We start from the raw sequence: 144,179 nt of genomic DNA on the forward strand, positions 1-144,179 counted from the left end.
CGGAATCTCCAGGTAACGCCTCTGATCATCGGGGGTCAAATATTATTTAGAGACCTTTTTCTAAAGATGTAATTTGTTTCTTGAATGTTAGTACGTATTTTATATCTAACGTAGTGACACCAAGATGCCTTGAAAGACGAGCATATTGGATAAAATTTCTGTGAGCCAATAGCATGTGATGGATATATTTGACATTGACGAATTGCAAAATCTGTTTTGCGTTTTAACATCAACAAGTAATTACAAGGGGAGGGGTAAGAAGAAGTTATACAAAAGGGGGAAAATAAGCTCATTCAAACAGTTACTTATCCGAACGACATCGTGAAGAATCACTTAAACATGCAAAGTAGAAAATAAATCCATTGCGCGAAATGGTAAATTTGCTGAAGATTTTTATTTTTAATGTATGATTTAAAAAAAAAAAGATTTTTTTTGCTGCTATATTTTTTTAAAAAAAAACTTTATAGTTGAAGATAATTGGAAGAATCGATGCACTTTGTTCATCTGTCGCTAATGGGTTGAAGTGGAAAAAGAAACCCTTAAAATTGCACTTAATGGGAAGTACTTAACATCCAAACGACTCGCAGTCTTGCATGTGTGTGTGTGTGTGTGTGTGTAGTAGGAAACGATTGGAAAATCGAACTCGCTTCTCTCTCTCTTCTCATTTAGCAACAGATTTGATCAAACATTTGTACAATGCACAGAGATATGTGCAAGTTAAACAAGGAAAAATAGAAAAAAAGGAGGGTTGGTAATGCCCTCCAGGATTGCAGTACTTTACTGTCATCGGAAAGCTGTTTCATTCGGGTCGTCAAGTATTGCATATTTAATGTAGTGGCCCGAATTTTGTGTGTGTGTGTGTGTGTGTGTGTGTGTGTGTGTGTGTGTGTGTGTGTGTGTGTGTGTGTGTCCTTCGATACTGACCCAACTAATAGATTAATGCCTTGGCATTATTGTAACCAGAAGTTCATTTCTTAAACTGGATTCTTAATAATTACATTTCATAACCTCCGGCAAATGTCAAGGAAATAAAAAAAAAGAAATACGATATGGATGAAGAAATAGTGTCACTTGGCTGCATCAAACATACAGATATATCTGACGTCAAAAATGGAGCGTGCAGACATTTGATTAAGAAAGACAGAGAAAGAAAGAAAGATAAAGTAAGAGAAGCGACAGACGTACATATATAAAACACACAAATGGAGAGACATTTTGTATCAGAAGTTGTTCAGTGCACAACTCTCTAATATGTCACCTCTTTAGTTACTGATGGCATCACATTTATTGACTCTGTAGTGATGTTAACAGCGAAAGTATCTACAACTAACTATTCAGCCACGTGGTATAGCAACGACGCCTATTGCTATCATAGAAACATAGAAATTTATTGTTACGCCTACTTAGTCAAATAGTCAAACTATTTTACATTAAAAACGAATTTATTGAAAGCGTATTTGTTTGTTGGGATTTATTCGGATTATGAAACAGCTCTACATCCTCTTTCTAATGCACCTTCATTACTGGAAGTAGCACCACATCTGATTGATAGATCTTAAATGTTGCACCCATTATATGAACAATCGCCTCTTCTTCTGACACAAGGATACTGGTGTGCATTCAGTAAAGTTATCATTCCACAATCATTCTTTATTTTATTTGTAGCATAACGATAGAATTCCTTTTTGGGTTGTATTTAACCTGCACAGCCAATTTCTTTTCCTACTCTGCTGTCCATACAATACTCGTAACTGTATACTTTTCATAGCTTCTCTGAAGCCGTATATTCAATATCCCTTCCTCCTTAATCATCGTCTTCTTTCTCCTGATCTCTTTCTTAATGAAATTGCACTTCCATTTCGTTCCCACTGTGTTCGTTCTTCGTGCATATCTACACCCTCTGTCCTAAAAGAAACCGAACCTTTCGAAAATAGAAGACACTGTTGTCGCCACCTGTTGTATCTTTTTTGTTGTCGAAAGCGACAACCTCCATTATTTGTCATACACAGTCAACTGCGTATGACATTTGTTTCATTAGAAGTCGAGTTATAGTGCCAAGAGTGACAGTGTGTGTGTGTGTGTTGACGAACGGTCGGAAAATGAGTTTCAAACAGAGAGCTGCGACTGACTTTTGCGTTAAACTTGGTAAAAGTTTTACCGAAACGCATCAAATGCTTCAAAAAACGTACGGTGATGAATGCTTACCCCGTACTCAAATTTACGAGTGGTTTAAGCGATTTCAAAGTGGTCGTGAGATGCTTGAGGACGACGAAAATCGCGGCTGTCCAAAAACTGGAGTGAGCGAAGTGAACATCCAAAAAGTACGGGATTTTGGGCCTTCTTAAATTGAATTCGCGATTTGTTCCCCACAAGTTGACCGATGACCAAAAAATGTATCGAATTGAACACCGCAAGGACCTCATTAAAATCTCTTGTAAGGACTCAAACTTCCTTGAAACGATCGTTACTGGTGACGAAACGTGATGTTTTGAGTATGAGCACGAAACAAAGCGCAAGGTGCTGAGTGGAGACCACCAGAAGAGGGGACATCCTAAAAATGCGCTTGGAGAAGTCAAATGTAAAGACAGTGCTGATTTGTTTCTACGATTCCAAGGGCATTATCCACAAAGAATTCGTTCCTCCTGGCCAAACGGTCAATGGTGAGTTTTATCTCAAAGTTTTAAAGTGATTGATAGGGAGAATTCGTCCCATACGGCATGAATATCGCTACGACTGACCGTTCGTTAAAACACATTGTCACTATTGGCGCTATAACTCGGCTTTTAATGAAACAAATGTCATAAACAGTTGACACAACACTACTGAAGGTTATCGCTTTCGACAACAAAAAGATACAACAGGTGGCGCCACTAGTTGTTTCTATTTTCGAAAATTTCGGTTTCTCTTTGGACAGCGAGTGCATTATCTGTTCATTGTATAACTATTTTTCTTAATATTTTCTTATAAAATGAGACCTGTGGAGTATTCATAACTATAGAATAAGAAGTATACCACAGTAAAACGTATCCTACGATTGACGTTAGGTCTATGAAGTAGGGCTTCAACACTTTGTTTAAACTTCCATGTTTATATAAGGATCTATGTAGCAGCTTAGCGGTTTAACATTGGATCCTGTGGTTAGTGTTTTCAATTCCATCTTGTGCCAGGCCAGATTTGTGAGGTTCGATAAACAGGATGTGGTCTTGGTGCTCAGAGATACGTTCATTTACAGATTTTCCTGTTTTTTTTTAGTAAGACAAGGTGCAGTACTTGATGTACGAACATGGTACTTGGTAAGACGAACTACTTATATTTTTTACTCTGTTATGCGTATTATTCCATAGTTATTCTTCTTACCACTTCTTTCTGAAGTTTCTGTATTCAAATTAATAGATTTATATTAGTAGCCTTTTTACAGAGATTCACAATATACGTTGCAATTTGATTAGAAGCAAGATGCCTTTCCTACTTGTGAATCATAATAATGTAATAAATTAGCAAACCCTCAGTATAATATGGAAAATGTAATCATAACAACAGGGATTATTTATTAGAAATAAAACATACACAATGTTAGATAAAATTAATCATGTTCGGATGGAAAGTGCTAGATTCTTTCCACGAATTGTTTTCTTACTTTTCTGTACGTTTCTAATTAAGAAAGACGAACTGCTTAAGTAGCTCAACAGATAATTGCAAGAACGGAGATGTACACAAATAGATTAATGACAGAGAGAGAGAGAGAAAGAGAGAGATCTAATTTTGATTATTGTGAGGTAATCTCAAGGTCTTCTTGGCCCGCAGAAAGTATCATACATCTGTGTCAACCTCGCAAGGATAATTTACGGCACCTGAGGAGGAACTGCCCGAGTGAGCTCGGCAAAGTCACCCCCAGCCAGTAGTCGATGTACGTTGTCAATACTATTAAAATCCCCGTTTGTTGGCGATTCTCTGCTCACACTTGCCGAGGCTCTAGGGGTCTTAGAAGCGACAGTAGTGTCACCAGATCTTCGAACGCTGTGCGTCTAGGTACGACATAAATCCATTAGCGATGGCCGCGTGCGGAAGAGAAAGGTAAATGTTGAAGGCACCACAGGGAATGCCGAAATCCTCAGAATAAACGCGCGGAAGCCACACCAGGTGTAAATAAGGAGCATAGAAGGTTTCTAAAGGGGGGGGGGGAAGACATTCTAGTCACTCTTATGTGGAGATTTTTATGTAGAGTTTGTTTAAAAATATCTGCTTTGTCATACACGAACACCCAGAAATACCTACATGACTAAACAATAGTCTCTTGTCGTATCAATTATTTAATATTATACTTAGATATATATAATATGAATACCCGTTTCTGAAGTTTGTACCCTTTTCGAATGTGTCATTTGATATTAAGGCCTTTTGGCTATCTTACGGTACCAAAATGAACATGATATCACCGGTTGCATCAAACATGAATAGAAACGTATATTATTGACTTTAACATCTATTTGAAAATAAAATGTTTCTGCCTGATTCGCCAAGAAAAGCATATCCACTCTTCAATCGGAATTGAAGTTCGAATCCCACTATGAATGGATGTTTATAAATATTCTTAGGTCGAGAGGTGATTTTTATATCCGGGTGCGGTAACACCAAAGGACTTGAAGGGTTGGTTTAGCCTGCTTTCTGGATTATCTGATGTTCTATCTACCTGCATACCCACAGTAATAAAAGGGTATAAGGTTTATTTTGCGTGCGATTGATATAAATAGATTTCTCTACCGTTCAGGAACCACGAAAGTATCCGTAAGAGTGTATGCATATAAAATTAAGTTTGTCTCAGCATAACGCATAACGCTACTGTTATGATGGGTGGAGCAGAAGTGCTTTTCATATTCCCCTTTGTCTGTAAAGGAAGTTATTTGGGAAAGGGAGTTTTGTGAGCTTTAAACTCGCCCTCTGGGGGCAGTTGTATTAGTAATGATCAGCTGGGAATAGAACAGCCTTCGGTCTTTTGTATTTGTTGTACTCTGTTTCGTTGTAATTGACAGCTTGTACGATCAGCGGGTTTGAATGCGAACTTGACTTGACGAAGAATTTATATATATATATATATTATACATTATACATTATATATATTATCGTACATATTTACTCAGTAGATAATGTTATAAAAAATTAGTTTGAATGACTGTACCGAGAATGAAAAAAAAAAAAAAAAGGTTTAATGTTAAAATACTACCAGTTTCGTTGAATAAATCAACTTCTTCAGGCATCACAGGCAAAGAATTATATAAAATGACAGAGACATGATAAAATGACATTTACAGATCTAGTATAAAACAGAATAGTACATTTTAAAACAGGAATGCGTGCTGGAGTTCCAATTGAAGTTGACTACGTGCGTGAGCTGTCACGAGTGCGCCAATACTGGACAGTGTCAATGTGTGCGTCAGAAAGATTGTAATTGTAATAGTTGTTAATATGGGATGAATCGAGCCATATTTCTCTAGATTCGATAATCTTTCTTTAGAGTTCATCATAACACACATGGATATTAGAAGTTTGTGGCCAGTCTACGAGGTGCTGGCGTCCTTCATATGATGAACTTAACATTAAAGTATCTTAACATTGATATATATATATATATATATAATTATTTTTTATTTTATTTTATTTTTTAACTTGGGGATACTGTATATTAGGGTTACCAAGTAATTTTATAAGCTTGGTTATTTAACTCCTAATCCCAAGTATGCAAACAATTAAGTTTGCGCCTGATATATAACAAAAGTGTATATTATCTATTTCTTTTTATAAAAACAAAACTGTTTATTTTCTTTTATAAAAAATAAAATTTTCAAATACATATTGCATTTATTGACTTTGAAAAAGCATTTGACAAAGTTAAAAGAAACATATTATTTAACATATTAAAAGAAAGACAAATACCAAATAATATCCTAAAGCTGTCACAAGTATATATATGAAAATAATCAAATACAAATAAGATTAAATCACGAGCTATCATATACAAGAGAGATAAACCAAGGGGTCCGACAGGGATGTCCCCTCTCAGCAACTCTTTTTAATATCTACTTAAATAAAATAATAATAAAATGGAGTAAAAATTTACATCAAGGAATTAAACTTTCACCTACAGTTAACTTAAACACTCTCCTCTTTGCAGACGACCAAATAATAATTACAAATTCTGAAGATAACTTACAGAAAGCTATTTTAAATCTAAATGAGATATCCAAAGATTATGATATGATAATATCAACGGAAAAATCAAAAACTATGGCCTTTGAAGGACAAGATCCAGCAAGAACTAAAATAGTATTAGATAACAAGATCTTAGAACAGGTGAATTCATTTAACTACCTAGGATGTATGATCACTTATGAAAATGAAAAAGATATAAACATAAAAATTGCAAAATATTTAAAAATAACAGGAGTAATTAACTCTATATTTAAACCAAACCTAGTTCAAAAACAAACCAGGCTAAAAGTATACAATACATTAGCCCTACCGGTCTTAATGTATGGAAGCGAAATCTGGACAATAAAACAAAAAGACAAACAAAGATTAACAACAGCAGAAATGAAGTTTATGAGAAAAACTGCAAAGTATACCCTATTTGATCACAAAAGAAACGAAGATATTATGAAAGAATTAAACCAAGAACCAGTAATTGAAAAAATTAAAAAATATAAACATAGATGGATTGAACACGTTCAAAGAATGAAAACAGAAAGATTACCAAAACAAGCCTTAAAGTACAAGCCATTAGGAAAAAGAAAACCAGGACGTCCTCTTAAACGATTCAACGATGACTTCTAAGGCCGGAACAGGCCATACTAGGCCTAAATCTTTGATATGTATGATGATGATGATGATGATGATGAATACATATAAATGTTTATTTATTTATATATAAATATAATTTTATATTAATGAATAACACGATGATAGTAGGAAGGTATTACTAACGATTCTGAACAGCACAGTAAGTAAAGCACATTGAAAATATCAACGAGATATTGATTGAGTCGGCATATAGTAAAAATACCCAAGACTTGAAAAATTGAAAAATCAAAAGTTTTGTCGCATTAAAGAAGTAAAAGAAGCAGTATAATAATTTTCAGATATTTTTTTCTTTTCTGTTTATTTGTTTTTCTTACAATATCGAAAGCAGTAATAAAAGAAGGAAAATGGCATCGATTCTTGCATCACTTTTTCTTAAATACTATCGATAATTGAACTGACCAGAAAAAGCAAATTGGGCTATTTATGTTAATGATTATGAACGTAAACTTTAAAGTACTTTAAACATATCAAAGGTTTTCTCTTGTATACAATTTCGGTACAAAGTATTACACGGCGTGAAAAACAAATAAACAGAAAAGAAAAAATATCTGAAAATTATTATACTTATAACTTAAAGAATATGCTTTTAACAATATTGTGTTGATTCAATGGTTTATAGTTTGTGCTTTGTGGCATCGTTGAAATGTTGTTTGAATAATAAAACATTTTAACGTATATAAGTTCAAATTTTTAAATAATTTTTAAAAGTAATATACTTTCTTTAAGATATTAAAATAGATATTAATATTTTTATAATATTTTTGTCTATTTCTTTAATTATAAATAAATATTAACCATAAATTCAGTACAGTAATAAATGTTTTGTATAAGTCAAATATAATCAATTTCACATGAAAGTAGAATAGAATATGAGGTGGAGAATCAATCGACCGTGAGATGCGGTGATTTATTCATTCAATCCAATACCCTTGGAGGTAATGGATGGCAATGCTGTAGCCAATGAGGTTCAACTGAGGCACGGCTATTGCTCTTACCCTCCTGCCATGATCAGAGCTTCAATTGCTCATTAACACTTTACCATACACTGTCCTCTACAGATAGCGGGGAAGATGAAAAGCATTCTTGCTTCGCCCCTTTAAGCCAGTCCTTATAAGGATAAGGACTAGAATAGAATATTTTAGAAGGGATGGCAATTCTGTAGCCAATGAAGTTCTAACTGAGGCTCGGCTATTGCTGTTACCCTCCTGCCATGATCAGAGCCTTAATTGCTCAATAACACCTTATCCCTACACTGTTCTCTACAGATAACGGGGAGGATGAAAAGCATTCTTGCTTCGCCCCTTTAAGCCAGTCCTTATAAGGACTAAGAATGTTTTAGGGAGAGATTATAATCAGATTATAATCTTCCAAGGTAACGAATGGCAATGCAGTTTTAACTGAGGCTCGGCTATTGCCGTTACCCAGCCATGACTAGAGCTTTTTAGCTCAGTAACACTCCATCCACACAGATTCTTTTCATTCAGATGACAGGATAAAGAGTCAAGGACTCAGTCCATCGCCCTGTTGCTTTAAGAACTTAAGAATATTTTAGGGTGAATTTAATCCACCGTGAGATGCGGTGATTAATAATATCCTTGGAGGGTAATGCTGTAGCCAATGAAGTTCCAACTGAGGCTCGGCTATTGCTTTTAGCCTCCTGCCATGATCAGAGCTTTAATAGCTCAATAACACCTTATCCCTACACTGTCCTCTACAGATAACGGGGAAGATGATAAGCATTCTTGCTTCGCCCCTTTAAGCCAGATTAAAGGATAGAATACTTTAATCCCCGTGTGGTGGCCGGGATAAGAAGAGCTCCACCGCAAATCCGTGCGTGTCGTAAGAGGCGACTAAATGGAGGCAGAGTTTCGAGAGTTTTGCTCTCTCAGGTTTCTTCCGGAATTTCGCTCCCGGTGAGGGGGACCTAAATTTCGGGAGATTTGCCTGGGAGTGCATATTTTGAGTTTCTGGGAGGGTGTCCTCCGGCACGGCCCGGTGAGGGGTTTTGTCGGTGATTGCTTTACCCCGGAATATGAGCGGTTGTGCTTAGTGGTGGGGGAACCCATCACTGAGTGGAGCCAACGCAAAGTTTGACGATCTTTCGGTCACTATGGAGTGGTCTAGGGATCGTCCTAATTTTTAGTGGGTGGCTTTACTTAATAATCTCCACCTCAAACCCAAGCTTGTCGTAAGAAGCCGACTAAATGGACGCAGAGTTTCGAGAGTTTTGCTCTCTCAGGTTTCTTCTGGAATTTTGCTTCCGGTGAGGGGGGGGGGGTTTAGATTTCGGGAGGTTTGCCTGGGAGTGCATATTTTGAGTCTCCGGTGAGGGTCTCCTCCGGCACTCTCTGGTGAGGGGCTTTATCGGTGGATGCTTTTTCCTGGAATATGAGCGGTTCTTCTCGGTGGTGGGGATGTCCCATCACTGAGTGGATCCAACGCTGAGTTGGACGGTCTCTCGGCCACTATGGAGTGGTCTAAAGATCGTCCTAATTTTTAGAGTTGGCTGGCTTTACTTAAAAAAAGCATCAATGTAGCTTATACATATCGTACGAGGCGACTAAAATGGCTACACAGGGAGGGTAATGAATAGCAATGCTGTAATGAAGTTCTAACTGAGGCTCGGCTATTGCTGTTACCTTTTTGCCATGATCAGAGCTTTATAGTTCAATAACACCTTATCCTTACACTGTCCTCTACAGACAATGGGGAATATGAAAAGCATTCTTGCTTCGTCCCTCTAAGCCACTCCTTATAAGGACTATTAAATAGATATACTTCAATATTGACTTCCAGGGTAGCGGATGGCAATGCTGTAGCCAATGAAGTTTTAACTGAGGCTCGGCTAATGCCTTTACTCAGCCATGACTAGAGCTTTTACTCAATAACACCATCCACAGATTTTCTTCATTCAGATGAAGGGATAAAGAGTCAAGGACTCAATCCATCTCCCAGTCCTTTTTAGGACTTTTAGATATACAGTATTTCAATACTTATTCTTGGTCATAAATTTTCGCGCTTCCCTAATTTGTAGTAGCATAATAATAATAATACTAAAACTCTTTTTTATTTTAAAATCATTTGTTTTACTTATTGATTATAATGACAAAAAATCAGAAAACTGAAATCAACTTTACTTAAATGTACTTTAATATAACCTCTGTTGTTGAACACTCTACGGATTTGTTTAATCTTGCTTCAATTGTGTTACTCAATGCTATTCGCATGCAGGAGTCGATTTCGTTGTTTAATATTTAACATTGTGGAAAATCCCTTTTCGCACAAATATGTAGAAAGAAAAAGGAACAAATTTTATTTTGAATGGCAATGGTAAACAGGTTTGGATATTCCCTCCGGGTATGTATCAAAAATTGGACCAAACGTTTCTTCTTTACGAAGCTTTTACTAATGATTTATTTCTAACAGTTATTGCAATTCATGATGGACTTATGATTTTTCAGTAAATCCTTTTTCTTATAAAAACACTTCTGGCTTATCTTTATTTTGCTGATGCTTCGTTTCTAAATGCCTTCTTTATTTATTTGGTTTCACACATTCATTTGAGAGGACTACACCGCAAACAGCACATTGTGGTTTTTGAATTTCATCCATTTCTACACTAATCAATCCGAATTTTATACAACTTGTATCATATTTCGTTTGTTTACTTTTACCTATTTTTTTTTTTTTTACATTTAAAAAAAAAAAAAAATTGGCATTATTTTCTATTTCACACGCTTTTACATCATCCGTGGAATTATCAGTCACTATTTTCACGTGTTCTTTTTTGAACTACCAGGTGTATTTATATTTAGGAAATCAAATAATGTTTTTTGTTTGCTCATTTTATAAGGGGGGGGTAAATTTTAAGAAATAACAAATCAGTATTACAGCACTGAAAGTTTCGAAAAGTAATTGCACTCAAGTAGCACTTAAGAACGTTAAGTTCTAGGCATTCGTACTAGTATTGTTTAAACCTTCAGAGAATCACTTCTATCACCAGCAGTGGAGGCTCGTGGCTTGAAATCGTTGGGGGGGGGGGCTGCAACTTTCGAAATATACATACACACTGTAAGTACAGCGTATACGTGTTTGGATAAAATCAAAATTATGCTAAAAATTAAAAAAAAAATTAAACATGAAAAAATATTGTTTATTATAGATAAAATTATACAGTTTGGTATAATTCAAAATTACTTAAAAATAAAGTCCAATTTCATAATCCCAATAATGTTTTTAAATAAAAATTATAACAAATGTTATGTCTTTAATTGTAATGTCTAAATACTGTATTTAAAGAGACGGAGGAAAGACGATTAGCCCTATGAACACTCTACTACTGGCGCAAACTGCATATAAACAACAGTGGAACTGCGCGACGGACAGTGTCGCATTACGCTAATAGCTCGCATCTCACTATGCTTGCGCGCGTAGCAATATGACAACACTGTGGTAAACACAGTGCTGCTAGCGTTCTTCGCCCTCCTAAGTGCTACAAGATGGATTTTTATTATTATTTTTTACAAAATAAGAGAATTGTACAGGATTGTTGATGATAAAATTAATTGATGATTGTTGATGATAAAACGACTCGTGTATAGGCACTGCAGTTCCGCAGTGCCTACGTACGAGCCGCCTCTGATCACCAGTAGGCAGATGTCATGACTGGCAGTGTTGCCAGCAGCGAAAAGTCGACTTGTGGCGCCACCACACAAGAAATCACTGCATTAAACTGCATAATTCAGATCAGTAATACAAAACGATACAAGTTTGAAACAAAATAAAATAAAGAGAAAAAAATAATTATTTTAAGAGATTTCAAAATTTTAAAAACAAGAAACTTTCTATAAATGCTTCGCGGGCTCCTAGGGAGCCGCGATCCCCCTGTTAAGAATCACTGTTTTAGGGTATATAGAAATAGCGCATAATTGTAAATGCTAGCAGTCCGCGATTTACGTAATTTCCGAATTAAACAGATTATCGTTGAGAATCATAAAAATTTCACTTAATTCGCTTACGTTATTCGCACCCCATCTAACGACAGTCATTTGCAAAGTAAATAACCTACTTGGCGCATGCGTGCACTTTCCTTATTCTCGTTTGCAACTTAGACGTGCTATACGTTTAGTGTTTTGCTGCTGTATATTTTTAGTGTTGCATACGTTTCAAGGATTTAGGCTTAGAGTGGTCAGTTCCGAGCTTAAAAGTCATCGTTCAATCTCTTTAGAGGACGTCCTGGTTTTCTTTTTTCCTAATGGTTTGTAATTTAAAACTTATGATCTAAGTAAATGATTAGTTATACGATTTTAAAACATATGGGCAATATACAACATACGCATTAAAACTTGCTATTCTTATGTGTACAGTTTAGGTCAATCAAGATGATAACAATGTAATCTAGGAAATTTTTGATAAAAAAATTTCCAATGTGCCTAGTTTTTATCTTAGATACATATCTTCATCTTTTGACTTTCTTCAGATTTTCTACGCGCTTCTAGAGTGAACACATCTTCTTTAAGTTCAAATGAAATTCTCTGCAGATTCCTTCGGATTCACTTTGGTATTGAGAATGTGATTTATCTAATCAGTATGCTGTCTTCGTCGACTGAAATACTTTTACCGTAGGATAGATTTCTCCCGGTAGATAAACAGCATACTCAGCTAATTGCTGAGTATCTATTGCTCTAATGCAAGTGACTGAAAGGATCGAATGTTTCAACCAGCATATTCCCAAGAGGAAACTTGTTACTATAGGAACCTAAGGCTCATTGCGTAGTCTCTTAGTTCTCAGTAGCAATTTTCTTTACACTGAAGTGATTTTAGATGTTTCTGCTTTCAAGGATGAAGATGAAACATTCTAATAGCCGTATTTCAATCCAAAGGACTGTAAATGCAATGAGGATTGTGATCGGTTTTGGAGTGGTTCTATGCGGATCGAATGAGATTTGAGAAATTATTTTAGTTTTGGATGGCTTAACTCTCTTTAAGCGTTTAAGAAAAATTACAGTTCACACAGTTCGTGTGGTTGGTGAGATATAAAACGGCTTCATGTTGTCATATAAACGGCAAAAAAGACTAAACATTCAACCTTTGCTCCATCTGTAAATCATGGCGATGCAGGTGTGATAATACAGGAAGTGAGTGCGGAATTGATTCCCTGTTTTTTTTATCGATATTTCCACGAACTCAGAAGTGCATTTGTTCGTTCTGGATAACGCTGCACTTATAGAATTCTGGAGGGCCACATCTGTTCCAGCTAGACAACCTCCGTCTGCCTCACAACGCACTTTGCTGTAACTTCGTTTGAGGATAACAAATGCCTCTGACATCTGAAAAATAAATTTATTTGGTTATTCATGCTTTTTTAAAAATATCCGGGGTATGATTAGGAATAATGATTTCGTTGTTCTATTTTTATTTTTATTATTGATTTTTGTTACATGAATACCGTAATGTTTTCTTCAAAAAAAAAAAAAAAAGAAAGAAAGAAACCCAGAAGGGTTTATTTCACATGTTATGCTGCCCTAGGAGTAAGTCACTAACTTATTTCATAAAGATGTCATTTAATCATAATGTTCGCGTATTTTGAATCATCAGATATTTACAGTACTGTTAAAATACTTATAATTTTGATAGCTCTTCCGGTTCGACTGATTTAATAAAAATAATGTTTTGAATTTTAAAACAATACTAGCGCTCAATATTTACCGTATTATTTCCATATCCGTTTAAAATAATGATTTCTTGTGTCGGGTTTCAATAACACACACGCGCCCAGTATTAACCTTAAGTCTTCCAATGATCTGAATCACACAGACTTATTTCAAATATATTCCACGATAATCGTCACTTGTTATAACAATTGTTGGAAGAATTGCATTGTAATTCTATCAGGATTTGTTATTGAGTGATAGTTTTGAAAACATCAAATTATGGAAGCGATATCAGATAAACAATAAAAAAAGGAGTTATTCAAAATTGAGAATATGTGAGTGAAGCTATGGGAGCTGATGCATCACACACACACACACACACACACACACACACACACACACACACACACACACACACACACACACACACACACACACACACACACACACACACACACACACACACACACACACACACACACACACACACACACACACACACACACACACACACACACACACACACACACACACACACACACACACACACACACACACACACACACACACACACACACACAATTCTGTTAGCAAAAGAGATTTAAGATTTGAAGAGGGTGAAAAATAATATGTGTAGTGAGAGAGAGAAAGAAGCCATTATTTTCTTAGTTCTCAACACGCTTATCGATATGTTATGCAAACAAAGGTCTAGAAGCTATTGTTTTGATAAGAAAAATTGACTTATTTCGGACTATCGAATAGAAAATCAACAAGATCAGAGGTTGTAATTTTAAAGAAAAAACCCAACAGGGTTTATGTTCTGTATTTATTCTATATCTATTCCATGTATTCTATTCTATATTTATTCCATTTATTCTATTCTATATCTATTCCATTTTTTATTCTATATTTGTTCTATTCTATAACTATTCCATGTGCTTTATTCTATATTTGTTCTATTTCTTCTATTCTATATCTATTCCATGTTCTTTATTCTATATTTGTTCTATTTCTTCTATTCTATATCTATTCCATGTGCTTTATTCTATATTTGTTCTATTTCTTCTATTCTATATCTATTCCATTTTTCTATTCTATATTTGTTCTATTTGTTATATTCTATATCTATTCCATGTATTCTATTCTATATTTATTCCATTTGTTCTATTCTCTATCTATTCAATTTTTCTATTCTATATTTGTTCTATTTCTTCGATTCTATATCTATTCAATTTTTCTATTCTATATTTATTCCATGTATTCTATTCTATATTTATTCTATTTGTTCTATTCTATATCTATTTTATTTGCTTTATTCTATATTTATTCCATTTGTTCTATTCTCTATCTATTCAATTTTTCTATTCTATATTTGTTCTATTTCTTCGATTCTATATCTATTCAATTTTTCTATTCTATATTTATTCCATGTATTCTATTCTATATTTATTCTATTTGTTCTATTCTATATCTATTTTATTTGCTTTCTATATTTATTCTGTTTGTTCTATTCTATATCTATTCCATTTTCTATTCTATATTTGTTCTATTTATTCCATTTTCTATTCTATATTTGTTCTATTTATTCCATTTTCTATCTATTCCAGTTTTATATTCTATATTTGTTCTATTTCTTCTATTCTATATCTATTCCATTTTTCTATTCTATATTTATTTTATTTGTTCTATTCTATATCTATTCCATGTATTCTATTCTATATCTATTCCTATTCTAATCAATATTTATTCTATTTATTATATTCTGTATTTATTCCATATTCTGTGTTTTGAATTCTATATTGTAAAAATCGTATTTTGTACTTGAAACTCCATCTATTGTTATATACAGCATTATAACAATAGATGTATATAACAATAGATGGAGTTTATTGTTATATACAGCATTATAAGATATCATGCAAGCCGGGGCGTTATCAGTTATCAAGGACATTGTTGTTTTCATTATTGAACTACAAAAAAAAAAACAATGGTCAGCTACTGAAACAAACTTAATCTTAGTAGAATTTATGAAGCAAAGAAAATAAAATGCTACAATGGAAAAAAAGTGAAGCAATGAAGGAGCTTGAATTAAGATTTATGCAAACCTACTTGAGGCGATAAGAAACGTTATGGAAAAGAAACAACAGCAAAAACAAGCTAGGTTATGACCAAACAGGAATTGTATTGAATATATTTGTAACTAACGACAAACCGTTGAGAAATCATAGAAATATAAAAAGGATCTCTGTTTAAGTTTTCATGACCTCGGCATATGATGAGGCGGCAGGAGAAATCTTTTCAAAACACTAAATCTTTAAGGTATCAATGGGACTTTAAACAGCGAGATACGTAGCTTCTCGCAAAACAGCAGTTAGAATTGAAGGATAGATCGAAAGGCTGTTTGATGTTAAATTAGCTTTTAGATCCGAGAGCTTGTTTAGAAATAAAGCAGTTAACCACAGATATGAGACTTCAACTTCCCCAGATATTGAAAACATTTCTGGAGAAGTTGGGAAGTGGGGAAGTGGGATCATCAATGTCAGAACTTCAGTAAAAATAAAGACATCAGGAAAAACAAATATTATTATTTAGGGATGTATGATATTATTAATAATCGAAGACAATATGGGCAGTTCAAATAATGGTTGAGTAAAAGTCCGCAAAATAAGTGTTTTAGAGAAAAATGGCAGAACCTCAGAAGAATAAGATGTAGGTGGGTCAGTGCAGTTCAAAGTGCTTTAGAAAATCGAAATATAAGACGTGATCAAATTAGATACCAAACTAATCCCTTCCCACGTGTGTTAGGTTCGATGACCTGTTACGGCAGAGTAACTTGGCTTCTTGGTAATATAATTAATGTTCCAATAGGGCGGTTAATCCTATTTGCATAAAGTATTATGGATGTCAGTTGCGTGTGACCTTCTGGGCGTTTTTTATCCAAATTAGTTTGGTAAGAAACTAATTTGGAAGAAAATTTTTGTTTGAAACACTCGCTAAATCTAGTGCATCCCTGAGGATGCATATCAGAAAACGAAGATGAGGATGGTGATGATGAATTTGTACTGAGTTTAAGATAAACACAGTGCAAATTCTTCATACGTAACAATGATTTCCTCTCCATTTTTGTGCACCACGTTTATCGAATAAACAAACTAGAAAATTCACCTTGGAATGAATTTTCCGTTCGACTACACTTTGACGCTGTCTTATTTGTAATACAATATTTAAAAGCTTTTTTACCAAAAGGGAAAAACGATCGCTTCCTCCAGCAGAATGAACAATGCTTGATGGTACAGAAGGCATATTACATTAGTCATCCAGGTCAGCACCATATTATGAGAAATTTTAAAGTTTTGGTGTGAGTCCCAAGAATTGATTTCCTTGTTTTTAACACGACGTAACAGGTGATGTTGATATGGTGCTAAAAGGAGTAACTATTGAAGCAATTCTTAATCAAGTGTCTGTTTTTCTTCTTTCTTTATGATCTTCTGCCATCCTTTATGACAGTGTTTCTCAAACTTCAGATATCCGCGGACCCCCTCCTTAAATTTTCATTATTACCAACTATCCCCCTAATAAATCAATTAAAATTAATTAATAAATTAAAACGAATAAATTAATTAATCAAACCGAATAAAATAATTACCTAAAACAAATTAATTAATTAATTAAAACGAATAAATTAATTAAAACGAATAAATTAATTAAAACGAATAAATTAATTAAAACGAATAAATTTATTAAAACGAATAAATTAATTAAAACGAATAAATTAATTTAAAATATTAAAAAATTAAATATCTATTTTATTTGAATTTATATGTTCATGTAAACAAAAAATATGATTTATTTTCAATAGAACAAACTTTATAAAGAAAATATAAAGTTTTACTTACTTGAAATAATTTATCATCAATGAGAGGAGTGCAATTGCTTATGGTGAGATAAAAGTTCAGCAAAATTTGGCTCTATAGTTGTTCATTTCAATCTCAGATGCGATTCCCCTTCTTCGTCTTAATATCTACAAGGGCCGAAAATCCAACTTCGCACAGATATGAACTTGGAAATAGAAAAATGAACCTTAGAGCTTTATCTGTTAATTCAGGAAATTCATTCGGTATTTGTAGCCAAAATGATGATAACGTATTCTCGCTGTATTTATTTTTTAGGAAACCATCAGAAGCTAGTTTTAAAAGTTGTTCTTCTTCTATTGACGATAGACCCTTTGGCATAAATTTGTTTTTATTGAAAGGGTATCTTATCCACTCAATATTAATGCCCAATTCAGGGAAATGCTTTTCTAGATTCATTTGTAAGCTTTTTAAATGCCGCATGATAGTAATTTTCACATCATCATCATCAATTTGTTCATTTGAACTTGCGAGCAATTCATGAAACGATGGAAACGCGTCAAATTCTCCATTACCAACCCGTGTTTGCCATAACTTTATTTTTGCCAACGTGGCGTTCACTTTATCTTGGACATGAAATATAGAAATTTCCTTGCCTTGTAAATATAAATTAATACTGTTTAATACAGTAAATATATCTGCCAGGTATGCTAATTGACTGAGCCATTTCCAATTATGTAAATGCTTTTTCAAATCAAACTTTTCATCAAGAAAAACTTGTAGTTCATTCCGAAGTTCAAATAAACGAGTAAGGACTTTTCCACGAGAAAGCCAACGAACATCAGTATGGAAAAGAAGTTGTGTATAGTTGATTCCCATTTCTTTGCAAAGTTGAGAGAAAAGTCTGGCGTTTAGAGGACGGCCTTTAATATAATTTACAGCTTCATCAAGAACTTTTCTTAGGTCTGTAGACATCATATGTGTAGCCAAAGCCCCCATGTATATGCAGCAGTGTGTCGACTTTGCATTTGGTGCAACAGCTTGAATCCTTGAAACAGCCCTTTTTTAGATCCGACCATGGAAAAATTCGACAGGTTTGTCCTTGCATTCATTATGTTTTGATTCAAAATGGCGATTTAAATTATATGGTTTCATGCTTTCATTTTTTAAAGTTTCACCGCAAATTACACATAACGGATTAGATTCCTCTTCATTTCCTGTTCATGAAAATCCACATTTCAAGTAATTGTTATCGTACAGAGATGTCAGACGACACACACTTATCAATTTCACTTGATCCAGATACAATATCAACAATTTATTGTTGCTGACAGCTACTTGTCTATTATTTTCCTCTCTTTTGCGCATTTTAAAAATCCAGTCTTTAACCAGTGATTCATACTTAAGAATTTGAAACCTAAAAAAAATTACCGTATTTAACTAACAATCTTTCAACAAATGGCTAGTGAAAGCAGAACTCGAAACAGACAGCAATGGTAGGCCAGTAGAGATAAAGCAGCTATGAAGACGTTCATATGATTGGTGCGGTATTAACAAAAGATCGCGCTACCAATTGACAAAGACAAGCCGACAGTTCAGTTGAAATGCTAATTCTCTTCAACCGAATTCCTTATATAATATCTGAAACACATTCACTATATATTTTTTAGTTTTAACACGTACACTCAAACAAAACCATACGTTACCGGTGCCCCATATGGTTTTGATTGTCTGCTATACAGCATTTTATGTGGGACGGCACTAACTAATGATTCATTAGTTAGTGCCGATTTTACCCAGTTGTCTCTAATTGTACTGTTTGTTGAGAAATATTACACAGCCTGCAGATGCCTCTGTACCTTATTCAGTGATACAATAGGAATGTTTTATGATCTGAAACTTAAATGTTATTCCATGCGTTAATGATGCATAGCCGAAAATTGCCACGGACTCCCTGAAGACCATTCGCGGACCCCCGGAGGTCCGCGTACCACACTTTGAGAAACACTGCTTTATTGAAACAGAGTTATTTCCTTTGAAGAAAGAGGAAGCAATGACCTTTATGGACATACCATCATCCACGGTCACAAAAACTTCCATTTCATTTCTTATAAATTGCCCTTTAAACTTCTGTGGTGATCTGATAGTGCACGCTTTACTGGATAAAAAAAAATTCCCATTAATCAAGCAAATTCAACATTCTGTGGATGACGAAAATTCAATGAAGTGTGGAAATATTCTCCCAATCTGCTACTAGAATTGGAAAGCCTCTTTTTGGATTTTGTCAAATTTATGAATGATCGAGTTGTGTAATTTCATAACTTTCTCAATAATTAAAGGCAAATTCATTTCAGGAGTTGTTAACAATTATTCGTTATCGAAGTGTACTGCTGAACCGAAATGAGTTTATTGGCTAAACACGTTATTCTTGAATTCATAATCCAAAAAAAAAAAAGAAAAAAAGAAAGAAACATTTATACATAATAAAAGTGCTACAGTGATCTCTCTCTCTCTCTCTCACATTTCCTGTACACTTTAGTACCGTTGGTTCTTTATAAGACTTATCCCCACGAATAACCCTTTAATAATAACTTTCGTATGTAACACGATGTTAAGGATTTATTTATGTAGATTAAGATTTAACAATGGATCCACATGATGCCTACTGTTATTAATGAAATTCAGAAAATTTTCAAAAATTACTTTCATTATAAACCAGATTGATATCTAAAAATAAAATCGATTTAAATCTACTCTTCAGTTCTAATGCAACCATCATCAGTGTTCTAACCATTGTTGCGAATAAAAGAATAAATAATAAATGGCCTCTATTTATTTGGTAAAAGTTGCAAGATCGTAAATGAACTCTCAAAAAATTAACAAACAATACGAATGTCTTCTATTGTGATTCTCTGTTTTTCTATCTATCCGTCTAGTATTAGATATAAACAATACTACACATTTTAATGAAATTTTTAATAAGAAAGGCTTATTAAAATTCACCACGAAAACAAGGTTTAAGCTACACAAATGAATTAATTATTCCTATCAACTTTAATTGCAAATAACACCGTAGCAAGTTCTCTATACTTTTAACACGTAATCTTAATAATTAATTCTCGTACGACCCCTACACAACATGGATCTTTTAGGTTACCTATTAGGCATCTTTTTAGTTCTTTCTACCCGTTTCATCAGGAGTTTTACTAATAAGTAAAAAAAACAACTTGCGTAGTATATTAATTATTAACAGCAAGACTCCTCAAGTACTTTTCTCACATGTTTGGAATGCAAACAGAGGAGAATATAATTAGAGAAAACTGGTAATCCTCAGTACATAAACATTGCACAGTAAAAAGTTATCAGGGAAGCAAGTTTCATGAGAACTGAAAATGAAAAGAAACATTACGAAGACTTCATATCCTGAGTTTAATATTTAAAGAATCCAAAAACTGAGACCATAAATTAAATTAAGTTCTCAAGATAAACATTAGAGATCCCCGATGAAGACAGGCTTTTACTCATAGAGCGATAATTAAGTATTATATCCTATAGTATTATGTGTCGCAACTTTCTTCTTATTGAAGCTAATTCTGGTAAACTTTGATCTATTTGCACATTTGCACTAGAAGTGTATAAACAGAATTTTTACGTACTATCAGTTTTCTTGCACGAATTCCCCGATCCTCTGTTATAACATCAGTTTTGTTTGATTAATACCTGGTTTAATCTTACTTCAATTAACCTGAATCCATTTAACATCGTACAGGGAAAAAAAAGCAATCACCGGCATTTATACGTTTTAATTTTACCCTGATTTGTGTCAGTGTAGTATATATAAAATTTCCAGTTCCCATGATACCAAGGCATTCTTTCTTTTGCATCAACATGTTACGTGAGATACTCATTATAATGAAACTGAGAATATAAACTCATTAAAAGTTTCTTTCTACCATTGTATAAAGAGATAGAAGGCGAATCATTGATGCATTATACTAAGAAGATAAGAGGACTAGAGTAAGAACGGAGACTCCACTTAAAAGGAAACACATGTAAAAAGATAGAATGCCAACGAATGTTAATGTTGATAAAAATCATTTCCCAGAGAGAACTTAATAATCCGAGCACGTCAAATGATAAAATGTTACAGTTCAAATGCGTACCAACATCTTACTTGAAAGCAGTCTTTTTCTTCTTTTTCATCAGAATTATGACATTAAGAAAACTATTCTGTTAAAGGAAAAAGTTTTTTCCTTTAATGGCTGGCAGTCTGTTTGACACACACACACACACACACACACACACACACACACACACACACACACACACACACACACACACACACACACACACACACACACACACACACACACACACACACACACACACACACACACACACACACACACACACACACACACACACACACACACACACACACACACACATTTGCAACTTTTCGCAGGTTTCACTTTCTTCCTTTAGTATATTATATTTCAATGAAAACTTGCTTTTGCTTTTTTATGTTAAAAATATATTTAAAGGGACATTTGTGATTTTTCTGACTTAATAAAAAAGACCAACATCATAATGGACTGTAAGGTTTTCGGCTATGTAATGACATTGGTTCATTAAAAGCATTGGTTTTCCACTCACGCTTAAAACCAAGTGTAGATGTGCTTTGTTTTTATTAAACGAAAATCTCCAGCTTATCGTTACCAATTCATTTCATTGATTAACGCAAAAGAGGTATAAATATATATTTTCTATTAACCCAATGCAACTTTTAATTGTCATTTTAAGGTAATCATTTTAATTAGTCGCTGTCGTCCATAACAAAATAAAATTTCGACATGAAGAAATCGCCAGTATTAAACTAAATGTTGCGTTGTGTGTTCTTTGGCATGAAATTGATTATTTACACGTCTTAAGAGTTATTCTATCCGGAGTACATTCTTTGTATTTTCCTAGTGTGCAGCTTAAGGCTCGACATACAACCATACACGTAAGAGAAAAGCTTTTAAATTCTATTACCAAATCTCTCTCTCTCTCTCTCGGTGTTGTCTATGACAGTGGGCAACGTGATCTCCATGAAAAGAGTCTTGAATCTCTCCCAGGATTCTCTCTGCGAATTTTGCTAACTTTTATGTTTCTGGAACCCGAAGCCAACTTCACTTTTAAAATCACTTTTTAGTGATTTAATTTAAACTTAGAACTCTCTTTGTCCTCCATCTGATAGACCTGGACAAGCGTCTAGTGAAGCTGCAGTTACTGTGTTTAGAAATGTCCTGTAAGAATACTCTTTATGGAATGAATAAAAGTCAAGAAGATCGTCAGGGAAAAGAATTTGGTGTGGGGGTTGCTTCTCTGTAATGCTCTAGAGATATACGGGTAAGTGATTTTCAAAGGTGACAGCTGCAATAGCACCACCATCTCCATTTACTAAGTGCTTGCATAGCGTGTATTAAATTCTAGATTTAAATGAATATCAAAGCAGAAATAGGTAACGCTTTCGAAATTAATGAGATAACTGATAATGCTTCTTCGTTGAAGGCAGATAGTGATGCTGTCTACTGCATAAGACTACTACGATTTAAATTCTAAACGAAGGAAAGGAAAATGCCTATCTTTAGCGTGTGCCTTTCACAAAGAAAGTAAGTGAAATTAAGAGGAAACTCGATTCCTAAGGGACGCGATGGATGCGTAAAATATGTTGCTCGATTCAGCTTTGATCATTTTATGTACCGCGCCAAGTGGAATAAGCGATGAGAGACTGCATTGCATACAAAATAATAACCCGTTTTCTTTACTTTTCATTTTATTATAAATATCTTTAAATTATTTGCATTAGCAGGTAATCCATGCTCATTTCAATGGTTTTTTAAAAAAATATTTAAAAAAAATTAAAAATTAAAAAGCAACTCGTAAACTTTTAGATGCTTTTAATCGTGATAAAAATAAAAGAATGAATAAATGAATGAATGCATGAATAAACCTCTCTCTACATGACATAATAGCACCTTAACTTTCTTATTCAGATATTCAGAAAATTATTGTTTCTTGCTAATACCAACACACTTTGTCGCATGTCATATCATCATCCATCTATCCCAAGATTCGAAAAGCACTGTGATGCACGTTTCTGTTTTGGTAAAGATCTGAACATGATTCTAATCAATAATATGAGAAACATTTCTTTGAAAAAAAAAAGAGATTTTTAAACAAATAATAAATAGTATACACTTATGCACAAGAAGTACATTAAATAAATAAAAAATATTTCGATACGAAACAGATCATACCGAATAAAATGGTAACTCAAAAAAAGATAGAATACCAACTATTGTCAAAAGAAATACGAGCTGCGTGATTGAGTGCACTACAGTAAATAAAGAGGTGGAGCCATATACGCAACATAAGAAAAGTACGCTATTGTTTAAAAATTAATAAGGATCAGGCTTTCCAAATTTTGGAAACGAAAGAATCCCTGCGGTTGAAGTTAGGGCGACGTAGTGTGGCTTCTGCACTCCAGCTGAATACGCGCTCAAATTTAGAACAGCGTCGAAGCGAAAGATGGATTATTCGACCAGAAGATGGTGTGGTACACATCGCCTACACGCTGGCTATACAAGAGTGTGACTAACACTCTTGTATACTGAAATGGATTGAGTTAGTAAATTTGGAAGTATTTCCTCTTGAAACTCATGTTTTTCTCGTATAACACATATACCACACTGCAAATAAATAACCTAGCTAAATATATGGGCTCGTAAGCTATCACTCTTAAGCAATGTCACTATTTAGCATTAAAATACTCAGCTTGAGAATACGTTGCTCTTTCTTATGATTCATGTTTTGAATATCGTTAACGGTCTGTCTCTCTCTGATGATGCCCATGTTACGTTGGATGAAATATATCGGAGCTTTTGAATAATCTATATATTTAACATGTGTAAGCTGTGAAAGGTTGTATAAAATGTTGTAGATCTTCTTGATTGGCTGAGATACGGCAAACCAAAATTACAATGGATCCGATAGTTATCAAGAACCTGTATCTGAGAGATAGCTCACCTCCCCCCCCCAGAAAAAAAAACAATGTTCAGGAAGAAAAATTCTTGCTACTTCCTCATAAGACTATCAGTAAGTCACGTTCTCTTAAATATAGGTTTCGTATAAAGATTTCTTGCCTCCTACTCTGGATATGAGCTCAGGTCATTTCAAATGAAGAGCTAATAGCACAACGTCCTTGTGACTACACTACAATACAAAACTACACACAACTTGGAAAGTAAAAGAGAAAAGTTTAATCAATTAATAAAATAAGATTGGATCGATATATAGATTTCTGTGTGTTTCAATAAAATTCTTGTTGATTTACACCTTTTCCACTCTGTATCCTTTAGATACCGTCTGTGCAATGATTGGTTAAAATCTTATATTGTATGCTCTATAATTTATTCCAGCATGCTCGTTTCAATTACTGACTTCTAATTAAGTCCACAAACTTCTGATATTGGCAACAAAATGTTTCAATCTGCATTCATAATTGCGCGATATTTTTAAATCAGGATGAAAACTTCAAATATTTAGAGGTTATTCTCAATTTCGCTGCTGTCGTTGACTATTTACTACCTTCAGAGATACGGATAAGCATTAACGATGTCATTTGCAATAGAATAACAGATTATTATTCATAGCGTCATTTCGAAGTGCGGTAACCGTTGCGAGCTAGATTATCTTCGTTGTTCTAAACAGTTACCCATTCACGTAAGAGGATGTTGGTAGTTTACTTGGGCAATTGTTTATGCAGATAACGGAAAGAGTATTGTCATTGAGATGGTGCTTAAGGGAATTTATCCCAACTGATTCGCATCAAAATGATGAGAAATTTTTACGATTGTTTCTGTGTAAATATCATTGTTTGTAGAATTACAAATTGTCATGAATTTTGTAACTGATATTTGTGAAATTTATTTTAAGAAACCAGGGAATTTGCTCATTTCAACACAGTGTTTACAATTCCAACAAAACATTTTCCATAAATATCGTTCTCTTTTCCCGTTCTTAACTGACATGAGTTAATGCAAGCGATACAATAGTTCCTTTACAGCTTCTCCTAATAAATTGGATCTAGCGTACGCCTTGACAACAGCGTTTTAATCCACGCATGCGTACACATTTTTATTTGTTCACCCGGTGTCATAATGCCAGCAGTAAGGTGCTATTTTATTTTTCTCTGATGTGAAACCAAGCTTAGAGTTTTTAATGGCCTGTAAGAGTCTTTTTCCCCTAGAGTTATAAACAAAATGAAACTTGGGACGAGATTTATCTTTCTTCTGAAGCAGATAGCATGATGAATTTCGTGTATATTGCGATAAAACCAGCCAGGAACAAAGAACTTAATCGAGAATGCATCACTGTTGTCGCTTTGTTTCTACAATGGAATTCAGTAAATACTGGTGTTTCTTTGCACACAATAGACGCAATGGTATTTCTTTAGTGAAATGCCGTCATTTTATTGGGAACTAAAGTGTGCGTAGAAAGCTCGAGGCATTTTGATCTCTGATGTTGAAAAAGAAGATAGAAAGTCATTGTTGCCTTTTGTGTTGAAAGGTAAGATTTAGTAATGTTGTCGATAAGATTAGTCCGAATTGATAAATTCAGAGAAAAAGTGGGAAATCCAACTATTCATTTATTATTGACCTTTAACCTCCTTTTGAATTATTTAGGACAATCAATGTAATTAACTAGATTAATGAGCATAAATCGAAAAATAAGAAAAAAGGTCGCGGATTCCGCAATCATATAAATCAAGTGGATTTCGTCCGTATAATTCGAGTATAAGGTGGTTAACCCTATCCTATAAGTATTTCTTTGTGTATAAATTGCGTGTATTCTACTAGACAATTTGCCTGGTTGCGGGACGTAAAACTCTGCCATCGTGTGAGGTCGACTAACTCATCTCCAGCTGAAAATTCCCGTTGAAAGTTCTTCGCCTCCTAAACCGGATTTGAACTCAGTTCTTTCCGACGACAAAGGGCTTTGTCTATACCAAATAAGCTATGAAGACTCATAATGATGACGACTTACATCTTGTAGTTACTGAATATGTGGCTAACCCACTGAGCAAGCCATAAAATGGAAATGAAGTGATGTAATTTTTGATGATGAGAAATTTGCAATGTGTGTGTGTGTGTGTGTGTGTGTGGACCTGTTTAGTGGTAGATCAATTTCTATTGACTACGCAGAATTCTCCATGCTAGAATGCATAAGACTATCAAACATTCGCCTTGGAAAACACCATTAAAAATAAAATATTAATGAAAAACATTTTATTCTATTGATTATGTTAAATAATCGACTAGGGACGTTTGCAGTCATTTTTCTCGCAATGGTTTCCATTATTGTTAGAATAATTGAACTGGGAAGTATCACAAGAATTAATACTACAGAATTATAGAAAAATAGTAGTATAGAATTAATCTCTGATTCTTTAAAACTATATGATAAAAATTCTTCTGATTACTATAATAGTAGTTATGTTCCATTTCATGGTGTGGTTTATTTTATGAGCTACATCGCTGTGATGTTCGTCTTACAGCATCTCGTGATTTCTCCCCCATGTAAGTTATTCATCAGCAACAGTAACTTTTACAGATACCTGCATATTTTTGAAAAGGATTGCTATCTGTATGAGGCCTCGGGAGACCAACTAAAACACTGACATCTTTAATTAATTTGGTGATACGAAGAGAAATTCCATCGAAATATAGAAGGAAAGTGCAGTTTCTGTGTCGAAATATCTGTATGTGAACGCAGCAGCTTCCCAGTATTCAGCAGGTTATAAACTTCTTTCTTTAAATAACCTTTGAGGATGATGTTCATCACATAAGATCTCTATTCTTCTTTATTCTTCTCATCTCATAAATTATTAAAATAGAATTTGGGTTTAACTATTCATCGCACGACTGCCAACCACACTATTGATCAAAACACATCTGATATTCGAAAGAAAATATAATATCTGATCATCTTTTGAAAGAATCAGTTGAAAGGTATTAACTAATATAAATATTTTAGTAAGAATTTGAGACTGATTTTGTATGATATGTTGAAACTGCTTATCAGATGTTGTACTTCGGACTTAAATTATTATAACAATCACTGGAAAGCAATGCGAAACAGACGGTAGCAAATATACATGTCATTTGCGAGGCGAATCTTCAATTTACCATATTTTATATATGGTATCATTGTATTTTGATATTATTTGCATTATTTGTATGCATATTTTTACTGTAACTAACCCTGAAGAATCTATCAGAAGTTGGATTCTTGTAATGGAATTTCGATGTAGTTTTAATACTTTCTCCATTCAATATATTGAATTTACATTACTTTTTATACTTTCTGTAACCCCAACTAATCTGTCATATGTTTAGCAAAGCTTGTTGGCTGTATTATTGTTTTCATTCATTACGTCAATAAATCCAGTTAATTTGTAAAAATATTTCGTCGTCAAGAATTCTCAACTATTTTAATAATTTTGTTTATATTTCTCAGCAATTTCAGCAAGCTCGCTCTGATCACTATTCTGGAATCTCAGAACAAAACACGATTTCCGCAAGGTTACCTGAATGTTCACTTTTTCTCATTAGACATATTTAAAAATAAAAGGTGTTTTAGAGAATGTTAATTTTTGGAAAAAATTCGAAAACTTTTACAAAAGAAATATATTATATTTATAATAAATTTTATTTATATTTTTATACAATATATAAAGATTAAAATAGATCTGATAACTTTGTGATAATGAGACTTCCCCGTCCTTGTCTAGATTAATTACATGTATACATTGATAACACTAAGTTCTGTTTATAACGTAGATTTTAAATAATAAATAACTTTTCACTCAACATAATATTTTAAATAAAACAAAATTTTCTTTTTTATAAAGTTATTTGCCCATCGGAAATGAAATTTCAACAACATCGAAATGTTAAATGATTATTAAAATAACAAACTATTAAAATAATTTAATAGTAAATCTTATTATTACTTAATATCTAAGATATTACTTTATCATTGGAAACTAGATATCTTTCAGGTACTGTACTCAATAATCATTATCGATTTTCTACAATGGTAACATAATTGTGTCGAATAACATCACAAGCAAACTGCTCACATCATAATGCTTCAACGAATCTTTCTTTTATTCTGACACTCAGTCCTAAAAGAACCAATCAATTTTTTCTTTTTCTATCTCTCTATTGTGTCTACCTTGTCAATCACGTTGACAAGGTGTGTTGGTAACTTCGGCTGCAATCTCCTTCAAGTGTGCTGACTAAGGTGGTTTTTCGTTGTGGGTTTTATCCAATATGCCACACATAAGGGAAGTGACTTGTTGTAAGAAATGTTCGGAAAACTTAGTAAAGAGGTTGTTACTGGCAGTAAGGAAATATGATTTTCAGAGTTAGAATATATATATATATATATATATATATATATATATATATATATATATATATATATATATATATATATATATATATATATATATATATATATATATATATATATATATATATATATGGTATAAATACGTAGATATTGTAACAAATGGAGAAAGATAAAATCACTGGATTAATATATTCTCCATTGAGTCCGTTGCATGGGGAGCCATGTATTTTAATATGCATCGTACCCAATGAAATCGGGGAGATTCATTTTAAAATATTCCCAAGTACAGTTTTATCTGTAATATTTAAAATGCATATGTTACCTATAAATTTAAAATATCTTAATGTAATCTGGCAGCACAAATATAGGTCACAGATAATACTAAGCCGATACAGTAATCACTGCGCGTTGTGAGAATTTACAAGTTAGATAGGAAAACCTCATTAACTTACTAATATTTTATTATCCTAGGGAGTGCGCTGCATTGAAATAATTTATTTGAGGTTTACATATACTGTAATTATTCTTTCGCAAACTTGTGCAAGCAGATTAGAAAATCACGCAGACTGACATAGTAGTTGAGAATACAGTGTAGCGCCTTTTATAGGGAGTGTCGAGAAATGTCCCATTTTTGTTCTATAATAATTAATATATTCAAATCTACTTCAATTTAAGGTCTAGTTAGACCTTACATGGTTTCCAATATTTGCTGTTTCATTGTAGCGAGCCAGCAACAGAACTGAAATTGATACTGAGATGTATAAATGATGGCGAACTCCTCTTCCTCTCGGCAACATCTGTTTACTTAGGCTTTGCTTAGATCCACATCTATCATAACTTGTTCCCAGTGGTATAGCGTATTCAAAGATCCTTTATATTCACACAAACGTGTTGTAAACTCGATGCGGGTATGACAATTTGTATGGAACTACCATTGATCAGAGTAGAGCAAATTGGTTGAAACGGAACACTACATAGCTTCGAATCAAGCAATTGATTTTCTACCAGCATAGTAATAGTCTAAATTCTAAATAAAACATCCTCTGTGCGAACTCCAAATGAACATCATTTCACAAACTAATGAATGCCGAGAAAGTTTGGAGAAAATTTATTGCTCCGGAATATTCAGAAGATGAATTCCGTCGATGTTAAATGATAATATATTTCCTTTCCCGTCTAATGGAGCAGCTGTTAAAATGCACAATCTTTTTGTAGAAACTTCAATTAACCATTTTTCATCCTGCTTTTTTTCTGCTTCATTTCTTAGATATTTCTCTCAAACATTTTAAGTAAAAGTTTTCCCATTATCCTTGAAATCAATAGATCAACCGCACTATACAGTAGGTTTGAAAAGTATTTAAATATAGAATTTTCAGTTTGTTTTATCTTTCAACTAACTTTACCAGAACGATTAAAGTTAAGTGATGGAAGTAAGGAGATGCATTCTGAAACTACTCAATGAATATCATCAATGAAAAACTTCCAGGGTCTCATTTTCTGTCATTTTCAAAGTGACTTCGGGAACGAATTCAGCATAAGTAAAAACTACAACCATTCCAAGTGCGTAATACAAAGAGTGATTCTTCTCCTTCGTAGAATCAATCATAGTAAGAGGTCTTTTTTTTATAAAGAGAAAAAAATAATATTTATGCTTCAATGGTTAGATAGGTGATGCACCATTTCATCAAAAGAACTAGTGAAGCTTTCAAAAATGATAAATTTAACACTCCTGAACTTCAGTTTTTCTTTGTTTCTATCTAGAGCCTTTTTTAAATAATACTCACGAAATTAAACTGATGTAAAATCAATAAATATTTTCTCTATCTATTCTTGTTTTTCAGTTTATTTCCATGGTTATCTTATTTATTCAAACAAATGACTATTAAATTATTCAAAAAATTTACAACGTATACTGGAATATTAATTAAAAGAAACTTTAATAAATACCTCCTGTAAGCCTATCTATAAGAATTATTGAAAGGTCGTACAACCAGATTAGAAAATCACGCAGATTAGCATAGCATCAGAGCTATACAGAGTAGCGGCCATTACAGGGGAGTATCGAGAAATATTCCAATTTTTTAAAAGATGGAAAACGTTTTTTGAAAACAGCAATAAATTATGTAAATATAAAAATTAGTTGAAGTGTGAGGAATATTTAATAAGACTGCTTCACAAAACGAGAAGATTTTAGGACAATAATTCGTATTTAGGTTGATGAATCAGTATTCCTATTTTACAGCTTTCTTTATAACAATCATTGTGAGAAATTTGCGATTTTTATTTAAAATGTGAGAATTGAAATATTAAATTTAAAATAAAATTAATAATAATACTTAATAAACAATTTTTTTATTTCATCGAAAAACATGTTTGCTGTTTTTTATAGCAGTGCTTCGAACACTAAATATCATTGTGTGTATTTCCAACAAGAAATCGTTGGAAAACTTAGCTTGAATTAATAAGTTACCCGGAAACGAGGAAGAAAAAAGAATTCGTCTAACTTGCGAAGCACGATTTTGACATCTGGTACACAGCTGGGGCTTCTGATATATATGGCTTCGCCAGTAACAAGTCTCATTAGGTAGTTCAACATGCTCTGGAGAGAAGGGATTTTTACTTTCTTTAGCAAGCATCTTTTATTAAGATCGATGGTTGTCGTGTTATTCAAATAGCCTGAGATAATCTCTCTTAAACATACCCCACGCTACTTTCTGGTTCGCAAGCATACATTCAAAATAAACGCAAATCCATTCGATAAGTTAGACTTGTTATTTGTGCTTTTTCTCCTTTGTTTGCTTTCCCGTTATGTTTATTTCCTTTAGTAACGTATTGTTGTACAATTTGACGTTGTTGCACAAACAAACTTTCGATTTAATGATGGTACGACGATCAATTTAATAAACTGTCCCTGACACACACAGGCATTTGCGTCTGGCGAGATAAGAAGGAGCAGTCTCATTATTTACTCCTGACGTCATTTCCTCAGAATTTGCTTGGCATGTTAAAGCGAACTATGAAATGGAAAATGAATTTGATGACCGCTGCCTTATCGCTCATCCTTCCCAAATAAAAAAAAAAAGTTTTACATGGAATTCATTATCTCCCTAATAAATATTAGATATTCTCTATGATGAGCAAGAATTTTATTTAATTAATTTAAAAATACCTTAAAGTCCTTAAAAGGACTGACTTACAAGGGCGAAGCAAGAATGTTTTTCATATTCCCCGTTATCTGTAGAGGACAGTGTAGGGATAAGGTGTTATTGAGCTATAAAGCTCTGATCATGGCAAGCGGGTAACAGCAATAGCCGAGCCTCAGTTAGATCTTCATTGGCTATGGCATTGCCATCCATTACCCTCCCTGGGTACCCATTTTAGTCGCCTCGTACAACATGCATGAGCTACACTGGGGCTTTCTTTAAAGTAAAGCCAAACTCTAAAAATTAGGAAGATCCCTAGACCACTCTATAGTGGCCGAAAGACCGGCCAACTCAGCGCTGGTTCCACTCAGTGACGGGTCCCCAACCACCGAGCAGAACAATGCCGGAGAATACCCTCCCCTGAGACTCAAAATGCTCTCCCAGCGCAAACCCCACGGAATCTAAGCCCCCCCCCCTCACCGGTAACAAAATTCCGGACGAAACCTGACATAACAAAACTGTCGAAACTCAGCATCCATTTAGTCGCCTCTTACGACATGCTTGGATTTGCATTGGTGCTATTCTTATTCCGGTCACCACACGGGGAAGCCATTTTAGTCCTTATAAGGACTGGCTTAAAGAGGTGAACCAAGAATGCTTTTCATATTCCCTGTTATATGTAGAGGACGGTTTAGGGATAAAGTGTTATTGGCTATTAAGGCTGATCATGGCAGGAGGATAACAGCAATATCCGACAGTTAGAACTTCATTGGCTACAGCATTGCCATCCATTACCCTCTATATATCTCCATTTTAGTCCTTATAAGGCCTGGCTTAAAGGGGCGAAGCAAGAATGCTTTTCATCTTCCCCCTATAGAGGACAGTATAGGAATAAGGTGTTATTGAGCTATTAAAGCTCTGATTATGAGGGTAACAACAATAGCTAAGCCTCATTTAGAACTTCATTGGCTACAGCATTGCCATCCATTACCCTCCAAGGGTATTAATCACCGCATCTCACGATCGATCACCTGCTCTGCCATCAATTAACCTTATATAGTCCTTATAAGGACTGGCTTAAAGGGGTGAAGCAAGAATGTTTTTCATCTTCCCCGTTATCTGTAGAGGACAGTGTAGGGATAAGGTGTTATTGAGCTATTAAAGCTCTGATCAGGAGGGTAACAGCAATAGCCGAGCCTCAGTTAAAACTTCATTGGCTACAGCTTTGCCATCCATTACCCTGCATCAATTAACCTTATTATAGTCCTTATAAGGACTGGCTTAAAGGGGCGAAGCAAGAATGATTCTCATCTTTCTTGTTATCTGTAGAGGACAGTGTAGGGATAAGGTGTTATTGAGCTATTAAAGCTCTGATCATGACAGGAGGGTAACAGCAATAGCCGAGTCTCAGTTAGAACGTCATTGGCTACAGCATTGCCATCTATTACCCTCCATGGGTTCCCATTTTAGTCTCCTCGTACGACCTGCATGAGCTACAATGGTGCTATTCTTATCCCGGCAACCACACGTGGAATCAATTAACCTTGAACTTAATTGGTTGATGGACTGAGTCCTTGACTCTTTATCCCTTCATCTGGATTTTAGATTGTGGGTGATGAGATTATTGTGGGTAATTTACCCGGTCATTGTGAACATTGAGGCTGTATAAGCTTTCTCTTGCGATGGAGGATTTCGGTTTTTTTATGTTTGAAACGATCTGAGGGATCAATTAACCTATTTTGCCATCAATTATTTCAACCAATGTTATATAAAATTCTTTATGGTATATATATATATATATATATATATATATATATATATCTATATATTTTTTAAAAAAGCCAGTTTTCTTTTATTAAACGGCTATTTACTATTCAGTTATCTGTGTTTTAACGTAATACTTTTATGGTCTGTTTATCCTTATAAATATTCAAGAATTTATATACTTTTAAATAAAATTACTTTATTGTAACTGTATTTTTTATATTTTTCACACAGTTCCAAGTATTTTAGTGTTTCTGTTTGTTTATAATCATCTAACTGTTATGGATTCAAAAGATAGAAGGCTTTTTATTTCACTATATATGAGACAAACTGCCATGGTGAGAGACATGTATGGTACAGCAGAACCAGGTATCATTGGACGAGCAGTAACAAAAGGCTGTTCTCTGTCTCCAATTTAGTTGAACATGTACTCCGAAGCAATGTTAAAAGAAGCGCTGGAGAATGCAGAAGAAGGAATAAAGATTGGAGGTAGACAGATATTTGCAATACGATATGCAGATGACAAGGCATTATTATCAAATACTGAAACAGGACTTCAACATCTGTTGAACAGATTACTTGAATCATGTATCAACTATGAAATAGGAATAACATAAGCAAAACAAAGGTGATGAAAATAGCAAGGAAAGAGGCAAATATGGATATCAGAATAAATGGGGAAATTTTGAATCAATAAAGACATTTAAACATCTATGAAGTGTTATTAGCAGTGATGGAAGATGTAAAAGTGACATAAAAGCAAGAATAGCGATGGGAAGAGATGCCTTTAATAGAAAATGAGATTTTATCCAGAAGTAAAATGGATAGAAACCTAAAGAAAAGCCTAATAAAATGTTATGTGTGGAGTGTTGCCCTCTATGCAGCTGAAAATTGGACATTGAAGAAAGAAGAAATTAAGATTTTGGAAAGCTTTGAGAAGTGGATTTGGAAAAGGATTGAAAAAATCAAAGGTACATATAAAATAACTAATAAAGAGATCTTAAAAAGTGTAGAAGAAGAAAGAAGTCTGTTAAAGAGAATAAAAAGAAGAAAGAGAAATTGGATCAGACATGTTCTGAGAGGAAATGGAATCATCAGAGATGCCATCGAAGAAAAAAGAGACGGGAAATGACCAAGAGGAAGAGTAAGGAAAACAATGCTATATGACATGCTCAATGGAGACAGGTTCACAACCTTGAAAGAGAAGGCTCAGAACAGAAGAGAGTGGAAGGAAAGTTTTTGCTACTACGAGATGAACCTGCTCAATTGCAGAATACTCAGGAAGAAGAAGAATCATCTATCTTCAGCGATAAACATATGATATTCCATATTTATTATTCCATAGTTATAATATAGTGCTATAGTGCTTCAAGAAAGAGAAATTAAAATATTACTACATTACTTGCTGTCAACCATACTCCAAATAGATCAGAAACGTAAAACCTAAAATCATGCAATAATGAAAGGTCACGTGCCATTTAAATAACTGAGATGATCTGGAAGAGAGTATATCCTATCGGATAAAACTGCTTACGTTCTATTGCCGATTTTTATGTTTTTCGGAAGTTAAAAAATTATTGCATAAATATGAGAACCACTGATTCACCTTCAGATGAAAAGTCCCTAAATGCACTTTCTCTCTATTATATGTGTAAATTGGTTATTCATAACTAAATCTTCACACATATACCACAGTAATTAAATTGTAATAATATGTAGATATTTCGTCTAAGTATCTTAAGACATCATCAGTACACTTATTACAAACAATACTAGGAAATACATTCAAAGAAACAGTTAGTGCGCATGCTTACGTGTGAATTTTTAGTTATGCGCTTTTTCGTCTTAGATTAATATAAACCCAGATCTTTTCCGATCAAGGAAAGCTTGTTTAGCTGGAAAATGCGGATATAGCCTTCGCTCTCCAATTAACAGACTGTAGGTTCGAACCCACTGAAAGCATGAAATGAATGTCTTTAGGTGACAGATGAATTTCAGGTGTGAGACCATCACTCTGCAAACTGAATGCCCAAAGTAGCTTGAAAATGCACTGTAGTTTGTGATCGTGAAAGTTTATAGTTTATTCGTTAGTTTATATCCTTTCATGATATTTGCATACAAATCATTCTTAATGAGTTAACATCTAAATGGAAAAGAAACAACCTAAGACTTCCGACAATTTCTTTAGAGAATTTTTATCCACATGAAATAAAAATGCTTTAACAAAGATCGCAGAATACGACAGAGAACAAAGAAAAATATATACCCGATTTAAACTTGTTTCTTTGTTGGATGGGTTTACTTTTAAATTTAAGAGAAAACGACATCATTATGTAGGGTAGGGAAAATGGAACAAACTAAAAGCGAGAAATCCTCAAGGCCCTTTTGTGCTGTAAGGGATACCCCTGAGTCTTAATATCTATTTCCACTTTAGAAAAAAGTTTCGTTTCAATAAATAAATCAGTCTTTGATTGCAGTTAATGTTATATAAAAAATGTATCCTTATCTTTGTGTGATTAAAATGATCAAAATTATACAAAACTATTCAAGATTTCTAGAGTACTGCACCATACCTCTAAGAAAACCGAGTCTCTTTTGCTTGGGGAAGTGATAATTACTACTGTGTTAGTTTCGCTATTATTTAGTTGCATGATTTAGCACTAGGTTTTTTTTTTTTGATTCACTTAACCCATTTGCTAAATTGTTTAGTTTGTTTAACAGGAATTAAAATTTGAAAAGGGAATGTGTTTTTTACTACCACCTCCTAAAGTAAATGTGAAAGAAGAGCATACTTCCATTATCTTCATTCAACAAAAGTTAATTGTTTAAAATAAAGGAGTAATTTGCTCTTGAGACAGCTGATAGGAGAATAAACAGAGCAGAATAAGGATGCTGTGTGTGTGTGTGTGTGTGTGTGTGTGTGTGTGTGTGTGTGTGTGTGTGTGTGTGTGTGTGTGTGTGTGTGTGTGTGTGTGTGTGTGTGTGTGTGTGTGTGTGTGTGTGTGTGTGTGTGTGTGTGTGTGTGTGTGTGTGTGTGTGTGTGTAATTGTATTGGATACAATGAGAGAGAGAATTTAATTCACCAGATTCAAGAATGAGATGTGTTACTTTCTAAAGCTGGACAAACGATGTTTACTAAAGTGCATCCAAGAGAAAAAAAAAAGAAATCCGGTATAGAAGATTGTTCGGGGGGGGGGGATGTTTGCGCATCTGAAACTACCTAGTCAGCATTAAACATTCTTCTTTACAATAAACGTTTCGAATCTTGGTGCAGCTGCATTTTGCGACGTGGTAGGTAAAGGCGACAGATGTTTCTTGCGCCTCCAACCACGAATGCGAGATAACAAAATCTTCCCTAGATAATAACATTGCACTACTTGACTATCGAAACACCAACAAATTCAGTTTTCTTTCCATTACACTAAGTCCTAAGAAAAACATAAAGTCTCTTAGTTGCATTTTTTTAAAATTCTGGTGACACTTCGAATAAAAGAATTGTTGCTTTTTTTTAAAGACTTTGTTGACAGAGGCGAAGAACTTCTTTCATTAGAAGTAACTTTAATCCTTAAAGGATGCGGTTTTAAATTTCAAAAAAAAAAAAAAAAGATGGAAAGACAAAACAATTTCTACCCTTTTATTAGTTTTATCACTTACCAATTTTCTTCTTTTGTTTCGTTTTAACTTTTTTATTCTCCATTATTAATTCATCCTCTCATTAATCCCATAGATGTGCATGTTAAACATCTTGCGTGTATCGTTGGTAATCACTGTAAAAATTTCTTAGCATTTCCCAAAGCTCTTATGTTGTTTTCTTAGTAATTTGAATTTGATATTCACCGTCATCATTTAGCGTTACTGCACATTTTTCATCCCATCTCCATGGTAACGAATATTCCTATCAGATTTAGAAGAGTTTGTCTTCTATTGAGTTTGATGCATACGCTTGTCTCTTCTTCGTTTTCTCTCCTTTTCTAATATGAAGAACTAAATTATACGCTTTCATCTGTTACCGAATATTGTTCATAACAAGAAAACATGATGAAATAGCAAAAATGGAGAAAGACTTATTTCATACGCTACTATCTTTGCTGGCAGGAAACATTTTTCATTTCTTGAGACGATGATGTATTGCATGATCCTAGATAGATACAGCCAACGTTTTGGAATTATATCCCTGTGTGGACATGAAAAAATTGATAACCGTTTTATTTATCTTGTCTCTTCTATGTATATCGTTCATCGTTTTGTACAAATCGATGTTCATGATTTGATTATGTGCCTTCATATGTCAATAAAATGCTTGTAGAATACTGAACTATGGTAACTTAAAACTGAAATATTTTTATGTATTTCATCTAAGCGTACATAATAAAAATGTAGTAATCTATGGTGATATTTCAATAGCTTATTTATTTATTTTTCTATCTTTACATTATTTATTTATTTATTATATTACTCCATTTGTATAATTTTTAATTTCTTTATGTCTTTTATTTTTCTTAATTTTATTTATTTTTTATATTAATCAATTTTATACTGTATTTTTTATTTTTAATTTTATAGCGTTGCATCTCCCCTCCTAGTTTTTTTTTTTCATCACGAATACAGGACGACCCAACTAGAAAACTCACAAAATTTGCAGACAAAAATACTATTAATCATAGATGGCGTTGTGTACAGATGAAGATGTATATAAGGGGTGTACAACCCGCGACTCTTGACTAAAGTGAGATGCGGTGATTGATTCATTCAATCCAATACCCTTGGAGGGTAATGGATGGCAATGCTGTAGCCAGTGAAGTTCTAACTGAGGCTCGGCTAATGCTGTTATCCTCCTGCCATGATCAGAGCTTTAATAGCTCAATAACACCTTATCCCTACACTGTCCTCTACAGATAACGGGGAAGATGAAAAGCATTTTGCTTCGCCCCTTTAAGCCAGTCCTTATAAGGACTATAAGGACTCTTGACTGTTAGTAATGCTGCCTCATAAGTTCTTAAACTTTTAAACTTATTATGTGATGCGAAAAATATGCTGTCTTTCTTTCCGTTTTTTTTGATGCAAGAATTTGAGAATAGGTTTCAAGATTTCTGAAAAATGTATCAATTTTTTTATATATTTGCGACTCCATTTTCAGTCGATATAAATATATTACCTTCGAATTTTCAAATGAATGTATAGAGTAGCAATCAGATATTCAACTCAAAGAAAAATTTGATCACATCTCTTTGCTAGATTTTAAGAAGACCTATCTTCCCAGAGAAAAATACCCTTCGCTTCACAATTACGCTTTATTCGTGTCTTCTCTTTTTGGTAGTACATACATTTCTGAACAACTATTTTCAAGAATGAAGTATACGAAGAGTAAAGTTAGATCAAAAATTTCTGACGAAAATCCTGAGTGCTCACTACAAATTGCAACCACTTCCATCGAACAACCAGGTATTGATGCATTGATTTCACGTAAACAAGGCCAAATATCTCGCTAGTTTTGTGTTTATGCTGTCCTCTCTTTTTCAATGTTATAATAAAAAAATAAATGAAGTTTTCTTGATTATATACATTAACTATATTATGCATTTTATATGCGGCCCAAGACAATTCCTCTTCACTCAGTGTGGTCCAGGCAGGACAAAAGGTTGGATGCCAATGGTTTAAATAGTGATGAGTCCATTGGACTCGTTGGAGATGTCACCTGATAATAATAGAAATATATACTTTTTATTCCATTTTATCGGCGCTTCTTAGTACTAATGTATCGTATATTTTAAAGAAATTTATGCGTGCGATTCATATAAATTATACCAACTTTTTTAAAAAAATAATAATGTAACTTTACTCTTTTTTGAAATTTAAGAATTTAATTTTCAAATACTTAATTTTTTTCTTATTTTCATAAAATATACCTATAATTATCCTCAATCATAATATTACAATTGATTTTAATAAGGCAGTTATAGAAGTCACCAAATCGAGCAACTATAGAATGATCTGGAACTTTGTGTATAGAATGTAGAATCATCTGGAACTTTGTATTTCTTAGGTTCCTTAAAAGTGGTAACCTACGCGAAACTTTTATCTGTTACTCTTCTCAAAACATGCAAAACTTTTTCCTTCTTTAAATAATTACAGCAAAAAAACGAACAAAAGATATTGTAATCTTAACGATATGCACACATGCACACAATGGATGATTAAGTGAGTTTGAGATTTTGCAAGAAGTGAGCACTTTTGTTCAATCGATAGGTGATTTATCATTCTGTAATGGCGATCAGATGAACGAGGTTAAAATTACCCATGAAAACACGCGAAGCTTTTCCAAATAACTCTAAAGAATAAACCAAAAATATTAGTTAACATCTAATCCTACGTCAGTTTAATTGGCCTCTTATAAGCCAAAGAAAGAGGGGGGGGGGGGTATATTAACAAGTTAAATTTGGATTCATTTTCTTTTTCTTCTTTTCAACTTATATATTTATATATTTTAATCTTAAATAAATGAGATCATTTATGAAGAAAAAAAAAGTATGTTACCCAATTATTTCAATAGGTTTCTGAGAAACCTATTGGAATAATTGAAACCTTGACTATATTTCAAAATATCATAGCAAAAAGAAGTGCAAGATAGAGAGAGAGAGAGAGAAAGAGAGAGAGAGAGAGATTGGGAGATAGTAATAGATATAAATAGGGATAAAGACCAAGTGTGTGTGTGTATGTGAGAGAGAGAGAGAGAGAGAGAGAGAAAGAGAGAGAGAGAGAGAGAGAGAGAGAGAGAGAGAGAGAGAGAATCGCTTCGCGGTCTCCTTCAGGAAGCTGTGTTTAAAGACTTTACTTCCGACTTGCCGCTTCATGAAGACCAATTAAAAGTAATCTGTCTCTTCTGGGAGGAAACCTCGTTTTCCGGCACGAGCATCATCATCCCATTCACTCTCCTTGACCCAACATCACGCAAAGAAAAACAGAGCCGTATTATTGATTACTTCTGCTCTGACATTAGCGTTATCGATAAACGTGTGCTGTAATGGCACAACAAAGGTGTGACACAGTTAAAGGCAGCGCGATGCAAGGGCGAAATAGATTGAACCAGTCTTTTAGAGAATATTTATTAAGGAAGTCAGAAACTAATATGATCGATACAATATCGATGGACACTTTTCAAAATAAAATTCATTATGAATGTGACATATTTCTGTCCAACATCAAATTTCATTGCCACACAAAAATGAATTCAAAAACAACTCATAAACTTGAATGAGCTAATGAAAGACTTTTTCTTTACATTTTTAGTTCTTAAAGTTCTTAAAAGAACTGGGCGATGGACTGAGTCCTTGACTTTTTATCCCGTCATCTGAATGAAGAAAATCTGTGTGGACGGGGTGTTATTGAGCTAAAAGCTCTAGTCATGGCTGGGTGACGGCAATAGCCGAGCCTCAGTTAAAACTTCATTGGCTACAGCATTGCCATTTGTTACCCTGGAAGTCCTAAAAAGGACCTCTTTACATTTTTCACTAACTTTCTTAGTCCTTATATCCTTATAAGGACTGGCTTAAAGGGGCGAAGCAAGAATACTTTTCATCTTCCCCGTTATCTGTAGAGGACAGTGTAGGGATAAGGTGTTATTGAGCTGTTAAAGCTCTGATCATGGCAGGAGGGTAACAGCAATAGCCGAGCCTCAGTTAGAACTTCATTAGCTACAGCATTGCCATCCATTACCTTCCAAGGGTCGAATCTCCATCCACTAAATTTCACTAACTTATGAATATTTTAAATTTAAATGTAATTTAACAAGATTTGGTGTATTATTTAATTTAGTTTATTAATTCAAAAATTGTTTTACTTTATCAATTTATTTTTTTTTACTTAATTTAACTTATTTGTTTATATTTTATTTTATATGTAATTTAATTTATTATTTTAATTTAATTGAAATTTATTTTATATGTACCTGCTGATGGCTAGTTTCCTGCCTCATCAATATAATAATAATACCTCTTCACATTGTATTGAAGATTTTTTTCTTTTCATTATGGCATTTGGGTGATTTCCATATATTTTCCAATATTCTAAAATTAGTATTTCATTTTGTAAATATTCGTGTCATATCTTTCTCTTTTCAAACATTAAGTATTAATATTAGCTGCCAGGAATATCAAGTGGTCAGAAAGACCTGGGTTCGATTCCCGTCAATGACGTGAGGAACCGTTATCTGGTATCTTTTGATGAAAGATGAGTTAGACTGTCTCATACGGAGGAAGAGGATTTTTCACCCGGAAACTCGGGTTTTTCGTCCCCCAGAAAGGCAAATCTGCCCCATGAGCACACGCATCTACGAACACAGGCCAAACACCTTATCCTCGAGTACGGTTTCAAGAATACATACCTCGACAACGTAATAGGTAGAAGAGAGGAGGATTAAACAGAAGAAGAACTACTTCTATTATATGTTCGTCAATCTTATTATTATTATTTTATGTTGATCCTGCACATTAAAGGATCCAAGACCTATTAACAATACAGTGCCATGTGTAGGAAAGGGATTAAAAGTAACATATAGCCTGTTAATATGTCTCCTATAGAGTGGGAGGTTGTACTGGGTGGAAAAACAAGTAATACAAGTGGATGGAATGAAGGAAGCTGATGAGAAATTAGTTCGTTGTGTTCGAAGCTGGACAGTGTATGGGTGTTAGTCAGTGGCTGCACTAGTTCTTACACGGTTAGAAGAATATGGGGGAATGGTAGCAGCGAATTCGGAGGAACAACGGTGATCACTAATAATAATAATATTCGTATGGGGTTTCCCGCTTTTCTCCCCCTCCTGATGAGGGATTAAGTATATATGTTTTTATGAATATAGATCGTGTGTGTTCACGGGGCCGGTTTGTCTGTTCTGAGGAACGAAAAACCCTGGTTTCCGGGTAGGAAAAAAACCCTCTACCACCTTATAAAACCGGCTAACTCAAATTTCGTCGAAAGAAACCAGATAAAGGTTCCTCAAGTCATAGACGGGAATCGAATCGAATCCAGGTCTTTCCGACCAAAGAGCTTCGTCTATACCGACTAAGCTACAGAGGCTCTGTGATCATTAATTAACTGATAAATCTCCAAATTATGAAGAAGCTACATGAATAATCTTCTCCATCATTTTTGAAAGCGTTGAGGTGAGAGCAATGGGATGATAGTTAGACGGCTGATTTTGTCTCGCGTTTTGTGTACAGGCTGGATGTGGACTTGCTTCGATGCTGTTGGGTAGGTGCCAGTAGAATATGAAAGTTTATGTAGTCGATACAGGATGGGTGTCAATTCTGGAGCAAAACGGAAGGAATACAATCTGTACCAGAAGTCGTATTAGTATCAAAATTAATGAGGTTTTTTTATGTCCTTTTTTGTCTAGCTCAATGGTAGCATTATTATAGAACGTGAGGCAGTTTCTAAATCATGACCTTCCCTTAGGACCCATGCTGTTCATTCCAGAAAGTAGAGATACTCTGTAAACCCAAATCTGAATTCGAGACCTGGCCAACTTTTTCAAAATCTTCACCACCACTCCTGAGATACTAATTGGTTAATAATTGGATATATCGGTCTTTGCACCACCCTTGTGCAATGGAATTACCATATATTCTTTCGACTCCTGTGGAATCGTTCCTGTTCTGAGACTAACATTATATAGCCTGGACTATATAATGTTAGTCTCTAAAAGGAACAGCTCTTTTAGCCTCCGTGATGATATCCCATTAGTACTTTTAGCTGAATTCTTATTCAGTTTGTTCAGTTGCTCTAATACCTCCTCCTCCTGAGTTTCTTCATCCAGTGTGGAGGTCGCAGTGCAGTAAGCTCAATGTTGCATACACCAAGTTGATAGCTTTTAGCAAAATAGTCACTCGTTAATTTGAACAACCTCTTCTCCATCTCTCACCCTAACACCATCTGCATTCTCGACAGAGTTATTCTTTAATATTCATTCTTTCTTTTACTTGCAGCAAATCCATAGAATTCTTAGGGGATGTGTTTAACTTGCAGAGCCAGTTTCTTTTCATACTCAGACTTTCCTTACAATAATTGTGACTCTTCTGGCCTGCTGCTTATAATTTCAATAACTGACATCATCCTTATGCACACGGTATTCTTTCCACATCATCCTTTTCTTACGAATCTCTTACCTTGAATAGATTGCACATCCATTTCACTCCCGCTCTATTTATTTTTCGAACACGAGGGACACATTCTGACATCGCATCCTTTAAATTATTTCTTCAACATTTCTCACGCACTGTTGATATCCTTTCCATTCAACAACTGATACGATGGTGCAGAAACCAGCATAATTCCCTCAGGTGGTCATAATTTTCCGCTTTGTAGTTCAGCATGAAACATTTCTGAATAGAACATTCATAAGCTTCGCCACTTCGCAAGTGAGTACCGCATGATCACTGTCAGCAACCGGAGGCAGAATAGTACGTCTTTAACTGAAACGCCCTCTGACACTATAATCAAATCTAACACTCTTTGATCTCGAGTTCTTTCTGTCACATGTTGCTTGAGGAAGTTGTCCGGCAACAGCTCAATAAATTCAGTTTGATTATTTTCATGAGATTTTACTGCTACTCAATCAATGTATAGATAATTAAATTCCCCATTATGATTACTTTTTTGGCACCAATTATTTTTAGTTGTCTTGAGCCTGTGTAGTATTATATTAACTTGCTACATTTTTTCTAGCGAGGATTAATTATTATTTTGTTATTTCGAAAAGTCCTTATAAGGTCTGGGCGATGCAAAAAATGCTTTTCCCAGTTATTATATTATCTGTAGAGGATAGTGTAGCGATAAGATTATTGAGCTATTAAAGCGCTGATCATGGCAGGAGGGTAACAGCAATAGCCGAGCCTCAGTTAGAACGTCATTGGCTACAGCATTGCCATCCATTACCCTCCAAGGGTATTAATCACCGTATATAAATAATCACCGTATATAAATATATATCTCACGGTCGACATTAATCACCGTAGGTCGACATTAATCACCCTCCAAGGGTATTATATATTATATTATATATTATATAATATAATTATAATATATATTATATATATATATATTATTTTTATTTTTATTTTATACATTGAAAATAACCACATGATTCTAAATATATAAAGGTGTGTGTAATATATTTCGATTTTTATAAAAAATAATTAGTTTTTTAAAATATCTTTAAGACTTAAGGTGTATTATTATTAGATAGCTTATTATTATATACATAGAAATAGAAATATTTCTAAGACAATTTTATTTTATTTAAATAAACTATCGGAAAATAACATGACTGATATTATATGAAACAAATAATTTTTTAGATATATAGAGAGATAAACAAACACGTAGTTACTGATGTTTAAAATAAACTAAATTAGAAATGAAATATATACAAGGAAAGGATTCTACATTCGCGATGACTTAATTTCGGTTCTTTTAATTGTTTTAAAAAACCTGTCTCAGTATGATTTTAATACGTATTTATGTTTATACTAAGAAGCACAAAATTTAAATATAACTATGATTACAGCAGACGTTCAAAACTTGAAAAAACAATTCTGATAAAGATCTGATTTAGAACGAAATTCTCCATTTTGTTCTAGTCTATCTGCATCAACCCAAAAACGCATGCAAATATCCATGCGTTGCACCAAATGAAAACTTATAACCAATCTGGTGGCGCATGCATCTAGTTTCAGAAACGAGTCGCTGGAAATTGGAGAACGTAGAGTGGATGACAACTTTTCTTTCAAAGAAATAAGGGGCGATTTCCAAATGTAAGGGATTGTCCAATTTAGCGATGCATACGTTCAGATATAGAAATACTTTCGCATATGTCCATAAGTAAGCATCTCGTCTACTCCAACTATATCTTGTTTCAACCAAGAAACTCTGCGTTGATAAATACATTTTTTTTTGCTACCATACTTCTCTGTAATCCTTTCTCCAGTCAATTAGGCAGGCTGATTGTTCTATTGTTTGTTTTTTATAGAGGAAAAGTGTGTATCTCCATGTGAAACCGGCTAATTCGCTATGCTGAAAATCACCTACAGTGTAAAAATTCCTCGTTAGCTACCTAGAAGGGATACGAACCCAGATCTTGTCAAGTAAAGTCCTAGTCGTAAATGCCGAATATGCATTTAAAATATTCAATATAGCATATTAAAGTACTTAATATTTTATTATGCTGTATTGAATATTTTTGAAATATTCAATACAATATTTGAAATATATTGAATATATTTATGTAATGTATGGTCTTCGTATGCTTTTTGTATTAACTTAACAGCTTTATATGTAATTTTATTAACTAAATGATTAAGTTAATAACAAGTTACTGACCTAATATAATATCATGTTATTAAAACGAATATATAGCGGGAGGTACATCTAGGCGCCCCCTAGCACATCTCGTTTGAATATGAGAAATAGATAATATACTGGGGAATATTGTGCTAACAGTAGCTGTTAAAATATTATACGAAAGATAAAAAAAGAATAAATTAGTGAAAGGTGTGAAGCTAAGAAAGGGTCATAAAAGTCAGTCGGAGTCCAGGAATAATTAGTTTACAGATGAACCCAGTAGAAAAACAGAAAACCATATATATACGCTATCTACCAATAATTGTTCGGATACCCTTGTTATTTGAAGTTATGGAACTTTCCAGGTTTTTTAATAGCATAAAAACCGGTGTACAGATAGTAGGACGCAGTATTTCATCGAAGTAGTTGAATATAGGTAGTATGGCAATACGACGTGAACTCAGTGACTTCGAGAGAGGTGTCATCGTGGGCTGTGACATTGGTGGCATGTCCATACGTATCATTGCCACTCAACTGGGGCATCGAAAATCAACAGTCAACGATGTAATCAACAAATAGAGACGTTCTGGCATTACGTTCAAGAAATCACCCAAGGCGGCCGCCAAAAATGACTGACAGTGACAGGAGAGAGTGTTAAAACGGGTGGCACGCGAAAACTGTCTACAATCGGCACAGACCATTTGTGATGAGTTCCAGAGCTCCAGGAACACCATGGTGAACACTAATAATAAGAAAAGAACTCTTTTATTAGGTTTACACGGAGGAGCAGCGGCATATAAGCCAACCATCGCAACAACGAACAATGTGGTTCGTCTGGCTTGGTACAAAGAGCGTGTGAATTGGACAATTGACCAGTCGAAAATGGTACTCTGCGATGAATCAAGGTTCACCTGTTTCCAGTCTGATGGCACGGTGTGGGAATGGAGGCATCCTGGTCAACGCTTGTTACCACAGAGTGTTATACATACACACAGTAAAGTTTGGTGGTCGAGGAGTAATGATATAGGGTGCATTCAGTTGGTTTGGAATGGGACCACTGGTTCTTGTCCGTGGTTCCATGAAGACATGAAACCATGGACAAGAACTCTGTACTTTGATAATCTGGATAATCAGGTACTGCCCACACTGTGGAGTTTTTTATGGAACGGACCTATGTTACTTTCAAGGCAACACTGCCTCATGGCACAAAGCTGCAGCTGTTATGGAATGGTATGAAGAGATCAGTGTTAAACGACTGCCCTGGCCTGTGCAGAGTCCTAACCTCAACCTCTGCGGGACGAATTGGAGAAGCGATTGAAGTCCAGAGAAGCACGTCCTCGATCTGTCGCTAAACTCAGTACTGCTTTGATGGAGGAATGGAGACAAATTTCATCTTATATCTGCCGGACATTACTGGAAAGCCTCTCTCAAACGGTGCAGGAGGTGATCAAACCCAAAGGTGGACATACTCGATAGAGTTCGCCTGCTGGTATCAATTGTAAATTTCTCAAGCGTCCGGATAATTATTGGTAGATAGTCTGTAAATATTTATGTAATGAAATTATTAAAAATATAATAACCTCTTGCTCGTCTGAAAATGTAAAATGTAATCGTATTTTTCTTCAAAAAATTTCATCATGAAATTTAACATTATTGCACCGTAATGTAAAAATAATATAAAAATATACTGGAAACAAATGGTTCTTAAAAGAACTGGGAGATGGACTGAGTCCTTGACTACCCCGCCATCTGAATGAAGAAAATCTGTGTGGATGGGGTATTATTGAGCTAAAAGCACTAGTCATGGCTGGGTAACAGCAATAGCCGAGGCTCAATTAAAACTTCATTGGCTACAGCATTGCCATTCGTTACCCTGGAAGTCCTAAAAAGGACTATCACTTCAATGCCCTATGTAACTCTAAAGAAATAAATGATCCTTAAAAGGACTTAAAAGAAAAAATGTTATATAATTGACGTTATGTTAAAGTATATTTTGTATTGTAGCGTATATATTATATTAGAATATAAGAGCACATCATAGTTTAGAATAGCCTTGCTGAAATTCGATTGGCTGCTGCACGATATTTTTGATATCTGATGCTTCCCAGAAAATTCCATGTCTTCTTTCAGCGAGAAATATACAACGGTATTTTTTTTTAAGATTAATCCTTGAACCATAGAAAATATATTGCTTGTAATCCAAGATTCGAAGCAAATTCGGTTTCCTCTCTAACAAGTCTGATCTATATCACTTTACAATATTGACAATTTAATCCTATGAAAACGGATTTGGACTTATACAGACCGTCTTATATTTTATGTGAGTTTCATGTTATTTTTGCTTTGAAAATGTCGAATAATGGTTTTATATTTCTTGTTTAAATGTATGTTGTCTAGGAAACTCAGCGATGAATGATTTTACCACAATTTTCGATATATTTTATCAAACAATTTCTGAAGAAATCGTTCAGCCAATAGGCTGTCAGCTTATTAAATATAAACTTACAGTCGATTGGACGAACGATTTCTTCTGTAAATAGTATATTTCAGAAATAACAGATTAATTTTTTTGTTCATCTTTTTCTGTAAAGAAAAAATGTGAAACATCCAAACGGAGTAAAAGAAAAAAATACTTATGATAATTCATACAATCTCTTTGCAGAGGAGATTATTAAAAAAATCGCGTTTAAATATAATTCTTCGTCGACAAGTATTAAGAATGTTTGCTTGAGTAAATAAGAAAGTTTTTGCTTTAATTAAATCGTGGATTTATGGTTTGCCATTTTTTAAAAGGAACAAAGAAAAAACTAGAGATTTATATGGAAGATTAAGAGAATTAAATTGGTTCAAATTAAACACTGCTTTAAGATGGATGTGAATGATTTAATAAACCAGGAAGAAAAACTGTGATGATGTTTATTTATGAGAACTTGGAATGAAAAAAAAAAGTGTTTGGAATGTTGGGAATTTCTTCCAGTAACTTACTAAAATAGCGTTTAGCCTTACTGTCTTTGACGACATTTTAAAATAGAATCAATTATTTGTTATGAAGTTGAAACACACACACACACGCGCGCGTGCGCTCACACACAATCACATTATTTTCTTGTAGAGCTAAATTTTACATTATATGTATGTAATTTATTTGAAAAATAATAAACAGCTACACCTATTACAATATTTAAGATAACTGGGATAATTATGAGGCTGGATTCACTTCAAACAAAATTTATCGAACATCCGGGGACTGAAGACAAGGATGGGTACGTAGTGGATTTTTCTCAGTCCAATTTAAAAACGCTTGATTCTCAAAATTTCATTAAAGTAGACTACTTCTGTTGCTAATACGTTTGTCTCTATAACCCGCCTATAACAGTTTAAAATTAGAAACATTATTCTGCCTCTCAATGAAGATCGGTTCGTTTGTCTAATACGGTGGATGATTCAAGGTCCTTCCCTTCCAAAAATTCGATCCGGACAATAAATACATACATTGACAGACGTAAGCAAACTATGGCAGATGGGATTAACTGTCCTGTCATAGCGATCATTTGGTTTATATGAAACCGAGTTACTAGCCGTGGCAGGTCATTGAGCCATACACGCAAGAGGAAGATGAGAAGATCAAAGCTCCGAAACTTAAGTTTCAGCATGATGTTCTTAAAGGTATATGCACAGTGATACGTCTCATATTGTTAGAAGCTTTAGATCAGTTCACCATTTTTTTAAGGATTAGATTATGTTAATACAGAATTTGAAGATTTTGGAGTCCACTGAGACTATTTTTTTTTTTTGTAATTCAAGTTTGTAATTCAAGGCTGTAATAATCAGTTGATATTTAGAAATACTAAATGAAATTCATTATTTTAGCGTTTTATATTTTAAATAAGTATTACTTTTTATCAATATATATATATATATATATATATAGGGTGTTTCAAATGGTGGGTATCCTGACCAGATCAGGAGGAAGAGATTCAGGCAATAACAACAAATAGTTTAAAAATGGCTGATACGGGAAATATGGCTCTGTGAGTTGGAGCAAATTAAAATAATGTGAATAGGATGGTATGTGATTGTGAAAGAATGCAGAGTCAATGACAAACGGAGTTATTCGATTATGTTCACAACATAACAACACTTCCCCACATAGAAAACGATGTTTGCCATTCTTTATTTTTTTTTAATCCATTAATATTTTTTTAATGACTGCGTTTGCTAATTGTAAGAAATATCTCTGTTTTAGGCATCAATACAGCTCTTTTTTGGCTAGATGGGTGAAGCAAGAATGCTTTTCATATTCCCCGTTATCTGTAGAAGAAAATGTATGAATAGGGTAACATAGAGCTAAAGAGCTAAAGGCAGGAGGGTAACAGCAATAGCCGATCCTCAGTAAAATCTTCATTGGCTACAACATTGCCATCAATTACCCTCCCTGGATACCCATTTTAATTGGCTCGTGCGACATGCATGGGCTACATTGGGGCTGGCATGTAAGTAAAGCCCTTTCTAAAAATTAGGCGATCCCCCGGACCACTCCGCACGAGTGACCGAAAGACCGTCCAACTCAGCATTGGTTCCGCTCAGTGACAGGCTCACCCTACCACAGAGCAGAACCTCTCATATTCCAGGGAAAAGCGTCGACCGACAAGCTCCCACACGGGCCATGCTAGAAAACACTCTCCTCGGAGACTCAAATTGCTCCCCCAAGGCAAAAATCTTAGTAGAGCGAAACTCTTCGTCCCATTTCAGTCGCCTCTTACGACATGCATGAGTTACAGTGTCGATTTTCAAGTAAAGCCCTTTCTAAAAATTAGGACGATCCACGGACCACTCTCTACGAGTGGCCGAAAGATCGTCCAACTCAGCGTTGGTTCCACTCAGTGTCGGGCCGTCCCACCACTGAGCAGAACTGTTCATATTCCAGGGAACAGCGTCCACCGACGAGGCCCCTCACGGGCCACGCCGGAGAACGCCCTCCCCAGAGACTCAAAATGCTCTCTCAGGGCAACTCCTCCGAAATAAGCCCTCCCCCTCACTGGGAGCAAAATTTCGGAAGAAACCTGAGAGAGCGAACTCTCGAAACTCAGCGTCCATTTTAGTCGCCTTTTATAACATCCTAGATTAAAGTTAGGGCTATTATTATCCAGGCCACCACAGATCAATACAGTTTAGTCCTTATAAGGACTGGCTTAAAGGGGTTAAGCAAGAATGCTTTTCATATTCCCCGTTGTCTGTAGAGGACAGTGTAAGGATAAGATGTTATTGAGCTGCAATGCTCTGATCATGGCAAGAGGGTAAGAGCAATAGCCGAGCCTCAGTTAGAACTTCATTGGCTATTGGCTACAGCATTGCCATCCATTACCCTCCCTGGGTACCAATTTTAGTCTCCTCGTACGACATGCATTAGCTACATTGGGAATACGTAAGTAAAGCCAATCTCTAAAAATTAAGACGATCCCTAGGCCACTCAATCGTGGGCGAAAGACCGTCCATCTCAGCGTTGGCTCCACTCAGTGATGGCCTTCCACCCACCTCCACCACCGAGCAGAACTGCTCATATTCCGAAGAAAAGCATTCACCTTCACCGACAAAGCCCATCAGCGGGCCGTGCCGGAGAACACTTTCCCCGGAGACTCAAATTGCTGCCTTAAGGCAAAAACCTTAAGAGAGCGAACTCAAACTCTCGAATCTCAGTGTCCAATTAGTCGCCTCTTACGACATGCTTGGATTTGCATAGGTGATACTTAAGTAAAGCCAATCTCTAAAAATTAAGACGATCCCTAGATCACTCAATAATGACCGAAAGACCGTCCATCTCAGCGTTGGCTCCACTCAGTGATGGCCTTCCACTCACCACCACCACCACCGAGCAGAACCGCTCATAATCCGAAGTAAAGCATCACTGACAAAGCCCCTCACCGGGCCGTGCCGGAAAACACTTTTCCCGGAGACTCAAATTGCTCCCTTAAGGCAAAAACCTTAAGAGAGGGAAATCAAAACTCTCAAATCTCAGCGTCCAATTAGTCACCTCTTACGATATGCATGGATTTGCATTGGTGCTATTCTTATCCCGGCTACCACACTGGGACAATACAGTTTGTTTGATATTTTCAATTGTTATTTAAATATTATTTAAATTAAAATTTGGTTTATATCAAAGTAATTGTTTTTTCCCCTAAAAAGTAAACTAAAATATAATTAATATTCACTCTACCATTAACTTGCTTTTATATTTTATTTTAGATTATTTGTTTAGTAAACTAGTGAAAAAATTGAAAACAGATTCATTTTCCCAGAAAATATTTATCCATGTTTTTGATTTGTATAAACATCGAATATTTGAAATGCCTCCACAATTTTCCTTTTGGTATTTATGTCGTTTCCATATATCGATCAAGTCTGCATTTCCATTCTAGATGAACCTAAACATTCTTTTCTCCGGAAATAACCGTCTTGCTCTAGTGATTTTGAATGGAGCCCTTCATTCATAATTATTTTATTGTCATTGTTTTCAGTTCTTTCAAATCTGTACTGGTTATCCCATCATAAAAATGTAACCTTGTACCGGTGCCAGCACTTATTCTTTGCTAGTCAGAAAAATTTAAAATTAAAAGGATATATATATATATATATATATATATATATATATATATATATATATATATATATATATATATATATATATATATATATATATATATATATATATATATATATATATATATATATATTTCATATATATATATATATATTTCATATATATATATATATTTCATATATATATATATATGAAATAAAAAATATAAAATGTGTCGCTACCATAAAAGTTCTATTTCTATCTTATTTTAACGTACTTTAGTTTATTTATTCTCAGCAAGAAAAAAAAACGACTAAACTGATAGATGGAGATCAATCCTTAGCATAAGGCTCGCCCTTTGTGGGAAACGAGGCTAGTGATTAGGTCCAGTTCAGGAGGATTGCTTTAGGACGTTTGTGTTTCGCAAGATCCTGTTCAGATTATAGTCAAAAGAATCGTATTAAGTGATTTGGATGGATAGCTGCTTGAGAAAAGTATTTTAGAGCTGTATGGTAAAGAAAAGTGGGAATATCTGGAATGTTAGTTTCTCTATGAAGCTCCTTGTTTCCTAACGAAACAAGGAGCATCTAATCCCATAAGTAGGCATTTATTTTGGATAGGTTGAAGTCTCTTGATGTTGGAAGGTGATGTATGGCGCCAGGCAGGCGATCCATGTGTCATTATTGATCTGATGATTGATTTGTAAATCAGTAATTTATTATCTGTACTTAAACAGCTACTTCAAGTTCAGATTTGGCTTCTGTTTTCCATGGGATGGTGGTGTCAAATATGCTTATTAAGTTATGAAGTGATGTTTTCCTTCTTGTAAATAAAATCGCCGAACTTTTTTTGAAGCATTTACGTCAATTCTCTGTTTCCAAAAACCATTGTTCAAGATCATTGGCTACATTTTGTAGGCGCTTAGTTATTAGTTTCGGGTTGAGTGATCTGGTAAGTGGATATGGCTGAATTCGTAAGAGGAATATTCATGTAAATGGAGAATAAAAAAGAGGATAGCGAGGACCATTCTGGAACATCCGCTCTATTTTACGTTCAGAGGACTGAATTTTATTTTAACTATGTATTTTAACCTTGTTTTTTTAAGCCTTGTATTTTAACTATGAATTTTCTGTCCTTTAGATAAGATATTATGTGTAATATTACATGAATTGGAAATTTTGTTGTTATTAGCTTATAAAGGAGACCATTATGCCATATTTTATCAAATGCTTTGGCAATGTCATAGAAAAACGGCACCAGTTTGTTGCTTCCGGTTGAATGACCTTCCTTCTTTTTTTTTCCTATTTAGTACTTGGAATTCTTCAAATTTCTCTTAAGAATGATTGCTATCAGAATCCGAATGGGGATCTTGTAAAGAGAACTCTGGCTGAGTGAAATCAATGTTTGAAGGATTGTGAGCTGAGTAGGCATTAAATGGCGACTTAATGAGTTTAATTCTGCCTGGGCATCTTATTGAGAGTTCCAATCCTATCTTTCTGATCAATGTGGGCATTTGATTATAATCAAGATTTGTGAATGATAGATCTTACATTGTTTCCGACATTTGAAATCAGACAAAATAATTCAACAGAAGATGAATGGGACGAAATGAATACTTCCAACAATCAACTTTCCTTCGATTCATCAAAACCATTTCGTCAGAACATAGATTCAATCGCGATTCAACAAGTATCACGAACAAAAGTTAAATAAATAATCATTATTTTTCCGATTAAAATTTACACCTTAATTCGATCCAAAACCCGACTCCCAGACATGATAATGATTGCCATCTACCCAGTCCTTAAAGTGACTGGCTAGATGGCGAAGCAAGAACGCTTTTCGTCTTCCCCGTTATCTGTAGAGGACAGTGTAAGGATAAGGTGTTATTGAGCTATAAAGCTCTGATCATGGCAGGAGGTTAACTGCAATAGCCAAGCCTCAGTTAGATTTCATTGGCTACAGCATTGCCATCCATTACCTCGTACTACATGCATGAGCTTTTTTTTTTAAGTAACGCTGACTCTAAAAATTAGGACGATCTGTAGACACTCCATAGTGGTTGAAAGACCTTCCAACTCAGTGTTGGCTCCACTCGGTGATGGGACACCTCAACCACCGAGCAGAACCGCTCATATTCTATGGAAAAGCATCCACTGACAAAGCCCTTCACCGGGCCGTTCCGGAGGACACCCTCCCCGGAGACTCAAAATATATGTATGTATGCACTCCCAGGCAAACCTCCCGAAATTTAAGCCCCCCTCACCGGGAGCGAAATTCCGGAAGAAACCTGAGAGAGCAAAACTCCAGAAACTCTGCGTTACTTTCGACGTGCTTGGAAATACTTAAGTAAAGCCAGCTGTCAAAATTAAGATGATCCCCCGGACCACTTCCTACGAGTGGCCGAAAGACCGTCCAACTCAGCGTTGGCTCCACTCAGTGACGGGCTCCCCCACCACCGAGCTAAACCCGCTCATGTTCCTGGGAAAAGCATCCACCGATACAGCCCCTCACCAGGCCATGCCGGAGAACAACTCTCCCGGAGACTCAAATTGCTCTCTTAAGGCAAAAACCTTAAGAGTGCGAAACTCAAAATCTCGAAACTCAGCGTCCATTTTAGTCGCCTTTTACGATACGCATGGATTTATGTTGAGGTTATTCTTATCCCTGAAACCACACGGGAACCCGACTCTATTGACAATTGACATTTATGACTTAAGGGGTGAAGCGGAAAGCTTTTCATATTCCCCGTTGTCTGTTACGGTCACAGTGAGGAAAAATATGAGCAGTTTGCTCGCCCAGAATGGGCATGGAGATTATACATCACTGAAGGAAGTTAAAATGGCTGTTGGTCTTTTGTGTTTGAATCTATCCGTAGACTCATAGGCTACAGCTTGCTGAACTAGATCATTGGGATGAGTGGATGTCTTTAGGAAGAACTTTGCAGCTAAAGTTTGTAGGAAGGAGAAGATATAAGGAATATTTGTATCTCGGTGAAGTTGATGATTTCTGACGAACCATGTGGCGTTTAGGACCATTCTCAAGCATTTGTTCTGAACCCATTGCAATTTAATAATATTTGTAGTGGAGGTGTGGCTCCAAGCTGGAGAAGCATAAGTAACTATAGGACGAATCGTCAGCTGGTATAAAAGCAGTTTGATTCTGATCTTTAACTTGCTGCTTCTGTTTATTAGGGGGTAGATCTGAGCGATGGCTTTAGATGCCTTTGTACATGTAGCCTTGATGTGTTGGTTAAAAGTTAATTTTTTGTCGAGGACGACACCTAAGTAATTTGTTTCCGTCTGCCAGGGAATTTTGGTGTTCAATACTACGATGACTCCTATAGGAGATATCGACCTTTTTGTGAAGAGAATAGCTGAACCTTTTAGGGGATTTACTTGCAGTCTCCATTTGGAGAACCAGCTTTCTAATTTTAGAAGGTTTTCTTGAAGTTTTCTAGTAACGAAATGTGGTCGGAGAGATCTGAATAATAATGCTGTGTTATCTGCATACAGGGCCTTGATAGATGACATTGGGTTGTGCGGGATATCAGACATGTATACTGAGAACAACAATGGAGCCAGTAGTGATCCCTGTGGCACTGCGGACAAGATGGGTCGCCGAGATGAGGTGGTGCCGTTAATCTTGACTTGCATGATCCTGTTTTGCAGATATGAACTAACTAAATGTGTCAATTTCATTGAGACACCAACTGGGATAATTTTATGTAGCAATCCAAAGTGCCATATTTTGTCAAATGCTTTGGATAGGTCAAGGAAAACAGCTCCCGTATATTGATGCCAGTTGCAGCTGGTAGTTATGTATTCCACAATTCTGTGGATTTGGTGAGTAGTACTTTGGTACTGCCGAAAGCCGAACTGCTCTTTACTAAGGATGCCTAGTTCATTTATTGAGGCTTCAAGACGTGTGAGGATGACCTTCTCCGCAATCTTGCCTAGGTTAGAGATGAGACTGATTGGACAATAATTTTGAGGCAGGTGAGGATCCTTGCCTGGCTTATGTATAGGAATTACATCGGCCAGTTTCCAGGTGGAAGGAAAATAGTGAAATCTTAGAATTGCACTTATTATACTGGTCAGGTGCACTACTGTTTTTCGGGGCAGAAGTTTGATCACCCGGTTAGTAATGCCGTCTGGCCCAGTAGCTTTTTTGTTCTTTAATTTTTTAATAATGTCATATATCTCAGCAGGTGATGTTGGTACAATATGGTCTGTGCTGGTGTCAGGAAGTTTGAGTGAATATCTGACCTTGCTGTGCATCTTATATATGTGGTCAAAGTCAAGGTTTTCATACGAAGGTTTGCATTGCTCCTCCAAATTGTTGGCAATAACTTCTGCTTTGTCTATATCTGTGTGAGCAAGGCCGTGGTCAGAGAATATTGGGGGAAGGTATCTGTTTTTGTTTCTGATATTTTTAGTAGTCCCCAGATGGAGTGATCAGTAGGTGAAATGGAGGCTAACTTTTCTTCCCATATTTGGTCTCTATGAGCTTTGAGTACATCTCTTACTGCCCAAATTTAATCTGTTTAAAGCTGTTTTATCTTGTGGTGCACACGTGTTACTGAATCTTTTCCTTGCTCTGTTTTATCTCTGATCAAGTTAATGATGTCTTCAGGCAAACGATCTGGCTTGCGGGCAGATTTGTAGGAGGTAGCTACCATTATAGCAGAAATAATTTGTTGTGTGAGATTTGTAACTGCAGTTTCTACTTCTTCTTTTGTGCGTATTTGAGGAACAGGTTCAATATAATTGTTGAGTGCTGTTAACAGTCTTTCCCATGCTATGTAGGAGTGAGAAGGAGGAGACAGGTATTCTTGTTTTCCCAGCTGTAGTAGAATTGGGTTGTGATCGGATGATAGTTCATCCATAGATATAATGCTGTATTGAAGTTTGATATCCTGCAGGATAACTATATCCAGGATGTCAGCAGAGCCAAACGTACTGAGATGAGGTGGTTCAGTGGGGCCTGACACAACAGCATTGCTTGATCCTAAGTAATTGGAAAGGATGCAACCATTCTTGTTGGTAGTTGTGCAGTTCCTCACCGGGAGCTTGGAGTTCAGATCCCATTCTATAATGGTTGGCTCTCTGACGCATAAGATGGTATTTAGATCAGAGTTAAGTAGAGATTTTTGGGGAGGGTTGTAAGCTAAGTAGATGTTCAGTTTGACAGTGGAGCTGGTGACTACTTCCACTCCTGTGATCACAAGGTTAGTGGTTGAAGGATTGCTCACAGAGTGGTGCTTAATATAATTTTTAATGAAGATGGCAGTGCCGCCGCCTCTGTAGAGTAATCTATCATTTCTGTATAGGCGATAACCCCTTATTTTAGGGTTGTCTGTGGGTCTCAAATGAGTTTCACTGATTAATATAACATCTGGTTGATACCTATATGTGAAATCTCGGAGTTCCAGAATTTTGTTTTTGAAGCTATTTGCATTCCAAGCAACGATCTGAAGAGATGCTGGAATGAGTTTGTTGCTATTCATTTATGAGAGCTGTGAGGATGACCTGCGTTTCACGAAGAAATCTTTTAGTGGAGGTTGCAGTAGGGTTTGACACGCTGAAATCTTGTAGCATGTTTTCTAGTGAGGCCGTAATAACAGCTGTTAGATTTTTAGGTGCTATTAGTTGATTTTGCTCTGGTATTGGTCTATTTGTACGGGTCAAATCGGCATAACTTCTTGTTTGCTTTTGGGTGTCTCTATTATTGGAAGTCTCCGACTGTGACCGCTGAGTCTTCGGTTTTGATGCCTTGGCCTCTGGTATTCTTATACTGTAGGAGGAGGGCTGATTGAATCCCTCCATCCATCTGTTCTTTGGGTGCTGAGTACATCCTTTGTAGTTCGCAGGATGAGGGCCACCGCAGTCGGCACATTTGGCCGAGGTGGTCCTCGGCTTTGTGCAGGTATTGGTTGGGTGGCTGTCCCCACATTTCAAACATCTATATTCCTCTCTACATAGATTCTGGGCATGGCCAAACTTCTGGCTCCTGTGGCACTGCCCAGAAGATGATCTTTTCCGGAGCGGTTCTGGTGTGACGATGAGACCACAGACTGTTTTTAAGTTGTAGATATTTTTGTAAATTTTATGAATCTGTACTAGGACTAATGGCATGGGAGTCTTGTCTGCTTTGTACATTCTGCTCACTTTGACTGGGGGCAGATCCTGAGAATTTGGGTCAGCAGCTATTTCTGCTGTGCCAATGTCTTCACAGACACCACGAAGGACCACTTTTAGGTTTTTTTCCGAGCTAAGCGCAAAGGTATGATACTGGATGCCTCTATCGTCCAGTTCTTTGGTCAACTTTCTATAGTCTGTAACTGTTGCTGGCTTGAACTTTATGCCCTGATTCATGATTTGGCTTTAATGAAGCCAATGTGTAGATTGGACATTGTGGAACTTAAAGCTGCCAATTTCTGCTTTTCTCTAAGGATGATCGGAGGCACCGTTTTTTTGGGAGAAATAGCGGCCTCCCAACCCTGAGCATCCTGTTCCATTTCGTTGTCTTTGAGGGGTTCTTCTATTGTTCCTCGCTTTTTGCGTGCGTGCACTTCTACAAAGTCTGAAGGAGTAGAAGGCACCGATTCTAACTGATCTTCTGCGACAACGTCTGTGACACTTTCCGGGGGAAACGTGTCGTAAAGTTTCACTTTTCACGGCCAATTGTTATTAAGTAGTTCACCTAGTCTTATAGATTTTCTCTCTCTCTATATATACCTCCTCGAATATTGTCTCATTTAGCTGTTTTTCCATGACTATCAATGTGAAGTATCTAAAGTTGGAAAAAAAAACGCTTTAACGTGCAGTTGAAGCCTTACCGACACTTGTGCAGGACTATGAATTTTTTTGGGTAGGAGCAATGATATATAATGGCGTGGTGCTCAGGACACATTTACAACAAATATCACTTGCCAGTCACTCCACACCGAAAACAACCCAATTCTAAATTTTATGAATTTATGAATGAAATATGAATTTTATTCATATTTAAAGCAAGTTGTATAATATATAAAATACTATATAAGTAGTTTCCTAATTTACTAAAACATTATTCCATCATCATCATCATCATCATCATCATCAAATTCCTGCCATGTACCCTCAAGGGGTGTACAGGATATGACAGTACTACATGAAAAATTTACATCATTACTAACTTCCTATCTACAATTTTCCTCCAAATCAGTCTGTTACTTGTCAAGACTCCAGCATTATCAGATCTTATATTTCTATCGTCTAAGGCACTTTGTACCGTATCAATCCACCTATATCTTGGTCTTTCTCTGGGTCGTTTTCCTGCCAACCTAGCAGAGAACACTTGTTTTGCTAATCTTTCCTCTCCCATTCTATTTAAGTGACCATACCACCTGAGATTAGCTCTGCTAACGCATTCCTGGATACTGACAATGTCAAGTTCTTTCCTAATATCCTCGTTTTTAATATGATATTGCCATTGATGCCATCTGTTCACGCCTCTAATCTTTCTCAGGACTCTCATATCTGCAGTCTCTAGTCTTTGGTCAAGTGTTTTACTTCTGACCCAGCTCTCAGATCCATAAGTTAAAACTGGTTTGAACACTGTCTTGTATACAGCTAATTTAGTGTTCCGACTAATTTCTTTCTTATTCCATATGAATTTATTCAATTGACTTCCCACCATACCAGCTTTGCTGATTCTGTTGTCTATTTCTATATTTAATTTACCATCTTCAGTAAAAATCGTGCCTAAGTAACTGAAATGTTTTACTTGTTCCACAGGTTCTCTATTCACAACACAGTTGACATTTTCAATGATTCTGCCTATTTTCATTGTCTTTGTCTTTTTATTGCTAACCTTCATACCATATCTATTACAACAGCTATTCAATTTAGTCAGAGAATCTTGCAGACTTGTAGTGGATTTATTTAGAAGTATAACATCATCCGCATAAAGCAAAGAGCTGACATTAACATCTCCAATTTTGATATAATTTTTAATACCACTTTCCTTCATAATGTGATCCATATAGATAATGAATAACAGAGGGGATAATGTACATCCTTGTCTCACACCAGATTTAACATTAAACCATCTTCCTGTACTTCCTTCAATTCTAACTGCTGATTTACAACTCAAATAAAGACTAAATATTGCTTGATATAATGCCCCATTGACACCATATAACTGCAGCGTATTGAATAGCTTCTCTCTTGGCACCTTGTCATATGCCTTTTCCAAATCGACAAAACTTAAATACAGATCTTTGTTATATTCCCATGCTTTCTCCACTATTTGTCGTAAAGTGAAAATCTGATCCTGACAGCCTCTATTTGGCCTGAATCCAGCTTGTTCTTCACCAAGCTTTTCTTCCACAATTCTTCTCAACCGTTTCTCAAGTATACTTGCATAGATCTTGACAGGAACACTCAGTAGGGAAATACCTCTGTAATTCTCACATTCAGTTTTATTTCCCTTTTTATATATGGGTACTATGAGAGCTCTACTCCAATCATCGAGAATTCGTCCCTCAGTCCAGGCTTTCTGAACTATGCAGTGCAGCCACTGTAAGACTTTTATACCACCATACTTCAGCATTTCTGGTCGAATATCATCTACTCCTGCTGCCTTTCCACATTTCAAGCCTTTGATGACTTTTTCTACTTCAAGTATGGATATGTATTCCTGACTGCATGCCTGGTCAGTGTTTTTTACCACTGTGCTCTCATCACTGCTTGTTTCATTTAGCAGTTTTTCAAAGTAATTACTCCATACTTGAAGGATATCTTTTTCTCCTGTTTTCATGTCACCTTTATCATCTCTAACTCCTTTTACAACATTCTTTCCTCCATTCCTAAGCTTCTTCAACAACCTCCAGAATATTTTGCCACCTTCTTAATATTTATTTTCTATATTCTTGCCAAAGTCCTCCCATGATTTTTGTTTAGCTAGTTTTACACACTGTTTAGCTTTCTTACATTTGTTTCTGTATTCTGTAAGAGTAAAAGCTGACTTATTTGCCAGGAACTTTTGATATGCTTTCTTCTTTTCCTTCACTGCCTCTTTAACTTCCCCTGTCCACCAGGGAGTTGTGATTTTTTTATCCTTGCACACAACCTCACCACATGCCTCTCTGGCAGAATCAATCAATGTTTTCTTCAGAATTTGCCACTGAATCTCCAAGGTTTGATTCCTGTTCTCAAACTCTTTCATTTTCTTTTCAATAATCTTTCTGTATTTTAATCTACTGTTCACATCTGAGAGCTGCTCAACTTTTATTCGCTTTAAAACTTTCTTACATGTTATTCTTTTCAATATGAAATTCAATTTTATCCTGCTCAAGACTAAATAGTGATCGCTTCCAATTTCAAATCCTCTGTACACACTGGTGTCCTGCACCAGGGAGAAAACATCCCTATCAACAATAACATAGTCAATGAGACTTTTCTTATTCCTAGCCTCTTCTCTCCATGTGAATTTGTGCACATTTTTATGTTGGAACATGGTGTTAGTAATAACCAGTCCATGTCCTGAGCAGAAATCCAACAGATATTTGCCAGTATTATTAGCTTTGCTCTTTTCTCCAAATTTTCCCAAAATATTTTTATATGTCTCACAATCATTTCCTACTCTGCTATTTAGATACCTAACAAGGACCAACTTTTCCTTTTTCATTGTGTCAGTTGCTTTTTCTAAAGAGTCAAAAAATTCCTCCACTTCTACCTTAGTAGAACCTTCTGTGGGACCATAGGCACAAATAAGTCTCATTGTCCAGTTTCCCATTCTCATATTTGCCCACATTACTCTACTTGAGACTGACTGCCATTCAAGAAGATTAGCCTCGTATTTTGTGTTGAATACTATGGCTACTCCTTCTTTTCCTTGATTTTAGTTTTAAATAAATTTTACTTAAATAAATAAAATAAAATATAGTATTATTTTGTAATTGAGATTTATTGTATACGCAACATGTTTCGTCGGGATTGACTTCATCAGGCGTTAAGAACATAGAAAGCTATTAAAAGACACTGAAAAAAAAACATTGAGACATTCTAAAGCTATATAATTATAAAGCTATAAATTCGACTGTAAATTAGGTTATTATGAACTTGAGCTCTAGTTCGTGTTAAAGTTCTATTGTTGTACACCTGTGCGTGAGTGGATCCACGAGATCGCCAGTATCTGATAGTAGAGCAGAACGAGTCAGGCAAATTATAGCTGAGATTATTGTTCATATGAAGTGGGTCCAAGGTGATTTCTTTTGACTCTACAATGCGGCGTTCTACCTCATCGTGGCAAATGTGTAGGTTTGAAGTTGTTGTCCAATTTACTTCATGTTGGCGGCTTTCGTTATTTGTGTTTATTGAAAACAGGACATGGCCTGATAGGGCAGTAGCCCTGGTTCTCTTGTAAGCAATGTCTGTCTGGTGTTCCTCGAGACGTAGGAGGATAGATTTCTCCGTTTGGCCATAGTAAGGTTTTTCGCACTCACATGTGACTTTGTATACACCTGGAAAATTGTAGAAGGTTGTGAGATTGTTTGTAATTGCTGAAACTTGATCTTATTTTTGGAAGAGTAGAGAAGCACGTTTGTATGTTAAACTTCTTTAAGATTCTACTCAGTTTTTTGGATAGTGTGCTGATATATGGCAAGGAGATATAACCTTCGGAATCGTCCCGTGTCTCTACATGCAAGATCTGTACTGTCATATGAAGAAGAACTAAACAAAGAACTACAACATCTTAAATGGACCTTTAAAAGCAATGGCTACTCTTTAAAAAGTATTAACAAACAATTATTCCGCCATCAACGTAGCAACTTAGAGACACAGGACGACTACGAAGGTTATATCGCCTTGCTCATCACATCCTTGCTCATCAACACGGACTAGAGCTCCAGTTCATAATAACTGTAATTTACAGTCGAATTTATAGCTTTATAATTGTATAGCTTTAGAGTGTCTCAATGTTTTTTTTTTCTTTAAGTGTCTTTTAATAGCTTTCTATGTTCTTAACCCCTGATGAAGTCAATCCCGATGAAACATGTTGCGATTTCAAATAAATCTCAATTTGTTATAACTCTCGGATTTTTAGTCAGTTTATTAAATATGAATATATATATGTTAAAGATGTCAAGCTATTTTTAATCTGGTTTTACTCCATTTCCCAAGTAAGCAAACAGAGAAATATAAGTCAAGTTTGCTCCTGCATTTATTGCAAGTCTAAGTGACCCGTAAAGTAGTACAAGTCTAGGCAACTCGTGAAAGGTGGAATAAGCTCCGATCACTATTCTTAATATTTTCCCTTAATGCAAAGCTCATCTCCTTGAGGAGATGTATGATGCTATGCATTAAAGGCAAGGGGCCACTACCCAGACCGATTTCGATCTTTATTGAGATCTCATCAGTGGGAGCCAGGGAAATGGATTAAAACCAGGTTTAAAATAGCTTGGCATCTTTAAGATATATTATACCCAAGGTAAAAAACTTTCTACATCTATCTCTCATCCTGAGATTTTTGTTTAATAAGGTCAAAGCACCTTATGGTAACTTGTTTTGGTAAAAGACTTATAAGCTCTGAATTACTTAACCTTGGTATTTCTAAGCCTGGTTCCCACTGATGAGACCTCAATAAAGGTCGAAACCGGTCTCTGTGTAGTGGCACCTTGTAATTTTAAGTGTGTATATATATATATATATATATATATTTTTTTTTTAATGCGTGTTAACACTTATTTTAATACGTTTATGACTTACGCAAATGCATATTATATATTTCTAATATGCATTTATTAGAAATATATAATATTAAATATATATATCATATATTTCTAAATAAAATATTATCCGTTAGCCGAAATAGAAGAAATCTTTCTTATGAATAGTAGCCAATGAAATCAGTATAATATAATATTTTGAATTTGTTGTATTTTTCTTTTCTCGTTTTATGCTATTCTTCACACTATTTTTATTTCTGTTTTATTTTCGCACTTCTTTTATACCATTTGTACTGCCGCAGGGCAACTAATTTGATTTTTGTTGTGGTAATTTTTGCCAGATGTCGCTGGTTTCCTTCACACAAACGCAAGTCATCGGTTATTTCATTGTCTGATTAACACATGCTGACATCCAGTGATTCTGTTGCATCGAACCGGCTGGCTAGAATTGCTCATTCTAGTGACAAGAATCTAAGACATTGCTACACTGTCATTTTCTTCTAGTGTTCCAAATGTACCGATGCTAATTACAGACTACAGCGTAATTAATTACGTCCACAGCAGCTAGTCCGATGTGTAACACACAGTTTTAGTTACAAACACAAGTCGGGCTTCACTCATTGCCAGAAACAAGATCATTAATTAGGCTTAATATTTTTATGTTGATGGAAATTTCTGGAGTGTTTCCCCCAGATAAAGAGATTCAACTACAATTAATTAATTGTTAAGTGTTTTGTCTTGTAGTAATTATAAATGCAATTATTACGGACACCACACTGGTATATGTGTTATTATCTGTTGTGAAGCATAATCCTCTTCGAAAGACGTGTGCTAGTAATATTGATATGGGTTGAGCCTCTGTTGAAACGCGTGGCTTGAATGCAATCTCTATTTTGCTGTGTATAAACACAATTTATGTATGTACTCGGTATCTTACAAGCAAAGTGATTACGTCAGAACTTGCGTGGCGCCGTCTGCCGCCTGGAGTCTACAAAATGTATTGATTTAAATTGTTAAATATGGACAGGTTGTTACGATAAAAGGATATTTTTATTGTTTGTTATATTATATTGTATGACTGAACATTGTTTCATAAATACGATACATGCAAAATATTCAAAGAATAATTCGCTTCAGATATCAGTGGAATAAAAATATTCTGAGTGAATGACTTTTTATTTTCTAAGATTGATGCAGTTTTGTGTGTGTGTGTGTGTGTGTGTGTGTGTGTGTGTGTGTGTGTGTGTGTGTGTGTGTGTGTGTGTGTGTGTGTGTGTGTGTGTGTGTGTGTGTGTGTGCGTGCGTGCGTGCGTGCGTACTCAAATCATATTAAAAATGAAAATTGTTCTGAAGACATTAATTCCCCACAAGCATTTAGTATTGTTTACATGTCACGAATTCTCATCATTCTGACTAATGAGCTCCAATAATGTTGAAACATTGCCTGGAATTTGGGAAGTTTATATATATATATATATATATATATATATATTAAAATTAATACGTAATCTTTCTTGAAATCAAACTTTTGTAAATGTAGTGTTCGAGAATCATCAAAGATCCTAGTTTGAAATATTTACTTTTCATTTTGTAGTACAACAAGTCAGATGATTGATTCCTGATGCTGTAACAAGAATAAACTCAACGAACATGGAAGGAACGGTTTAAATAATTACGTAGTTGTGTCTCATTATTTTCGGGTTCTTATTAGAAATTCTTTTTAATGAATACTAGGAAAATGTTTGCTGTTGTTCTTAATTACTAAAGAATCGATTTGATTATCCAAATAATAGCCAACATCATGTGTTCTCACTAAATTATTATAAATGAGGTTTACAATATTTATTACACTTGGTAAGCAAAATAAGAAAGGTTCTTTGTTAAAGATTAATCGTATCTTATTATTTTCAAAGAAAGAAAGATAAATTCTTCTGCTTCGGGATGATTATTATTGATATTTTAACTTACTGTAAAATTGAACTCCATAATAAGATATTTAAGCATCTTGGCATTTTGCCAACTCACATTAACAACATACAATACAGTATAAATTTTATTGCGTATGCCTTGTTGTAGGCTAGATCTAATTGCTATTCAAGCATTTTAATGGAATCGTATTTGTTTATTTTTTACATTAATGACAAATACATATTTCATACTAACTGTATATACTTAACATTAATGCAAACTTGTGTTTTAATGCACAGTATGTATTTAAAATTAATATGTGCTTTTATGAATTTTTTTCTACTTTTTTTGGTTTCCATTCTTGCAATTATTAATGAGTTAAAATATTAAATGCAGGTTATCCGTGCCAAACGATCAACTACAGATGGAGGGAAATGTATTGACGTCACTAGTAACTTATTTATTTCTTCTGGTGCTAAAATCTGTCAGGTGAGGTATTCATTTATTAACATTAGCTAAGACAGGCTTTGGTAATGTCACAACAAAGTATTGGCTATCAATAAACATTATGAGACGGACACACACACACACACAGAGTGAGGATCAATATTTATGTTAGTACTTATCTCCATTTTGTTTAGAATTATACTTTTTTGCCATTCTTATTCAAAATTTTTTTTATTTAAATTAAAATTAGCTGAAATATCATGGTAATATACACTCAGAGGCCAAATATTAGAAATATTTATTAAGGAACCGTGGATATTTAAAGAAGCCTTGATATTTCGGAGAAATGCCTTCACGACGCTCCAGAAACACTCCACGGTATTATATCAAAAGGAGTTACAATGAATTCCAGTAGTTGCATTTGTTGTAATTCCAGTAATTCCATTTGTTGGTACTTCATCTCCCTAAGATCAACAGAATCGAAATAGGATGAATGATGGGAAAATCTATTGAGGTCAAGCCAGTATGACGTTCCTGTAATCATACCGCATCATACTTGGCACTATGATGCGGTAGCCTATTGGAAGTCCTTTCTCGAATGACATCAAGAGACTTAAAGAGTATCATACTCCAGACCATCATCGGATAACTTGACATTATTGTAAGTAATCACCATATGTCAAGGCTTCGTGTTACTGTTGTCCTCACTATACTCAGAATATTTTTCCAACCTTCTTTCCTCGCAACTCCTGGCTGCATTGCGTGTCCAAGAGGGCCAAGATCATTTTGCAGTACAAAATCATTTGAGGTGTAAAGTATGCTAAGTTGAAGAAAAAAATGCTGAAAAATATCTGATTCATATTTTCACGAAATGGCGGAGGATACGACTAGAATGGTGACAAGTGTGACCAGGAGCAAAACGAGAGCCCACTCATTGAGGTGTCTGCAATTTAAGTTAACTGAAACGCTGTTTCAATAGCTAATTCAATATAGTGTATTCTCTCTTATAATGTTTCATTTTTAACTGTTAAAACCAAGTTAGTATATCTGAGTGAAAAAAAAAATGGGACTCAAGACAAGGAATGTGCGTTATTTTTCTGCTGATTAAACACGGAGGATATCTCATCTTTTGAGAAACCAGTCAGAGCTACTGTTTTTGAAATCGTGGCTCCAGCCACAATCAGCCGTTTATCGAACTACGAAATGTCCTTTGTTTTTCCCACTGTGATCAAGACTATTGAAGATTACTGACCAACTACCAGAATTCTTAAATAGTTGCCGAGAACACGTGGTCACGCACTGACAAAGTATTTTGCATATACACTGAAGTGACGTTTACGTAGATCTACATAAAGATTTCTAATTCGGTGGGCGGTATATGTAGGTTGGAGTCCAGTAGACAGCTTTCACTCATATCTACTAACTCAGTTTAAAACAATAAAATGTATTTAAACTCTCTAAAGTTTTTAATTAAAATTTACTAAAACTTAATTTAAACAAAACTTTAAAATGCAAAATTTTTTGTTAGATGTGTTAAACCTGAAAAATTTCAAAAAATTAAATAAGTATTGATAACAAAAACTAATAAATATCCGAGTCATGCAAATATCTGCAAATAGAATTTCCTTTCATAGAAAAATATTTTTTATTTCAACACACACAAAGAGAAAAAAATCAATATAAGGCACCGATTATTCCTTTTTCCAGTGTGTGTGTGTGTGTGTGTGTGTGTGTGTGTGTCTATTGTTTTAAAACTAACGACTTTCTTCCAACTTCAAGGCGAAGCCATCCCACCAAAGCAAATCACGACTTGGAGGATGATCACAAACAAGCCTACCAGTTCCCAGGGGCAGAAAAAAAAAGAGGTTTGTTGAAAACTTAAGATATGTTGTAATCGATCACTAGAAAAAGAAAGGGCACGCAGACATTCTGTTCAAACTCCACTGGCTCACTACAGCTTACAATTTACTGCAGTGAAAGTCGGTTAGAAAACAAACATTATATCCTTCTCAGGTGTTTGGAAAAGTTTGGCGTGGAAAATAACTAGCAGCGCATTATCCAACACTGGTTTGGGAACGTTCTAAAGGAATTGAGGGCAAACCAACAATGTCATGGAACTATTAGAAATTCCATCAAGAACAAGAAAAAAAATATAAGGTGAACAAAACAGATTCTGAACTAGTTCGCAAAACAAGGCGGTCTCATATTAATGACTTGTTCCTTTCCAATTTAAATTATTGATGGGATTTGTCCGTTCATATTCTGAAAAGCAAAATTCGTTTGTGGTTTTTTTTAGCTCACAAAGTTTGGATTTCGATAATATTCTACCGGATAACCCGAAAGAATACGACAGTCTTCAGCCTCCTATTGAGAACGGTAAGTTTAAGCTAATTAAAATGGATGAGTTTAATAACAATAATTGCTTTTCAAATATTAAAAATAATGATCTAATAAGTGGCTTAGCGACACTACTGAAGAATAAAAGGCTATCTTTATGTATTGTTTGGCTTATTATTTCATTAATCATTTTACTGTTGAGGTTGTCGCTGATGATGCATTTACATTTTATCTTAATTGTTAGCAAACTTCATTGAGTGTACTCCTTGTAACGATAATTACATTGCTTTCCAAATAAATTATTCAGTTATCCTTGCGTACGTTTCTGGGAAGAGAGGAGGGCATGCTAGAAATGTTTTTTTTCCCTTCGTTCCTACGCCACAAGGTTCTTTGAATGCTCTTGAGAAAAGATCTCGGAAGAATCACTGTTCCTCTCAAGTCTTGGGTTTCCTGTTCGTCCGATGTTTTTTGGAGGGCGAAGTAGAATTTATTTACTAATGTTCTACTGTAACTATTCTAACTTTTTTTTTCATTTATCTATATTAGCAGAACTTCTGTAAGTCCTATAGGAAACAGATACCTGAACAAGTGTATACAGAAATGGCAAAAACTTGTTCGCCTCTAATTAACAGTGAATCCATTTGAAGGTGAATATTGTTGAGATACGTGACAAGTGGTTTTAATTGGAGAATAGGACCGGGCCAAACGATGAAAATATCGTCGACATCTCCGCCCTTAGATGGTGTATCTTGGAAATGAAAGGCTTTTTTTCTTAAACCACTTCCTGAATAGTTTGCTAACAAGGGAAAGAGGGAAAAGCTCATTGCTACTCCTTCCTCCTGTTCAAAAATATTCCTCTTAGAATTTGAAGAAAGTGGTATTGATACGTTTGAAGAGGTCTACTGAATCTGGTGAAAAGAGGTCTTGCAATACTTCTATGGTGAACAGGTTTCATATATCCTACGAAAAACTACATTATGACCCCACGGGACATTTCCGTAAAAAAGACTAACAATGTGATAAAAAAAAAAACATATGCTGAATTTGTCTGAAGACTCAAAAAAATGTTTTGAGTCAAGATACCCTGGTGTCTTGACTATCAGTTCCCTAAAGTGCATGGGGCTTGGAATTGTGATTTACTGTTATCGATTGTTATCGAGATATCCAGAAAATCCGTTAATCCCTTACATCGGCCAAACATTTTCGTTTTATAAAGAATAGAACACACTTCATAGAACGCATTAAAGACATTAAAATATGTACAACTATACAAGACTTCATCTCACCGGACACAGTAGATCTCTTTAAATACTGCATCAATAGCAAATTATGCAAATTCCAAGAAGAATATTTTGAAGAAGAAAAGGTTTGCTAATGGGCTCTTTTCTTTCCCCCTAGTTAACAAGCCTCTTCATTGAATGATTTAAAATGCCTTTCATCTCCAAGTACACAATCTAAATCTCTTAAAAAATTAATTAAAGGTTTCAACAATAGAAATAAGGACTTATCAATCAATCAATAAAACAGAGCCTTACCTAAGACCACTTTTAAGAAAAAACCAAGTTCTATTTCTAAAATAAAAAAAAAAAAAACGATGCTCAATAGAACAGATACATTGCGTCAGAAGAATCATAAGAAGGTTCACGTGATAAAAACGTATTACAATACTGAAGTAATCTTTAAAACAAAAGCATTTGAATCCTTTCAAGTGACAATAGGATTCCTGCAAGATGACAATAGGGTTCCTGCAAGATGATATACTGGCATCGTTTGGACCATTAAACACAGAGGATCTTGGATTTAACATTAGAAAAATCCACCCACACCGTGCAACTAATTGATCTTAACTATGTTGATGATGTGCTTATTGATACAGAACCAACAAATGCACAAAAACATCTTAGTCTACTAGAGACAAAGGCTAAACTTATTGGTCTGCAGATCAACATCGAAAATTCCAAAGTATTCTCAATAGGTTATGAAAACTTTATACTTCATATCAACAATAGCCCCTTGAGAAAGAGTAAAGGACTTTCAATATCTTGGATAGTACATCAACAATACAGAAAATGATATTAGAAAACGTAAATACTGTCTCTAGTCTTCCATAACAAACTCCGCCCCATCTGGAAATCATTAATATCATTAAAAACAAAATTAAGACTATACTATGCAACTGACAGCTCCATCTTCTTGTATCGTTCTCAAATGTGGACAATAAGCACCAAAAACTACAGATCTAATTAACTCCTTTGGAACTGCATGTCTCTTAGACTGAACCTTCGATACTCTTGGATGGACTGTGTCACTAACTCTACTGTGCTAAATCTGGCTAAGCAAGAACCACTTGTCAATATAGTCAAAAAACTACAACTCAAATGGTTTGGGCATCAACTCAGACATCCTGAAGTTTCACCGTTTTTGGAATTCCTCATCCCGTACAAACCAGAAGATGGTAATCGCAGTAGAGGAAGACCACGCGAACAATTTTGGCAATACATCTGTGAAACCATCAATAGATTCAACTGTAAAACGCCATCTGACATCTACCAGTTAGCTCAAGATAGAGAGAGACTTGGAAGATATTAATTTGCAATCTCTAATTTTTAATATAAATCTCTTTTCCCCTTCCACATCGTATCGTATTGTGAATGAATTATTAATACCATGATGATATATTTATATGTTATGAGTCGTAGGAAATGGTGTCTTAAAGAGCTAAAAAATACAGTAGTCCCTTCCCCTTCAGCGGGGGATACGTTCCAAGACACCCCGCAGATAGTACCGAACCCTATATATACAATGGTTTTTCCTATACATACATGCCTATGATAAAATTTAACAGCAATGACTAATAATAAAATAGAACAATTATAAAAACATACTGTAATAAACGTTACCTGAAAATTAATGGAATCTTAGCCACCTCAAGCATATGTTTTTTAGTATTATTTATTTATTTATTATTTTATGAAGTCGGAAAATTTCACCTTTTTTCACTTGAAAGAAAGCCCTTTATGGCTTTTCTTTGGCATATCCGACTTGTCAACATCACTACTCTTGCGCTTTGGGACCATGATGAAGTAAAATAAAAATTACTTGAACACAAGCACTGCGATACCGTCGATCTGATAACCGAGAACTACCCAGAACGGCTCTCAATTCCTTATATAGTACAGCAATTCCTCGATTAGTGCGCCTAGTGCATTCTTTAAAACAGGCGCATTAATCGAAAACGCACTAATCGAATATAATAACCTATGGGAAAAAGTATAATTTGTTCCTCAAATTTCGTTTTTGACCCTTTTTTTTTTTTAAATAAAAGAATTAGGGTATGTCTCAGGGTCTAGTTAAAGGAAAACCATGAAGCTGAAAGACAATAAAATATATTCAGAATATAAATTTATTATTCTGCTTCTTAACAAAGAATTGAGCTAACGTAGTTTGGCGGGCATTTTTGTTTCTTTTTTCATACAACCGGCGCTATGGCCCTATTGCCTCTTCTGCAAATTTTGCTGCTTCTCTCTTCACCAGGGTCAGCCTCCAAGCATCGCTGCTTAAAAACTTCGATTGTACGAAAAATATTTTCAAATTGTTTCTGTGAAATCTCTTTTGGCTGACTATCAGTGGTTAAATTTTCTTCATATTCTTCGGGATCTTCCCGCTGTGCATCTAAATTTAGCAGGTGGGAATCACTCAGTTCTTCAGAATGACTTTTAATTAACTCTTGGACGTTATCATTGAAGGGGAGAAAGAAATGAAGGGTACGAATTGCTCGCAAAGACACGAAATCACGTGCTTTATACATAAAATTTCCCAACTGTCATACAAGCAAAATAGTTACCACTTTAAAAACTACAATAATCATAAAAGAGAAGTTAATTTTCCTACGTGTAATAATAAACAACTCATCCCAGAAAACGGATTGATTACCCTATTATCGGAATGGATTCTCTTTTTTGTGACATGCGCAAAAATGTCGAACGGTCCCGAATCTGTGGGCGTACTATAGCAGACGACATAAATTTTGGCGGTAAAAATTTGGAACATAGTATACATAGTGTACATGGAAGTAGTGTAGTATGCCATTAAAAATAACTTTGTAAAATGTTTTAAATCGGTAACTAAATTATTTCATTTTGGTGAGTGATTTTTAAAATAGTTAGCCATAAATATGTATAGATAGAAAATTTTTAAAATCTGTAACATTTATTTTTAAGATGTATATAGGCGCACTAATCGAATTTTAGAAGCGCACTAATCGAATTTTAGAAGCGCACTAATCGAATTTGGGTATCAAAAAAAAAATGACGCACTAATCGACAATGCACTAATCGGGGGCGCATTAATAGAGGGATTACTGTACTGTATTTCTGATTTCCGAAAGGCTGAAAGGTGCGTATAGTATTCTCCACCTTTGCACCGAGTTGCGCTGATGTTGGATTACCTCTGGGATCAGCTGAATTGTATATTACTAAAAGAAGGAGCCATACGGCGTCATTTCGGCGATCTAAAATTACATAGGCAAAGTGGATATTAGATCCAACATTATTTCAAAGCCGAATGTTTGTAGAGATTATGAAAGTTTTAAGTTGACCTGAGAGCTTACCAGAATACAATCATAGACATCCCCGAGTTGCTTTAGCTACTTAGTCAAGTAAGTAGTGTAAACTAAGGCAACTCAGGTATGCCGAGGATTGTTGTCTCGTGAGCTGTCAGGCTACAAACACTCGGCTTTGAATATTTACGATGAAATTATAAATTGTTTATTTCTGGAATTTTCCATTTAATATTTTCGTGCCAGGGCTGACCGCGGATAGCGAATCCGCAGATAAGGGCTGTGTAAGGTGTAACATTCCTATAAAATAATTTAATGTTATCTTAATCGTTAATTATTATTATTATTATTATTATTATTATTATTATTATTATTATTATGAAGACAGGCATAAAGATCGTGTTTGATTGGCCATAGTTTCTATTTCCGAATTAATTTAATCATTGAGATATCTATCAGTTCTTTCTGCACTACTATTTTCAATGCCATACCGCTAAAGCTTTGTATTCTATAATATATATAAATTTAAAATAATTTTTTGTTAAGAATCTAACTTAAATTTAAAAAAGTATTATTATTTATTTATTTTATTTAAAATTTTTAAAAAATTTTTACTTCATAATATTTTTTACAAATACACCAAATATATTTAAATTATATGAATTTATAATATGAACTAGTAATTTACAATTTGTATTCGACTTGCGATTGAAGATGGCGGCTCGCGTGTTAGTGTTTCGTGTCGTGTATTTTTGATGGTGAATTGTGAATTTGACTGATAAGTTTTTAGAGATTTATGTTTATTCTTTAGTAATATCAATTATTTGCTGCTGCCATAAACAGGTATTTTATTTCCCATACTGGTTTATCCAGGTACAGGTAAGTCAACTGACTTCACAAAGGCGATACGCTAGGCCTACTACCATTCGTATCGCCATTGTTGTTGTACTTTAACATCTTATTGCTGGTTGACACGCCTATGCTTGATATTGCAGGCAGTCCTTTGCGGCTGCGGGATATTTTACAAAAATTTCTGCTGGCAGGTCTTCAGACCTGCGGGATATTTTATTAACGCACATACGAAGTTAAATCGATATGAGCGTACCTGACCTAGACGTATTCATTGACTTGCTCGATAAAGAGCCAGCTCTTGAACTCATTGATAAACTCCAAAAGAAGTTCAAGCTGACATGGCCCACTAGTATGATTGACCCCGACACTATTATCGAGTCACTCGATAAAAAGCTAGCACTCAGTTTTATTAAAAAGCTCCTCAAAAAGTTTGAACGGGATTGGCCCGGCTACTTAAATTTGTATTCCTCACCTGAAGTCGATGCTGAGGAAAATGAAGACTCCCCTCAAATGGAGGAAAAACTCAATCTAGTTGTCTCTACCTCTAATCCTTCTGGTCAAGAAGAAACCCACGCACGTAAGAAGAGAAAAATTCTTGCTGCTGAGTCAACAAATGTTGTTGGTATGGACGAGGATGTTCCCATTTCAGATCCCTCTGCTTCCCCCAATGAAAAGGTGCCACCGATTATCCTAAGGGAAAAGCAGAGATGGTCATCACTCAGAACCATCATGGCTAATTCACAGATTCGTTACACGTCTGCTAAAAATTCAGACGAGGGAATACGTATCCAGCCCACCACGGTGGCTGACTATAGAAATCTTACAAAGGAACTGGACACTAGAGGAACCCAATATCACACATTTTCACTTGCCTCCGAAAAAAATCTGAAAGTAGTCTTACGTGGAGTCTCCGAGGATATTGACACAGATGAAATAGTTACTGACCTTAACCTACAGGAACTACCCCCCATAAAGGTTACTAGAATGTTTAGATCAAATAAGACACCTATGCCTTTAGTTTTAGTAGAAATTCATAACATTTACAAAGACATTTATAATTTAAAATCAATCTGTGGACTCAAAATCACCCCAGAACCATTGAGAAAGAAATCATCTTCTGGGCAGAGCCACAGATGTCAAAAATTTGGCCATGCCCAGAAGCTATGCAAAGCTCAGTTCAAATGCCTAAAATGTGGCGAGAATCACCCCACAAACACCTGCGCCAAGCCAAAATCCACCCCGGCTAAGTGCGCTAATTGTGGGGCTCCTCACCCTGCTAATTATAGAGGGTGTATACATCACCCCAAAAACAGATGGAATGATACAAGTCATCAATCTACCTCGTCATCTAGTGCGAGAGTTCCTGAAGCTCAGGCTACTCAGTTCTCCAAGAGTGAATACATGACAACCGGTGCTCGCCCATCGTTAACTGAGCCCCTTAAGAAAACGAATCTTCAACATCAAGTAAGAACATATGCTGATGTGGCCCGCTCCAATCAGATAGTACAAACCCAGAACCGGAATAATCCACACTCAAATCTATCAGCTGTTATCACCTCTTCTCTTGCAAACATGCTGCAGGATTTCAGCAACTCAAATCCATCCTTAAGTGTCACAAAAAGATTCCTACAGCAAACCCAATCCATATTATCTGCACTCTCTGATGCATAGGAAAAAAATCGTCCCAAATTCTCTTAGGATTATCGGTTGGAATGCCAACGGTATAAAAAACAAACTGTTAGAAATCCAGGAATTTAATAATAGATACAATCCAGATATACTGCTAATTAATGAAACTCACCTGAGGCCTGCTGACACACTGAAAATCAGAGGGTATCAGATTTACAGAAACGACAGGCTTGGGTATAGAGGTGGAGGTACAGCCACCCTTATCAAAAACTATATCAATCATCACTCAATAACCAACCCTACTACCACCAACCTCGAAATCACAGGAATCAATGTTCTCACAAACTCAATTGGAAACCTCAAAATTTTTTCTGCATACAACCCTCCATTAAAGACATTATTGACCTCAGATCTGGATGCCATCCTTGGAGCAAAAGGACCGGTCATCATTGCTGGAGACCTCAATGCAAAGCATCCTGCTTGGAACAGTAAATCTACCAACAAAAATGGTCGAATCCTCTCTAGCTACACAGGATTAAACCATGCTGTTGTGGCTGGACCTACCGAACCAACGCATCTCAGTACATCTGGCACTGCTGATATCCTGGATATAGCCATCCTGCAAGACATTAAACTACAGTACAGCCTTACATCACTAAACGAGCTGTCGTCGGATCACAACCCAATTCTACTGCAATTGGGTGAGCAAGAATGCCTGCCTCCTCCTTCTCATTCAGGCATATCGTGGGAGAGATTGTCTAAAGCACTTCGGGATCAAATAGGACCCGTCCCTCCCATATGCACACCAGAAGATGTGGAATCTGCAGTGACTAGCTTCACCCAACAGATTAAGTCCGCTATAATGGTTGCATCCTACCAGAAACCTGTTCCCAAGCCTGATCGTTTGCCTGAGGACATTATGGACCTGATCAGAGAGAAGAGCAGAGCTAGGAAGAGATTTCATAACACTCGCGCACCTCAGGATAAGACAGTGCTTAACAGATTGAATGGAGCAGTAAGAGATGCACTTAAAACACATAGAAACGAAGTCTGGGATAAAAAGTTAGCCTCTATCTCACCTATTGATCACTCTATCTGGGGCCTTCTGAGAAATATCAAAAATAAAACCAGATCCCTCCCCCCTATAATCTCAAACCAGGGCCTAGTCCACACAGATGCAGATAAGGCAGAAGCCATACTTAAAAATCTTGAGGATCAGTGCAAACCTTCTTATAACAACATTGATTTCAATCATCTGTACAAAATCCACAGACAGGTTAGGCATGCACTAAACCTCCCGGACACCAGTGCCGATCATATTACACCCGCATCACCTGTTGAATTATATGATATTATTAAAAAACTTAAGAACAATAAAGCTCCTGGACCAGACAGCATCTCAAACAGGGTGATCAAGCTGCTGCCTCGAAAAGCTATAGTGCATCTGACCAATATAATAAATGCAATCTTAAGACTTCACTATTTTCCTTCCACCTGGAAAATGGCTGATGTGATTCCTACACATAAGCCAGGCAAAGACCCACACTTACCGCAGAATTATCGTCCAATCAGTCTCATCTCCAATCTGGGTAAGGTCGCAGAGAAGGTCATCCTCTCACGACTCCAAACCTCAGTAAATGACCTAGACATCCTCCCTAAAGAACAGTTTGGATTTCGACAACACCATAGTACTACCCAGCAAATCCACAGAATTGTGGAATATATCACCACCAGCTACAACTGGCGCCAGTGCACAGGTGCGGTATTCCTAGACCTATCTAAAGCATTTGACAAAATCTGGCATTTTGGACTCCTGCACAAACTTATCTCAGCCGGTATCTCACTAAAAATGGTTCATCTAATCCGTTCATATCTTCAGAATAGATCAATGCAAGTTAAAATTAACGGTTCTACATCGTCCCAGCGCCATATCTTTGCTGGAGTGCCGCAGGGATCTCTACTGGCTCCATTGCTGTTTTCTGTATACATGTCAGACATCCCACACAATCCGATGACTTCCATTTTAGCACTGTATGCGGACGATACGGCAATACTAACCAGATCTCTCAGACCCCACTTCGTTACTAGAAAGCTTCAAGACAATCTTCTAAAGCTGGAGGGTTGGTTCTCCAAGTGGAGATTGGAAGTCAATCCCCTGAAAAGCTCAGCGGTTCTCTTCTCAAAAAGGCCAATGTCTCCTGCAGGAGATGTGTTACTAATCAATACTAAAATTCCCTGGCAGAAAGAAACAAATTACCTGGGTGTGATTCTCGACAAAAAGCTATCTTTCAACCAACATATCAAGTCTGCATGTGCAAAAGCATCTAAAGCCATAGCTCAGATCTACCCGCTAATTAATAGAAATAGCAAACTCAGCAACAGAATCAAATTGCAGCTATACCAGATGTCGATTCGTCCTATAATCACCTATGCCTCTCAAGCCTGGAGCCACACCTCTAATACTAACATTATTAAGATGAGCAGAACAAGTGCTTGAGAATGATTTTGAACGCCCCGTGGTATGTTGGAAACAGCCAACTCCACAGAGACACAAATATTCCCTATATTCTCTCTTATCTACAATCCTTGGCTGCCAAATTTTTTCTAAAGACGTCCACACATCCCAACGATTTGGTTCAACAAGCTGCAGAATACGAGCCAACGGACATATTTAAATATAGAAGACCAAAAACTATATTAGCCTCCTATAGCGATACATAATCTCCATGCCCATTCAGGGCGAGCAAACTGCTCGTAAATTTTACCCTCACTGTAACCACGACAGATAGCGGGGAATATGAAAAGCATCTTGCTTCACCCCTAAAGACATAAATGTCAATTGTCAATTGTCAATTTGTATTCTTGCTTCGCCCCTTTAAGCCAGTCCTTATAAAGACTATAAGGAATAAGGAATTTATATTCTCTTTGTGACAAACATAATTTTACATATTTTTGCAATTTTTTTTTTTTTTTTTTAGAAAATTTACATAAAATAAAACGATTTCAATAAATTGTGAGAATGAAAATGCCATAAACTATCTTAAGACTTCTTTCTTTCCATTTTTCAGGTAGACCATCGGTAGTGAGATTTCATGTCACAGTTCTCAGTCTGGATTCGATTAACGAAGGTTCAATGGTAATGTTATCCTGATATCCTGATATATACGTGATACCACTTGGAAATCAAGTTTCACTAAACTGTTTAAAACAAGCACAGAGAATAGCAGTACAAATGTTGCATCCAAATATATGCATTTAACAATCGTTATTCAGTACTATTTAAATTAAGGGGATATTAAATCCCACATTGTTTCAAAACCGAATAAGAAACTCAAAGATCGGAATCAAAGAGTTTCATGCCGAATATAGTAACTTAGAAATACTAAGAATAGCGATCAGAACTTTCTCCACCTTTGCTACGAGTTGCCCTAATTTGTACTACGTACTTGGACTACATGCTTTAGCTTACGCTAGTAGTCGCCGATACTTTTATAGTTACTATATTCGGCATGAAACTCTTTGAGTTTCTTATTCGGTTTTGAAACAATGTGGGATTTAATATTCCCTTAATTTAAATAATGTTTACATCGCCGAAATGAAGCCTATTGGTTCTTTATTTATTTTAAATAGTTATTTAGTACTCTTTTTTTTTTTTGGAATAATTAATAATTCAGAAAAGAGCACTATTTATTTTTATTTTAATTAAAATCATTAATATTTAAATCAGTAATTTACACAAAATATTTAAATACTTATTTAAATATTATTTGTTGAAATAACCAATTTACACATTTCAGACGTACGTTGCCGACATTTTCATGTCTCAGAGCTGGAAAGATCACCGATTACGACTTCCTGAAAATATGACCTCGAAATATCGTCTACTTCCGGTAAATTGGCTGAAAAGGATGTGGAGGCCAGACTCGTTCGTCAAGAATGCCAAGAGTGTGACTTTCCAAGAGATGACGATCCCCAACCATTACATCTGGCTTTACAGTGACAAAACCATCTTGTATATGGTGAAGTAAGCGGGTCGTTTGCTGAAATGCGTGTCTCGTGCATTATGCAAAAGTGAGCCGAAAAACCAGCCATATTCCTAGCTAAAATTTGGCAATTTGGAAACGTTAGATTTGTCGTCATATAAAAATAAAATGTCAAAAGAAAACCTTAATATTATGCATTTAAAATTCAAAAAAAATAGTAAAATTCTTCTTTTACTAAACCCATCAGCTAACAAATGGGCAAATTATTTAGTCTGGGCACTATTTCGGCTTTCTTTATTTTTATTTTCATTTTTTTTCGTTCTCATTTTAATTTTAACATAATAATTGAAATTTTACGCCAATAATGCGTGTCTTTTTAGGTTGACCTTACTTCTGTCATGCGCAATGAAGTTCGAGACCTATCCTCACGATACCCAGACTTGCACAATGAAGATAGAAAGTCGTGAGTTTTTTTTTTTTTTTTACTGAGTTACACAAAACGGATTTTTTAAAATTTACATTCGTTCACCGATAATTTTTATATATAATTTCTAATATAAGTTTTCTGAAAGTAAATTCTTATGTTGCAGTTTCCTATACCACCGATCATCTTATTTTCGACTGGGAAGAAGAAGTGCCTTTAGTTGTGGATGGTTCCATTGAGCTGCCTCAGCACAACCTCGTAGAAACAACATTAGGCGACTGTACACAAACTTATTCCACAGGTCAGTCTTAAAACCTAGAGACGTATTGAATTTAGAGGATAAATCGAATAATTTAATGTTCCAAACAAAAGAATTTAAGAACAAACCTACATAAGGTTCTAATTGACCGAAAAGAATTCTACACGGCTCTTTTTATCTTTCAGATTCATATTTCAAGGCAGTGCACTCCAGGGAGGTGGCAAGTTGCCAAGTTAAAAGAGCCAATATTCACAACTCGCGATATCAGTAGCGCTTGGCCTCATGGGAAATACGTTTGGATCATGAAAACATTGTTGGTATGCATCTGCTTCAAATGGGCTTGGTTGTATAGGGAATAAGCGCTGTAAGGATATGCCCTGGTTCGTAATGTATAGCAAGGGGGAGGAGTGAATGATAAAAGTCGAAGTTTTGAAAAGTTTTCATAGAATCTGGTTTGAAACACAGACAGTATACCTCTGAAGGAAACTAAAACTCGATAGATAAGAAGTGTTCAGAAACTACAGGAGAAAACTTGGCAAATGAAACATACTCAGTTTATGCGTATGTTTTCGATTCTTATGTCATTATTAAATTGACTTAATATCATTATTATAATCGTTTTTTTTTTAATCAGTCAATCGTACATTAAATCGTATTAGGTTTTATCTTTTACCTTTTAATATACTTTATTATTATTATTATTATTATTATTATTATTATTATTATTATTATTATTATTATTTAAAATTTGATTTAAGGTTGTAGTAGTGAACGAATAGAACATTTAATTATCATTAATCTAAATTCATTAATCTAAATTTATTATTAAGAAAATTACTATTTAAAAATTGTTTATTGTTAATAAATAAAGGTGTTATTTAGAATTAAATATAAATCCACCTGTATTATAACGTACATTTACCTTAAAATCATATTTATTTTATTAATAATGAAACAATATTAATAAATAAGTATTAAAATTAAACATTTGTTAATATTAATAAAGAATAAATCTATGAGAATTTATTGCAAATAAATAAATCTATTCGATATTATCATATTAATAAACTGTTCATGTTAGTCAACTACAACAGAACTCATTGTTGCCATGGCAACAGATATCTCTGTTGGTCTGCAGACATTGGAAACTTACACTGACACCTCCACGAAGGAGTCACTGTAAGTTTAAGTATGGCATTGAAATTCTTACAAGAATTTTTCGAGTCATCTCAATGCTTATTTCAGGGAGATGATGGAATGTGTGAGATTTAGTAAAATATTTGCAGTTATAAAAACAATGCAATAATCTTGTTCAAGCCGGATACAACATTAAAATAAAATTCACTATTTAGGATATCGATTGCAATATGTCCACTTGTGAGTTAGGATTTTAATCAGTTTTTTTTTTTTTTTTTTTTTTTTTTTGAGGGAACCAGTACGCCAAAACAATTTGAAATAACTGTAAGAATTGCACTCGGGCTCATTGGAGTGTGCGAAAAATTAATAATTGTATAGCACCGTCTAATTATCTCTATAATGCTAAAACAACTGTATGCTGTTTTATTGTGAATATTAATGGCGTCAGTATAGAAAAAGTACATTATTATTTACGTTTGCAATAATATCCTTCATTTTATTATACTAAAAATAAATAAACTATATTTATATAAATAAATACGCATATAAACTTTAATTTCATATGTTATTCTTTTATCAAAAATTTAATTTTTAAATTATTTCAGGTCATAATTATTATTAATTCACACTTAATATTATTATTAATAACTCATCTAGATCATTCGAGAGAAGGTAGTACGTATTTTATGGTGATGAGTGGAAGGAGGAATCAATCGACCGTGAGATGCGGTGATTAATTCATTCAATCCAATACCCTTGGAGGGTAATGGTTGGCAATGCTGTAGCCAGTGAAGTTCTAACTGACGCTCGGCTATTGCTGTTACCCTCCTGCCATGATCAGAGCTTTAATAGCTCAATAACACCTGATTCCTACACTGTCCTCTACAGATAACGGGGAGATGAAAAGCATTCTTGCTTTTCCCCTTTAAGCCAGTCCTTATAAGGACTATAAAATGTATTTTGTATTGTATTGTGAGGTAAGAATTTGGAAAAGATGGATGGATGAAACCCTGGGAGGGTAATGGATTGCAATGATGTGGCCAATGAAGTTCTAACTGAAGCTCGGCTATTGCTGTTGCCCTCCTGTCATGATCAGAACTTTAATAGCTCAATAACACCCTCTCCCTACACTGTCCTCTACAGATAACGGGGAAGATGAAAAGCATTCTTGCTTCACCCCTTTAAGCCAGTCCTCATAAGGACTATAAGTATGTATTGTGAATCAAGCTGGTGTGAATTTGTTTGGCGCGTGGACGTATGACGGTTGTGTATTTTCTTCTCGGTAGAACGTCCTAATCAAATATGAGAAACTCTGGGTTTGTAGCGTAGCCGCTAAATTAACTAGCAGAGATGTGATTAAAGTTACTAAATTGCGGATTATACTGTATTTACAAGAATAAGTGCTTCATCCAGAGAATCTGGATGAAGCACTTATTCTTGTAAATAAACTTCAAAGGAATTTTAAGCTCAAATGGCCATCAAACACGATAGATCTTGACATCATTATAGACTCTCTAGATAAAGGGCTGGCATTCAGCTTCATTCGAGCTTGAATGGCCCGGCTTTCGAAATTTTTACTCTTTACCCAAGACTGATGAAGATCAAAATGAAGACGCTCCTTAAATGGAGGAAAAATTAAATCTAGTAATCTCGGCCTCTACTCATTCAGATCAAGGAGAGACGCACGCGCGCAAAAAGCGCAAAACTCTCACCTCGGAGTCAGCAAACGAAAATGGCATGGATGAAGATGCCCCCAACACAGATTCCTCTGCCTCCACCAATGAAAAGGTGCCTCCAGTCATTCTTAGGGAAAAGCAGATATGGACAGCCTTAAGAACCACCATGGCCAACCTGCAGATAAATTACTCCACTGCCAAGAACAGATGAGGGCATCAAAATTCAGCCCACTACAGTGAATGACTATAGAAATTTAACCAAGGAGTTGGATGTAAGAGTACTGCGAGGCGTATCAGAAGACATTGAAATAGCTGCTGACCTCAACATCCAAGATCTGCCTCCCATAAAGCTCAGCAGAATGTACAGATCAAACAAGATCCCTATGCCTCTGGTATTGGTGTAAATACACAATATCTATAAAAATATTTTTAACTTGAAGACAATCTGTGGGTTTAATGTCTCACCGGAGCCACTTAGGAAGAGGGACTCTTCTATGCAGTGCCATAGATGCCAAAAATTTGATCATGCCCAGAAGTGCAAAGCTCAATACAGATGTTTAAAATGTGGTGACACCCAGCCCACACACACCTGCTCCAAGTAAAAAACCATCCCTGCTAAGTGCGCTAATTGTGGTGGCCCCCACCCTGAAAATTATAGAGGGTGTATTTTCCACATAAAAAACAGGCAAACTGAGTTAATCAGTCAATCTACCTCACTATCAAAAACGAGCGTCCCAGAAGCTCAAGTTAATCAGGCTCCTATTAGTTTGAACAAGATGACAGGTGTTCACCGACCATCAACTGATCCCCTGAAGAAACTAAATCTTCAACAGCAAACAAGAACATATGCTGACGTGGCCCGCCCCAAAAAAGCAGTCCATGACCAGAATATGACAAATCCACATTGAAATATAACAGCCATCAACACCTCTTCTCTTGTAAATATGTTACAGGATTTCAGTAACGCAAATCCATCACTAAGTACTACAAAAAGTTTCTTGCCGCAAACACAGTCCATTTTATCTGCACTCTCCAATGCATAGGGAAAAATTTACCCCAGATTCTCTAATGATTATTGCATGGAATTCCAAAGGCTTTAAAAATAAAATACTAGAAGTGCAGGAATTCAATGAGAGATATCATCCGGATATATTATTAATTAATGAAAACTCACCTGAGACATGCTGACAATCCTAAATTCAAAGGATATCAACTTTACAGGAATGATAGGCTGAATTATAGAGGTGGTGATACAGCCATCTTCGTTCAAAAATCACATCAACCATCATGCTGTAGCCATTCCTACAACCACTAATCTCGAAGTCACAGGTATCAATGTCATCACAAACTCTGTCGGAAACATAAAAATCTATGCTGCTTATAACCCACCATCAAAAACATTGCTGACCAGAGATCTGGATGCTATTCGGAGTTAAACTACCGGTTATTATCGCCGGAGATTTAAACGCAAAATATCACGCCTGGAGCAGTAGGTCTAAAAATAGGAATGGCCGCATCCTCTTTAACTACACAAGCTCAAATTGCGCAGCTGTGGCTGGCCCCTCAGTGCCAACTCACCACAGTCCGACTGGCTTATCCGACGTCTTGGATAATGCTGTCCTTCAGAATGTCAACCTGCAGTACACCCTGGAATCATTGAATGAATTATCATTATTCCACAATCCTATTCTGCTCCAACTGGGTTATCAGAGGGGACTTTCCCCTTCGCCTCATACCTTCATTCCCTGGGAAAAACTATCCGAAATGCTTCCAAACTACATTGATCTCGTCCCTCATATTAACTCCAAGGAAGAAATTGATTCTGCAGTCAATAAACTTACCGATCAAATCAACGCAGCCATAGCATCTATCGCCCCAAATTCAATTGCTTTTAAGCTTAAACGACTACCAGATGACATAATGAACTTAATCAGGGAAAACAATAAAACAAGAAAAAGATACCCCAAGAACAAACATATCTGAAAAAAATGAACATGCAGTGAGAGATGCACTTAAACCTCACAGAAACAAACTTTGGGAAGACAAATTAGCCTCCATATTATCTGATGATCAAACCGTCTGTAAGTTCCTGAGAAACATCAAAAACAAAAACAAGTTTCTTCCTCTCTCAAATCTGACTTGAACATTGTTTACACAGATGCAGAAAAAGACGAAACTCTAGCTAAAAATTTAGAAAAACAGTGTAGCCCTACTTATGATAATCTAAATTTCAATCATATTTAGAAAGTCCACCGCAACGTCCGACACGTGTTAAAACTGCCTGATACCTGTAGCAGCCAACTCACACCTTCTACAGCTGAAATTTATGACATTATAAAGAACTTAGAGAATAAAAAAGCTCCATGGCCTGACGGCATATCCAACAAAGTTATTAATCTGCTACTCCGAAAGGCCATCGTACACCTTACAACAATAATCAATGCTATGTTCAGGTTTAAGTACTTTCCCTCTGCATAGAAGTTGGCAGACGTAGTTCCTATATACGAGCCTGGCAAGGATCCTCAGCAGCCTCAAAGTTATCGTCCCATAAGCCTGATTTCTAATTTGGGCAAAATAGCAGAAAAAGCTATCCTTTCCAGAATTCAACTTTCAGTAAAAAAATTAAACATCCTTCCTTCAGAACAGTTTCGTTTTCGCCAGTTTCACAGTACCACCTAACAAATTCATAGACTAATCGAATTCATTACCACAAGTACTACAATTGGCACCAATACACCGGAGCAGTTTTTCTTGACTTAGAAAAATTTTCGACAAATTATAGCACTTTGGACTACTATACAAGTTGATTTTAGCTGGCATTCCATTAGATCTAGTCCAAATTATAAAGTAATTTCTTAGTGGCAGACGAATGCAAGTCAAACTAAATGATATATTATCTACCCAGCGACGCATCTTGGCAGGAGTTCCTCAAGGGTCCCTTCTGGCACCGATACTTTTCACGATTTACATGGCGGACATTCCGCACAATCCAATGTCATCTATCATTGTCCTACACGCAAACGACACAGCTATACTAACCAGATCTATTAAACCGCACCTTGTCACCAAGAAACTGCAAGAAAACCTGCAGAGTTTAGAGCACTGGTTCTCGGAATGGAGATTGCAAGTAAACCCTCAGAAGAGTATCGCATGCTCTTCACTAAAAACTCAATATCTCCCAAAGATAACATCTTCCTATTTAATATCAAGATTCCCTGGAAAGCAGAAGCCAAATATTTGGATGTACTGCTGGACAGAAAATTAACCTTCAGTCCACATATAAAAGCCTCATGTACAAAAGCATCAAAAATCATTGCACAGCTTTACCCTCTTATTAATAGGAATAGCAAGCTGGATATCAAAATAAAACTGCTCCTTTATCAGTTGATGATTCGACCCATTATTACTTATGCATCCCCAGCGTGGAGCCACACCTCAAGTACTAATATCGTCAAACTACAGAGAGTGCAAAACAAATGTCTCCGCATGATCTTAAACGCACCATGGTATGTCAGAAATGTTCAACTCCACCGGGATACAAATATCCCCTACATCTACTCTTTCCTGCAGTCTTCAGCAGTAAAGTTCTTCACATCCGAATGAATTAGTGCAAAAAGCAGCAAATTATGGTGAAACAGACTTCTCAAAATATAGGAGACCCAAGGCCATCCTACTTCCAAATGAAGATCTTTAACCACTCAGGCAGAGCACTTAGCTCATAAACTTTTCCTCACACAGCAACCTTATCAGACAGCAGGGATTATAAAAGCATTTTGCTTCACCCTTATAGTCAGCAATGTCGTGCGTTCTTGCATGTATTGTGAATGATTATTTATTAATAACTGATCTAGACCACTCGAGAGAAGGTAGTATGTATTGTGAATGATTATATTATTTTCCATTCTTTGGTACCGCCTTAAATAAAAGGTTTAATAATTATACATAAACTGTACTATTTTCCAATTCTTTGTTCTTCCTTTTATTAATAATTGCATATATGTATTAATAATTATTCATGAATTTTGAATACCTCAGCGTGTTATACTCGTTCACTTTATTCATTTATAAATATATTCCTGACACCATCTTCAGGAAAACATAAAAATAACTAAAGTGATGTTCTGCGAAAGATCACGATTATGCTTCAACCAACATATCAAGTCTGCATGTGCAAAAGCATCTAAAGCCATAGTTCAGATCTACCCGCTAATTAATAGAAATAGCAAACTCAGCAACAGAATCAAATTGCAGCTATACCAGATGATGATTCGTCCTATAATCACCTATGCCTCTCCATCCTGGAGCCACACCTCTAATACTAACATTATTAAGATACAGCGAGTGCAGAACAAGTGCTTGAGAATGATTTTGAACGCCCCGTGGTATGTTAGAAACAGCCAACTCCACAGAGACACAAATATTCCCTATATTCTCTCTTATCTACAATCCTTAGCTTCCAAATTTTTTCTAAAGACGTCCACACATCCCAACGATTTGGTTCAACAAGCTGCAGCATACGAGCCAACGGACATATTTAAATATAGAAGACCAAAAACTATATTAGCCTCCTATAGCGATACATAATCTCCATGCCCATTCAGGGCGAGCAAACTGCTCGTAAATTTTACCCTCACTGTAACCACGACAGATAGCGGGGAATATGAAAAGCATCTTGCTTCACCTCTAAAGACATAAATGTCAATTGTCACGATTACGCTTCTTTCTTCTCTCTTATTTTCAACTTCGCCTATGCATTTTTTTTATATAGAAACTTATTCCAGTTTGGCAATAATTATCCCACCAATTACCAACATTCTTAGCAATCACTCAACTAGGCCATTTGAGCAAAGTTACTTTCGCGAATCAATATGTCACTAAAGGATTTTATTTGGGAAACAATTTTTCTGGTACCACACGCTGATTTGACAGGTGCAATATTTCTCTCGAGCGCTTTCTATTGCTAAAACAATTCTCTCCATTAATTACAAAGTAATTGCGTAGTTCTAATCACTTACCGCTAAGGTTCCCTACAGTTGTGCAATGTTAATAGTAATTCATTAAACCATGGTTTGTATGAACACGAGTTTTGCAGAACAATAAAAGGCCACAAGGGAACAAAAGGGAGTCATAATTAATTTGGATATAAAAATTACGTTTATTAAAATATGGTAAAAAGACCATGGAGAGATGGATATGAGGAAAAAGTTTATTGGATTTTTTTAATTGATCGGCAACTAATATTTGACATGGCTTAAGATGTTTGCCGAGCCATTATTGTAAGCAAACGTGCAATTAAATGAATTAATAAATACAGAAGACTGATTGAGTACAGATATACTTCATGCATTTTTTTTATTTAATATACTCAAAGAGGAGAAAAACAATGCAGTAAAAAAATACAATGTTTTGAATTGTTTACATTTCTGGAGATGGATGGCGCTTTAGTCTGGTGTCTGTTTTCTATAATTACTATAATTATAATATTGTATATTTTATCCTGCATTTAATTCTGAATTAAACGTATTCGTTTATTTTTGGTGACACTTTTACTATGCTAAATTTGTTCGTACTTTTTTATGAATGTACTCGTAGGACTAATTATATTCATTTTGATATTCAATATTAACGAATGGTAAATTTAAAAGAGGAATAAAAAATGTCACGTGTACTTTTTCTCTCAAACGAAATGCATTCTGTATAATTAATCAAAAAGAGAAATAGAATGTCTGTTGATACTAATAACACTATAATTGCTGTAGTATATAATAAATTTATGAGTTGAACAACACCGTGGCATTTCCGCATAACCCAGAATACATTTATTTAGGAAAGAACGATTTACTTGCTGCACTATGGTATCCTGTCCTGTTATAATACAAACAGACAACGAGGAGTGTGTGTCTGTGCTATTATCTTTCATTAAAGTAATTAACATTGTTTTTTTCACATCTTGGCTTGTCCTTTCAACCTATCTTTAACTCTACTTGCATTACTGTTTTCTATCAAGTCATTTGATCGCATTTCTCTCTCTCAAGTTCCAGTATGTTCATAAAATCCAAAGAAATGTATTGTTCTGATGACAGGCAACTTTTGTAAGTTTGCTCAGAAGAAACAATGCAGTATGTGACAAAATGTTGTCGTAAAACCGCATTTTTTGTCATTTTCATTCTGATCAGGTGTAGTCAAAAAGAGTTTGGTCCGGTATGCAAATCGAGTTACAAGTTTATAATCTTACAACTGAATATATGTATTCTCCATCCCGTTTCTGTCCCTGTAAAATTTGTTCTCCCCATTGATCTAACAATATTTCAATAGCAACTGAGTAGAATCTTAAAATTAACTTCTTCTTCTTCTGCAGCTTCTCCCACTTAAGTGGGGTCACTGTTTATTATGAGTCTCCTCCACACCTTCCTGTCTTGGGCTGTCACCACATCCAAGTTCTTCATCTTCAAGTCCTCTTCTACCAGCTCCCTCCATATCTTCTTTGGCCGCCCACGCTTCCGCCTTCCTTGCACATCCATCTGCATGACCCTTCTTCCCACATATTCGTCCTCCCTCCTCATCACATGACCAAACCATCTCAACCTTGCCTCCTGTATTTTCGCTCCTAAGTTCGTAACTTTCACTGTTCCCCTGACATAGTCATTTCTCAGATGATCCTTTCTGGTCACACCGCACATCCACCTAAGCATTCTCATCTTTGCTACTTCCATCCTGCTAATGTTATTTTTCCTCAGGGCCACAGTTTCTATAGCATATGTCATAGCTGGCCTCACTACTGTCCTATAAATTTTGCCTTTCAGATTGATCGGCACCCTCTTATCACATAACACTCCAGCCATCTCCCTCCAGTTCCTCCAACCTGCTTGTATCCTGCATCCCACTTCCTTCTCACCTCCTCCATCTTCTTCCACTGTCGAACCTAAGTATCTAAAGTCTCTCACCTTCCTGATGACATTTCCTTCCAGCTCCAGGTCTGTCTCCTGGCCACCGCCCACTGCGCAACACATATACTCTGTCTTACTTCTGCTCAGTCTCATACCTCTCTCTTCCAGTACTTTTCTCCATCTTTCCAGTTTAGTTTCCGCTTCTTCTCTTGAATCTACACACAGCAAGATGTCATCTGCATACAACATTGTCCAAGGTGCATCTTCTCTCACCTCCTCTGTTACCACCTCCATCACAATATTAAACAGAAACGGACTTAATGCTGACCCTTGATGCAAGCCAACTGTTACTTGAAATTAAAATTGAAATTAAAATCTTAAAATTAACTACAATGAATAAATAATTTCTATATAATTTTGTATAATATAAGCGATTACTGACTGGAATCACATCAAGAGTTCGGGTTCGAATGGAAAGAGTTAAATGTCGTTGTTGTATTCCAAAACCGGTCTAATTTCTATGAACAAACGATCAAGATATACTCTACTTGCATTTATATTGGAATTTATATAAATAGACAACAGACTAAAGCGCCGTCTATCTCCAGAAATGTAAACAATTCAAAATGAAAAGAACGATCCTGTCCTGTCTAGTCATGTGATCACACAACCCGTCGATGTGCTTCTTAAACAGCTGGAGGTTATTAATGTTTGGGCAGGACTGTGAGAAAACAGGATAAAGACTACTTTAGAATAATGATTCACATCTATTTCTGTTCCTTAAATATCCACCTTCAAATTACACACTGCACAATTCGATTTCGATGTTATTATTGCTGTTTTTCGAAAGTCTGACCTAACCACAGACATTTCATTGTTAAACGGGCGCCCTCTAGCGATGAACGATAGCATTTCAACTTAGTTACGTAAACTTTTAATTTCTCCTGTTTTATATTCTCGTAGGTAATTTCACTTGCATCCAAGTGCTCTTCACACTGAAGCGTCGTCTTGGTTACTACATGTTCCACACCTACATTCCCACGTGCCTCATTGTGATCATGTCCTGGATCTCTTTCTGGATACGACCAGAAGCCGTGCCTGCGAGGGTCACTTTGTGCGTCACAAGTTTGCTCACTTTGTCCACCCAGCACGCTCAGTCTCAAAAGTCCCTTCCACCAGTTTCTTATATCAAAGCCATCGATATCTTCATGTCCTCGTGCACAGTGTTCGTATTCTCCTCTCTCATGGAATACGCAATAGTCAATATTCTTATGGGAGAGATTGACTGTGATGAAGAAGCTCTAAGAAAGGGCATGAGAAGTGTTATATTATCAACGAAGGTAACGGTAGGTACATCTCAAATGCTAAAGCGACATCTAACGATGGCTTTCGTAAATATTGTTAATTTTTATATTAATTTTAAATGTGTTACATTATTATGATGAACTTTTTAAGAAATTTTGAATTTTTTGACACATTTTATGGAATTGGAATTTCGTATTTAAAATATTTATCATGTCTTATTTATATTCTAAAAGGAAAAAAATGCCATTTTTTGTTTTCTAACTCATAATTAAATTAGTTCACTCCCATCAAATACGATATAAAATAAATAATAAATGTGATATCAAAATAGTAAATGTCATATCGTATACATGTATTTTGATAAGTTTGATTTCATTCCAAGTTCGTTCATGAATAAATATAATGTTTGAATTCAACAAGTCTAACTTTCATTTGCAATAAATGAAGAAATATGAAATATTAAATGAAATAAAATAAATATGAAAGTTTAAATGAAGAAAAAATCCATGAATGGTTTGATATTCACAATAAATTGAGATTAATAAATATATTTTTTAATTAATAATGAATTAAATAATAAAAAAATTTAACCGTTATAATACGTTAAAAATCTAATCCATTTTGGATATTAAATTAGATTTTAGGGTAAAAAAAGAATAGAACATAAGACACCATAAAAAAATAAGCATACGATTTATAAGTATATCAAATGATCTGTACTCGATTCTACGTCCATCCTTAAATGGCAGCACTTCCCCCAGTCATGAAAAATAGCTGACATCATCCCAATTCACAAACCAGGCAAAGACCCACACCTACCTGAAAATTACCGTCCCATCAGCCTGCTATCCAATTTAGGGAAAATAGCTGAGAAAATCATCCTCATGAGACTCCAAGATCACGTCAACCAATTAAATATCATTCCAGAAGAACAATTCGGCTTCCGTCAAAATCACAGCACCACCCATCAAATCCATAGACTGATAGAATACATCACCACAGGATTCAATTGGAATCAACACACTGGAGCTGTCTTCCTAGACATCTCAAAGGCCTTCGATAAGATCTGGCACCAAGGCCTCCTCTACAAACTTATCATCGCTAACCTTCCACTAAACATGATACACCTGATCAAATCATACCTCTTCAACAGGAGGATGCAAGTCAAAATCAATGAAACAGTCTCAACCCAACGGAAAATCCTCGCTGGAGTTCCTCAAGGATCACTGCTAGCCCCGATCCTGTTCAACATCTATATGGCAGACATCCCTCAAAATCCTCTCACATCCACCATCGCCCTTTATGCTGATGACACGGCTATTCTAGCCAGATCTCGTCAACCACTTCTCGTCACCAAAAAACTACAAGACACCATCCTGAATCTAGAAAAATGGTTTAAAGACTGGCGACTACAATTAAACCCCCAGAAAAGTACAACGATACTCTTCACAAGAAGACGAGCATCCCCCCAAAGGAGACATCACCCTGGTCAACTCTAAAATTCCCTGGAAAACTGAAGCAAAATACCTAGGAATACTTCTCGATAAGCGATTATGCTTCAACAGCCACATCAAGAGCATATGCACCAAAGCTTCAAAAGTTATCGCCCAGCTATACCCCTTGATCAACTGACACAGCAAATTAAGCTCAACAAATAAAATACTACTGTACAAGACAGTGATCCGTCCCACAGTCATATACGCCTCCCCAGCCTGGAGCCATACCTCCAAGACAAACATCCTCAAGCTACAAAGACTACAGAACAAATGCCTGCGAATGATTCTGGACGCCCCGTGGTTCATCAGGAACGCCCAGATCCACCGGGACATAAATATCCCCTACATCTCTCCACTACTACGCTCCCTAGCAGAAAAATTTTTTATGAAGACAACTATCCATCCAAACCAACTGATACAACAAGCCGGAAACTATGACGGTAATGACTACTGGAAACATAAAAGACCGAAAGCCATCCTAACACCCAACGACGAATAACCACTTCTGCCCACTCAGGGCGAGCTAAAATAGCTCACAAATCTCTCCCATCACTGCTCCCGAAACAGACAACAGGGAATATGAAAAGCGTCAAGCTTCGCCCTCTGCGCCATATATGTCCTGCGTCCTGCGTCGATTCCACGATTGATGTAGGTTGTCGACCGTGAGATGCGGTGATTGATACCCTGGGAGGGTAATGGATGGCAATGCTGTAGCCAATGAAGTTTTAACTGAGGCTCGGCTATTGCTGTTACCCTCCTGCCATGATCAGAGCTTTAATAGCTCAATAACATGTTATCCCTATACCATGGGTGGCCAACTTTTTACAGTTCATGCGTCAATGTTTTCATTTTTTAGTTAAGATGCGCCAATCAAACTTATACCACTTTTCAGCCCTTTTAAAATATAGTAATATGGATATATTTAATAGTTATGTTATGCCTAAAATGATTTATTATATATATGGTAACATAGACACTTTTAGCAGTTTTAAATAAAAGGATTTCATATAAAAACAAGATAAACATTAATTATTTTATTGAGACTTTTAAAATTGCTTTGCTTTTGCTAAGCCTGTATTGTTTGGAGTTAAATCAGCTACAGAAAGTATCAAACAGTTTTTCAAATTTGAATCAGTCAGTCGCGACCGTAGTTTGTTCTTAATCATTTTCATTGATTAAAATGCTTGTTCGCATCTGTATGTAGTTCCAATACGACAGATATACAGGGTGTTCGGGATAAATTTGACAGTTTCGTAAGGAAAAAGAAAATCTTCTTTGTATCTATTAAATTTAATGAATTGACAAAAAAACATTTCAGCAGAGTTAATTACAATACTATCAACAAGATTTACTCAAAATAACCACCATTAACATAGATAACAGCTTCAATTCTGCTTCGGAACCTCGAACAAGCTGATGCTATAGTCTCCCTGGGAAGGGCCGCAAAAACTGTTTTAATTTTATCCATTAACTGGGCTTTTGTATTACTGGAAGTGCGATTGGTGTCTTTTTCAACTGCGCCCCATACAAAATAATCCATGGGGTTAAGGTCTGGGGAGTTTGGAGGCCAAACATTTGGACTGGTGAAGTCGTAGAAATTTTCAGACAACCATTTTTGACTTTTCCCAGAGGTGTGGCAAGGGGCCGAATCCTGCTGCCATACATACGGCCTACCATTGGCTACCCTTGTTATCCAGGGCTTGACTACAGTTAGCAACTCCACGAACAAAGCCCGAATTCCAATGCCAGGGTTCTTCAACACCTGTTCCTGCAGATTTGCGAGGAATTCTGCTGTACGAACGCAATCAGATCGTCTGCTAGGGATCTTTCTTCTTGCTACATCCTCGTAGTCACCATTGCAAGTCTCTAGTTCATGCCTGATTGTTTTTACTGTATTCAGGGAGCATTGGGCAGCAGTCGTAATATCCTTATTTTGATGGCGGGCACGAATCATCATGATACAAGTTATTCTCTTCCATGATTCAGGTGGGTTCCAGCTATCCATCCTTTCTGACATCTTGTATATGAATGAAGAAGGGTCCAAACTTTTAAATGAAGAGAAGTGTGTGTTAATACATGTAACTTACGGAAAAATATAATTAATTATAAATATGTCAAATTTAACCCGAACACCCTGTAACTCTGAGCAAGTTTTCTAAGTTCTGGAAAATGTTCACAGAGCAACGATCGCCAGAAATTAATTATATCAGAAGCATCTGGGAGTGGTGGCAGTTCATTAAATTTCATTTTCAATAAAGAATTCGTTTTGAGAAAATCGCTAAAACGACTGTTAAAGGACTCTGGCAATAATCTGAATTTCTCAGTATATTCTGTAAACTTTCCATTAACTACAACTGATTCACTATGCTCTTTTAAATGTGGAAAGTGACTTAAATCCCCGTTTTCTAACTGGGAGATGAACAGTTTTAATTTCATTTCGAATGCACTGATGTCATTTACTAAGCTAGGAAACAATTTGTTCTTGCCCTGCAGTTTCAAATTTAGATCACTGGGGTGACTGGTAACATCAACTAAAAATGCTAAATCAAATAACCATTTCTCATCACACAACAGGGCTATTTCTTCATGCAGCTCATACTTCTCTTCTAGAAAATTACGAACACTTTCTTTCAGCTTCCAAAATCTACTGAGAACTTGTCCTTTAGAAAGCCAGCGCACTCCACAGTGAAGGATGAGATCATCATATTCCATATCTAGCAGTTCACAATATTCTCTGAATTCTCTTCTGTTTAACCCTCTTGCTCTAATTTTATTCACACACTTTACAACTGGTATCATAACATGCTTCAAATTTAGAGTTTTTCCACACAGAGATTCTTCATGTATAATACAATGATACGTTAGTAGAGAACGACCTAAAAACCTTTCAAGTAAAGTTACAGTCCCAGAAACTCTATCTACCGTTGATGGTGCTCCATCAGTGCAAACACTGATCAACATCTAGTTGTTGATTTTCTAGACATGACTTTAATTTGTCAAATATGTCTGACCCTCTGGTTTTTCCATGAAGTGACTCAAGACCGATAAGTTCTTCAAAGATGTTAAAATTACCATCAATTCCTCTTATAAAAATGCTTAATTGGGCTACATCACATATGTCAGCGGATTCATCCAAGGCTAAAGAAAAGAAAGAACAAGCATGAACGTGGTCTTTCAATTGCTCAGTAACATCATGGGAAAGTCTTCGATGCGTCTTGTAATTGTTTGCTTGGAGAGCAATTTGGTTTACTATTCTTATCACCAAGACATTTTGCAAATTTTTTGAGACAGGGCTTAACAACTTCCTCTCCATCAGAGAAAGGCTTTGGATATTTAGCCAACACAAAGGCAATTTCATAAGACGCCTCCAGCATTGCCACACTTTCATAACTTCGTTTCACAAATATATTTTGTCTCTTTTTTATTTCTTCATTTTTCTTAACCACATATCCTTTCCGCAATTCAGAACCAGGAACTAACTTCAGTTTTTCTTCTAATTCAGCTTGATGTTTTCTATAGTGTCTGCTAAGATCATGTCTTCTATTATCTGAGAGAGTGCCTTCACAAACAACGCACAACGGTTTTCCTGAAGGACCCGCAATAAATAAGAACTCATTTCCCCAAAGTTCATTAAACTGGCGCTTGCTATCACCTTCTGCTTTTCTTCTGCTAATTTTATTTTGCAAAGTAATGGGTAACTGACTGTAAAAAAATATTTCAAAAAGTAAAGCTTATTATTAAATAATTTATTTAAATTATTTTATGGTTTTAAACATTATGAACATTCAAAAACAGTTCTACAAGTTTAAGATAAGATTCCTGTTTTGATTAAGACCTAATACAGTTCTATAAGTTTAAAAATTATATATATTTTTTTTTTCATAGAGAATTTTCGTCTCTCTCTCGAAATATATTATGTCCAATGAAATGCGAGATCGCTTCCTGCCATAAAACAGTCGATCAATTGGCAATCACACACACACAACCCAAGCATCCTCATTACGAAAGCTTTGCTGATGATCAGTTAAATTTAAGGAATAAACCTTCTATACGTAAATAAAAAGGAAAAATATTGTATAAAAAAACAAAAAAACACACACATACAAACACACCGAATAATTGCAGGTTTCAGTAATCAGCAAATTAGAGGAGCGGGCAAGAACTAGACATACGCGTTCAAAATGAAAAAAATATTTTAAAATTTACAGAACTTTTTTTACAGTCAACGTATTTCGGTACATGGTCAACATATTCACATCTAATATCGGCTAGATGTTGCTACATATTTATATTAGTTTCCATTTACGTGATAAATTGGGCTATTAAGATTTCTTAATATATTTACGTTATGGGAATACTTATTGGCTTTCTAGACCTATGAAAGTCCACAGTAATCTAATCGCTATTTTGTTTTGTTACCTGTCGAATATAAACTGAATTTTTTTTTTAAGGAAAATTTACTTCCATACGTTTAGAACTCACACTTTTTACTATGCGCATGCGTATGTTTTGAACACGCATGCGCGAATTCCAATGATGTCTACGACGGAATTTTTCGATAGTTTATAAAAATCATGAAATGCATGTAAACCAGTTGCTTTGGTTTTTGTTTGTTTAGTTTTTTACTATAAATGGTCTGATTGATACCAAATTTAAAACCATTCGACAAATTTAATAGGCTTAACACTATTAAAAATAATGCTAAGCTCAGCTATTAAACGTTATACTTCATAAACGTAGTTAGACTAAAATTCCTACTTTATGGAAGATATTGTGGATGCATCGACACAAGTATTAAAATGAAGGGTTTATTTTTTCCCCAGCAGTTTGGTAATTGCAAGAAAGCTTCAATTCCAATTATGTAATTAATAACTTTCCATGTATTTTACAAGAAAAAATACATAATTCTGTTAAGTGATCAGCGGTGCCAATAATGGGTGCTGAAATATTTTTCGGTTTTGAGTACAAATAATTTAAGCATCTTATAGTATCAAAAAATTCAATACTGCTTATAAAACATACAGGGTGTTCGGGATAAATTTGACAGTTTCGTAAGGAAAAAGAAAATCTTCTTTGTATCTATTAAATTTAATGAATTGACAAAAAACATTACAGGCAGAGTTAATTACAATACTATCAACAAGATTTACTCAAAATAACCACCATTAGCATCGATCACAGCTTCAATTCTGCTTCGGAACCTCGAACAAGCTGATGCTACAGTCTCCCTGGGAAGGGCCGCAAAAACTGTTTTAATTTTATCCATTAACTGGGCTTTTGTATTACTGGAAGTGCGATTGGTGTCTTTTTCAACTGCGCCCCATACAAAATAATCCATGGGGTTAAGGTCTGGGGAGTTTGGAGGCCAAACATTTGGACTGGTGAAGTCGTAGAAATTTTCAGACAACCATTTTTGACTTTTCCCAGAGGTGTGGCAAGGGGCCGAATCCTGCTGCCATACATACGGCCTACCATTGGCTACCCTTGTTATCCAGGGCTTGACTACAGTTAGCAACTCCACGAACAAAGCCCGAATTCCAATGCCAGGGTTCTTCAACACCTGTTCCTGCAGATTTGCGAGGAATTCTGCTGTACGAACGCAATCAGATCGTCTGCTAGGGATCTTTCTTCTTGCTACATCCTCGTAGTCACCATTGCAAGTCTCTAGTTCATGCCTGATTGTTTTTACTGTATTCAGGGAGCATTGGGCAGCAGTCGTAATATCCTTATTTTGATGGCGGGCACGAATCATCATGATACAAGTTATTCTCTTCCATGATTCAGGTGGGTTCCAGCTATCCATCCTTTCTGACATCTTGTATATGAATGAAGAAGGGTCCAAACTTTTAAATGAAGAGAAGTGTGTGTTAATACATGTAACTTACGGAAAAATATAATTAATTATAAATATGTCAAATTTAACCCGAACACCCTGTAACTCTGAGCAAGTTTTCTAAGTTCTGGAAAATGTTCACAGAGCAACGATCGCCAGAAATTAATTATATCAGAAGCATCTGGGAGTGGTGGCAGTTCATTAAATTTCATTTTCAATAAAGAATTGGTTTTGAGAAAATCGCTAAAACGACTGTTAAAGGACTCTGGCAATAATCTGAATTTCTCAGTATATTCTGTAAACTTTCCATTAACTACAACTGATTCACTATGCTCTTTTAAATGTGGAAAGTGACTTAAATCCCCGTTTTCTAACTGGGAGATGAACAGTTTTAATTTCATTTCGAATGCACTGATGTCATTTACTAAGCTAGGAAACAATTTGTTCTTGCCCTGCAGTTTCAAATTTAGATCACTGGGGTGACTGGTAACATCAACTAAAAATGCTAAATCAAATAACCATTTCTCATCACACAACAGGGCTATTTCTTCATGCAGCTCATACTTCTCTTCCAGAAAATTACGAACACTTTCTTTCAGCTTCCAAAATCTACTGAGAACTTGTCCTTTAGAAAGCCAGCGCACTCCACAGTGAAGGATGAGATCATCATATTCCATATCTAGCAGTTCACAATATTCTCTGAATTCTCTTCTGTTTAACTCTCTTGCTCTAATTTTATTCACACACTTTACAACTGGTATCATAACATGCTTCAAATTTAGAGTTTTTCCACACAGAGATTCTTCATGTATAATACAGTGATACGTTAGTAGAGAACGACCTAAAAACCTTTCAAGTAAAGTTACAGTCCCAGAAACTCTATCTACCGTTGATGGTGCTCCATCAGTGCAAACACTGATCAACATCTAGTTGTTGATTTTCTAGACATGACTTTAATTTGTCAAATATGTCTGACCCTCTGGTTTTTCCATGAAGTGACTCAAGACCGATAAGTTCTTCAAAGATGTTAAAATTACCATCAATTCCTCTTATAAAAATGCTTAATTGGGCTACATCACATATGTCAGCGGATTCATCCAAGGCTAAAGAAAAGAAAGAACAAGCATGAACGTGGTCTTTCAATTGCTTAGTAACATCATGGGAAAGTCTTCGATGCGTCTTGTAATTGTTTGCTTGGAGAGCAATTTGGTTTACTATTCTTATCACCAAGACATTTTGCAAATTTTTTGAGACAGGGCTTAACAACTTCCTCTCCATCAGAGAAAGGCTTTGGATTTTTAGCCAACACAAAGGCAATTTCATAAGACGCCTCCAGCATTGCCACACTTTCATAACTTCGTTTCACAAATATATTTTGTCTCTTTTTTATTTCTTCATTTTTCTTAACCACATATCCTTTCCGCAATTCAGAACCAGGAACTAACTTCAGTTTTTCTTCTAATTCAGCTTGATGTTTTCTATAGTGTCTGCTAAGATCATGTCTTCTATTATCTGAGAGAGTGCCTTCACAAACAACGCACAACGGTTTTCCTGAAGGACCCGCAATAAATAAGAACTCATTTCCCCAAAGTTCATTAAACTGGCGCTTGCTATCACCTTCTGCTTTTCTTCTGCTAATTTTATTTTGCAAAGTAATGGGTAACTGACTGTAAAAAAATATTTCAAAAAGTAAAGCTTATTATTAAATAATTTATTTAAATTATTTTATGGTTTTAAACATTATGAACATTCAAAAACAGTTCTACAAGTTTAAGATAAGATTCCTGTTTTGATTAAGACCTAATACAGTTCTATAAGTTTAAAAATTATATATATTTTTTTTTTCATAGAGAATTTTCGTCTCTCTCTCGAAATATATTATGTCCAATGAAATGCGAGATCGCTTCCTGCCATAAAACAGTCGATCAATTGGCAATCACACACACACAACCCAAGCATCCTCATTACGAAAGCTTTGCTGATGATCAGTTAAATTTAAGGAATAAACCTTCTATACGTAAATAAAAAGGAAAAATATTGTATAAAAAAACAAAAAAACACACACATACAAACACACCGAATAATTGCAGGTTTCAGTAATCAGCAAATTAGAGGAGCGGGCAAGAACTAGACATACGCGTTCAAAATGAAAAAAATATTTTAAAATTTACAGAACTTTTTTTACAGTCAACGTATTTCGGTACATGGTCAACATATTCACATCTAATATCGGCTAGATGTTGCTACATATTTATATTAGTTTCCATTTACGTGATAAATTGGGCTATTAAGATTTCTTAATATATTTACGTTATGGGAATACTTATTGGCTTTCTAGACCTATGAAAGTCCACAGTAATCTAATCGCTATTTTGTTTTGTTACCTGTCGAATATAAACTGAATTTTTTTTTTAAGGAAAATTTACTTCCATACGTTTAGAACTCACACTTTTTACTATGCGCATGCGTATGTTTTGAACACGCATGCGCGAATTCCAATGATGTCTACGACGGAATTTTTCGATAGTTTATAAAAATCATGAAATGCATGTAAACCAGTTGCTTTGGTTTTTGTTTGTTTAGTTTTTTACTATAAATGGTCTGATTGATACCAAATTTAAAACCATTCGACAAATTTAATAGGCTTAACACTATTAAAAATAATGCTAAGCTCAGCTATTAAACGTTATACTTCATAAACGTAGTTAGACTAAAATTCCTACTTTATGGAAGATATTGTGGATGCATCGACACAAGTATTAAAATGAAGGGTTTATTTTTTCCCCAGCAGTTTGGTAATTGCAAGAAAGCTTCAATTCCAATTATGTAATTAATAACTTTCCATGTATTTTACAAGAAAAAATACATAATTCTGTTAAGTGATCAGCGGTGCCAATAATGGGTGCTGAAATATTTTTCGGTTTTGAGTACAAATAATTTAAGCATCTTATAGTATCAAAAAATTCAATACTGCTTATAAAACATACAGGGTGTTCGGGATAAATTTGACAGTTTCGTAAGGAAAAAGAAAATCTTCTTTGTATCTATTAAATTTAATGAATTGACAAAAAACATTACAGGCAGAGTTAATTACAATACTATCAACAAGATTTACTCAAAATAACCACCATTAGCATCGATCACAGCTTCAATTCTGCTTCGGAACCTCGAACAAGCTGATGCTACAGTCTCCCTGGGAAGGGCCGCAAAAACTGTTTTAATTTTATCCATTAACTGGGCTTTTGTATTACTGGAAGTGCGATTGGTGTCTTTTTCAACTGCGCCCCATACAAAATAATCCATGGGGTTAAGGTCTGGGGAGTTTGGAGGCCAAACATTTGGACTGGTGAAGTCGTAGAAATTTTCAGACAACCATTTTTGACTTTTCCCAGAGGTGTGGCAAGGGGCCGAATCCTGCTGCCATACATACGGCCTACCATTGGCTACCCTTGTTATCCAGGGCTTGACTACAGTTAGCAACTCCACGAACAAAGCCCGAATTCCAATGCCAGGGTTCTTCAACACCTGTTCCTGCAGATTTGCGAGGAATTCTGCTGTACGAACGCAATCAGATCGTCTGCTAGGGATCTTTCTTCTTGCTACATCCTCGTAGTCACCATTGCAAGTCTCTAGTTCATGCCTGATTGTTTTTACTGTATTCAGGGAGCATTGGGCAGCAGTCGTAATATCCTTATTTTGATGGCGGGCACGAATCATCATGATACAAGTTATTCTCTTCCATGATTCAGGTGGGTTCCAGCTATCCATCCTTTCTGACATCTTGTATATGAATGAAGAAGGGTCCAAACTTTTAAATGAAGAGAAGTGTGTGTTAATACATGTAACTTACGGAAAAATATAATTAATTATAAATATGTCAAATTTATCCCGAACACCCTGTATATATAAATCGTATACAAAATGTTTTTTAAATTTTTCTATGGGGTCACTTCTAATCATGCAATGCGTCACTTTTGGCGCATGCGCCATAGGTTGGCCACCCCTGCCCTACACTGTCCTGTACAGATAACGGGGAAGATGAAAAGCATTCTTGCTTCGCCCCTTTAAGCCAGTCCTTATAAGGATAAGGACCCGATTCCACATTTAGGAGCTGCACTAAAGAAAATATTTTCGAAGTTATTTTCCTTATTTTTTATATACATTTACAGTTTTTATTTCGTATATATCCTGTCATTCAAATTAAATTACCTGCAGCTTAATTATCCTGGAAAAATTTATTTTGCCGGATAATATGACATTTTAGATACTTCATCTTCATCGTTATCCAGTCCCGCGAGACTCCCAACCTGATGCCTGGAAGTTGGGCAGTTTTTCTTTATTTTATTTTGATATTTTAAGTTCTATTTTTAGTCTGTAGAGCAGAATTTCTGTAATGCACATAAAAATAATTTTTCTTGTAGTCATACAATGAAATCAATAACTGCTACTGGAATTGTATGAATAAAAAATGTTTAAATCCGAACTCATCTTATTTCAAACCAGGTTCGATTTATTTCGATGTACTGAAGGTAAAGGAAGAAAAAAGTGGACACTTACTTATGATGCTTCTTATGACACAACACACACACACACACACGCACTTTTTTGCAAATATATATTTGCATATTTGCACATATATATTTGCATATAAGTTTTATATGCAAAGTCAATCAAACTTCATCTGCAATTGTTTTAAATTTGTTTAAATATATATCCAACAAAGACTACCTTTTTTTCCCATTTACTGCATTCTATCCACAAGGACTACCCCCCCCTCCTTTTAATGCATTCTCTAATAACTCGAAAAAGTTCAACTTCTTTAATATAACCTTCTGTACACTACAAGCACAAATAAATCTCACTTCCAATACCCACATGCACATAAAAATTCAAAATTTCATCATCTCCCACGTTATTTCAGAATCGGCCATTCTACTCCATCAAGGTAATTCTCATATCATGGTGTTAGCGGAGGTATGTGATGTTCTGGTCATTCAAAGTTGCCGGATCGACATGATCTCATAGATTTATTTATTTTTTTAAATGCATGATTGTAGAATACAAGCTGAAGGTGGCACTATCCAGCAAATCAATAGTATTGTAGGCTGTTCGCGGGGTCCTGTCGTTAAGGTGTTCTAAGAATGAAAGGATACTGGGATGAATAGAAACCATAAAGCCAACAATTGGCACCCTCGCCTCATAGACCGCAGTATGTCTCGTTAAAGCCTACAGAAGAAAAATTATGCATCACGGGTGGAGGGCTTAAACTTGGGAAGAAAACTCATCCCGATGTCATGGTTGACTGAAACAAAAGATCAGTACTCGCTGTGTTTCACTGAGACTTTCTTTAGGATGAGAACGCTTGTATCATGTTGTAACTTTCTGTTCTCTGATGTGATTCCCCAATTCAATTTTATCCATTTAAGGTACTCATCCATCTCACGATGAACATTTTGATTTCTTTTTTTTATAGGAGAGCGGCCACGTCCCTAATGGTGCCAAAGTGACCGCTATTCTTACGACAGCTCAGCGTCGTAGAGAAAGAGCCATCCTAGTCGACAAGATCTCCAGAACTGTATTTCCTTTGTCCTTCTTGATTCTGAACGCCATCTACTGGTCCGTCTATCTGGACACAGTCTAGTGCACTCTCAAACCAGTGAGAAATATTGCACATCCATGACGTCCACATGGCTCATATTTCTTGCCTTCCATCGAACTCTCAAGTTATAATAAATGCATTCTATCATGCCAAAAGTTATGAGACAATAATTCAACTTTTCCATCTCTAATCATACTTAAACGCTGTATTCTAAGCGCTCACTGACTTCTCATTAGTTTAATATATACATAAACTACTAAAACAAAACTGATTTTCTCATTAGTAGATAACTAACAATTTCCTTAAGCGTAACCGACCATAACTTTTGGCAAGGCAGTGCAAAATTTGCTTCCCAACAGGAGCGTATGTTATTGGTGCAAGAAAGAGCTGCTATGTACATATCCAATTTTTATTCGTCACGTTCTAAGGCACAGCTATTCAAGAACGTCATCTGTTTAAGTGGTAACAGTTATTCGGATCTCATATGTACAGTACTTATTTACATAAGACTTTAAAAGTATTGTTCATTGCCATGAATAATAGAATCTGTTTTGGACTCGAATTCCTCTATTTCAGCAAGTCAATCTTCCAACTCAACAGCTTAGCGCTTTTCAAGGTTTGTCTGCTAGTGCATGAGTGAGCTGTCATCATAGCTTCAAAGTCTATTGTTGGATTATACTCTCAAACCGGTCACTTACCGGTCATTTTTAACTTGAAGTAAATTATATTTCAATTCTGTTATCAAGGGAAAATGTCATATAAAAATGTGTAAATAAAAAATGTGTATTAAAGATTTTCTTTTTGCTTCTCTGTGTGTTCGTATTTGTTCTAGCAATAGTTACGAAGTTAAATAGACAGACAGATATTTTTATTGTAAGCTCATATTTTAGTACAAAATTTTAACAATCATATGTGTAACCTAAGAGCAATAGCTCGTCCAGGTTACGATACGCATAAAGTTACAAAAAGTTATGTAATGCATTATCATTATATAGACATATGTACATTCACATAATATACATATTATATATTATTATAATATAATAACATCATACAATCACAGGAAACATATTAATATGCATGGGGCGAATGCTGGTCTTGAACGCTTGCTCTTGTTATCATTCAGGGAGTGAGAGGTGTGATTGAGGTCTGATTAGCGGAATAATAAATTACTGACCATTTAAAACTATATATTTAGAAATTTATGTACATTTAGTCATACAAATACAACATTTATTTTACAAATGATATTCTATCATTTTCAATTTAGCTACTTGAATGCAAATTCTAACCTACGGTTCTTCTTTATGAACTGGTCAATAACATCGTCATAAAAAGTTGGTTGTAACTTAATTTTCTCAAGCAACACGCACACTTGTAAAGGCTGGCTGAAGCTCACTGGCTAGAGCTACTTTCACTGCGTATGGCCTGTGTTTAAGACGACGTGAAGGGAGCTGAAATGGCTATGCGCGCGCATGAAATCACAGTGGATCAGCGAGGACCTGGAAGCTCCTACAACCGAGCAAGCCAAGGTAGCTTTGACTAGACGAGCAAGCATCGGCCTTCGATACACAACGCAAAGCTCAATTATTGCCGCGCAAGCTTAAGACGTCTTCTGTCTACAAAAATAAAAGCCTAAATGGAATGCTTATAAATACATGCATTTATTAACAAATAAATATTACTTCTTTCTCAATTAATGAGCTTGCGCAGCAGACATGGAGAATTCGCCCCTGCTAATATGGACAGAGAAAGATGCATAACATTAATTACAACAAAATACAACAAAGTAGTTAAGTAGCCTTTCATTTTCGTATATTTTACACCAGAAACAGGATCTTTTTAATACCATAATATAATAATAATAGAATATAATATTTTTAAATTTACTAGTCTATTTTTGGTAATAAAGTCTGTTTGACATAATCCTTACTCTATTTACATCGATGATATACGGTTTCCAGCATAAATTACTATGAATTTTTAATTCCAAGTAAGTTATTACATTGACTTTTTGTATTTTCTCACAGTTGCAATTTGAATTTGTCTTGCAATTCCAATCATGCAATATTAATTGTGCCGGGAAGAACATTTTGCCTGTTGTTTTTCGCAAATTAAAATTTACGTACATAGTTTTTGAGACATTCACACTGAGTTTATTTGACTGGAACCAAATTTGTTACTTTTAAAAGATCAGCATTCACGATAGTATTTCAATTCTGTTATTAAGGAAAATGGCACATAAAAAATGTGTAAATAAAACAGCATGTGTACTAAAGACTGTTTATGATGAGAATTACTGTAGGAAAGAAAAACACTGTGGGATTAGTGACTTTCCAATAATTTCTGTTATATGAGTCGACAGTAGCGTTTAATACGTGTGTTCGTGAAATTGAAAATAAGTTGTAACTCCCGTCGGATGTGGAAAGGTCTCCAGACGTATCACAAACAGCAAAAAACTAACGAGTTCTCTGGAATGACAGGTGCGAGTCGAAATACGTGTCTTGGGAATTCTCTGGTAATGAGGTGGCGTCTACACTTGAAATGGCTCCGCAACTGGGCCGCAGAAAACAACATTAATAAGTTCAGGAGGTTCAAGATATTCTTTTTCTTCCCTTAACTAATTAAAGTTTTCTTATTGAAGAAAAAAGTGTTGAATGTTTTGCACGAAAACATTAATTCGCGTTTGCTCAAGAGTTCTAAGTTGAATCAAGCATCCTTCCCTGTTTAAAGTTCATTAATTACTAGTTGTCTGTAATTGTACGTTCCCTCTCTCTCTCTCTCTCTCTCTCTCTCTCTCTCTCTCTCTCTCTCTCTCTCTAACGCGCATTCTTCCCAAAGGAGGCATCTCCTCTATAGTTCTATGCATTTAAATTTGCGTGTTCCTTTAAGTTTCTCTAAGCCTGACAAATGAGGTTCCTTATCTGTTATTTTATCTAATTAGCCACGTGCACACATTCTATCGTTTATGGAGTAGAAATTTCGGAGACCTCGAAAGGAATGCATACAATTCTTCCGCATCAACAAACACGTTTAAAAATTAGCCGTTGAATAAATAAATAAATATAACATTTTAAATAACTTAGTTTATAAATATTTGATGTTTAAATAAATAAATATTTACTTACTATTCTAGAGTCATTGATAGCTATATGGTTAGCGTGTGTTGATTATGATGTTAGATTTTATATTTTAGTAATGAGAAGTCCCAGTTTATTTGCTTTCTTTGTGCTAAAGCACTGAAAATATAATGAAATTTGTATTCATACAAAGTACAGTGAACGATTCTATAAAACTTTATTGTGCTTTTATCGCTTTGATTTCTTATTTTTATATACAGTAGTTTTAATTTACTTGAGTTTTTTGAAATATGTTCTTAATAATATCAAATTCTTCTAACACCCTACAACGATTATTTGTAGGGTGTTAGAAGAGATAATTGAGATATTCATATATTTATTTCAAGTTTTTTCTGTTTTATCAGGATTAGGTCGGTAGGGATGAAGAAGAAATTACCCTGGGAGGGTAATGGATGGCAATGCTGTAGCCAATGAAGTTCTAACTGAGGCTCGGCTATTACTGTTACCCTCCTGCCATGATCAGAGCTTCAATAGCTAAATAACACCTTACACCGTCGTCTACAGATAACGGGGAAGATGAAAAGCATTCTTGCTTCGCACCTTTAAGCCAGTCCTTATAAGGACTGTTTTATCAGGGAGGAAAATCGACCGTGAGATGCGGTGATTAAAATACCCTTGGAGGGTAATGGATGGCAATGCTTTAGCCAATGAAGTTCTAACTAAGGCTCAGCTATTGCTGTAATGGATGGCAATGCTGTAGCCAATGAAGTTCTAACTAAGGCTCAGCTATTGCCTGTTACCCTCTTGCCATTATCAGAGCTTTAATAGCTCAATAACACCTTATCCCTACACTGTCTTCTACAGATAACGGGGAAGATGAAAAGCATTTTTGCTTCGCCCTTTTAACACTTTCATTTCCAAGCTGAAAATTGGAATTTCGTGTGGTGGCCAATTTTTTTTTTATTTAGTTAGCGACGTCCACGCGATAACGCGTGATCGGCCGTTTGGTGAGAACTCGCATCGCGTGATTGGCAATGAACATGTTAAGCCAGTCCTTATAAGGACTGTTTTATCAGATTTGTGTGGCCGGTGGTATAGTCCTTTTTAAGACTTCCAGGGTAATGAATGGCAATGCTGTAGCCAATGAAGTTTAACTGAGGCTCGGCTATTGCTGTTACCCAGCCATGACCAGAGCTTTTTAGCTCAATAACACCCAATCCACACAGATTTTCTTCATTCAGATGACGGGATAAAGAGTGAAAGATTCAGTCCATCGCCCAGTTCTTTTAAGAACTTAAGAACTGTTTTATCAGCTGAAATAAATATCTTATTTCAAGTTTTCTCTGTTTTATCAGAGAAAATTTGAAATAAATTATTTGAATTTGAAACTTGAAATTGATAAAACACTTGAAATATCTTATTTCAAGTGTTTTATCATCACTTTTCCCCGTGTGGTTTCCGGGATAAGAATAGCACCAATATAACAAATGCATGTCGTACGAGGTGACTAAAATTGGTACCCAGGGAGGGTAATGGATGGCAATGCTGTAGCCAATGAAGTTCTAACTAAGGCTCAGCTATTGCTGTTACCCTCTTGCCATGATCAGAGCTTTATGTAGCTCAATAACCTCTTATCCATACACTGTCCTCTTCAGACGACGGGGAATATGAAAAGCATTCTTGTTTCTCCCCTTTAAGCCAGTCCTTATAAGGACTGTTTTATCACCAGTTTTCACGATGGTAAGGCGTGTGTCATCTCGTAGTGATAAAATCAATTGAATTCGGTTCAATGAATTCTGGAGGGGAATGAGTTTTTGGGATAGAATTGAAAACTGTTAATAATGGTAAATGTGTCTTGAAGATAATGGAATTTTGAATCAGTGCTCTTATCAAAACAGTTCCGAGTACTGCAGAAGTGCCGGTAAGGATACAACTGCACGGTAAGCGGTTTTTTTTTTTTTTTAGGTTCACATTGACAGATATGGAACAGCAGCCAAACGAGACAACTTTTGAGGAAGTATACTGGGAACTTATCAGACTAGGCGAACTACTCAACAAAAAAAATGGCCCGGAAAGGTGAAACTTTATGATACGTTTCCCTGCAAGTGTCACAGACGTTGCTGATAATATGGAAAATCAGTCAGAATCGGTAAACTCCACTGCTTCAGATTTTCATGAAGTCCGCGTACGTAAAAAGCGGAGAACAACAGATGAACTACTCAAAGACTACACAATGGAACAAGATGGTCAAATTTTGAACTCCACTCTTCTCCCAAAGAAAAGGTACCTCCGATTATATTAAGAGAAAGCAGCGATGGGCAGCTTTAAGTCCAACCTACACATTGCCTATGTAAAGGCCAAAAATGTGGATGAAGGAATAAAGGTTTATCCTACAACGGTGATAGACTACAGGCGACTAACAAAAGAAATGGACAATAAAAGGTATACAGTATCATACTTTTTCGCTCAGCTCGCAGAAAAATTTAAAAGTGGTCCTCCGTGGCGTCTGTGAAGACATTGATATAGAAGATATAGCTGCTGATTTTAATTTACAGGATTTACCTCCAGTTAAAGTAAGCAGAATGTACAGATCCAAAACCACTCCCATGCCGTAAGTCCTCGTAGAGATCCATAACATATATAAAAATATTTACAACTTGAAAACAATCTGAGAGCTCATTGTCACACTAGAGCCACTCCAAAAAAGGGCATCTTCTGGGCAATGCCACGGGTGTCAAAAGTTTGGCCGTGCCCAGAAATTATGTAAAGCTGAATTTAAATGTTTGAAATGTGGGGACAGCCACCCCACCAATATCTGCACAAAGCCGAAAACAACTCCGGCTAAATGTGCCAACTACGGTGGCCCTCATCCTGCCAACTACAAGGGTTGCATTCAGCACCCAAAAAATAGACGGATGGAATCAGCCAAACAGTCCTCTTTTCTCTAGTACAAGAACACCAGAGGCCCCTCCACTGTAGCCGGAGGCACAGCGTCCACATTCAGAGACCTTCAAAGATAGAGTGAACCAAAAGCAAAGAAGTTATGCTGACGTGGGCCGTACAAACAAATCAGTACCAACAACCTTAACAGCTGTTATTACAGTCTCTCTAGCCAACATGCTACAAGACTTCAGCTTGTCAAACCCTTTAGCAACCTCCACTAAAAGATTTCTACGTGAAAGACAGCCATCCTCACAGCGCTAATGGATGAGTAGAAACAAACTTCTTCCAGCTTTGCAGATCATTACAAGGAATGCAAATGGCCTAAGAAACAAAATTCTGGAGCTTCAAGACTTCACTAACAGCTGTCAACTAGACGTTGTGTTAATCAATGAATCATATCGAAACCCTCAGATAACCCTAAAATAAGGGGTTACCGCCTATACAGAAATGACAGATTGATCTACAGAGGCGGAGGCACTGCCATCTTCATTAAAAATTACATCAAGCACAATTCTATGAACAACCCTCCAACCACTAATCTTGAGATCACGGGAGTGGAGGTGTTCACCAGCTCGGCTGGAAGACTGAAAATCTACTCTGCTTACAACCCACCCCTAAAACCTCTACTACAATCTGACCTAAATGCCATCTTATGCGTTAGTGAACCCACCATTATAGCCAGGGATCCGAACTCCAAGCACCCTGCATGGTATTGTAGATCCACCAACAAGAATGGTTGCATCCTTTCCAACTTCATAGGATCAAAAAATGCCGTTGTGGCAGGCCCCACCGAACCAACTCATCTTAGTACGTTTGGCACTGCGGACAACCTGGATATAGCTATCCTGGGGGATATTAATCTTCAATACAGCCTAAGATCAATAAATGAGTTGGTATCTGATCACAACCCAATACTACTTCAGATGGGAAGACAAGAATACCTGTTTACTCCACCTTACTCCTATATATCGTGGGAAAGATTGTCGGAAGTGCTCAGGGATAGTATTGGCACTGTTCCTCACATACGTACAAAAGAAGACATAGAATCTGCAGTTACTAGCCTCTCCCAACAAATTAACTCCGCTATAACGGTAGCCACCTTCTACAAATCTGTCCAGAAGCCTGGTCGTTTGCCTGAAGACATTATAAACTTGATCAGGGAAAAAAGCAGAGCCGGGAAAAGATTTCGTAACACTCGTGTGCCACAAGATAAAACAAATCTAAACACTTACTGGGGCTGTGAGAGACGCACTCAAGATTCACAGAGACAATCTATTGGAGGTAAAATTAGCCTCTATCTCACCTACTGATCACTCTGTCTGGGGACTACTAAGAAATATCAAAAACAAAGGCAAATCTCTTCCCCCAATACTCTCTGACCAGGACCTTGTACACACTGATGCGGACAAGGCGGAGGCCATGGCAAAAAATTTGGAAGAGCAGTGCAAACCTTCATATGGAAATCTAGACTTCAATCACATATATAAAATTCACAGACAGGTCAGACACTCCCTCAAACTTCCTGCTACCGGTACTGACCACATTGCACCCACATCAGCTGGTGAAATATATAATATTATTATAATATAATAATATAGAAGATATAGAAATTTAAAGAAACAAAAAAGCTCCTGGACCAGACGGCATTTCAAACAAGGTTATCAAGCTGTTGCCTCGAAAAGCTGTAGTGCACCTGACCATTATAATAAATGCAATCTTAAGATATCACTATTTCCTTCCACCTGGAAACTGGCTGATGTACCCTATACATAAGCCAGGCAAGGACCCACACCTACCGCAAAATTATCGTCCAATCAGTCTCATCTCCAATCTGGGTAAGGTTGCAGAGAAGGTCATCCTCCATGACTCCAAGCCTTAGTAAATGATCTAAACATCCTTCCTAAAGAACAGTTCGGTTTTCGGCAACACCCAGCAAATACTACCCAGCAAAGTCACATAATTGTGGAATACATCACTACAACTGGCGTCAATACACGGGAGCTGTTTTTCTTCACCTATCCAAAGCATTTGACAAAATATGGCACTTCGGACTGCTACACAAATTTACCTGAGTCGGTATATCATTAACAATGGTACATATAATCAGATTTTATCTTAAAAACAGAACCATGTCAGTTAAAATCAATGGTACTACCTCATCTCAGCGTCATATCTTGGCCGGAGTACCGCAGGGAACCCTACTGGATCCATTGCTGTTCTCTATATACATGTCAGATATTCCGCACAACCCAATGTCATCCATCATGACCCTATATGCGGATGACACAGCATTGTTAGCGAGATCTCTCCGACCACACTTCATTACTAGAAAGCTTCAAGAAAACCTTCAAAAATTAGAGAGATGGTTCTCCGAATGGAGACAAGAAGTGAACCCACAGAAAAGCACAGCCATTCTCCTCACGATAAGGTCGATATCACCTGTAGGAGACGTTTTACTATTCAATACTAAAATCCCTCGGCAGACAGAAACAAAATACCTTGGCGTCGTCCTCGACTAAAAATTAACTTTTAACCAACACATCAAGGCTACGCGTGCAAAGGCATCTAAAGCCATCACCCAGATCTACCCCTTAATTAACAGGAACAGGAAGCTAAACGTCAGAAATCAAATTACTTTTATACCAGCTGATGATTCGTCCTATGCTCACTTAGGCCTCTCCTGCCTGGAGCCCCAACTCCACTTCAAACATTATCAAAGTGCAACGTGTGCAAAACAAGTGCTTGCGAATGATTCTAAACGCCCCATGGTTCGCCAGAAACAATCAACTTCATCGAGATACAAATATTCCTTATATTTTCTCTTTCCTACAATCTTTAGCAACAAAGTTCTTCCTGAAGACATCCATACACCCTAACGATCTGGTTCGACAAGCCGTAGCATACGAGGCAACAGATATATTCAAATACAAAAGACCAGAAGCCATTTTAATTTCCTGAAGCGATGCATAATCTCCATGCCAATCCAGGGCGAGCAAACTGCTCATAAAACTTTACTCTCACTGTAGCCGTAACAGCCATAACAAGTAAAATATAAAATAAAATATGCACTGGATAAATATAGTAATTAAATACGTAAAAATATGTATCCATCAAATGGTTTAAAATTTAAGTTTGTGTCAAGTCAAACCACTAAATTAAATATGAGTGCAGACTTATCATTCAAATAATCATAATTATCGTATATATATAATCATTGTCTATCAAATATATCACCCTAAGTATCCTATTGATATGAAACTTTTAGCAATAGTATTATTTATTGTATAATAATTGAACTCAAAAAAAGTTCCACCTTAGTACTGTCGGTACTCTCTAGGGTGCGACAATCCAAAAAACTATTCTAAGCACCAAATACTCTGTTTTTTTTTTTTAATAAATAACATTAAATAAGCATTTAATGAACAAGATAATGGTTTCACAGGGCGATGATTTAAAATAAAAAAAATAATAAAATAATAAAACGTTAATCCAAGAGTATGGCTTTTTTATTTTTCTATGTGTGCATGCATTTTATTACCAGTTTTATTCATACATACGACCCCAATTTTGGATAAGTTTGGAACAAATGCTCCCCAATTTTACTTTTCATTAGGATCTACTTATTTACTTTTTTTTTTTTAAACCCTGTAATACGACCCTTTTCCCTTACCGAAAAACTTTGAGAGATAATATTTTCAGTACGAGTGGAGGATTACTAATAATAATGTTCAAACAGTTATATAAATTAGAAAGTTTTGTCCTTTATTTGAAAGAGAAGTCAGCGGCTCTCTCGCATACTTAAAGCATAAGATAGGGCCCTAGGAGTTTCTCTGTTTAACATAGGGTGCATTGCAAATAGCTCGTAAACGTATTAAATCAAATTCCAGTTTCTTATTTCTAAGAGACTGTATACAAATTAAAGAAAAGTAGTAAAGACACAGATTTATAGTCATAAAAATCTCATCTCATCTTCCTTTCTCTCTTTTACTTTGCGTTGTCAAGGGTTTATTAATCATCTGACTTGACCGTTCACAGGATAAGGGGGTCAGCCCTATCCCCCCGGTGTATCCTATGTCAGTAGTGTTGAGGTCTAAAGGCCGGTTTGCCTTCTTTGTAGGATGAAAAACCCCAGGATAAACTGGGGAAAAAACCCTACTGTCCACGCCCAAGATCGGTTAACTTGGCTATGACTGAGGAAGATCCTTCAGCTTCTCATGTCACAGACGGGAATCGAACCTCGGACACTCCTTCCCGAGGCATATGGTTGCGAAGAGTACAGCCACTAGGCTAACCGCGCGGACAGTCTTAAAAATACAAGTACTTAATCCCTCATTATGAAGGCTCAACCCGCGACCCAAATGGACGGGAGAGAGAGAAAAGGAAGAAACCCATACGAATGTTATTATTCTTACTGTACTTAGCGGAGTCCTAAAACGTGTACGGAAAAAAAAAACAATTTACAGACAGAATACATTAGTCTTACATATAATGCAATAGGATATAATGGATATAATGCAATTATAAAAATATTAATTAAATATATACATTTAAAAATATTAATGAAGTACACCATTAAATTTCTGATTTACTTTTACTTGAAAATAACACCATGAAAATAAACGCTTTCAATTAGGAATCAATTGGGTTAAGATTTTTCTTTTCCCTGTAGTCATCTTGAATCTCGAACATTTATTTTGTAAAGTTATATAAATATATAAATAAAAAGTAAAAGTGCCTCGTGAAACTAGTTACTTATTTTTTTAAATAATCTTTTCTTAAAAAAGTATTCGGTGAATAAAAATAAATCATGACTTTTTTACATTTTGTACTCGAAGAGGTTGATATTCTGGAATACGTGGCTGCTAGGGTGGGAACAACCAGAATTGGTTTGATGGGAAACAATAAGGATGACCTCGAGGAGAGACTATGGCTTGCATGATGGGGAGAATCTATTTGCACGAAAGAAGAATTAATAATAGGTATTGGACTAACAGGAATACTTGTAGGGATAAGGGGAGATTATTCTAAAGATGTTTTTAATCAGTTGCACATAGAGTATTCGGCAAAATATCATGTCCAAACAGGAGCAGAAGTTGAAGGGTGGTGCTAGGAATTATGATCGAAGTCATAAGGCTTTGATTACAGTATATCACGTCTATTACTGCTGGTCGTTTTGTGACATGCAAAGAAAAACGGGTTGTTGAGTGACTCGGGAGTTCTAGTTAATTTTACTTATGATAGAAGATGAACTGTGCTCAATTGGAGAAAGACATGTTTGAGAGGATTGTAGTATAAGGCGAAGTGAACAGTACAGGATATTACAGTATACTGGGAATGCAGCGGATAAATAGAAGGAATATTTAAATAAATCAGTTTAGTAAGTGTGAAGCAGGTGACTAGCATTGGGTGCGATCAATTCTAGTAATATAAATTACGCAAAGGAAATAAAATGCAATAATATGGCACTAGCGTTTTTGGAAAGTTTGTCGAGGAACTATTTTGGGTAATATGTAGGCCCGAGGAGGAAGAAAAAAAATCAAGAATTTTTGATGTGTCTGTAATATCAAGAAAGGTGAGTGTACTTGAGATAGCATCACTGAGTTGGTGAGAGTGGTCATCTGGTCTTGATTTGAATGATGAGTAAGCAAGCGGGGATATCGAGAGGAAAAAAATGTCCATCCACAGTTATAGATAGTTTCAGGGTGGGTTAGAGAGAGAAAGAGAGAGAAAGAGAGAGAGAGAGAGAGAGAGAGAGAGAGAGAATTGTATACCTATCGTAAGAAAGATAAACACAGATTTCGAGTGATATGGATGATTAGCACAATTAAGATTGAAATGCCAAGGAAAACATAACTAAATGCGAAAGGCATTGATGGAAGGAGGACGTACATATAGATGGGATACTAGAACTATTTTATGATTACTTCAGTGTACTTCGATCTGGAGGAAACAAAAATTACTCCTAGAGATCTGGGTGGGAATATTGAGGGATTGAAATGACTGAAACAGATGCGCTTGTTTAGAATAACTAATTACTCTGGATGTCATCAAAGTGATTACTGCCGCTGGCTTGGTTTAAAGAAACGGGAGAAGGAACTTGTTTATTTTCTGTCGCTTTGACACTCTTTATTCACCCAAAGTCATATAACTGGAGAAGGAGTCCCTAAAGGCAGGAAAGTAAATAAAACACGCAATTGCGTAACGGTAGGATTAAAATAGGGGGGGGTATCAAATTATACACCGATTTGCACCACTTTTTTGGTGGTTGTGAAGATTTTGCAGAAATAATTAAGATTAGCATGGATTTACTAATAAATGAAAAAGCTTACCTATGAGGGGAACTAACAGACTCACAAATTTTCCCTGAGAATGCGCAGTCTTCTAGTAATGGTCATAACTCAATATCAGCAAAAGAAACCTTTTAAATGTGGGATTTTAATCACCGACTAGAGGAACATTTCCTTCGGCTTTTCGGAAGGTTCCTGACACAGTTGATCTTTGGCTCAAGAAAAGGTAAGTAAGGATATTTTATTCCCAAAAAACGTGGCATTTTAATCCTACAACTCAAAAAATCAGTACCCAAGCATACATTCCATAACGTTTTTATATCACGTGTTTTGTCTCGTCATTGCTTTGAAACGTCCAACAATGTGTTTGCCTTCATGAGACAATGTGACAACACATTGTTGTCACATTGTCTCATGTCTCTAGTCATCAGCATTGAAGGAGAACCAGCTTACCAGCCCGGAACTCGGGGAGTTGGGCGCCGTAGGCGCCACGGGGGCAGAGCCCCCCTAGTATAATATAAAAAAAGATAAAATTAATTAATTATTTAGAAACCACATCAAAACTAAATATCATTTAATTGTAGATTTAATTGCAGATCAGGGTGGTTGAAAAGAAATCTCACAGGCTTCCTTAAATTTACGCTCATACCATGTTTTGGTGTGATGTAAACAACTGGGGCATTTTCAGTCAATTCTATGCAAAGTGTTCGGGGCATGATCAGAAAGGCCAGCTTTACCATAGTTATTATATTTAATGTGTCGTTTGTGTTCTTTTTGTCTGATAGGAATTGTGCGTCCTGTTTCTTCTCTATGTGGTATGCTATAGGTGCAGTAAATACGGTATACCCCAGGAGTGGGCCAGTGAAGGGAGTGGTCTTTGGGTGAGGTGAGTAAGCTTTTTAATTTTGCACGAGGTTTAAAGGTGGCTCTGAGGTTGTATTTCTGTGAGTTCGGTTTATTTTATCTGATGTCCCTTTAATGTAAGGAATGGTTATAGTTTTACTGTAGTCTGGTTTGTCTTTGTTTTTTATTGAGGTCTTATAGAGAATTTTGTTAATAGTGTTTTGTCTGTAACCATTTTTTAGGAAAGTATTGCTGATGACTTTAAATTCGTCTTTAAGCGCTTTTTCATTGGAGCAAATCTTCAAAGCCCTGTTTTTCTAGAGTATTAATGACACCTCGTTTTTGTGTTGGGTGGTGGTAGGAGTTTATATGTATATATTGGCCAGTGTGTGTCGATTTCCCGTAAATGGTGAAGGAAAGACTGCGAGAAGGAAGACGCGTTACAAGTGTATCTAGAAACGGAAGTGTATCTGCTTTAGTTCACATATAGCTTACAATCGATATTGAAAAGCAGACACACTTCCGTTTCTAGATACACTTGTAACATGTGTATCTAGCAACGGAAGTGTGTTGTTTCAATATCAGTTGTAAGCTATATGTGGACTAAAGCAGTCTTTCCTTCACTATTTACCGAAAATCGACACATACTCGCCAATATATACACATAAACTCCTACCACCACCCAACACAAAAACAAGGTGTCATTAATACTCTAAAAAACAGGGCTTTGAATATCTGATTCAATGAAGAAGCGCTTAAAGACGAATTTAAATTCATCAGCAATACTTTACTAAAAAATGGTTATTACAGACAAAACACTATTAACAAGATTCTCTACAAGTTCTCAATGAAAAACAAAGACAAACCAGACTACAATAGAACTATAACCATTCCTAACATTAAAGGGACATCAGATAAAATAAACCGAACTCACAGAAATACAACCTCAAAGCCACCTTTAAACCTCCTGCAAAATTAAAAAGCTTAATCGCCTCATCCAAAGACCCACTCCCTCCACTGACCAACCCTAGAGTATGCCGCATTTACTGCACCTGTAATCTACCATATATAGGGGAAACAGTACGCACAATTCCTATCAGACAAAAAGAACACGAACGACACATTAAATATAATAACTATGGTGAAGCTGGCCTTTCTGATCATGCCACGAACACTTAGGTAGATTTGACTGGAAAAGCAACAGTTGCTTACATCACACCAAAACATGGCATGAAGGTAAATTTAAGGACGCCTGTGAGATTGTTATCAACCACCCTAATCTGAACAATAACGATGGTCTGAAAATCTCAAGCGTATGGAAGGCACATATTCTACCCACGCAACCTTTCTCCCTAAGAGTTAGCTATAAACAGAACAATCCAGAATCTTAAATCTAATATAACAATTGCGATGTTAAACTAGGACATCATTGTTACTGTAAGAAAACTATCGACATGTTTCTCTTATGTTATCTTAAATATAATTTAGCTTTGATGTGGTTTCTAAATAATTGGTTAATTTTATATTATATATATATATATATTTTTTCATTAGAGGTCATACCAGTAGAATAACCGTCGATCAAATCATTGTCTCTTTAGCATACTGTGTGAAATGTAACTCAGCTTGGCCTTGTATATTTATATATACTCCAGTTGATGACCTTCATATGAAGGTCGAAACGTCGGAAAATTAAAATAGTTATTTATAACAGGGTTGTAAAGTCCATAATTTCTAAAATAAATACTGATCGCCGTGCAACACTAAACAAAGAATAACAGAGCATACTGATCAAGAAAACGAAATGGTGTTAGTTGTCCGACATAATTTGTTTGTCACCTTTACTGTATAGAGAACGTTATAATCTTCCATAAATGATTAAGACGGGGGTTGGTTGCCGTATGACTTCCAAAAAGGAAGTCTCGGTATTGTTTGTTGCCTTCTGCTGTGGGGAAAGAAAAGGCATAGAGGATTTAAAAATATATTTGCCGAAGCTGACAAGCTGACATTTAAGTTTGCAATGGAATGGCTTCGACTCAAAAGTGTGTATGGGAGCAATGTCAACATTAAGGAAGAATGGAGGTGACATTCCACAGTGCAGAAGTGCTGGGATCACTAGTATTTTACCTTAATTTCAAAGATATCAAAAATAGCATTTCAATGATATGTTGTTTAGTGGATAATAAGAAGCTGAGTAAGGTTGTTATTAATGGTGTGGTTGTAGTTGCTCTACAGGAAGATTTTAACACGACGGAAATTTGTGGTATATAAAATAAGGACTGTAGTTTAATGCAGTTTTTATGTGATTGTCAGTTATGAAAATGTATGTAAAACTAGAGTACATTCGTACTGTGAGTGGGATAAGAACTTTTATTCTATTTATTATATTGACGACATTTATTCCAAACAAAGAACTTTTTCGAGCCATTTCAGGCTTCCAATAAGTGGGACGATAGTCTCCCACAAGTGATAAAATTCATCTTCCACCTAAAGATATTCCCAAACATCCATGCCAAAAACGGGATTTAAAGAAGTACCCTGTTTGTTGCAGAGCGGACATTCAGCCGACAAGCCAACGTGTTTCAAGTTTGAGAAGTACATATGGAAAGCTTTTATTTCTTTTAATGTCTTATCTCTTTCTGGAACTATAACAAAGGGGACAGAATGAGCAGTGGAACTTATGATAACAATGGATAAAGAGTTGAACCTTGTGAGGCCATTGCGAAAGTGCTGAAGGCCATTGGATCTGGAGGACAGGAGTGAAGAGGATAACAAATCAGCAGGGGTAATAGGACACAATAGTTCCATATATTATGGAATCACTACAGACCACACAGCGTATTTTGATTCCTACAATCCAATAACAAGGAAACAGTGCGAGAATCTCTATCCTGTACATTTCTGGTATCTTGGAACGAATCTCTAGAATTCTTAATTAGCATATTCTAGTGGCTACATTTATTCCATTCAACAAATTATTATCATGGGTCCCATCTTCAAAAGATAAACGATCCCTCTTAGTTCTCTCTCTAACTGGCTTCACCAAGGTCCTTTTTACTGTCATCTTTCTTACTTCAGACCTATCTATCCCACTGGCTTTAACAGGCCTTTAAGGCCCACAACCTTCCAAGCATGCTTGGATTTCGTAACCGAAATACGAGGATAGAATGGTCACTCCTATGCCTCAAGGTATTCTTGGCTGTATCCGTGTGTGTTCACGGGGCCGGTTTGCCTGCTTGCGGGATGAAAAACGCCAGATAAACTGGCGGGAAAAACCCTACTGCCCGCGCCCAAGACCGGCTAACTTGGCTATGGCTGAGGAAGATCCTTCAGCTCCTCACGTCTCCGACGGGAATCGAACCTAGGACACTCCTTCCCCAGGCATATGGTTGCGAAGCGCAAAGCCACTAGGCTAACCGCGCGGACACTTCAGACCTTAAGTGGAGAAAAGATAAGAACACCATTCTTATACCATTAATAGGAAATCTAAGAAATATGGTCTTACACAACATTAAAAATACCGATCACAACATCCTATGGTCTGACACGCTCTTACTCCGTCATTGTCGGTGTAAGTTAGAATGTTTATTTACAGAAAGCACCGAAGTCTTACTCCATCGTCTGAACTTGAATCGGAACGACTACCTCTTGTTATCTAACATATGGAGAAGTCGTACTTTTTTGAATAACACTATTTTTAATCATACATCACTAATTTTTCCTCAGTTATTCCTATGCGTTGTGTATAACATCAAGCAGCTTTCACTATTTTAAATAATCCACTGTTTGAGATCTACTTTGTATTCAACTGTTACTTAGGATATCTTCAAGAAATTATGAAAGTTTGAGACATTAGATTTTGTTGTGGTTCGAAATGCGAATGTAGGCTTCACAACATTTTTTTCTATTATTTCAAGAAGAAAATAACATTTATGTAGGACTTAATTTTGTTTCGATGGATTCCATGCCTAGTGAATAAGGCGTTGTTCGCTAAACGAGGCTTATTGTACTGTTGAAGTAGAATATACTCTTGATGTTCTTCTGGACGAGTGGTTCCCAAACTTATTTGGCTTACTGCCTCCTTTTTCACAAAAAAAAAACAAAAAAAAAAAAAAAAAAAAAAAAAAACATTCCCTCTGGAAACTACTTTCTAAGACCTGACCAACTGTACCTGATACATATAAAAGAAATCGCATGAAAATCTGATCAAACGTTCTCGAGTTTTAAGCGAACAGATAGATAGAGAATCAAATTTAAGTTTTATTATTCATCTAGTAGAGATTTTTCAAGTTTGGAAATAAGACACCTTGGAACTTAAATTTTAAAACTGTTTATTGAAATCAACAAAATGAAAACATAAATTGAATGTAAACATAGGACAAGTTGGAGCTGACAATTTAATAACACTATTAAAATTAAACAAAGAAACATAAATTGTACATATATGAAAATAGCACATAAAATAGTAAATAACGATCAGTAATAATAAAAACAATCCTAACGAGAAAAATTAGCCTGGTGTGCTGCTACCAATTTATTGATATTGTCTCTATATTTGTCAACAGCATTCTTAAATCACCGCGATCAGCTATTTGCACTGAAAAAAAAAAAAAAAACAGTCGTTTTTTTTTTTTTTTTCAGTTAAAAGATTTATGACTGCACTGAACCCACGTTCCACTAAATATGATGAAGGAAATGCGATTAAAATCTTTTTTACTACAGCTTATAATCCACAATAAACTATGGGTATGTGCTTTTGCAACCAGAACTGTTGTTTCCCGTTTTTGGATTTTAATTTCAATTCCTGATTTGTTGTTACTTCTATCAGCTCTTCTTGTAATCGTAATGATTCTTTTGTGTTTGTATTTGAAAACGGGTCCAAAACCAAATCGGATATTTTTATTTCAAGAATATCTTTAAATCGTTGGTTGAACTCACAGTGGAGAGTCCAAGTGCTGACAATAGCTGAGCACATCTTCATCACATTTTACACTGTTGATAGATTTGTAAACTGGATGAATTCTACTATTCCGAAGTTTCTCTTGTACAGGACAAGTTTTGACACAAAAGCAGAAATAACAGCTTTTGTGGTTATTAAATTCGGCTCAACTCTTTGGAGCTGTAGATTTGTTTCATTAAATTTTTTAAACAAGTCGATCAAATAAACTATGTTAGTTTTAAAATTAATCAGGTGGGCTGGCTCGTAAAGGATCATCTCTGTTTCCTAAAAACTGTAGCACTGAGTCAAAGAGTTTATAAATGAGATTCAAACAGGCACCCTTTGATAGCCAACGAACTTCTGTATCGGGCAGCAATGGATTCGATTCTTCATCGTTTTCAATACAAAGTCCAAACAATCTGTCATTCAATGAATGACTTTGATTTTGTTGACTGCTGTAATTACATAATGTAATGACTGTATAGGCGATCATTCTGGTATTTGGCAACTAAATGTTGACGATGAATCATACAGTGAATACACTTGGCACCTCCTCTTTGAAATATGCAATAAAACCGCGATAGCCCCTATCATCGCTGAAGTGCTATCAATAGCAACTGACAACATATTATTCAGAGGGATTTCTTTTTCTTTAAAACAAAAACTCTTCCAATGCATGAAATATCGATTCTCCAGTGTTTAGCACATTTTTAGCGATTTAATAATTCTTGGAAAATTTGTTTCTTCTTTTATGTATCGTGTTATGCTAAAAGTAAGGCTTCATATCCTGGTAAAGTACACTCATCAAGTTGTATAGAGAGCTGGGTTGTTCTTAAATATTCACGTAATGAGTGTTCAACATCCTGAGCCATTTCGCAAATTCTTTGTTGCACTGTATTATTGCTCATAGGAATTTCCTGATAATATCAGAGGCTGGCTAGTGCAGTACAGTGCGTATGACCTCACTAACAGCTGGTAGGATTAGGTCTTCACCAACATTATGCGGTTTTCCCGATTTAGCAATTAGTAAGGAAATGTTGTAAGAAGCGCGCAACACATCATCATCTAGTTTGGATGCTGCTGAAAACATACCTGCCAATGTTGGTTGTTTCAAAAAATGTTTCTTTAATTGCTTGAAAATACGATAAATCCTTCTTTTTTTTTATCAGCATGAACTTTTGTCGAAGGCTTTATAGATTCATTTGAAACAAACGTTTTGACCAACCAGGCACATTGGTTTGTACCTAAACCAAATTATTTTTACAAGAAAAGGTATAAAAATACTCACGTGAAACCTGCTGTTTTATTGGAACAACAATAATTTACTTCGTGTGTAGGAATCCGTGTAAGGTACCGACTAGGTATCGAATATGCAGTAAACCCTTTATGCACGACATCAAATTGCTAACTGCTTGTCATACAATTCAGAAACAGTCTAAAACTGATTTCATACGTCTCACATATTTATAGTATTATAGAGTGAAGAAGCCATAACATGCACGTGTTCCTGCCGATGCGTATTGAACTTGTAAAATCCCGATCACTAGAAAGTGTGCACCCTCCAACACTTTGCTTGTTAAGACCTGTCATCGGACATTAATGCCGATCGACTGTAACTTGCATTTTTACCTTTCCTTGGAAAATAAAGCAACCATTACGCCCTTTACTTTCGTTATGTAAAGTCATATCATCAATATTTTCGATGATAAATTTTTTTCAGCACCTAATTTTTGTCCTTTATGCTTTCACCGCCCCCTTACTTCAATTCAACACCCATTTTCCTCATGAGGCCACTACCGCCCCCTCGGATTGTTCCAGAGTACCCAAGGGGAGGTACCTCCCACTTTCGGAACCAAAGTTCTAGAGGCTAGACGAATCTGACCTGAACAACCAATCTATCCATAATAACAAACGCTGCATCGACAAGGAACAGGAATCTTGTAAACTCCAGGATAAGAAAGAAGAGGATATTTGTCTTTCGGAGAAGCTAGGAGGAATTTAATTTACTAACTGGACAGAAAGAAAACTGTAAATGAATGTAGCGAAGAAGTCTTGGAATTTTCTCTGAAACTTGTCGAGGATGATTAGAATGAAGGCCATAATTATTAATTATTTTATAATAATGATAATAATTATCTAACGTCTTTTATTCCCTTCTAACGAATAGCCGAGGCCTTTTAACCCTATCTAGGTTTTGGTGAATGAGTGGGTAGTTCAATCTCCACCAACAGCTAATCAGCGAGATCTGGCCCAAGACTATCACTAATTATAGGCAGCCACCGATGAAGAGACCGGCAAAGAAGTGCCCATCTCTTGTTATCTAACACTAACACAATATGTTACTGTCTGAAATAATGTGGGTTCTGCTGTCGATTTTCTTGAGGTTATGGGACAAAAAGCCGAGTTTCCGGGAGAGAAAATCCGCTTACCGTGCCAGAGATCAACTAACTCGGGAACCGGTCGAAGAGAGGCTTAGAAAAAGTTCCTCCAGTCGGCCACTGACGAATTATAAGTCCATCTTTGGGTGGCCTAGCGCAGAAGATGCAAGCGCCACTTCCAGTAATATTATTTGTGTATTCCTACCATTAGAGATGAAAGTGGTTCTGATAAATGACAGTTCGTTATTTCAGGAATGAAACCTTGTTCTGCACCCTTTAGTAAGTGCAGAAATTTCAACCAATACCATCATTATTATTGGTGGTTCTGTTCTTGGGCTATCTGACCAAAGGGCTGACACTCTCACAGATTAGCAAAATGTTTTGAATGGTTTACCTTCTCAAGCGACAATTTCATGACGTGATGACATTGAAGATGGCGAATCAGTTTAAAGAGCTTTCGAAGGATGGATCTTTGTGTCGCATAAAGCAGCCCATCTGCGATTAGTGTTCAATCGCCTGACACCATTATAATCAGAATAATTGCGAAAATTAAAACACTTACATAGAAGCTCATACATATTGGCGTTCGATTAGTCAAAAATAACTTCGAAATATTAAATCTTTTTAAAATTTCATTTAAAAAGTAATAAATTTAGGTAAATTTTAAAGAATTTTGGGAAAAAATTAAAAAATACTCTTTATATTTTAAGAATATTAAGAAAACCTTTTAGTAAATTAGATTTATTACTCTAAGTTAATAAATTAGTTGCTTTAAGCTTGATGGAAATAGAGTGTGGCATCATGGACTAATTTTTATATCTTGATGGAAATAGAGTGTGGCATCATGGACTAATTTTTAAACTACACGAAGTTGGTATTCCATTGCCACTAGTTCCACTCCTCAAATCATATCTAAATAACAGAAAATTTAAAATAAAACTCAACGGTATCAGATCCACAGAGAGGAGAATCACGGCCGGAGTCCCTCAAGGCTCTCTGCTATCTCCCCTACTCTTCTCCACATACATGGCAGATCTCCCCAAACTGTCTCCAGCTATCACCGCTCTGAATGCCGATGACACAATCATTATAGCCAGATCTCTCCGTCCACACCTGGCCACAATCAAGCTGAAGAGAGCAGTCAATGAATTGGAGGATTGGTACACCAAGTGGCGTATCGCAATTAATCGAAACAAAAGCTCTGCAGTACTTTTCACTAGACGTAAAGCAGAACCGAATACAAGCATACAAATGTTTGGTAAAATCATCCCTTGGCGCAATTCTACCAAATATCTGGGAGTTCATCTTGATAGACGTGTCTAAACTTCAAGTCACATATGGATAGTGTTGCCACTAAGGCAAGTCAGACTATAGCACAGCACAGCTATATCCATTTTGAATAAGAACAGCTTCCTAAGTATGAGCAACAAAATCCTCCTTTTCAAATCGGTAATCAGATCGCAACTAACTTACGCCTCTCCAACCTGGGGTCACACGACTAAAAGCAACATCAACAGACTTCAGATAATACAGAATAAATGCCTAAGAATGGCATTTAATGCCCCATGGTTCATCAGAAACATCCAGTTACATCAAGAAGCCAATCTTCCAGATATTAAGACCTACATGACAAGCATTGCGGAGAAATTCTTCACAATCACTGATAATCACCCAAATCAGCTAGTTCGACAGGCAGCGGACTACAATCCCTCAGATCGTTTCAAACATAAAAAACCGAAATCCTCCATCGTAAGAGAAAGCTGATACAGCCTCAATGCTCACAATGAGCGGGTAAATTATCCACAATAATCTCATCACCCACAATCTAAAATCCAATTAAGTTCAAAGTTCAAATGGAAATATCTTTTCTTTTAGAGATAAGGTCATTTTTAAATGATTTACGAGTTGAATGGTGTCATTCTGAGATGTGGTTTGTAGTGAGTAGAGAAGTTCCTGAATTCATCACTAAGTGTCGTTAAAAGTTTAATTCTCAAATTTAGCCACTATATATATATATATATATATATATATATATATATACGTTCATGACTTTTATTTATACTGCCACTCTTCTAACGAGGATAATTGAAAGCAAATTCAGCAAGCAACTCGGTAATGAGTCGAGATTTTCAGCAGAAAAAAGTGTCGCTGTACACTACTCCCGCGAATGCACTCTTCGCTCAGATCCTGAATTAAGAACGTATTAGCAACGGAAGTCAATTTCATAGGATTCATGTAGTTAAATACGGTAATTACTAGCGATTGTGGTGGGTAGTAGATGGCGTTGGTGTAGTTGTGGTTAGTTGTAGTTGGTGGAAACAGAAAGCTGTGGAGTAGATGCTCTCCCTCGATGAGTTTTCCCTGGAGGTGGTACGCAATAATAATAATAGTTATACAGCAGAACTGTATGCATTTAAGCTTGCACCAGTGTATATGAAAGAAAATTATTACCAAAAAGTGTACGATTTATACAGACTCATTGAGTTTTGTACAGGACATTTCGTCTTCTGAGTACATCCACATCGATTGCTTTTAGAGGTTCAACAACTGTTGTACAAAGTTGTTGAACCTCTAAAAGCAATCGATGGTAAATTCGAATCCAGAACAGATGAATATCAAAGTCCGTAACTTTGATATTCAGCTGTTCTGGATTCGACTTAAAAGGTCCTGGTCACATTGGAATGGAAAGAAGTGAGGCTACAGATGCAGCTGGCAATTTTATCTAGTTGATCAGTCATGTACCTTCAGGAAGATCTTATCATACTCGGACATACTGCGTGACGTTTTTAACTTTGTTTTTAAAAATTCAATATAGATAGTGGCATGATTAACTTAATTTTTTAAAATTTGCTGTTTGTAAAATCGCTATTTACTGATTTATCTTTTCATTACTATTTATTATTACCTAGAACAGTCCTGTAACCTTTGGCTTAAAATTTAAAATTAAAATTATTTTTGAAACAAACAAACAAAAAAATCTACAGGGACGCCTAACTATTTCCGGTCTTCCGTTACGATGTGATTGTGGCACCATCTATTGATCATATTTGTAATTTGGTTAGACGAAATACTTAGGTATCCATCAGAGATACCGTATTTACAGATTGCCGACAAAAAAATAATCCCTATTATTATTATTTTTCGATATGGTTTAGTCGTTTGATATGCGTACAGTTATCACGTATACGCTCACCAGATCAGGCTTGTGCAACCAGACAAGCACTTTCAAATAAATTCATATCTTTACACTTAAAAAGACGTGTAAAGTCTCTCGATAGATGGCAGCATTTGTGCATACCAAAAAATCATGGTGTTCGAAATAATCACGGACTGTTATATTTCCATAAGTATGAGATAAACGACTATATCACTACAGTTAATCATTAGCAGTTATTCGTTAGATAGTGAACAAGAAAATCGGTCTGAAGGTTTTAACTCGCAGGACCTATTAAAATCGCTAAACTTCCCACTCGAAATAGACTGGTCTAAAACTGTTATTCTTAAATGTGACGCAAAATGCGGTCCTTATATCGAGGAGGACATAATTAAAAGCCTTACGAAAAACAAAGTTAAAGGAAGTGATGTGTGGCATTTAGGTCATCTAAAATACAATTATGTTTTTATATTGTCGTTCAAACAACTGACCGTTAAAGAACGATTTGCCAGCATGGGAACATCCAAGTGAGGAATGGCACCTGTGAAATTATTAATATAAATGCATGTAGGAAATTAGAAATTTTAATACACTGGATGCCACCCCACATACCAAATCACTTGGTTGCTCTCCACTTTGAAAGATTCGGAAAAATAGAATTTCTGGAAAACATATCAACAATTAAGAATGATGACTGGTTTCATGTCCTAAGCAACAAAAAAAAATTAGTCATAGAACTCAACGAAGGTGCAAAAATTGACGACATCCCATATACTATACGAGTGAAAAAGGTTATGGGAATAGTCGTCGTCCCAGGAAGACCCCTATCCTGCTTATGCTGTAAAAAATCGGACATCTACGCAGACACTGCAATGAACCGAAATGTGAAAAGTGCAACCGCATAGGTCATGCAGCAGATCAATGCAAGGGTAGCACGTACGCTTCCATATTGAGGCAAAACGAAGAGTCCCCAGACATAGAAAGCGGAGAAGAGGATGTGCAAGACACAGATGGGCATAACAAAGGTAAAGAAGATAATAGGGAGAATAACAAAGGAAGCAACAACTCATCAACAGACAGGGAAGGAAAAAAAACTTCACGTTACAAAAAGGCAACAAAACCACTGTTCCAGAAATGTCTATATCCGACGATAAGAGGGGGAGGGGAAAGCAGAGAAAGTGAAATTCCAGAAAGTCGCCTTGAGCCATTACCGAGGGAAGAGATTAGTGGAAAGAACTGTACAGGTGACAAGCAGAAAACCTTAAATGAGTCGCAAATAACCTTTAATCCGAAATCCCAAGAGAAAACAAGTAGCAAGTCGCCAGCAACACAAAACGTAGCTCCTAAAACACAGCGAAGAACAAAAATTAAGGTCACGCCAAATACTACCGGAGCCAGAAGCAAAACATAAAACAACCCGAATAATTGTAACAGAACAAATCAGAACCAAAATGAAGTTAATGAGCCTAAATTATAACGGGATAAATACCAAAGAATGCCAAAACCTGCTGATCAATGAAATTCACAAAAAATTGCCAGACATCGTAATGCTGCAAGAAACAAGAATTCACGCGCCAGAGACAGTAACACGACTAGAAAAAAGACTACCCCATCACTACATCCTAATCAACGAACCTGCCAGCAGTAGTTCTAGCAGTGGAGTAGCTATCCTTATCAAAAAGGCACCACACATTCAACTGTTGTCCCACGAAGTCTCTGCCAGGATAATCAAAGAAAATCTGCAACAGAAGAACATAGCAGTAATTGCAGGTGACATGAACTTCGTGGAACAGCCCTTCATTGATCAGGAGAAAGGGTCACAAGCGCCACAGAAAGGACACATCAAGACCTTTGTATATTGCGGGCTAACAGATGCCTTCAGATTCTTGCATCCAAGAAAAACAGGAGTTCACACATTTCGCTCCTGGGAACGCCTCAAGAATCGACAGGGTTTACGTGTCCCAATACAGAGGCTTCACTGCGAGCAGTGTTGAACATATCCCTGTAACTTTCAGCGATCACTACATGGTAATAGCAGAATTTCAACTCCCTCACAAGAAAAAAAGAACAAAATTCGTCAACAGAAATTTCCCACTGTATAAATTTAATCAGAACTTAACGAAAAATGAAGAATTCAACAAAGAAGTACAAAATATAATATCAGACGTAGAAAAAATAGTCAATCCAATCATAGCCTGGAAAACCTTCGAAAGAAAAATTAAAAACGCAGTCATAAAAATTAGCACTAAAAGAAAACACCAGCAAAACCAAGAAAGAGAGACAGATCTAAAGAAACTATCCAGCTTGTACTACATGGATCGGACCAAACTAGAAGTTAAACAAGAAATAAATCTAATTAGAGAAAAAATTAAAGCGCAACAACTTCAGCAAATAGAAGGAGCATAGCTCCGCTCCCGGTTAAGAACCATAGAAAGTGATGAGGGCAAAATATCCACAGCTTGGATTTTCGAAAAACAGAATTATGAAAGAAAGAGAATAGTTTAAGTTAAGGGATATTACATCCCATATAGTTTCATAGCCGAATAAGAAACTCAAAGAGTTTCATGCCGAAAGAGAATAGAATGTTTACACTACGATGGGAAAATTATTCAAAAAGATGCGGAACTACTGCATGCTATTCACGAATACTTCGAAACATTGTTTTCGGAAAAACAAAGCGAGGAACGGGACACAAACAGATTCCTCCTATTCATACCTAAGATAACCCAGCAAGAGGCGGAAGAAATTGACATCCCGATAACAGCAGCAGAATTCAGGCAAACAGTAAGGCATTTACCAGACAAGAAATCCCCAGGAGAAGACGGTCTTAGAACAAATTTTACAAGCACTACTTCCAAAAATTCGAGCATTTATTTATGAGAATGACGCAAGAAATATACCAAACACAAATAAAACCAGACAGATTCAGCACAGGGTACATCACACTTATCCCTAAAACTTCAGACACAGAGAAATTAAAAGACAAAAAGCAATGAAGAGGAATAACTCTTTTAAACAGCGATTACAAGTTCATCTCAAAAATCCTATCCAATAGAATACAGAAGTACCTACAGAAATTAATATCTCCCGCACAGACTTGTGGAATTAAGGGCAGAAACATAGCAGACACAATTACTCATTTAAGATCAGTATATGAGTACTACAATCTGACTGACAAACCCTGTGTCCTACTAGGCTTGGATATAGAAAAGGCGTTTGACACCATAAGCCACGTATATATATATTCAAAGTTTTGGAGGAAATGGGATTTGGCCCAAAATTTAGAAACTGGCTGCAAACTTTCTACGAGAATGCAGAAAGTCAAGTAATCGTGAACAGGAAGCTATCCGCATCTTTTAAAATGAAATGCTCAGTGAGACAAGGAGACCCCCCTCTCTATGGCCCTCTTCGTCCTTGCACTAGAACCAGTCATCAGAGCGATCAACTCCAACAAAGAAATCAAGGGAACAAACATTCACGGGAGAGCCAAGCAAAAATATTGGCATATGCTAACGACATCACATTAATCCTAGAGACAGAAACATCAATGGAAGAGTCAATGAAATTACTAGAGGGTTTTGCAAGAGCTTCTGCCCTGAAAGTAAACCTAAATAAATCTCATTGCATCCTAATAGGAAAATGGGAAAAGAACCCTGAGATTCCTCAAGGCATAAGAGCTCAGGAATACTTACCGGTTCTGGGAGTTAAAATAGGCGGCCCAGAAACGTATGAAGAACAGTGGAAAGAACTCCACGCAGCTGTTGCGTGGGAAATAAATACCATACGCCCAAGACAACTATCTGTAAGAGGAAACGCGCGAATATGCAACATATATTTATCCTCTCGCATCTGGTACAAAGTGAACAACATCCCGTACCATGGGCAATGGGCAGACAAGATCCACAGGCTGTGCGCCACCTACATCTGGGGCTCCCGGTACGAACCGATGAGGAGAACAACGCTCTTTCACGAATTAGAAGCCGGAGGTCTAGGTCTACTTAATATCCACTTCAAAACAGTTATCAACAGAGCGAAGACTGCAGAAACAGCAAACACCTAGTCATACCACGGATATGAAATAGCCTTCATACAGAAATGCCTTCCACACAGAATAATCATCACAATGCTAGAGATTCACGGAAGAGTTCCCAGAATGTTTACAGAGATGGCGGAGGGATACGTATTTGTAACAGAGCGCATCAGCACTGAAACCTTAATAAGTCAAAAAACAAAAGCAACATACTACAAACTAAGCAGAACAACCATACTACACATACCATTCAACAGATCACCATACCACAACATAGAGAATTAAGAAGAGGACAAATCACACTCAGTCCGGTAGTAAACAATATCTTCAAGCTCCCAATACATCCAAGGTATAAAACCTTCTTCTTTAAAGTGCACCACGCCTGCCTACCAACCAAGGTGTGGATAGTGGCTAAAGGTTGCATACCCCTTGAAGGGCATGCAACCTGTCAGTTTTGCCAGGAACCGGAAACACTATACCACCTAATGTTATATTGCAAGGAAGCAGAAGTAACTTGGAAAGCCGTTAAAAGATGGCTTCCCGAAATCAAAGTAATCAATGAAGAAATGTTATTCTGGCTAAAAGGAAAACATATAAACAGGGTGCAAACAATTGTTCTAATCCTAACGATGTACGCAATTTGGGCTCACAGGTGCGACCAAGCGTATGGAAGGGAAGACAGTCCCGGAACAATATCGAAATTACATCACTACATCCAGGAGGAGATCACCAATTCAGTCTATTCTAGAAGAATGACTACAGAAGAATGGACACACTTAACCTTCACATCTTAACCTTACATCAGACGAACCCTCCAACCAACAACAGAACGACACCTTCATCACTCCTAGTGGAAATGGGGCAAATGGGAAGTAAATTCAGAAGGATACTAACTCTCCACCTCCATCAGAGGAAACAGCGCCTGAGTCACTTGGAACAGATCTCCTATCTCAGGAAAAAAAGAGGGCTCTCCTACTTCATTGCATGCGAATGTTATTTCGCTGTACAGATGTATATATGATTTATCTTGTAAAATATATAGATTGTTAAATATATAATAAGTGTGATATATATTTATATATATATATGGTATGTAAATATAATTAACTGTATATTCTTAAAAAAAAGTGTTAAACCCAACTAAGAAAAAAAAAAAGCTGAATTATACCTTAATTGATGTAATAGGAAGTAATGTGTATGTAACTACCAGTTATGAGATTCCCTGTTTATAAGTAAAGGAAGTCAAGGCATTTTAAGAGAACAGTAATGTAACAACTACATTATAACATGATGATATAATATAAAATGAAACTTCGATTGAAATAATGGTATAACAATTGTATATATAATTCATTATGATGTAAATAATTACAAAAGTTAATAATAAGGTCATTAAACAAAAAAGTAGATCAGTGGTAGAGCGTTCGCTTTGCATATGTAAGGCCCTAGGTTCGATCCCCGGCACCTCCATGTAAATTAAATTTTAATACTCTATTACACATTTATTTAGATTTTTTTTTTAAATTAGCATCATTTTCAAAGAATTATATCTTGCCTTTTTAATTAACTGGAAATATTTATAGAAAAATTTTCAAGTTCAAATTATCGCCCACTTTTAACAACGTCTACAAATTTAAATAAATAAAGAACAGGTCAATTCGTTTAACTACCTGGGATGTATGATCACTTATGAAAATGAAAAAGATATAAACGTAAAAATTGCAAAATATTTAAAAATAACAGGTGTAATTAACTCTATATTTAAACCAAACCTAGTTCAAAAACAAACCAGGCTAAAAGTATACAATACATTAGCCCTACCAGTCTTATTGTATGGAAGTGAAATCTGCACAATAAAACAAAAAGACAAACTTAAATTAATAACTGCTGAAATGAAGTTTATGAGAAAAACTGCAAAGTATACTCTAGTTGATTACAAAAGAAACGAAGAAATTATGAAAGAATTAAACCAAGAACCAGTAAAAGAAAAAACTAAAAAATATAAACATAAATGGATGGAACACGTTCAAAGAATGAAAACAGAAAGATTACCAAAACAAGCCTCAAAGTACAAGCCATTAGGAAAAAGAAAACCAGGACATCCTCTTAAACGATTCAACGATGACTTCTAAGGCCTGTTCCAGGCCATGCTAGGCCTAAATCCTTGATAATACGCATGATGATGATGAAATTATTCATTTTCGATTATACTAAAAACGGATGCGAAATAAATATAATCGTGTTATGAAAAAAAAAATCAGCTAACGCCTTTTTGTTTCAGTATAGGGAGTAAGAGAGGCCGTTTTTAAGCCTTGGAAATAACATTAGAAAATAAAAAAATATTATAAAATATTAAAATAAATTAAAAATTATTTTATAAAATATAAAAACGTATAAATATTTTTGTAATATTCTTGGATGTTCTGGTTTAGGAGAATAATTTTGTATTTTATTTGTCAGTTGGAGTAGGAAGATGGTCGGTATTTCTTTCGAAAGTTTATTTACTTACTTACCGTTTTAAATTCTCCCCATTAATAAAATTCGAGTTTGCTTATCTCCTTAAATAACTGACTCAAAATATTCTGTTTTCTTCACTATGGTAACCCACTGTTATCTTCCACTACACAGGAATCAATGACATCTCTCTAATTTCTCCAGTGAATGCTTTAAACTAGAATAGCGTATTAAGTTGCATACCTTGCTACATAACGTAATACCATTGAATACATAACGGAATACCATCGTATAGTTGAATAGAGAATTTACCGTTCTGGTAGTGAGACTATCCCTTTCGTATTATCATTATTACTTCGGGTTTTATCCCTCATTTTTAGATCCAGTCATTTGAAAAAAATTTCTCCAGTTTTTGTTTACTTAGTCTCTTTAAAATCGTCAAGGTTTATATTAGCGCCTCTACAAACAGGTGTATATTCTTTGTACAACTTCTTTTGATCTTCGTCTCCATATTTCTGAACAATGTAACAGAATATAAGCAAGCATAAATTTTAGTGATTTATTTAATATTAATCTTTGCAGCAAAATTATTCTGAAAAATCCTACAATTACTGAAGTAATACAGTTTGGAAACAGTTTCTTCTTACCATAAGTATCTAAGAATTGCTACTTTTTTCATACACGTTGCATGCTTTAGATTATTAATCTTTACCAGATAAACACGCTGAAGCTATTCTCTTATTTCGGTTTTCCAACTCCGCCTAACATAGACTCTCAGTAAATTTACTTTACTAAATTATGTACATACCAGCAGAAAGAACCATTAAATGTTAATGGTTCTTTCTGCTGGTATGTACATATAATTAATTACATTATTGTTAAGCTTAACATCATTAGAAGAGGACTCCATTAAACTCTGCTGTTTCGTTCTTCAAATCCTGCTGCTTATCGAGGCTCTGTGGAGGCCAGTCAAGTGTGGTGACGTTCATCTTCTCAGACCATGCAGTTACAGCAGCATCCTTATGACAGGGTGCATGATCTTGCTGAAAGAGACAATGGTCAGTTCCATAGAAACACCACAAAATAGGAAGCATTGCATTGTCCAGAATGTTCAGATACCTCTCTGAGTTCAATGTTCGTGGGACCGCAAACAGAGGTCCGAGGGCAAACCAGGAAAAACAGCCAGAGTTCCCGTTGAACGTCTCTTACCAGAGTTTTAAAACAAATTTTGAACTCTGGTAAGAGACGTTCAACGGGCATCCACCACACCCGGCTATCTGCGCAGTAGCAGTGAGGCATGAATCGTCGTTCCTTAACACAGTTTTTCATGATTCCACTTCCAATTGTACATGGTCTTTTTCTAACTGAAGACGACGCAGCATGTTGGTACGGGTAATGTGCAGGTTCCATATTGAGGTCCTACCATCGAAATGCATGTTGTGGTGTCTCTGTTCTGATTGTTTTTGTGCAGATTCGTGTTCCGGTCGATGTCCAGAACTCTGCATTCAACGTGTTGACTGACAAATGGCTGTTTTTAAATGTCATCTTTCGTAGCAACCTAAGAGGTCACATTGGGGAGTGTGCTGATTCGTCCACTGCGGGAAGCACTTGCAGTTGGCTCCCTGCGCTTCCATCTCAGTATAGTAATACTGATCGTTGATCTGCAATGGCCCAATTTGTCGATACAAACACGTGATACGTTACATCACGATGTACTTTGCCCATGGAGGATATCCATTGTCTTCTATCCAAGCAGGTATTTGGCTACCTTTCGAATAGTGACCAAACGGCAGTTCAAACTTTGAAAGGGAACACATAGAATAACAGATCAATTTTATGAAAAAATAATCGGTGATTTTTTACATTTATATAAATGCTTATCGAGCCAAACAATCTATATTATCCCAAAGGACTATTTACATGGTATACATGTATGGATACAAGTAAAAATTTAATATTTTTAATACTTTGAATTTTTGTGTATTCTGTATTAATATTTAATAATGCTGCAGTTCATAAGCATCATTAAAAATTAAATAATTTCAAGCGCTGGGAATTATGAGTTTGATGGCAGCACTTGAAATTATCACTTCGCTTGAAATTACCTCTTCACTAAACTTGGTTAGGAGTTTGATGACAGTCCTGCTAAGTGCTTTCTTGTCTACAGGACTGTCATCAAACTCCTAACCAAGTAACGTTGGAACCAGGCTGTGTATCGTTTGTTGATCTCAGTCAACTGAATTAAGCACTGATACTGAAGATATCTTTAAAATATAAAAGTGAATTGTACAACTCGAATTCACATCTTAGATATGCTTATTCAGTGTCTACAGGACTGTCAATCTTTATATTAAGATTGACCTGTAGCGCGTATTCAAGATTCGATACAAAACTTGCTATTTTTTTTTTTTTTTAATCAGATTAATGCATTTATTTTTGCTGCTACACAACATTGCAGAATTTGGGGAAGAATAAATTCTAACATTCCAAATACTGGTATCGTGTTTTATCAGTACACGAAGAAAAACCCACCGCAACCCTCCCCTTAATCCATCTTCTTTGTGTATTTATAGTTTAGTTCTGGAAACCCTCCACAACCCTCCTCATATGCGATGTGTACCCTTTCTCTTAATTGCATGACTCAAAATCCTAATCTGCAATTTTTTCCCCACACATTATTTCTAGTGGTCTACATTACCGACGTTCTGTTGAAATAAATTGACACTTTGCAATTTTCTGTGGAAAACCCACCACAACCGTCCCCTCTCTTTACACCTTCCATCGATTCTATATTTTTCATCCATCAGCACTTGTGACGGGTACACATGAATCTGCATTGAAATGCTGTCCTTTTATAAGAACCAAACAATGTCAAGTTTAACAATACAATGCTGGTCAACAAAGGCTGACCATTACGCTTTTCAAACAATGCATCGTTGATCATCACGTATACGTCATATGAATAGAATAATTCATACAGACGAAGGAAATATCTGATGGAGCATTTTTTAGAAGAGTGGGAAAATAGAAAAGAGAATGAATTGAAGAATTATTGTATTTTGCGTTTGTCTGTCAAATTGATTTGGTAGGTCTCTGATATAGTACTTTTTCCTTGAGTTTGTCCCACAAAAATGACGTCAGGTCATAACACAAGAAATTAATATACAAAATGAACGACCCTCGTATCAGCTTAGGCTGCAGTTTCAAAGCCACTCAACCAATTAACGGGAGCAGATGACACTATAGATATATTTATATGACAAACGTGTGATATATTGCAGAAGACAAGAGTCATATTTTTTTTATAAAATGTTCCGAAGTTGTGTGTGTTTGTATTCCACTTTTGATCATTTATCCAAACGGTCTAATTTATTATTAGTTAGAATTCCTTGCGAAAAATCACTGCCACTTACATTGTTGGCCAAAGTAATTTTGGACACTTCGTTGTGGTCAAAACATACGTTTTAGTTGCATTCCCAGTACTAATTGGGACCAGTTGTGGCAATAATGATAGCAACTACACTTCATGGCATGCTTACAACCAATTTATGATACGTTGTAACAGGTATATACCTATTCCTCGCGAAACGCTACCCCCCCCCCCCCACTGCTGATAATGATGACGGCACCCGTGGTCTGAAGCAAATTTAGCCTTCCTATTCATCCCAAAGATCTTCGATGGGGTTGGTGTCTGTATACTTAGTTGCATTCATCTTTCATTCTTTCCACGTCTGTTCTGTGAAACACGGTAACCGAGAATGTTTTCTTAGAAGACTACAACGTCTAGATTCAACGTTGTTTTGTAGAAACCAGTTTCAGACAAGTATGCAGATATTCAGCAATATTGTTGGCATTTGCATAGAACAATGACATGCAGATAGGATGAAGAGAAAACTGTCAATATTATCTGTTTTCTTTCATACAGTGTAAATTTTTGAAAGCTTGCATTAATTTCTTTTGAATTTATTTAGAGATGATATTCGATCGAAATACTTTTCAAGAAGCAAAATAATTTGTTTTTGTCCAAGATAACTTTTACTATGTTATATTGATGGAGTCTTTGTCAATTGAAAATGATTGCGTTCCTTGATGTCACGTTTGCAATATTCTGATTCTCTTAGAATTATGATTTCGTGGAACTTAAAGAATTATTTATTTTATTAATTTAATTAAAATATCATCATCATCATCATACACCACTTTCAACCAACAATCTTCTTCTCCAAATTGATCTGTTATCTGTCACCATTCCAATATTGTACGACCTGTTTAGAAAACTTTTCCTCTACAATTCTGTTTAGGTGACCTGAACGATGTTCTCTAAGATTTGGCCTTGTAGTTCCTCAAGCGAAATTCAAACCATCCAGCCGAAATGTCTTATATGTGACTTTGAGAAGCGAACATAATCAATGACAATGTCATCTCTAATAGATTCCATGTTCTGCTGAATTTTTCAACCTTCTGAAAATTCGTATGAGAATAACATTCAGACATCATTTTAGGGGATGGGGGATTAAATTATGACATGTATAAAAGTACCGTGACCTTCGTTTCTACCTCGAAATGTTTAGGGGTAGGCTCGAGTGCTAGTAGATTCATCTGGATCATTGCTGACTTTAGTTATGGAAAAATAATATATTATCAAGTGGAGTTCTCAATGAAAATTAGCATCAAAATGAGTTTCTCCATTAAAATGATAGGACAAATATAATACCTATAATATATATACCTATAATATTATTTCTTAACGATGAATATTGCATTTTGTTAATGACACTAATTTAAAATTATCTAAAAGAATTTATTATATTAAATCCAAACACTTATATTAAGTTGACATAATATTGCTTTCGATGCATATTAATATTTCTTTAATACAAATAATATTGATATATTAATAGTCATTTATACATTGATTACGAAAGCTTTGGGTTTCATCATTCACAGAATGATGGATGTTCCAAACAAAACAGGTGGCATGGAGGAAGAGACATTATTTTGTAGTGTCAGACATAATAATATTCTTCTTCATATGAAATTTAATATAAATATATTGAACCTCTATAAGGAAGATAAATTCATATTATCTGAATATAAATAAATTATCTAAAATAATATCTTAGACTATTTATTTAAGTTATTAAAAGAAATGAAATAAATTAAGAAATATAGGTTTAAATTTATACACCATTTTGATTTATTGAATTAATTGTATTTATTGAAAACCTCGTGAGAGAGGAATATTGAATACCCTTGGAGGGTAATGGATGGCAATGCTGCAGCCAAAGAAGTTCTAACTGAGGCTCGGCTATTGCTGTTACCCTCCTGACATGATCAGAGCTTTAATAGCTGATATTTAATAGCTGATATAAGATAATTAGTGAGTTTAGAACTCGCCATTTTAATTTAACGAGTATATTACGTCTTGAGTGACTGAAGTAAGATGGCGTCTCGCGTGTTAGTGTTTCGTGTCGTGTATTTTTGATGGTGAATTGTGAATTTGACTGATATGTTTTTAGAGATTTATGCTTATTCATTAATAATATCAGTTAATTACTTGCTGCCATAAACAGGCACTTTATTTTCTATACTGGTTTATCCAGATAAGTCTATTGAATTTACAAGGGCGATACGCTAGGCCCACTGCCGCTAGTATCGCCATTGTTGTATTTTATATCGCCACATCTTATTGCTGGTAGACACCTTAGTGTGTCTACGGGATTTGCTAGTGGACCCTCAGGATTATCTTTACCTGCTCGGAACACTTGAGCAATCTCTACTCTTTCTGCAACCGTGACTTATTTCGGAATATTATCATGGCAAAACTTCTAAATGAGGCCAAATTCGAGGAAGTGTACTTTGAATTCCTCAGACTGGGAAAGCTGCTGAGTGATAATTGGCCAGGAAAAGTCAAGCTCTTTGACACATTTCCTCCCACAGCAGTCACAGAGGATAATATGGTTGATATGAGTGAAGAGCCCATAACTCAGACGCAATCAGATTTAGCAAACTCCCCGAGTATGGAAGATGCCACATCCCAAGACAGCACACATCATACCTTGGAAAGCGATATAGAGTTCCAATTGGTGAAAAAGAAGAGGAAATTCTCCACCAATGTGGAAGAACCCAAAACATCAGGCATAGAAGCACACAATGGTCCTAAAGAAAAGATACCACCAGTCATATTAAGGGACAAAGAAAAATGGATCCCTATCTCATCAGCCGTAAGAGAGCAAAACATCTCATTCTCATGGGCTAAAAACACAGATGAGGGAGTTAAAATACAACCCTCTACAGTCTCGGATTACAGACAGATGACCAGATTTCTGGACAAAGCTAGCGTCCCATACCACACCTTCACTTTACCTAGTGAAAAGAACCTGAAAGTTGTTCTACGTGGGATAGCTGAAGGTATAACTCCTGGAGATGTGTCCACTGATCTCTCCAGACAGGGCCTGTCCCCAGTTAAAGTGAGCAGAATGCTCAGAGCAGACAAAAGACCAATGCCTTTGTTGCTGGTGGAAATAAGCAACGCACAAAAGCAGATCTATGAACTGACTGTAGTATGCGGTCTCAAAATTACAACTGAGCCTCTAAGGAAAAGAGCATCTGCAGGTCAGTGTCATAGATGCCAAAGATTTGGACATGCCCAAAAATTATGTAAGGCAGCCTACAGGTGCTTGAAGTGCGGCGAGGGACACCAGACCACCTCTTGCACCAAACCTCGCACAACTGCAGCATGCTGTGCAAACTGCAGAGGACCTCATCCCGCCAACCAGAAGGGATGCCTTTCCAATCCAAAAAACCGAGGACCAACAAAAGTCAATCTTGTTCCGCCACGTAAAGACGTTTTAAGCAACCAAACAAATCGTCCTCCAGTCCGAAACACCTTGCCTTCTTCCTCACAAGAAGGAACAACCATGACCAAAACATATGCTGAGGCTGCAAGAACTAAGCCTCCTACATCTCTCGAGCTAGAAAGCTCCAACATAACATCCGTTTTAACAGCCTCACTTGCCACTATGCTGCAAGAATTCAGCAAGACATGCCCCTCAACATCTTCCAGAAAGAGATTCCTGCAAAGCACTCAAAACATTATAACAGCCATCTGTCATGAATAATAAATTCAAACCAAAAGCTCTTAAGATAAATCCATTTGCATGGAATGCAAATGGATTGATGAACAAGATTTTGGAACTACAAGAACTTTCAAATCGTCTCAGTGCTGATATCATCTTGATTGGTGAAACACACCTGAGACCAGCTAATAACCGAAAAATACGTGGTTACGCTATGTACAGAAACGACAAAATTGGCACAAGAGGTGGAGGCACAGCCATATATATAAAGAGTTATTTGAATCATAACACAATAGACAAGCCCAAAACAGTAAACCTGGAGGTGACTGGTGTGGAGGTACATACCTTCAATGCTGGGAGTCTCAAGATCTATGCTGCATATAACCCTCCAAGCATTCCTCTGCTGACAACAGATCTAGACTCCGTACTTGGTCCAAATGACTCCATAATAATAGCAGGAGACTTCAACTCAAAACACACATCTTGGTACAGCTCATCTACTAACACCAAAGGCCACACACTTTTCAACTATGCAATGCTCAACTCTGTTGTAGTCGCCGGCCCTACTGAGCCCACCCATTTCAGCCCTTCGGGTGGCTCGGATGTGCTGGACATTGTCATTTTTAAAAATTTAAGATACCAATTCAAATTGGAATCAGTCAACGAATTATCGTCTGACCACAGTCCCATTGTGCTCAATCTAGGCTCATCAGATCAGTTCTCTCCTCTGCACACATTCATACCATGGGACAAGTTAGCCAAGGTTCTTCTCGATCATATTGGTCCAGTACCCAATATCAGTAAAAAGGAAGAGATTGACACAGCAATTAAATAACTTAACCATACCAATTCAGAAAGCAATTGAATCAGTCAGACAATCAACTGTCTTCAACCCAACAAACCGTATCCCTGAAGAAATCATGGACCTAATCAGAGCAAAAAATAGAGCCAGGAAGAGATACCACAATACTAGAGCCCCACAATATAAAAAAGTATTCAACAATCTAAATAGGCAGGTCCGAGAAGCTCTCCAAAAACCCAGAAACCATCAATGGGAAACCAAATTGGCTAACATCAATACTGAAGATCATTCTGTATGGAAATTCTTAAGAGCAATCCGCACCAAAAAGCAACTCATACCCCTATCCAAACCAAGAAAGGGACAGTTCACAAAGATGAAGAGAAAGCCGAAGCACTAATAGATAACCTAGAATCTCAGTGCAACCCATCGTATACTAATTTAAATATCAACCTTATGTACAAGATTCATCGTCATGTTAGGTCAACCTTAAGACAGAACATTGTCAACTCAGAACATATCACTCCTACAAATCCAACAGAAATGATAAATATCATCTCCCATCTAAACAATAGAAAAGCTCCAGGACCGGATGGCATAACTAACAGAATAGTAAAACTACTTCCAAGAAAGGCCATAGTCCATCTCGTCAACATTACAAATGCTATCTTTATATTCCAGCATTTTCCTTCTACATGGAAAACAGCCACAATCATACCACTGAAGAAGCCAGGATAAAATGCTCACCTTCCTGAAAGCTACAGACCCATAAGCCTATTATCCAGCCTCGGAAAGGTAACAGAGAAAGTGATCCTCTCAAGATTCCAAGCAGAAACAGATAAGTTAGGAATTTTGCCTAACGAACAGTTCGGCTTCCGTAGGGCCCATAGTACAGCCCAACAAGTGCACCGGCTGGTAGAAATCATTACTAAAGGTTTCAACTGGAAACTCAATACAGCTGCCATCCTCATCGACGCAGAGAAGGCGTTTGATAAAGTATGGCATCAAGGTCTTCTCGACAAACTGATAAAATTTAATTTCCCAGTCAGACTAATAAAGGTAATACATTCTTATCTGAAAGACAGATACATGCAGGTCAGGGTAGGCGAAACGGTTTCGACCAGACGCAGGATCTCGGCAGGCGTACCTCAAGGATCTCTTCTGGCACCTCTACTGTTTTCAATCTATGTAGCAGACATCCCTCTGAACCCAAGAGCAACATTCACTGCATTATATGTTGATGATACTGCACTGATTTCAAGTTCACTGAGCCCAAAACTGGCAACTAAAAGACTACAAAATAGCATACACACACTTTAGAAAAGTGGATGGCAGACTGGAGGATCCAAGTTAACCCACAGAAAAGCTCAGCCATACTGTTTACTAGAAAGAAAATCCATACCATGGAGGATATTTATTTATTGGGAGTAAAGATTCCATGACAGACTGAAGTTAAATATCTTGGAGTGATTCTTGATAGTAAACTCCTATTCAGCAAACATATT

General features: G+C 35.9%; 1 protein-coding gene across 1 annotated transcript; it reads left to right on the forward strand.

Moving 5' to 3' along the window:
* The first annotated feature begins 1,049 nt into the window (after positions 1–1,049).
* On the forward strand, positions 1,050–104,730 carry LOC150101934 (glycine receptor subunit alpha-2-like). The gene is made up of 9 exons (XM_090399933.1): positions 1,050–1,163; positions 22,573–22,649; positions 69,010–69,093; positions 79,162–79,225; positions 79,887–80,113; positions 80,453–80,535; positions 80,663–80,797; positions 91,419–91,801; positions 104,563–104,730. The coding sequence occupies exons 1-9, from the start codon at positions 1,050–1,052 to the stop codon at positions 104,728–104,730; spliced, it is 1,335 nt and encodes a 444-aa protein (XP_090256059.1).
* Positions 104,731–144,179: the final 39,449 nt, after the last annotated feature.

The sequence above is a fragment of the Typopeltis vanoorti genome, chromosome 11, assembly GCF_054136105.1.
Source record: "Typopeltis vanoorti isolate ZY-2024b chromosome 11, IOZ_Tvanoo_1.0, whole genome shotgun sequence".
NCBI classification, from domain to species: Eukaryota; Metazoa; Arthropoda; class Arachnida; order Uropygi; family Thelyphonidae; genus Typopeltis; species Typopeltis vanoorti.

Coding starts and splice junctions, on each gene's coding strand:
- LOC150101934 (XM_090399933.1), top strand. CDS start 1,050: ATGGATGAAGAAATAGTGTCACTTGGCTGCATCAAACATACAGATATA. Junction 22,650..69,009: donor ACTGTGTTTAGAAATGTCCT/GTAAGAATACTC, acceptor GGTTTTTTTTAG/CTCACAAAGTTTGGATTTCG. Junction 80,536..80,662: donor CACAATGAAGATAGAAAGTC/GTGAGTTTTTTT, acceptor CTTATGTTGCAG/TTTCCTATACCACCGATCAT.